The sequence below is a fragment of the Perognathus longimembris genome, chromosome 23, assembly GCF_023159225.1.
Source record: "Perognathus longimembris pacificus isolate PPM17 chromosome 23, ASM2315922v1, whole genome shotgun sequence".
Lineage (NCBI taxonomy): Eukaryota > Metazoa > Chordata > Mammalia > Rodentia > Heteromyidae > Perognathus > Perognathus longimembris.
This window is the reverse complement of record NC_063183.1, coordinates 3,835,978-3,980,156: the sequence shown is the minus strand read 5'-3', so window position 1 is coordinate 3,980,156 and position 144,179 is coordinate 3,835,978. Positions and strand designations below refer to the sequence as shown.

Sequence of the window (144,179 nt, the reverse complement as noted above, 5' to 3'; positions counted from 1 at the left end):
CCCATCCCCACCTGGCTTACCCAGAGTCCAACAGCCAGGACAAAGAGGAAGTAGAGAACCAGCACAGCAATGTCCCCTGGCTCCAGGTTCTTCCTGGGAAATGCCTCCAGAGTGTCTGACTGTGGAGGCTCGGGGCTGCTGGTGACTCTCTCCATGGTGCTGAAGGAACCCTATCACTCCTGGGGAAGTGGAAATTCCTGTTAGATTTCAGATCCCAGATCATCCTCTTCTCACACTGTGCAGCTGCCTCCCGGGGCATCTGAGAAAGACGACCCACCCAGCGGGGGATGCGGTAGAGACAGAACTTCAGGAAGACAGAGTCATCCATCCATTCACCTATTCACGAATCTGTTCATCCATCCATTCATCCACTCACTCATCATTCATTCATCTATCCAGCCAACCATCCATACATGCCAATCATCCATCCACCATCTCTCTACTCATCCATTCACTCACCCACTCATTCATCTATCCAATCAAACAACCATCCATCCATCTACCATCGATCCATTCATCCACTCATTCATCCATTCACCCATCCATACATCTCATCCATCCACTCACTCACTCATCCTTTCATTCATCTATCCATGCATCCATTCATTTACTCAGCCATCCATTCATTCATCTATACAGCCAACCATCCATACATGCCGATCATCCATCCACCGTCTATGGACTCATCCATTCACTCACCCACTCATTCATCTATCCAATCAAACACCCAACCATCCATCCACCATCCATCCATTCATCCATTTATTCATTCATTTATCTATTCGTGCAAGCATCCATCCATTCATTCATTTATTCACTCAACAAAATCATATCACATTCTTGTACGATAAAATTTTTAACAAACTACTCACTTGGAAAAACATAAACAATAAACAAGTGTTTGGTGGCACTGGGGTTTGAACTCAAGGCCTTGTATTTTCAAGAAAGGTGTTCTAGCCCTTGAGCCATAGTTCAGTCCTTTTTGCTTTCATTATTTTTCAGGTAAGCTCTTTTTTTTTTTTTTTTGCCAGTCCTGGGCCTTGGACTGTGGGTGTGAGCACTGTCCCTGGCTTCTTTTTGCTCAAGGCTAGCACTCTGCCACTTGAGTCACAGCACCACTTCTGGCCATTTTCTGTATATGTGGTGCTGGGGAATCGAACCCAGGGCTTCAAGTATACAAGGCAAGCACTCTACCACTAGGCCATATCCCCAGCCCCTCAAGTAAGCTCTTGTATTGGTTTTTATTTTAAGCTTCCTGAGTGGTTGGGATTTCAGGCATGGGACATTATTACACAGCTACAATTGCAGGTGTGAGCCACTGGCATCTGACCCCAAATAATTCCCAAGCATTGGGAACATGAGCCTGTGGGGGAGGGGGAGACATGCCATCACACCTCACCCCAATCACAATGCACAGTGCATTAAGTCCATCTCCGAGAGCACAAGGCCCTGAGTTCAAGTCCAGAACTGGCACAAAACAAAACAAACAAAAGAGCACTGTTTGCTCTGCATTGGCTTTGCATGAATAAATCTGTTCCTGCTTTATGTTTCCTCTGTGTCCATCCTTGAATTTTTCCCCCCAATGAGACAAAAAAGATGTTCTGCCCTTTCCCCCACTGGCAATGCTAAGCTCGGGACACACTCGGGGACACCCGTGCTGATTGCAGCAGAGGGAACCGATTTGGAAGTGGGACTGACAGGCCTGGGTGAGAGGGAGCCGGAAGTGCCAGCCATGGAAAGCCAAGCTGCAGTTCTGGGCTCTGTCCACTAGAGGCCAGCAGCAGCCTTCTCCCCATCCCATGCTGTTTCAAACTCCTCTGTGGCACCATTGGCCCCTTGAAACCCATTGTGTTCTTTTTTTTCTTTTTCTCTTTATGGCACTAGGATTTGAACTCAGAGCCTGGGCATTGTCCCTTTGCTTTTTCATTCAAGGATTATGCTCTACCACTTGAGCCACACCTCCACTTCCAGATTTGTGCACATAAGAGTCTCGTGGACTTTTCTGCTTAGGCTGGCTTCACACGTTGATCCTTAGATCTCAGCCTCATGAGTTGCTAGGATTCCAGGCTAAAGAGGAAGAAAGGAGGAAAAGGGGAGACAGGCTGAGCAGCACTGGGCAGTCCCAGCCCCATCTCACCTCCTGCAACACCGGAAGAAGTAGCAGAAGCCAGATTCCTGCTCCGCTCACCTCACCCAGGCCTCTGCCAGGTCTAGTGGGGTTTTGTTTGTTTGTTTTGTCACTTGTGGGGCTTGAACTCTGGGCCTGGGTGCTGTCCCTGAGCTCTTCACCTCAAGGCTAGGCTTCTACCACTTGAGCCACAGCGCCACTTCCGGTTTTCTGGTGGTCCATTGGAGATAAGAGTCTCATGGACTTTCCTGTCTGGTCTGGCTTTGAACCACAATCCTCAGGTCTCAGCCTCCTGAGTAGCTAGGATTACAGGTGTGAGCCACGGGTGCCCAGTTTGGTTTGGTTTTGTTTTCTGAGGATGTTAACTTTAAAAATCTAGCTCTGAAGGGGAAGTTTATTAACTAATTGGATTCCTGTACACTTGAACATTAAAACTGATACAAAAGAAGAAAAAGAAAGGAAAGGAGGAAGGAAATGAAGCAAGCACCTGTGGCTCACATCTGTAATCCCAGCTACTCAGCAGGCGTACACAGGCTCGCTGCAGACCACAAGGCAGCTTTTGGATTACTACAACCAAAATACCCGAGAGAACAACTTAAAAGAAAGAAGGAACTGGGGCTGAGAATGCAGCTGAGTGCTTGCCTAGCATGTATGAAGCCCTGGATTTGAGTCCTCATCACCATATAAACAGAAAAGGCCAGAAGTGGTACTGTGGCTCAAGTGGTAGAGTGCTAGCCTTGAGCAAAAGAAGTTCAGGGACAGCGCTCAGGCTCTGAGTTCAAGTGCCAGGACTGGCAAGAGAGGGGGGGAAGGAAGGAAGGAAGGAGGGAGGGAAGGAAGGAAGGAAGGGAGGGAGGGAGGGAGGGAGGGAGGGAGGGAGGGAGGGAGGGAGGGAGGGAGGGAATGATTTGGGCTCCTGGTTTCAGAGAGCTCAGTCCATATTGGCTTGGCCCTTGCATCCATACAGGATATTGGGGCCACAGGGATGCATGGTAGAGGACATTTTCCACTTCATGTCTGACAGGAAGCAGAACTTGAGGCAGGAAGGCATGAGGGACAAGAGACCATCATGCTAAGGACCTGCCCCTGCCACTTGCATCCCCCCAACTAGCTCCCATCTCCCAAGTCCTCAAAGACTTCAACAATGCTAACCCTGTTCAAGACGCTTAAGTTCTAGGCCAACCAGGCTGTGGTGGTGCGTGCTTGTAAGTCCAGCAGCACTCAGGAAGGAGGTGAAGGTAGGGAGATCATAACTTGATCCACATAGCAAAACTGCCTCCAAAAACAACAAAAGGCAGCTGGGTGCTGGTGTCTCACACCTGTCATCCTAGCTGCTCAGAAGGCTGAGATCTGAGGATTGTAGTTCAGGACCAGCCTCGGCAGCAAAGTCCATGAGACTGTTTAACTAACCACCACAAAACCAGAAGAAGCGGGGTGTCTTGAAGTGATAGAGTATTAGCCTTGAGTGAAAAAGGCCAGGGACACCAGGGCCTAGAGTTCAAGTCCCACAACTGACAAAAAGAAAAAGTATGAGCCAGGTGCCCCTGGCTCACCTCTGTAATCCTAGCTACTCAGGAGACTGAGGTCTGGAGGCCTGAGGTTTAAAGCTATCACACAGGCAGAAAAGCTCACAAGAGACTATCTCCCAAATAATCAGCAAAATCAGGGCTGGGGGTGTGGCTCAAGTGTTAGACCAGCTGTGTAAGCAAGCAAGCTGAGAAAGTGGGAAGCCTGAAGTTCAATCTCTGGTACTAGCAAAATAAAAACCCGAAGTCCTAAGTTCAAAGTCTCTTTTGAGACTCAAGGCTAACTCTGGGATGTGAGCCCTTGTGGGTGGAATGAACATTTTTGTTTTGTTTGTTTTTGTTTTTTTGGCCAGTCCTGGGCCTTGGACTCAGGGCCTAAGCACTGTCCCTGGCTTCCTTTTGCTCAAGGCTAGCACTCTGCCACTTGAGCCACAGCGCCACTTCTGGCCATTTTCTGTATATGTGGTGCTGGGGAATCGAACCCAGAGCCTCATGTATACGAGGCAAGCACTCTTGCCACTAGGCCATATCCCCAGCCCCTGGAATGAACATTTTTAAAAAGCTACTTAACCTACAACATAGAATGGCATGGAATGACCATTTTCACCCCAAAAGGGAGGAACAGGGGAACAGAAAGGAAGAATTGGACCAATACAAAACAAAGGCCAGGCAGGCAACCCCTGAATCCTCAGCTCCGTGTGTGGTAGCCTAGACATCGCCATTTGCAGCCCCTGTGGCCTGTCTTGGGCTGGCTCCATGGTGGCCTGAGGCTTTCCACTATAGGCAGACAGTTCCCATTCCTGGCATATCCTGAAGTCCTGGGGTCTCTACTCCAGCTTAGGCTCCATCCTCCCAGCTCCCCACAGAACCCTCTCTGTGGCTGTGTTTTCCTGGTTGCCTGGTGATCTTCGGCTCCTTGTGGAGACCTGCCCATTTCTGTCACTGGAGTAGAGACCAGAGCTTCCCTCTGCTCCCAGTTTCCAAGCACAGTCTCAGGTCCTGGAGACCGTTCATAAAATGCAATGCAAAAGCCCTGTCATCCTAGCTACTGGGGAGGCTGAGATCTGAGAATCTTGGTTCAAAACCAGCCTGGGCAGGAAAGTCCTCTGAGACTCGTATCTCCACTGAACCACCAGAAAGCAGGACCTGGTGCTGTGCTGAAGTGGTGGAGCCCTAGCCTGGAGCTGCATGTGGCTCAGGGACAGCGCCCAGGCTCCGAGTTCAAGCCCCAGGACTCACACAAAAAGAGAAGCCCAAGGAGGGCTGGAGCGCCCGCCAGGCAGGCAGTGCGGACGAGGGTTTGACAGACCCCGCGCCATTTACTAGCAGGCCCTGTGCTCGGTCCGGTCGCCCAGCCGAGACGCAGGGAGCCCGGAAGCTCAGGGCCTGGCTTCCCAACAGGGGCCTTGCAAGGAAGGTGAGCATGGGGAGCCGCTGGTTCACGCCGGGGAATGAGGCTGAGAGGGAGAAGCGGCTACAAGTTTCTAGAAAATAGCAGGTCTTGGGGATGGGGTGAGGGAGAGAGAAAGAAGTGGGGAGAAGCCAGTCGAACTGGTCCCCGGCCCCGCCCCGCCCCGCCCCCACAGGCCCCGCCCCCACAGGCCCCGCCCCCACAGGCCCCGCCCCCACAGGCCCCGCCCCCACAGGCCCCGCCCCCACAGGCCCCGCCCCCACAGGCCCCGCCCCCACAGGCCCCGCCCCCACAGGCCCCGCCCCCACAGGCCCCGCCCCCACAGGCCCCGCCCCCACAGGCCCCGCCCCCACAGGCCCCGCCCCCACAGGCCCCGCCCCGGGCCACGCTACAGGCCCCGCCCCTCCCGCCCTGGGCCTGCCAGGCACTGAGAGAGGAGGCAGATAAACAAGGTTTGGGGGGTGTTGTTGTTGTTGTTGTTGTTGTTGTTGTTTGTGCCAGACCTGGGGCTTGAACTCAGGGTCTGAGCACTGTCCCTGAGCTTCTTTTCACTCTACCACTTGAGCCACAGCGCCATTAGGCGAGCATGCTAAACCGCCCAGCCACGTTCCCAGCTGTTCCTTCCCAGTTGTTTCTTCATCTCAGCGCTGGGGCCCGGTCAGGGCAGGCCCGCCCCTCTCTATGGGCTGCTGAGTGCCAGAGCCTCCCCGGGGGAGCCGAGCCGCAGCTCCCTGGGCGGGGAATGCACCAGCCTGCACCTGTACCTGCACCTGCACTGAGGCTGCCGGCGCTCAGCTGGAGGCCGGCCCGCCCTTCCCCAGCACACACACCTATCCTGGGAACCCGGCAGCTCACCTTCCCTGCCAGCCCTGGGGAGCTGGGAAAGGATGACAGAGGCTGATGGCCAGCTGGGTGCAGGTCCTGCCTACATACCTCTAAATATCTCTAAGTCAGTGACTGGTGGCAGGATTTGAACTCAGGTCAGAAGGGAGGGTCTTTGTATTGGCCCTACCAACTTCTCTTTCTTTCCTTCTTGCCCTTTTCTCTTTCCTTCCTTTCTGTTTCTTTCCCACAAACTTCTAGCTCCGGGTGTTAGGGCCCCGAGACTATGGGGATGTATATTAGACTCCAGCAGTGGGCCATACTGTGTAGCATGCTGAGGGACTCAGTGGAACCAACATTTTATTCAGCATTGGTGTGCCAGCTCTATGGGATGTCCTGAAAACTCAATGGACCATTTATTAGCTACCACCTGTGTGCCACGCTCTCTGTACTAGGCCTTGAAGACTCAAAGGATACCAGCTGTGTGCCAAGTGTAACACACACACACACACACACACACACACACACACACACACAGAGTTTTTAGGGGTTTTTAATCCCAGGCCTCCATAGCACTATGCGCTGTGATTCTCAACTCCCAGCCTGCCTTGGTTGTGGGGCTTGAACTCAGGGCCTGGGTGCTGTCCCTGAGCTCTTTCACTCAAGGCTAGCGCTCTACCACTGTGAGCTACAGCGCCACTTCTGGTTTTCAGGTGGTTCATTGGAGATAAGAGTCTCTCAGACTTTCCTGCCTAGGCTGGATTTGTACCGGGATCCTCAGATCTCAGACTCCTGATTAGCTAGGGTGACAGGTATAAGCAACCGGTGCCTGGCAGAGGCTTCATTTTTGAGTAGACAGGCACTGCCTGTGGCTCACTGCTGTCGGGTGGCCTAGTGGCCCTAGGGCAGAAGGAAGCTCCGTTCAGCAGGGGCCTGCCACCCTTCTCTGTATGCAGGCCTTTTACATAATCTGAAGAGGAAGATGTGAACATTTTCCACACTATGCTGCAAAGGGAAGACTTGGCGAACAGATTCACAGGCCCCAAAGCCACCAGTAGGGCAGAGGCTAGGACTGCACTTGCCACATCTGGTATCTTGTGCCAGTACTGGGGCTCGAACTCAGAGCCTGAAACTCTCCTGTAGCTTTGTTTTGCTCAAGGCTGGTGCCTGAGCACTTGAATCACAGCTCTACTTGCAGATTTTTCTTTTCTTTTTTTTTTTTTTTTTGGCCAGTCCTGGGCCTTGGACTCAGGGCCTGAGCACTGTCCCTGGCTTCTTCCCGCTCAAGGCTAGCACTCTGCCACTTGAGCCACAGCGCCGCTTCTGGCCGTTTTCTGTATATGTGGTGCTGGGGAATCGAACCTAGGGCCTCGTGTATCTGAGGCAGGCACTCTTGCCACTAGGCTATATCCCCAGCCCCTACTTGCAGATTTTTGGTGGATAATTGGAGATAAGAGACTCATGGGCCTTTCTGCCCCGGCTGGCTTCCAACCATGATCCTCAGATCTCAGTCTGCTGAGGAGCTGGGATGACAGGCGAGAATCACTGGTGACCCAGGCTGGTATCTTTTCTTAAAGAGGGGATTCCACTATGGCCTTTCCATGCACGTGTGCAATGTAGCCCAGCTTCTCAGTATTCCTTATCTTTCCCTCCTCTCTCCTTGCCTTTCTCATATAATTTGAACAGATCTTGTTCTGGTTTTTCTCTTTTCTTTTCTTTTTTGCCAGTCCTGGGGCTTAGCCTGAGGGCCTTGGCACTGTCCCTGGCTTCTTTTTGCTCCAGGCTGGCACTTTACCACTTGAGCCACAGCTCCACTTCAGGCTTTTTCTGTTTATGTGGTGCTGAGGAATCGAACCCAGGGCTTCATCCATGCTAGGCAAGCACTCTACCACTAAGCCACATTCCCAGCCCTCTTTTCACTTTTTTATAGTAGTCCTGGGGTTTGAACTCAGGGCCTACGCACTGTCCTTGAGCTTCTTTTGCTCAAGGCTAGCACTCTACCACTTAAGCCACAGTGCCACTTCCAGCTTTTTGATGGTTAATTGGAGATGGGAGTCTCACAAACTCTTTCCTCAGATGTCAGCCTCCAAAAGTAGCTAGGATTACAGGCGTGAGCCACCAGAGCCAGGCTGTTCTATTTTCATAAATTCTTGTCTTTCTTTCCCTGACTGCCTCCCTTCCCTTCCCCCCACAAAGTCCCTGATTGGTCAAGAGCCTTGAGTTCAAGCCCCAGTACCAGCACCAAAGAAAAGTAAATTAAATTAAAAATAAACAAGACCAGTAAGAAACAAATTAAGTGCAGGTAGAGCTGGCCTCTCTAATGAACCCCATTGACAGGTGAAGCAAAGGTGATATCTGGCATTGGGCCACTTTGCTAGTAAATGACTGAACTGGGCTCCAATCCAGGCTTAACTCCCAAGTCCTTCCTGAGATCTGAGATCTGAGACCTGAACCCTTGACACGGAAAATTCCAGTGTGACACAAGGCCAAGCTGAGCCAGCAGACGCATGTGCCCTTTCCTCGACCTCCTTTGGGGTCAATGGCAATGGAAGGCTAGTCACTCATACTCCTCCACCTGCTGGGCCTTCTATTGGTCTGGCCTGGAGGGACTGTGAGAGGAAGCAGCCCGGCCAGGGGTGAGGGGGAAAGAGAGGAAGAGGGGAGGGGAAGCTGTGCGGGGCAGAGGAGCTGCAAGGGTCTGGCAGAGTGGAAGGAAGGGGCTAACTCGCCACCTCTGTCCTCCTGCCCAGCAGAAGACTCTAGGAAAAGGCCATCTGACCCACTGCAGGACTCCAGGCTGGCTGCCCCACAGCTCTGGTAGTTAGTAAAGGAATTCTATGCACTGTCAGCAAGGTGGGTTTCTCCAGATAGGCCATGCAGGCCCACAGGCCCACACACAGCGGACTCAGGAGAGCATTTTCCTCCACTCCCTTGGTGTCTTCAGGGATGACCCTGTCTCATGATTTCCAGAGGGAGCAGAAGTTACTAGAGCAGCACCTTCTGAACCTAGACTTGTCCATCTAAATGCCAATGGGTCCCTTGCACGTACCCAGTGTGTGTCTCAAAATAAGAGGTGCACATTGGAAACCAGAGTCTCATCTTGTTAATTACTCATACCAGGAACCCAAGTCATCCTTAATTCATCTACCACCACCTACTCACCACCCATTCATCCATCCATCTAATCATCCATCCTGCATTCATCCAGCCTCCATCTACCATGTGTGCATCCATCCACCCACCCATCCATCTACTCCTACCCATCATTCACCATCCATCTATCCATCTACCCAGCAATATAACAGTCCATCCACCTATCCACGCATCCATCCATCTACTCATCCATTCATTTATCTATATGCCCACGTTCCCATCCATCCATCCAACAACACAACAATCCATCCATCTTCCCAACAATACAACAGTCCATCCATCCATCCAACAAGGCAGCAATTCATCCATCCATGCTTTTATCCATCCATCTGCCCACTCTCCCATCCATCCACCCATCCATCCATCCAACATTCACCCATCCACCCACCCATCCAACAAGTAGTCTGTGAGCACCTCTGGGTGCCAGGCAGGGCATCTTCCATGCAAATACAACATCAATTTCCAGTGTCTATTCACCCTACTTCTGTTCTCTGCTATTTCCAAATGCATACCTTAAAATCCATTCATTTTCCCCTCCCTTCTACTTCAGATACCTTCATGCAAGCCACTATCCCTTCTGTCCTGCCAGAGTCAGCACTTTCTCTCTTCCCAGCCACATTGGCTTCCTCTTCCTCCACACTTACACCCTTGTTGAACATAAATCAGGTTAGTCATTTGCTGGTTCTAAACAGCTTCATGCCTGGTGCCGGTGGCACACGCCTGTCATCCCAGCTACCCGGGAGGCTGAGATCTGAGGACCGTGGTTCAAAGCCAGCCCAGGAAGGAATGTCGGTGAGACTCTTATCTCCAGTGAACCAGAAAACCAGAAGTGGTACTATGGCTCAAGTGGTAGAATGCTAGCCTTGAGCTCTGCCCTATGACCAACAGCAACAATAACAAAAACTAGCTTCGTGCCTCCTGAGCCACTCTGTTGTACCCAGTGCCAAGGGATGCAGGGGTCTTCCATCTATTCCCTGAAAGCTATTTCTGACCTCAGGGTCAGAACCATAGGTGGTCCCCCCACCTTTGGTGTTCTTCCTTTCTCCTCTTCTTCCTCCTCCTCCTTCTCCCTTCTTCCATGGGGCTTGAACTCAGGGCTCGGATGCCTTCCCTGAGCCTCTTTGTGCTCAAGGCTAGAGCTCTACCACTGGAGCTGCAGCACCACTTCTTGCTTTTGAGTGATTAATCCGATCTAAGAGTCTCTTGAAGACATTTCTGCCTCGACTGGTCTTGATCTAGGTGTGATCCACCATGTCCAAATTTCCCCCTTTTATTTTATTTTGGTCAACTGTGGTGCTTGAACTTGGGCCCTGGGCTCTGTCCCTGAGTATTTTTGCTCAAGTCTAGGGCTCTATCACTTTGAGCCACAGCACCACTTCCAGTTTTCTGGTGGTTCATTGGAGATGAGAGTCTCATGGACTTTCCTGTCTGGGCTGGCTTTGAACCACGATCCTCAGATTGCAGCCACCTGAGTAGCTAGGATTATAGGCATGAGCCACTAGTGCCAGGCCCCTACATTCTTCCTACCACACCCCTCATCCCTTACCCTAAACTGCCTACTCTTACCATTTGTCTAAATGGACTCCCAAAGTTACTTGCTTTCAGGATGAATATGATTTGTCAGCATTCAATGAAGCATGACACTTGTCTTGTAGAATTCTCTCATTATGAACCTTTTCACTGCACCCTAATCTCTGCAAGGCAGGGGCCCTGTCTGTCTTCCTCCCATTATACTCCCAGAGCAGGTACCTTATAAATCCCAATACAAACTAGGCACCACACACCTATGATCCTAGACACTCCAGAGGCTGGGATCTAAATGATTGCAGTTTGAAGCCAGGCTAGAAAGGAAAGCCCATGAGACTCTTATCTTCAATAAACTACCAAAAAGCCAGAAGTGACAGAGTGCTAGCCTTGAGCAAAAGAAGCACAGGGGCAGTGCCCAGGCCCTGAGTTCAAGCCCCAGGACTGGCACCAAAAAAAAAAATAAGCAAACAAATCCAATTTGTTCCAAATAAGCAAAGAGCAGCCACTTGCAGGGGCCTTAGAGGCTCCACTCCAGGACCTGCTACCATGCCACCTCCCACGGAGGGGCAAGCCTTGTTCAAAGCCTTACCTCCAGGATCGCCTTGAGGAGAGAGAGCCCGCTGGGAGTCTTTTGCTCAGAATGAAGTAGCATAACATCAAAAAAGCCACTGGACCAGTAGGGCAACCCAGAGCAGGCGAGGAGGCGTTTTTCAGCCAGCAAGTGATCAGATCTGATTTATGTTCACATGAGGGGTGGAGTTAAGAGAAGCCATTGTGGCAATGAGTGGGAACTGAGCCCTAACTCTCCCACACTTATCAGTGCTTTCAGGGCCAGTGGCTCAGTGGCCTTGGACTTGTCTGTGAGTGTGGGATGGCAGTGATTGAGCAGTGTAGACGGGAAGCTCTGCCCAAGTCAGGCACCGGCAGGTACACACGTGTTGGTCTGGTTGACACCGTCGGCTTTGGTTTACCACCTGGCTTTTGTGCTTTATGTACATGATATATTCATACTCTCTGTCTCTGCCTCTATCTCTGTCTCTGTTTCTCTCTCTCTCTCTCTCTCTCTCTCTTTCTCTCTCTCTCACTGGTCTCTCTCATGGTCTGTCTCGCTGGTCTATGTGCTGGTCCTGGAGAGCTCAGGACCTAAGTGCTGTCCTTGAGCTTTTTCTTCTTAGCTAATGCTCTACCACTTTAGCCACACCTCTACTTCTGGCTTTATGCTGGTTAATTGGAGATCAGAGTCATAGACTTTCCTTCCTGGACTGGCTTTGATCTGGGATCCTCAGATCTCAGCTTCGTGTGTGTGTGTGTGTGTGTGTGTGTGTGTGTGTGTGTGTGTGTGTGATGGGGCTTGAACTCAGGGCCTGAGTGCTGTCCCTGAGCTCTTTTACTCAAGGCCACAGGTCTACTTCTGGTTTTCTGGTGGTTCATTGGCGATAAGAGTCTCACAAACTGGGGCTGGGAATATGGCCTAGTGGTAAGAGTGCTTGCCTCGTATACATGAGGCCCTGGGTTCGATTCCTCAGCACCACATATACAGAAAATGGCCAGAAGTGGCACTGTGGCTCAAGTGGCAGAGTGCTAGCCTTGAGCAAAAAAGAAGCCAGGGACAGTGCTCAGGCCCTGAGTTCACGGCCTAGGACTGGCCAAAACAAAAACAAAAACAAGAGTCTCACAAACTTCCTTGCCCAGCCTGGATCCTCAGATCTCAGCCTCCCGAGTAGCTAGAACGACAGGCCTGAGCCACCAGCGCCCAGCTTAGATCTCTGCTTTGTGAGTAGCTAACATGATACCTGTGAGCCCCAAGGTCTGGCAGGCTTTTGCATCTCCAGAATTCCTGCCACACCTGTGGGCTGGGCCAGGCTGAGGCCCACCTTCTTATTTGGCAGATAAGGAGCAAGGTGTCTGGTGACCAAGTAGTTAGCTCAATGTCCCCAGACTCTGGTGAAGTGCAAGCATTGAGACCCATGCACCCCCTCTGCGGTGCCATTGACCAAAACCCACCTGCCGAACTCCTCCCTGCCCCACGCTGCACTCTGAAGGCTTTGTGCCTGAGCAGCTCTACAGTGTGGAGCTGGTGCCCCCCCCCCGGGCCCCCCATCAGCTCTGCAGTGTGGAGCGGGTCCCCCCCTCCACTCCTAGCTCACACAGCTGGGTCGCCGGGAACAAGTGGGGAGCTTACCTTATTCCAGATGCAATCTCCTCTGGCTGGGAGCTGGTGGAGGGAGGGCGGGGGGGGGGGCGGGGGGGCTTCCGAGGCCAGTGAAAGCGGAGATGACTGGAAGCAGGGAGACCCTGGGCTCCAGTCCTCCACACCTGTGGCTGTCAGCCTCCTCCACGCAGGTCAAACTCCAAATTCCAGCCCCAGCCCCAGCAGGGGTTAAAGGAAGCAAGAAGGAGATCCCTGGAACCCTTGAACTCTGCACAGGCTCTTTCAGCGGTGGTGGCCAGCCCTGCCCTCAGCCTCTGGCCAGGCCCTTACCTGGCCCAAGGGGCAGGGTAGGGGTGTGGTGACCCAGGGGAAGGGGGACAATGTGGAGCTTGGAGCCTCTTGGCTTCCCTTATCTCCTCCTCCACCCTCTGCTTCCTCCCTCCAGGCTGGGAGGGCCGGTATGAAGACAGCTGGGGGGAGGGAGGGGGGAGGAGAGAGGCATGGAGTTCCAGAGAAGAAGGAGATCTACCACCGCGCTAGCCCAGCCCTGTCATGCTGTGCAGATGGGAGCTGGACAGACCTGAAACATCTGGATGGAAGAGAAACCATCAGGAGGGTCCAGGATGCAGGGAGGCAGGCAACCTGGGCCTCATGCCTGTCATCCTAGTACTCAGGAGGCTGAAATCTGAGGACTGTGTTTCAAAGCCAGCCCAGGCAGGAAAGTCCACGAGGCTTTTTATCTCCAATGAACCACTCAGAAAACGGGAAGTGGTGCTGTGGCTCAAGGTGGTAGAGCTCCAGCCTTGAGCATGAAAGCTCAAGGACAGTGCTTGGACCCAGAATTCAAACCATAGGACGATCACACACACACACACACACACACACACACACACACACACACACACACACACACACACACACACTACCAGGAAAGGGGGTGAGCCATTGCAAAGCCTTTTCTCCCTTTCCAGAAAAATCTTTAATCCCTAGCACTGGAGACCAGAGACTTGAGAGTCAGTCCTGCCTTTGCCGCGTTTCCCCGACGGTCTGGAGGTCTGGCGAGGCCAGCAGTGCAGGGGTGCCCAGCCCTCGGCGCAGGCCCCATGCTGATCACCCAGCAGCCCAGAAACAATGGGAACAATGGCCGGTGTCTCTGGGTGCCAGGCGCCGTCCTGCGCGCGCGGGGCCCCGCCTTGCAGGCTCTTTCCATGGGTCCCCTAAGACAGGAAGCTGAGGTAGGGAAGGTGGGTGTGCAGCTGGTAAGTGGCAGAGCGGGTCGTGAACGGGGACAGTGGGGGGTGGGCTGGGGTGTCCCGCAGGGGACCGGAGGTGCCCTGCCAAGGAGCAGAGGCTGTGGGGCCCTCAGGGCCAGCACACACGGCTGGCACTGGAGAAAAGGACAGACAGAAGGCTGTGATGGGTGCTCAGTGGATGGAGGATGATGATGGGAAGATAACGGGGTGATTTAGGTGGATCCCTGGACCCTGGGGGTCTGGGCCTGACTTCCTGGGCATGTGGGGAGACCTGTGGGCGTGGCAGTGAGGAGGTAACAGCCACCTAGAGAGCATGCGGCCCCGCCGATGGGAGGCCACAAAGGCAGAACATTCTAGAAAAGTTCCACAAACTCTCACTGTAAGGTCCTCTCCCTGAGGGCTCCATGTAGATGCCCCCACCTCATTAAGTCTCCACCCAGTTACCTGGGTAACCTGCAGACCTGGAGGCAGTTACCTCCCCTGAGGTCACATCCTAATCCACCTGGCCACACCCCTTGCCCCTGCCCTAGATATAAGGCAGGGCTGGGTGGGGGGTCTCTCTCCCTTCTCTCCAGCCACAGATCATCTTGGCCACAGGCCAGCAATGGTATTAGTGAAAAGTGCTGTGTGGCGATTCGCAGCAGTTTGGTTTGCGGAAAAAGGCCTTCAGGACTGGGGATACTCCCAGAAAAGAAGAAAAATAGATGGGAATTCCACCTGTCCTGACTCTTAAGCCCCATCCGAGTCACAGCACCATATATGTTAGGTTTTTAAAGTAGGTAGCCGGTAAAAGAGAATGCCACGCGGTCTTCAGGCAGGAGAGAAAAGTTTATTACCGAACTGCTGGCCCTGTGGCCAAGATGATCCATGGTCGGAGAGAAGGGAGAGAGAGAGAGAGACCCCCACCCAGCCCTGCCTTATATCTAGGGCAGGGGCAAGGGGGTGGCCAGGTGGATTAGGATGTGACCTCAGGGAAAGGGGAGGTAACTGCCTCCAGGTCTGCAGGTTACCCAGATAACTGGGTGGAGACTTAATGAGGTGGGGGCATCTGCATGTAGCCCTCAGGGAGAGGACCTTACACTCACAAGCACCTTGGCCCTGGCTTGGCATGCTAATCATCTCTCTTTGCCGTCGGTACCACTGAATATGGGCAAGAACAAAGCTGAAACTTTTTAGAAGGCCAGGTGCCAGTGCTTACGACTGTCATCCTAGCTACTCAGGAGGCTGAGATCTGAGGATCATGGTTCCAAGTCAGCCCGGGCAGGAAAGTCCATGAGACTTTTATCTCCAGTGATCCACCAGAAATCCAGAAGTGGGTGCTGTGGCTCAAGTGGTAGAAGGCTAGCCTCCTGAGCATAAAGGCTCAGGGACAGTGCCCAGGCCCCGAGTTCAAGCCCCAGGACTGGAGCACACATGTGTGTGGGCACAAGCGCCTGTGTGCACGCACACACACACACCTTTTGGAGAACTTTCTGGGTGTTTCCTACAGAGTTACTATCCACCTCCCCTGAGGAAAGAAAAATAAATCCTTCAGGCTGAGCACTGGTGGCTCATGCCTGTAATCCTAGCTACACAGGAAACTGAAGTCTGAGGGTCAGTTTGAAGCCAAGCCAAGTAGAAAAGTCCCTGAGACTCCATCTCCAATAAACCACAAAGAAACTTCAACTGAAGGTATGGTTCAAGTGGAAGAGTACCAGCCATGTGTGAAAAAGCCATGCTAGAACTAGAGTTTTATTTGTTTTTTGTTTGTTTGTTTTCAGTCATGGGGCTTTAACTCTGGGCCAGGACGCTGTCCCTGAGCTCTTTTTGCTTAAGGCTAGCACTCTATCACTTTGAACAACCGCTCAACTTCTGGATTTCTGGTGGTTAACTGGAGATAAAAGTCTCATATACTTTTCTGCCCAGGGCTGGCTTTGAACTATGATCCTCAGATCTCAGCCTCCTGAGTAGCTAGGATTGCAGGCAGGAGCCACCAGCACCTGGCTCTAATTCAATTTTTTAACAAGGTAAGTATCTAGGAATATATTCTACCTAACCTACCTAACAGAAGTTTTCTGGGGTCTTTCAGGTTAGGGGTTTCTTTTTCTTTTCTTTTTTTTTTGCCAGTCATGGGGCTTAAACTCAGGGCCTGAGCATTGACCCTGAGCTTCTCTTGCTCAAGGTTATCACTCCACCACTTGAGCCACAGCGCCACTTCTGGCTTTTTCTGTGTACTTGGTGCTGAAGAATCGAACCCAGGGCTTCATGTATATGAGCCAAGCACTCTACCACTAGGCCACATTCCCAGCCTGAGGGTTAGGGATTTCTGAAGCCAAAAAGGTTGAGAGCCACTGTTCTATGGCAAATGAGCCAGAGGCTGAGGCTCTGGTGGACGAGGCTAGAAGGGGGTCCCCGCACATGCCCATGATGGCAGGGTCTGCTCCAGGCCGTGGTGGGGCCTCAGCCTCGCAGGCCGGTGCAAAGTGCTGTTAATGAGTCGACAAAGCCCGAGCAGGTTGCTGAGGCCCGGAACAGCAGGGCCTCTGGCAGGGAGCTGGAGTTTGGGACTGGTCTGTGGCACCCGTGGGCCACATCAGTGGAATGAGATCCTGAGGAAGCTGGGTGCTGAGGTCTGTGTGTGTCCCCCCCGCCCCTGCACCCCGCTAGAAACTTCATCCCCGAAGCAGAGAGTAATGGTGTTGGGAGGTGCACCTTTGACACCCGCTTATGTCCCTTGTAAATGGCTGAGTCCTTTTGTGAATTGGTGTATTCTTTCCAGAGTGTAGTCTCTCTCTCTCTCTCTCTCTCTCTCTCTCTCTCTCTCTCTCTCTCTCTCTCTCTCTCTCCTACACACACCCCAGATAGTTTTATAGCCAAAGTTATGATCTAGACCCAGTGTAACTAAGGTCATGAAATGGCTGGCACTGGTAGCTCAGGCCTATAATCCTAACTACTTAGAAGGCTGAAATCTGAGAGTTGAGGTTGAGAGCCAGCCCAGAAGGACAAATCAGAGATCTCTTTCTCCTCCTCCCCCTCCTCCTCCTCCTCCTCCCCCTCCTCCTCCTCCTCCTCCTCCCCCTCCTCCTCCCCCTCCTCCCCCTCCTCCTTCTCCTCCTCCTCCTCTTCCTCCTCCTCCCTCTCTTCCTCCTCCTCTTTCTTTTTGTTGGTCCTGGGGAAACCAATAGCCTAGGGAAAGTGAGGCATGGGAAATGGCTGCCAGGAATTCAGACTCAAGCTTAAAGCTTATCTATATACTTCCCTTAAGATTAAGGGAACAAGGTCATTTAGGGGAAAATGAAACAGGGTCACTTAAGGAAACTGAGGCCTGGTGACGGCAACTCAGAGATACAGTATTTAGAAACACAGAAGGGCCATTTGGCTTCAAAGAGAGACAACAGGAAGCACCCCTTCCTGAGGGGTGCGTTCCTCACAGGATCCATCCTGACAGGATGGATGCCTTCCTGAGAAAAGGGCTTCCCCAAAAGTCAGCCTCCTTCTGCCCCAAATGCAGATATCCAATGCCTCCTGGTCTCAAGAATGAGGATCTGTTTTCTGGCAGGATGCATTCTTACCTGGGAACTAAGAAAGTGACACCAGGTGTGATTCGAGCAAAGACAAAGCACCTAGCTTTACACAACTTTGAAACCAGACCCCCTGCCTTACCCTATAGATACCCCAACAGCCCAAGGAGCTGTGTGTGTGTGTGTGTGTGTGTGTGTGTGTGTGTGTGTGTGTGTATGTGTGTGTCTCCAGTGTGTCTTTCTCGTTCTCCCTATGAGAGCACCCACACTCTGCCAGAGTGGGCCCCTGCCCTTCTGCTTGTGTTTGTCTGCTTTCTGTCTGCCTGCCTGCCTGCTTGTTTACTCAATAAATCTCTGCCAAGTTTTCTTACCATCAGTGACTTGTCCAGAAATTCTTGTTCTGTGATTGAAGTCAAGGACCCTAAGTGAAGTCTACCTACATTTAAAGGGACACATCACTAAACCTCACCTCCATTTGGTGACACTGGGGCTTGAACTCAGAGCCTGAGCACTGACCCTGAGCTCTTTTTTTTTTTTTTTTGCCAGTCCTGAGGCCGAGCACTGTCCCTGGTTTCTTTTTGCTCAAGGCTAGCACTCTACCTCCAGAGCCACAGCACCACTTCTGGCTTTTTCCTATGTATGTGATGCTGAGGAATCGAACTCAGGGCTTCATGTATGCGAGGCAAGCATTCTACCACTAGGCCACATTCCCAGCCATCCCCTGAGTTCTTTTTGCTCAACGCTAGTGCTCTTCTGCTTTGAGCCACAGCACCACTTGCAGATTTTTGGTGGTTCATAGGAGGTAAGAACCTTACAGATTTGGGGCTGGGGAATATGGCCTACTGGTAGAGTGCACGCCTAGCATGCATGAAGCCCTGGGTTCGATTCCTCAGCACCACATATACACACAAAAAAGCCAGAGGTGACACTGTGGCTCAAGTGATAGAAAGCTATCCTTGAGAAAAAAAAAAAAAAAAGCCAGGGACAGTGCTTGGGCTCTGAGTTCAAGCCCCAGGACTGACAAAAACAAAAACAAAACAATCTTACGGACTTGCCTGCCTGGGCTGGCTTTGAACTGCCATCCTCAAATCTCAGCCTTCTGCATTGCTAGGATGACAGGTGTGAGCCACCAGCACCTGGACCAAGAGATTCTCATTTTCAATTAACTGGCAAAAAGCGAGAAGTGGTACAGCACTGACTGACCTTGAGAAGGAAAGCTAGAGGACAATGCCTATTCTCTAAGTTCAAGCCCCAGTACCAACCTAAGCAAATAAGTAAATAAACTGATTTTTTTTTATAGTGCTGGAATTTGAATCCAAGGTCTTTTTTCTTGTTGGCATGAGGCTATTTCCACTCCATTCCTGCTCAGGCCAGCCCTACCACTAGGTGAGAGGGTTTGGGAACTTCTGCCTCCCTTGCTATAGAGGGCGCTATAGGTCTAGCCTGTTTCTTCCCGTTTCAGGTTAGGGACCAGTAGGATGGCTTTGGGGGTCACATAGGGAAGGTGTTGGAAGAAGACAGGCCAGCAGCCTGGGTTTCTGGGGAAACAAAGAAGCTACTGAATTGGAGCCCTCAGCCGAGGGATGGAGTATGCCGTTTATTCTGGCACCGTGGACTGCTCCCCAAGAAAACCAGCTTGGGGTTTGCCAGAAAGGGAGAAGCCAGCAGCAAACCAACAGCCATCCTCTGCCTGTCCTTGCTGGACCATTAGGAAAAATCCAGAGAGAAGCGCTTGCCAGGGCGTGGTCATTTTTAGGCCGTAGATCTCCAGGACTTCAAAGTTAGAGATTGGCAAGCTTTTGTTCATTTGGTTTTCAGTGGATTATTTGGCTGGCGATTTTTTGGTGGTGGTGGTTGGTTGGTGTATGTGTGTGCGTGTGTGTGCGTGTGTGTGTGTGTCCTATGGCTTGAACTCAGAGCCTGGGTGCTGTCCCCGAGCTTTTTTTTCTTTGCTCAAAGCTGGCATTCTACCCCTTGAATCACAGCTCCACTTCTGCCTGTTTTGGTGGTTAATAGGAGATCGTAGATTTCCCTTTTTCAGACTGGACTTGAACCTCGATCCAGACATCTCAGCCTCCTGAGTAGCTAGTATGATAGGCACGAGCAACCAACACCCAGCTCGTTGAGGGTTTTTAAAAGATATATAAGCAGGATCACCTTGAAAGGCTCCTAGAAAAAGACATCCCCACGCGCCCCCCAGTGGCCACTCCCTCCCCTCACAGGCAAGTGGGGCCAGAGCGGAAACAACCCTAAAATCATCAGGGGAGGGAGAAGCCACCGGAGGGGCTGGGGCAGCCATCACCACAGCAAAGGGTTGTTTGCAAAGACAACGCTATCATGTACTGCCGACTGGAGGGAGTCTTTTGTTTAAATTGTTGCCAGTCCTGGGCGTGGACTCAGGGCCTGCGCACTGTCCCTGGCTTCTTTTTGCTCAAGGCTAGCACTCACTTGAGCCACAGTGCCACTGCTGGCTTTTTCTATATATGTGGTGCTGGGGAATTGAATCCAGGGCTTCATGTATAGGAGGCAAGCACTCTTGCCACTAGGCCTGTCTCTATATTTCTTTTTTTTGGCCAGTCCTGGGCCTTGGACTCAGGGCCTGAGCACTGTCCCTGGCTTCTTCCCGCTCAAGGCTAGCACTCTGCCACGTGAGCCACAGTGCCGCTTCTGGCCGTTTTCTGTATATGTGGTGCTGGGGAATCGAACCTAGGGCCTCGTGTATCCGAGGCAGGCACTCTTTCCACTAGGCTATATCCCCAGCCCCTGGTTTTTTGTTTTTTTTTTTGCCAGTCCTGGGCCTTGGACTCAGGGCCTGAGCACTGTCCCTGGCTTCTTTTTGCTCAAGGCTAGCACTCTGCCACTTGAGTCACAGCGCCACTTCTGGCCATTTTCTGTATATGTGGTGCTGGGGAATCGAACCCAGGGCTTCAAGTATAGGAGGCACGCACTCTTGCCACTAGGCCATATCCCCAGCCCCTGTTTCTATATTTCTTATGGAACTTGAACTCAGGTGTGGGAACCTGTAAATGCAGAGCCATAGGTGGTCCTCTGAGAACTGGACGGCCATTCTCTGTCCCGCAGAAGGCTGAGGGCGGCCCTGACAAGACCTATAGCGCTTAGCATTACAATGGCCACAGTTCCCCCCCCCCCCCCAGTTTCCTCCTCCAGATAATCCTGAACATCACAGGACCTAGGAGCTGGTAGGTGGCCTATGCAAATTGGTTGTTTACTTATCACCTTCTCTAGTTTGCAGTTGCCAGTCCTAGGATTGTTCCCCCCAAACTGGTACCCTTATCTCTTTGAAGTAGTCCCTTTGAAGTAGTCTCTTGGATGTAGCGACCTTTTTGCATGCACTCTCTTGTTTGATAATGAATAAAAGCCCTGTCCATGGGACCCTTGGGTATCTGTTGCTGGAGTGAGAAAGCAGGTCCCCTGGTACCCCGAAACCAATTCCACCAGTTGGGTCTCTATCATTGCTTTGCTCCCGACCTTGCTCCAGGCCGTGGCAGGACAAAGTGCTAGGGTCAGTTTGCAACACCTGGGCGCTGTTGCTCAAAGCTAGCACTCTACCACTTGAGCCACAGCTCCACTTCCAGTTTTTGTGTTTTCATTTTTCCTTCCACTGTAGGGCTGGAACTCAGGGCCTGGGTGCTGTCCCTTACCTGTTTTGCTCAAGGCTAGCACTCTACTACTTTGAGCCACATTACCACTTCCAGTTTTCTGGTTGTTAATTGAGTCTCATGGATTTTCTGCCTGGGCTGGTCTTGAACCACGATCCTCAGATCTCAGTCTCCTGAGTAGCAAGAATAAACGGCTTGAGCCACCGGTGCCTGGCTTTTCATTTCCAGCTTTTTTGCTAGTTAACTGGCGCTCAGACTATCACAGACTTTCCTGCTCCAGGCTGGCTTTGAACAGAGATCCTCAGATCTCAGCTTCCTGAGTAGCTGGGATCGCAACATACATAAACTCATACTGTACTGGTGAGTGACTCAAGTGCTACAGCATAGCATGTGTGAAGCAGAGTTCAAATCTCAGTTCTGGTCCTGTCTCTGCTCCTTCCTTTCCCCTTAATCTCCCCCCCCCCCAAAAAAAAAAAACCCATAGTTTTCTGGGCACCAGGGGCTGATGCCTTTAATCCTAGCTATTCAGGAAGCTGAGATATAGATAACTGCAGTTCAAGGCCAGTCAAAGGATTCTTTTGGCCTTTACTGTAAGACCACTAGTTTGAAATGAGACAGAAGTGGGTTTCGGTCTGGTGACTCTGCTCCCCAGCCAGGTGACCTTAGCCTGGGTTTATGGATCTTGTTGGTTGCTTGATACTCTGGATTCTCTAGATTCGGACTCCAGCCAGAGCCATCACACCCTGTGAAATGCCCCGTGTGGGCATCACTGCCCGCCTAGCCTCACCAGCTGCACCACTGGGCGCTCTTAACCACATCGCCTCTGTGCCCTATCTCAGGACCCTGCAGGCCGGGCCAGGCTTTTATCCCAACTTAGGTGGAAAACTCAGTTTGGAACCTTGTGATTCACACAGAAGGAAACCTCAAACAAGTGTTCTGTGTTCTACAGACATTTTTGGAGGACACACAGCTCTGTTGTAGGTGATACTGACTAGTGGGTTGCTATGGTAACAGTTGCCAAAGTTACTTTCTTAAGGGCTTTGAAGGGCCATTTTTATAAAACACTACTGACTTTACTTGGTGTCGGTGTTTGATGGGTGGCTTTGAATGCAGAAAGTAAAAAACTCCACACTCAAAGCTGGGTGCCAGTGGCTCACACGTCATCCTAGCTACTCAGGAGGCTGAGGTCTGAGGATCACAGTTCAAAGCCAGCCCAAGCAAGAAAGTCCATGAGACTCTTATCTCCAATTAACCAGAAAAAAAGTCCAAAATGGAGCTGTGCCTTAAGTGGTAGAGCTAGTCTTGAGCAAAAAAGAAAAAAAGTCCAGGGACAGCGCCCAGACACTGAGTTTAAGTGCTAAGACCAGCAGAAATTAAAAAAAAAAAAAAATTCCACACTCAGGTGCTTGTTTCTGGAACTTGTAGCCTATGAGGAGCTAGGATTTATATTTTGGTGCTGGTACTGGAGCTTGAACTCAGGGCTTCTTTGCTCAAGGCTCACATTCTACCACTTGAGCCACAGTGCCACTTGTGGCTTCTTTTGGGTAGCTAACTGAAGGTAAGTCTCATGGACTTTACTACCAGGGCTGGTTTCAAATCACCATCTACAGATATCAGCCTCCTTGAGTAGCTGGGATTGCAGGCAGTAGCCACTGGCACCCAGTTTGAGCAATGTTCTGTTCTTTGTTTTGGTCCAAGATTGGGACTCAAACTCAATACCTGCTGTCCTTGGCTAGTGCAGTTCTGTCTGGGCTATATTTGTGTGACAACTATATTACACTGTGTGAGTGTGTGAACTCGGTGCTGTCAGAAAGGCATGGCAGAACAGGGAGGAGCCAGCAGGAGACCAAGGTGGAGGTGGTGGGGTGAGGGTAGAGGGAAATACAGAACTGGGCATTGGAAAGGGAGGGGCTTGTGGCTGACTTGGTAACACTTTGGACCCACAGTGGATTAATTCCAAAAACCTCTTTAACCAGTAACCATCCTCAAGGCCTAAGACGGGTATGTGCTAATGGCTTTTCCTTGGCTCTGACACCTGGCCATAGGCTTGCAAGTCCTACTTCTGCATGCTGGCCTAACTATCCCTTACAGAAGAGGCACTGCTGGGATTTGAAATCCCCACCCTGGGCCCTGTCCCTGAGCTCTTTTGCTCAAGGCTAGCACTCCATTTTGAGCCAGTGTCACTTCCAGGTGGGCTTCTTTTGCCAGTCCTGGGGCTTGAACTCAGGGCCTAAGCACTGACCCTGGCTTCTACTTGCTCAAGACTAGCACTCTACGACACGAGCCACAGTGCCATTTCTGGCCTTTTCTATATATGTGGTGCTGAGGAATCAAACCCAGGGCTTCATGCATGCTAGGCAAGCACAATACCTCTAAGCCACATTCCCAGCCCCTAGTTGAGACTCTTTAAATGCGTTTATTTTCTTAGTCCCAGGGCCTTGAATTCAGGGCCTGAGCACTAACTCTTTGGCTCAAGGCTGGTGCCCCACCACTTGGACCACAGTGCCACTCTCAAGCTTTTTGGCAGTTAACTGGAGATAAGAGTCTCATGGTCTTTCCTGTCAATGATAGCTTCAAAGTACGATCCTCAGATCCCAACCTCCTGAGTAGTTTGGATTACAGGCATGAGCCAAACGGCTGGATATGGAGACCCGACCTCTGTTCAGAGCGAGGGAAGACACTAGAAACTTTTGAAGAGCAATTTAACCACAAGGGCACATGCAGGTCGTGGGGAGGAAGGACAATTCAGAAAGACTCCCACGAGTGAAAAACACCTTAGGGAAAAAGCTAGACTGTAAGAATGAGCCAGAAATCAAAACCACAAACATTTTTTTTTTCTTAAATCAAACACTTTATTTCCACATTAACAAGCGCAAAAAAAAAAAAAAAAAAAACTCCCAAATACTTTTGAACAATACAATGAACGCCGTTACGAAGTCGGTTATATACTACTCAAAGCCCTGTAAGGCCAATCAGCGTTAGCGCTCCACACATCTCCAGACCTGGTTTTTCAAAGCTACCTTTGGTTTTTGGAAAAACCAGTATGGAAGTCACTATACACCGAATGCATTGAACAACAGCTGCTTATATTAAGTGTCGGACAACATCAGCTTACCCCTGGCAAGTTGGAGCAGGATTGAAAGTCATACACTGAGATACATACACAGGTTGTGGCCCACAGCTCCCGGGGAGGAGCAGGGGCCGCGGGGAAGAAAAGGCCAGTCCAGGCTGTGGCGAGCGTTTCTCACTGGGTGACAGAGGTATGAGACTCAACACCGGTACACTGTCAAGTCATTAAGCTTCATGGTCCATGGTCTCCTGCTGAGGCCGGAGATGGGCACAAATGGTGGGAGGGTGAAGTCACAGAGAAGCTTTGAGCAACAAGATCCCAAAGGCGCTCAAAGAGGGCAGGAAGGAGCAAGCTACAGTTTCCCGTTGTTCTCACATTATTTCAGGGTGAACGTGTGGATAAGTTCAGAGAAAAAGGTTCAAATATTCGCTTTAGATATTTAATTGGTTGCTTTGATGAGAACCCTCATACATAGCAACTTGGAAACTTTTGTTATAAAAAGAGCCTACAAATAAACTCACAAAGAAGAGACAATTCGTGTTGAGCAGCCAGAAAGTCATGGTTTATTATATCTGAAGAGATTTCATAATTCAAACACAACCAAACTGTACATTTTACAATCACATTCTATTTGTAAACAGTTAAAAGCCACTGACTTCTCCTGCCTCGTAGGACAGCAACAGTTAAGAATCAAGGCAATGAATGATGGCAAACTGGATCTGTAAAAGTTTTACCCTTGTTTAGTCCCGTCTTTGACTAAGCAAGCATTAGAATACCATTTGTGGGCAAAAAAAGGGGTGGGGGAGGGAACTTAAAAATGGTATAACTCGTTAGTTTGCAACAACATTTAAAATTTTCTTTATACAACAAACAACAGCTGTAAGCCCAATAACTTGGATACAGTATGCATAGTTACTGATTTCAGCTTTAAGGTACAACAGTTAAACGTTAACACAGTCACGAGGGCAGAAACGGAGCCACTTGATGGGGGTCACAAAAAATGATTACCTACTGATTATTAGCAAACCATCATCACTCACTAATAAAAAGACAGCGTCTGAAAGCAGAATGCCAAACTCCAGCTTTAAGCATTTTTTTTGTTTTTTTTTGTTTTCTTTTTGGCAGAGAAAAATTCTTTAACAGAGCAATACGTAATATCAGTGCTAAAAGTTGGGTGGTTTCTTTTTTTCCTATAAGAAACTACAAGGACATTTTTTTTTAATATATATATATTTTTTAAACTGGGGAACTGGTTTTCCTGAGAACCATGCTCTTTGATTTAGGACAGGAATAGAAAACAAAAGAACATGGCCAAATGCTGCTCCTTTTTTTTATTTATTTTTTTTCCCAGAGATAGAAAGCATCTTTTAAATCATCCTCCATTTTTTTTGTCTTTTAAATTTTTTTTAAATGATGGAAGAGTAAACATTTTTTTCTCAAAAAACAAACAAAAAAATCTGTAAACAAGAAGGTCCACGGCGGGAACCTTCAAAACAAAATGGAAAAGCCTATTCAAAGTGCAGGGCCCGGCCTGGGAGGCAGGCGGGCTGCAAGTCACAGCTGTGGCCACAGTTTTTCAAACTGCAGAGTGAAATTCTTTAGTTTTACAACATGAAGAAAACGGGTGCAATACTTTCATCACTAACGCTACGTCAGCATCCGCACTTGATCTCGGAGAGTCCACGACACCACGGAAGGTAGGCAAACATCAAGGCATAGTAGAGCGCGCACTACGAACGTCCTTGAGTAAACATTTACACCCAAACGCCACCCCACGCCGCAGGGGGCGCCGCTCAGGGCAAAGGTAAAAGCTCATACATTATCAGCCCGAAAATGGTTTAGCAAAAAAAAAGAAAAGGAAAACGAAGAAGAAAGAAGCAAACAAGGGGGATGTGAAGTGAGGGGTCCTAAGAAAGGAGAGAAAGAATCCAAAGGCTAAACATGATGAATGCACTCACGCGAGCTCACGCCACGCGGTCTGGCATGTATGGCGCTGTTTGGGAGTGTAAATAGATAGATACCTTTCACATTATAATATTGGCCTGCATGATTCAAGTATTCAAACTGATATGTTTTGGGGAAATCAAAGTGGAAAATGTGCAGAAAGTAGCTGTTCCCACAGTGGCCCCTGGCTGCAGGCGGTGAGCCCAGTTAGTGCCCCTTTCTTTCGCTTCTTGAGGTCATGGGTCGCGTGTACATCCATGTCACATGGACTCTCCACCCCCACCCAGGTGGTCAACAGAAAGAAAAGCGTTAATGGGGGATGGGCTGCTAATTCCCCGGGGGTCGCTGCTGCTCGGGGGCGCCCACAGGCTCGTGGCGTAGTGCGGGGTCCCCCAGAGGGAAGTGCCATGAAGGTCTCCGCAGGTGGCTCCCGACAGCGCAGCACCATTCCAGTGATTGAGGTCGGCCCGGCTGGAGAATGCATGGGAGCAGTCGAGGGAGCCCAGCCGGCTCTGGCTGGACCCCAGCGACTGCCAGCCGGGAGAAGGGGTCAGAGACTGACTTTGTGCAAAGAAACGACTGATCTCCTCTTCACTGGCAAACTCAGCAAGAATAGTAGTGTTCCCCAGTACACACCTAGGGGGGAAGCAGAGCTGTGTGAGGACCCCGACACACCTGGTGATAGAAGGGGAGTAGGGGCTGTGCCTGGGAACTGGGGTGCTCTCCCTCCCAAGAACATGTGCGTTCAAGGCAGCTTTCCTGTATGGCCTCTGTGGGGTGTTGGTCTGCTCCCTGGGGGACATGGGAGAGGTTTTCCAGGGTCTTGGAAAATGGCTGGTGGCTGGGCAGCAGTGCACATGCCTGCAACCCTAGATAGGAAGACAGAGGGCTGTGGCTGGAGGCCAGCTCGGGCAGGAAGTCCACGCAACTCCTTGTCCGTGGAGGAAGCCAGACGCACTGTCCCATGCCTGCTGTGGGCTAGCCACAGGCCTGGGAAAGACACAAGACCTTGTCTCAAAAATAAACAGTGCAGGGGCTGGGGATATGGCCTATGTGGCAAGAGTGCCTGCCTCATATACATGAGGCCCTGGGTTCGATTCCCCAGCACCACATATACAGAAAATGGCCAGAAGTGGCGCTGTGGCTCAAGTGGCAGAGTGCTAGCCTTGAGCAAAAAAGAAGCCAGGGACAGTGCTCAGGCCCTGAGTCCAAGCCCCAGGACTGGCCAAAAAAATAAATAAATAAAATAAAAAAATAAAAATAAATAAACAGTGCACAAAAAGGCTGGAGGCGTGGCTCTGCATTTACTGCCCCTGAAAGAGGAAAGCGCAGGGAACCTGGCGCCCCCTGCCCACCCCGCCGCGGCACTTACATGTGCAGAGACTTTTGTGCCTTCACTACCTCTTCTTTTGAACTGTAGCGGACGAGGGCATTTCCGTGGGGGAGGTTCAGGTGGAATGTTATCAGCGGGCCATGCTGCATGCACAGGGTTCGCAGAGTTGAGCCATCGATCTACAAGAGTGTGGGGCAGCGGGAGAGGCATGAGCGCCCAGCCTCTCCCCACCCCAAGTCCTCAGCTACTGCTGTCCCTGCTGGGGTGTGGGGGCCTTTGGCTTCCAGCAGGGGGGGCAGAGGTTAGGAGAGTGCTAGAACATAAAAGGGCAGGCCCGGTTTTCCCTGAATCAGCCAGGTGAGGTGCTCTCAAGCCGCAGAGCCCACACTCCATGGTTCTGGTCCTCTGCGTGCGGCGGGAGGACCGCAGGTGGGCCCTGGGCCCTGGAGGTCAGCCTCCGCCCGCCCTGAGCAAGCGGGACAATGCCCCGTGCCCCACGCCCACCACCCCGCAGCAGGGGCAGCCCCTCACCTGAGGTGTAAGGTTTTTCAGAACAAGCCAATTTGTTATTCTCCCTGAGCTGCTCTCACCCCAGCTGGAACCTGAAGGAGAAGAAAAACAATCAGCTTGCCGGGACGGAGGACATGAGGCCATCACCCGGGGCTCCACCGGCTCTGCAGCCTCAGCCAGGAACCAGCTTCATGTGCCTGCGGTTCTACCTGGCAGAAGAGCCTCAAGTCCAGCTGTTCATTTCTCTTTCTCACTCTTTTTTTTTGGCCAGTCCTGGGCCCTGGACTCAGGGCCTGAGCACTGTCCCTGGCTTCTTTGTGCTTAAGGCTAGTACTCTGCCACTTGAGTCACAGTGCCACTCCTGGCCGTTTTCTGTGTATGTGGTGCTGGGGAATTGAACTGAAGGCTTCATGTATACAAGGCAGGCGGCACCCCGGGGGCTCGCGAGGAGACATGGTGGATGACATGAATGCCCCTTGCTGTTACTTTATGGTTTTGTGCTGGTCCTGGGCTTAAACTAGGGGTCCCGGGCACCATCCCTGATATTCCTTTTGCTCATGGCCAGCGCCCCACCACTTGAACCATAGAGCCATATCTGGCTTTTTCTGAGTGCTTCACTGGAGTAAGAGTCTCACGGGCCTTCTCGGGAAGCCAGGGCTGGCTGCACAGGCGTGATCCACCAGCATCCGGCTTGCCATTACTTTTACCTAGGAGTAACCAGAGTCGCCCTCCAACTTTCCTTGCTGCTTCTTTCCAAGACAGCCCCTTTCCCCCTAGCAAAGAGACCCTGAAACAAGCTCAGGACTTGTCCCCTCACGAAAGGCCCCTCATACACATGACACTGGCCCAAGATGAACGGCATCCACTTTCACCCCCAAATGTTTCTGTTTAAGTGTACAGGCCAAACCAGCACTCACACAAGCCCCACTCTCCAAGGCTGTCCTTGTTCTGCTAGGTGATGGCTGCGGGCCTCATGGGGGGCTGCTCTCTAAGCGGAGCGCGCTCAGCACTTCACTTCTGAGAGGGAATCCCCACGCCTTCAACTTTAATAAAGCACCCAATCCACCCGGACTGTTCTCCTACCTGGGGTGTATCTGGCGTCAGAATTCCCCCATCCTCCTCCGACACGAAGGGGAGAGTTATCCCACGTAGACAAGGGAGGCTTCTGACCAGTCAGTCCCGGAGGCGGACGGGACGGAGCAGTGATGTTTTTAGGTGGCAGAGGGACCTTCCACAGCTCGTGAGCCAGAGATGTGTTTGTAACTGAACCAGGAGACCACGTCAATTTGGAATCACTATTTCTGGCTACTCAAATGAGAAGGAAAAAATAATGGAGAGGTTTTTAGTAATGGTAGCGTCCATTTCCCATTAAGAGCAAATCAAACAAAAGAAACTATCGAAACAACAGCAAAAAACCCTGTCTAAAAATGAGCTGTTGAAGAAGAAAAGCCATGTTTCCTCAAAGCACTGACTTACATGGCAGGAATTTTCAGCACCTGAGACTCTTAGGCCAGAGTTCAAAACTTTTAATCAAAATCAAAACAAAACAAAGCATCGCATATGTCATGTAGCTACTCAGGAGACTGAGATTTGGGGAACACAGTTCAAAGCCAGAAGTGGACCTGTAGCTCACGTGGTCAAAGTGCCAACTGTGAGTTTAAAAAGGACAAGGGTGTGAGCTGAAGCCTCCGCCCCTATAACAGGAAAAGAGCAGCTCCTCCTAGTTGAGCTGCAAACGCACACCACCTGAGCAGTGGGGTGCTGGGATGGGCAGTCACTGGCATCACTAACAATCCTGATCAAGAGCTATACATCCTCTAACACTGTCAATCTCGCCCTGACTCACATCTGTGGCAGGACCACAAAGCCAGTGCTCCATGGAGTGCGGTGGCAAATGAGGCGGGCCCCACAGCAGACCCCTGGGTGGCACAGTGCTGGTCACTGGCAACCATCTGAGCTGCCTTCCCTCAGTCCGCCATCAGCTCTGTGGCAATTCCAAACTCCTGCTGACCGTATTTTACGGAAGTATCTGGCTACAAGGGACTGGAAGTGGAAAATCCAGAGGATTCTCATGCACGGGGCTTAGGCGCTGCTGTGGGTGACAGAGCCGAGGCAGCTCTCCAGCAGTGACAGCTGCTGGGGTGGGAACAGGATGCTGCAGGTGACTGCTGGGCCCACACACGCAAAAGGAAAGCCAACACACCTCTCCAGGAGGGGACTGGTGGTGTGGTTCAGGTGGTGGAGTACCTGCCTAGCAAGTGCAAGGTCCTGAGTTCAAACCCCAGGATCCCCAAAGCTTCCTACCTCCCTGGAAATGAGAACCTAGGGGAGCAGCGGGCAGGGGGCCCACCTGAAGTGCTTTGTGCTGTACTGCTGAGGGGAACGTTGTAGTTGGAGGCACGAATGGATGACCAGGCACTAGTTGAAGGCAGCGTGGTGTTCAAGGATGAGGATGACCCTGCACGGGAGAAGAGGCCAGTCAGCACCAGTCGGGGGCACCGTGTCTGAGAATTGGCAAAGGCGTCCAGGGAAATCAGACTAACATCACTGCCTGGGCAGTGGGCGCTCAGGGAGCAGCTTCCTCTTGGCATTCAGAATCAGGCCGTGACCCGCTAGCTGTTCTGTGACCCCCAGGCTCAGAGCAACACTTTCCTCCCGCTCCCTGTTCTCATGCGGCTGAGGGAATGTGCTCGCACAGGGAGGAGCACAGCCAGGCAGAGCCGGATCCCCTGGCCACTCTGGGCTCTTGCTGATCCCGCCTTCCTCCACAGAACTGCAGTGCCAGGTCCCCCAGGCACCCAGCCACACGCACCATCGGAGCAGGCTGTGCCCCGAGATTCCCAAGCCTAGTCTCTCTCCCCATTTTGAACCTGCTGGGCCACCAACCGGTGGCCATGACAGCTCCCTGACCGTCCTCCTGGCCTATCACCACTACCACAGGACACCCTTCTAACTTACCTCCTCACCCGTGGACTTGCAGTCGTACCCACCCTGCCCTCCAGCCTCCCTCCTCAGACCCTCAGGTAACTGAAGGAAAAGGAGCCTGGGCTCGTCTACTTACTACCATGCCGTAATGCTTTAGGCTTGGCTCTGTGCACCCCATTATTTTCTGTCCAAGGTGTAGTTTTAACCACCCCCACAACCACCTCGGAAGGCAGGTTCTTTATTCCCTCCATGGTGTGGGAACATTTGCTTTCTATTACATATTTAATGTAAAATGCTGGCTGCCTTGTTTATCAACTATTTAAAGAAATACATGATTGTAAAATACAATCATGAAAAGTCAGTTACTGTTAATATTCCAAAAATTGCTCATTCACATTTCTTTGAGTGCAAAACCATGGACAGAATATGCATAATGCCTAGAGACAGAAAAACAGCCACATGGCGCTAAGTGGGGGGTTTCCTGATGAAGCCATTAGAAGGCCAGCACTGATTCCAGAAGTGATCAGGGCTCCAGTCTCTCAGCAAAGGCTGCCTGTGGTTCCTGCAGAGGAAGGCCCAGGACAGCACAGCCAACCCCCCACAAAGACACTGAGAACAAGCACCTAGTCCTTGGTTTTCCCTTCTCCAACAAGGAGGATAAACCCTAAGAGTGCTAACATGCTGAAGTCACTCATGGAAAAGCTGAGAACTCTGCTTTCCTGCAGCTCAAAGCTCCACCCTGACTTGGAGTCCTTACTAAAGCGTGTGCTGGCCATCTCCCACTCACCACTGTTCCTGTCCCTGAGGTGGTCCACTTCCCGCACAGTATTAATTGAAAGATTGTTTATGACACTGCCAGGAGTGACGTAAGGGTCAGTTTCGGGGTCAATGTTTGGATAACCTTTCCATGGTTCACCAGGGCGAAATTCTGGAAGTGAAAATTAAAGTTAATCATCATTTTAATATTCATTACTAAATACTCCATTCCTTAGTATTCCTAAAAATGATGTGTAAAAGTTCTACGCAATTCTCAAATATTTTCTAATTTATAGTAATGTCCCAAAAGGCTGAGTATATTAGTGCAAACAGTATAAATTATTTTCCAACTTGAAAGTTGTTACAACTGAAATCACTCCTCTTGGTACGTACGTACGTATGTACACGTACACACACACACACCCTTTAATTTTTATTATTTTTAAACGATGCTCTTTAGAAAGGCTTTTACAGCAAATCAAACCCACGCAGGACAAAGCAGGCCACAGGTGTATTTCTGGTGATGGTTCAGCATAGCTGGAAGGGCTAACAGCTCAGGGCTTTGGATGACACCTTGTCCCCTGCCCCCTCTTGCTCCCAACCCCCACCCCAGTGGAATGCTCCACCTGCCCTGCTCGCAGCCAGGACACGGGGAACCTCCAGGCATGTTCTCCACCTGGCTGACACTCTTTCTTTCCCATCACCATTTCTGCCCTCCTTATCAGAAAGGATCAGTCTAACCACACAGAACTGGGCTAAATCACCAGAAATCCAGATGTGATGAAACTTAATGGAAACACAGTCTTGTGAGAAAGACTGTGGATGCTACCATCTTACCTGGTGGCCAATTAACACTGCTAGAGCCATTAGGCGATTTGGCACGTGGCCAGCCATCTCCTATTGAACCCGGAGGACTGGCTGGTGAAGTACTGCTGTTCATAAAGTCATAGGGAACAAATGGAGACTCTTCCAGCCTGAAACCACTTGAAATAGCACCTGCACAGGGAAAAATGATAGTGACACATGAGAAAACACCATCTGCTACTCAGGAGGTATAGGAAAGAAGATTGCAGCCTAAGCAAAAGCCAGAGACCCTATATGAAAAACAACCTAAAGCAAAAGGACTGAGGCATAGCCTAACTGATAGAGCACTAAGCTTGAGTGTAACTGTCCTCCCCAATCTATGTCTACACCTATAATCTGTATCTATATATGTAACATCAAATTTATTTTAGATCCTCAAACACAGTAAGAAAGCATCTATTAGATACGTGGGTTCCCTACTGTTCTGTCATGTCAATTACATCAAGATGCAGAAGGGAGCTGTGTGATCTTGGACAGACTCCCAATTACTCTTAACTCTATTACATGTTAATAGTCTAATATTTTACTTGAAAAAATGTTTATATATGCCCAAGTGGATTTCATTTCAAGGACACAAAGATCACAGCCATTGAAAAGTGAGAATATGAACACAGAATTACTCCCAAACCATTAATAGATCTGCATTTTGTTCTAAACTGAGAACAGGGGCAGTGATTGTTTGTTGGAAAGTCAAGTTTTTGGATTTAAACATGGAATCAAGTGGGAGGACAAAGGATTGTGGCAAAGCAAAAACCAATGGTGATCACAGTCCTGTACGTGATGATGAAGTATATTCAAGCACCCAGGAACCTGGGATGGCATGAACAACCCTTTTCTTTTTTATTTTTTTGTCAGCTGTGGGACTTGAACTCAGAGCCTGGGTGCTGTCCTTGAGCTTTTTCGCTCAAAGCTAGGGCTCTACTAACTTTGAGCAACAGTGCCACTTTCAGGTTTTTTTCTGGTGATTAATTGGAGATGAGAGTCTCACAGATTTTCTTGAGTAGTTAGGATTACAGGTGTGAGCCACCGGTGCCTGGCAGGTTTCTCTTGTTTAAGGAAAGGATTAAATGTAATGCGTACCATGTTTGCTGGAGTTCTGATCCAAAGATGTGTTCACAGAAATGCTGTCCACTGTCGTCCACTTCCTTAGTCTCGACTGCGGCTCTTTAATACTGTTCACGTCCATATTTACATTCAAGTTTGAGTTCAAGCCTTAAACATTAAAAAAATAACTCAAGAAGTTTAGCATCTTTTCCTCGTGGTGAAACACTATTTTCTAGAAACAAGACAAACTTAATATTCCTTAAACAAGTATCATCTTACAAATGTGGCAGTCAGACAATAAAGGCAGGCAGGCAGAAGAGACCCCCTGTGCTCCTAGCTGAGGCCAGCACAACACTGGGAGAGACGCTTGTGCTGGGTCATCAGAGGGCATCTCATTCAGACTCTCTACAATGTTCTGCAGTCCAGGGCTTTCAAATTCTAAGTGTTAACACTCTGATCATGTTACATACATATGGAAAATGATTTCCCCACATAATTTTTTTTTAAATTATTTCTGAACTCTGGCAACCTAAGAGAAAAAAGGTTTGTTTTTGGCCAATCATGGGGCTTGAACTCAGGGCCTGGGCACTGTCTCTGAGCTTCTTTTGCTCAAGGCTAGTGCTTTACCACTTGAGCCACAGTGCCACTTCTGGCTTTTTCTGAGTAGTTTATTGGGGATAAAGGTCTCAACAGACTCTCCTGCCTAAGCTGGCTTCAAAACACAATCCTCAGGTCTCAGTTTCCTGAGTAGCTAGGATTACAGGTGTGAGTCACTGGTGACCAGCTTGAGAAAAAAAAAGGTTTTAGGTTTGCTTTTGCAACTCCTGGGGCTTAAAATCTGGACCTGGGCTCTGTCTGTGAGCTTCTTTTGCTCAAGGCTAGCACTCTAGCATTTGGGCCACAGATCTACTTCTGGCTTTTCTGAGTAGTTTGTTAGAGATACAAGTCTCACACTTTCCTGCCTGGGCTAGCTTCGAACCATAACCATGAGATCTCAGCCTTCTGAGTAGCTAGTATTACAGATGTGAGCCACTGGTATCTAGCTGAGAAGAAAAGTTTTAAGGGGATCAAGCTATGAAGTTTGTAACTGTAATCCTAATATAGTCTACCTATTCAGATATCTCACATGAAGAATACATGATCACTGATTACTCGTAGTTGTTTCTAAAGGAACACTCCCTGATCTTAATGGAGGAGAGGGCGTGGTGAGTCTCTGAAAAGGTGCATCTGAAACACCAGCCCAGGCCGCGCAGGACCAAAGCTGCTAAGTCTGAGAAGGGTGCACACTGGCTCCAGGCACTAGCTGGAAGATGTGGCCAAAACCCACCTATAGGAAAGTTGCTGAAAGCATTTATTGGTGATGGCCCTTTTTGCAGCTCCGATGTAGTGTGGGGCATGACATTGTCAAGGAAAGACTTCATGGCTGGCTGATGGAGTGACTGCTGCTGGGATGGCGGAGTCTGTTGCTTCACCAACAGGTTTGGATCCAGCTGGCGAGACTGCTGCATCATCTGCTGTTGCACACTGAGAGGCCGACCCTGAAAAAAAAAATAGGGGAAAGTCTTTACAGATAAGATGCCCACAAACTTCTCCATTCTCAGATCATTTCCTTCTTAGCAGAATGGAAAGGATGACAGTATGAGGATTAAGATAATAGACAGGCAAACAGCAGACTTAACAACTCTCTTGATTCGATTTTTTAGTAAAATGCCACTTTAACAAATGACAGCACAGCAAGCAGAAGGGTCTGACGCACCTGCTGTTCTTGCTGCTGCCGGTTACCAGAAGGCACGCTTCTCTGACTCTGCGCCCTTTGCTGCTGCGCCAACAATCGCTGGGGGAGGCAGAAAAGGGTAGTCATGATCATCTAGATGCCTTCTGTGTTACTACTTTCGAATGACTAGAACTGCAGAGATATACCAAGGGTGACCTGCCCTGCCTCCGAGTCTAGCTTCCAATCATTCTGCAAAAAACAGACTCTTTAGCTCAGTCGGAACTTTTGCAGCACTGTGGTGGAACCCAGGGTCTTGCACATGCTACACAAGTACTATCTCCATTGTTCAACTCCAACTCTGCAGGATCGTGGTAACCCCACCGCTACCCAAGACATGACCTGATGTCCTCTCTAAGCTTCCTGCTCTGCTCTCAAATTCCACACTCACCCATGGTCCTTGTCTGCCTCCTGGAACAGGATGTAAAGGCAGGTGTGCTATAACAATGTCTATTTTGTTTGCTACAGTCCTCTAACTCCTTGCATGCACTTCAGTCCACACAATGAGCGTGGCCTTTCTTCTACTCACCTGTAACTGGGAGATCTGAGAAAGCTGGTTTAGCTGGGAGAGCTGGTTCAGCATGGCTACCTGCTGAGGGCCAAAGAGCGGGTTCAGGCCACCGTTGTTTGGTGCATACTTCAGCAAGGAAACTGGAACCTGAGGGTTACAGTGGCTAAGTTAATACTGCTGATGAAGTAACTCACACAAGCTAAATGTACTACGTATTTTAATGATTACCAGAGCAAGGAAAGCAGTGGACTACTGTCCACTGAGGGGCTGTGGTCGTTCTAACTGCCTGTCTTACTAAATATTGTTAGTAGATATTTATTGGGGTAATTAAATATGACAACTCTTAAAAGACAGCAAATTTTCCTTTGCTGTTGGTCTTTCTTCCAAAATGTTTCAATAGAAGAACATTTTAAGATCTGAAAAATCCTTGACTTTTCTTTTCTTTTCTTCCGGTATTGTATCCTAATGTAGTAATGATGGCTAATCAGATTTGGTATATTAAAAAAAATCTAATAAATATGACGCCATCTGGTCATCACCCTAAACTTCCCACAGCTCTTTTCCAGGGTTTGGTAGCTCATTTACCTGAGGGGAGAGTAATGGAGGAGGCACTTGAGCACGGAGATTAGGCTGAGATGAACTAAGAGGTTGTGCTGGAGGCTGCTGCATGCCCCGGGGTTGTGCTGCTGTGTTTCCAACACCAAACATACTGGGATTGCCATTCTAGAAAGCAAATCAAAGTAACGGGATCCTTTACGGACACATATCTCATCATCAGATCATACTACCGACTTAAAAACAGTAACAATATGTAAGAGATCTCATTACGAATATAAATCATTTAACAGAGAGCCTAAAATACACGTTTGGACTTACCTGTCTAACAGAATTCAAGTTTTGCATACCCAGCCCTGCTATGGAGCCAAGGGCCTGGTTAGGTAGTGCACTATTTGAAGGGGGAAGCTTCATGCTTTGACTGGACATAAACTGCATGTTTTGGGATTCATCTGCTACAATGCCATCCTGATTGGACAGACAGAAAGATGTGCAACACCAGCCAAGTAAACAAGTAGAAGGGAGAAATCATTGCAGGAACAGAAGTCACATGACATTCCAGCATCAACAGGAAACAGGTAGAAAACAGAAGAGATCATATTAGTGTTAATTCTAGAGTACAGAAAAAGAGCCAAACATATTTTATGGGTTTAAGAAGGGAACATGAATATAACCCTCATGCTAATAAATAATAAACGGAACAATGATCTACAAATAAATTAATAGGATGTGGCATTGGATTATCTATTTTGTAGTATAGAAAATACTCTAAACATTAATATAAAAATTATGCTATTCTCAGTACTGATTTATTAGTCACAGAGATAAAAGAAGGGAGAAAAATAAAGTCTTACCTTATCAAAGTAAGGATTGCGCTCCATGGAAGACTCTTTGGAAATCTGAGGCCGAGAACTAGTGCCTTTCCCGACCGTCCGATTGTAATCACCAATATTGAGGCTATGCTTATCTATTTCCATCCGTTTGTCTTGTAACATTCCTAATAAGTGCAGAGACTGTGTCATCAGTAGGAAGATGGGCTTCATCATGTAAATGTAAAATACTTTCCTGAATGACTTCTGCTTTGATGTGAACATGTGAAAAGGCATTTTGTAAATTGTGCATTGTTCACTGATCAAACTGGCTTTTAGCAATACTCTTATCTTCTAAACCAGTGAATATGAAAATAGACCACACACAATGTAAACACAATGGCTAACAATCCCATTTTTTTCTGTGTGAATACTGAGGCTTGAATTCAGGGTCTTGTGCTCTCATGCAGCTTTTACACTATCAGCTGGCACTCTATCATTTGAGATATATTTATCTCCAGTTCCATCATCTTTCATAAGAAACATAATACATCCTCCATAACCTCTAATCTGCTCAGTCTTAAATAAACAAAAAATACAAGGAAACCTCTCCTTAATATGCAATAAGTTAATGTAACTTGCTGCTATTGCCCCTATTTAGCAGATGAGGGAGCTAGAGACCAGACAGGGTAATGTGTTCCCCAAGGCCTGTCCATTACTTTTTTCCTATGCTGACTGCCCTGCAACGATTATGAACCTTTCTTAGAATATCCTCCCACCTCATCTTCTTTGTTACATATGGCTAGAACTCAAACCACCATCCTATCTCCTGCTACTGGCAAGCCTCTTTTCTCAGCCCTCAAATCTCATCCACAGTTTCATTCCCACCACTACTCTGACATGTTTGATACCACCAAAATATTCCAGGCAAGTGGAAAAGAAAAAGAATTTTAACAAGAGGGAAAAAAATCCTCAAGTAGATATACTTTTTGAATGCCATTCGTTGATGAAGTGATGACCCAGCTGTGGGTTGGGGAGCTGAACAGTCCATTCTTAGCACACGTGAGAACTCCTTGGAATGTCAATAATTGACTGTTTTCTCCTAGTTAACAGTACAGCACTTACTGTAAACCCATGCTAGTTATTTTGCATGTTGGGAAGATCCCATCACTGAATCATTCCCTTAACCAAATCCAACCAGTTCTTTTTATAGGTATCTCCATATCGTTGAGATGATGATTCATTAATTTACATTATTTTTGCCTGTACAAATAATGTTTAAAAAAATCTTAACATCTTCTCCACAAACCATTCCCCAACATTTCTGTGTCCCTTCCAAAGTTGACTGGGTGGGGGCTGGGAATATGGCCTAGTGGCAAGAGTGCTCGCCTTGTATACATGAAGCCCTGGGTTCGATTCCTCAGCACCACATATATAGAAAATGGCCAGAAGTGGCGCTGTGGCTCAAGTGGCAGACTAGCCTTGAGCAAAAAGAAGCCAGGGACAGTGCTCAGGCCCTGAGTCCAAGCCCCAGGACTGGCAAAACAAAAAACAAAAAACCAAAAAAACAAAGTTGACTGGGTGTGCCTGGCCCACTGATTCCCTGGCTTGCCAGTGCTCTTCCAAGTGGGCTCCTCAGACACTGATGGTGCACTCCACGCCCACTCCTACAACCACCAGCCCTCTTTTCAAAACGCTAGGCTTGGGCTGGGAATATAGCCTAGTGGTAGAGTGTTTGCCTCATATACATGAAGTCCTGGGTTTAATTTCTCAGCACCACATAAACAGAAAAAGCCAGAAGTGGCGCCATGACTCAAGTGGTAGAGTGCTAGCCTTGAGCAAAAAGAAGCCAGGGACAGTGCTCAGGCCCTGAGTTCAAGCCCCAGAACTGGCAACCCCCCCACCCCCATCCCCACAAAAACCCCACTATGTTCATCTTACATCTACTCTAACCTGTCCTCCTCCTCTCAGGATCACTTCCTAAATGTCATTACTCCCTAAGACTGTTTTTGGTTCATTGATCTACAGATTTGGTTACTCTAGTTCTCTGTTCTAACGGCAGTCACCTTCTCCAGCTCTACCTTCATCCTGGGCTTTACATTTAATTTGATTCTTGTTTACTGGGCATCATCACATGGCATTCACAGCAACTTCAAACTTAAGAATCTTGCTAGGAAACCCAGTTTTTTCTACTCTTAACTGTATTTTTTTTTTGTCTTTTCTGTTTTGGTACTAGGGATCGAACCCAGAATGTTTCACTTGCTAGACAAGTGCTTTGCTACTGAGCTACATCCCAGCCCCAGTTTTTTTCTATTCTTATCTCACATGATGGCCAGTTAATTTACTGGCTCTTCATTCTAAACTCACTCTCTGACCACCCCATAAACATGTATTGGCGAGGCAGGGAGGGGCGGGGAGGCTTGACTTTCCAATGCAAGGCACACTTGCAGGTTCTGATGACTAGCATCATCAGCATCCTTCACTGGCCTCCCCAGGGTCTGAATGGCGGCCGTAGAACTCAGTGGCTAGTTCCTCCCATACCTCAAAATGTCTCTGGTGAATTACCTATCTATCAACAGCACTTTCATCTTTTTTCTTGCCATCTTTTATTTCCTGGGCCTTGGACTCAGGGCCTGAGCACTGTCCCTGGCTTCTTTTTGCTCAAGGCTAGCACTCTACCACTTGAGCCACAGTGCCACTTCTGGCCTTTTCTATATATGTGGTGCTGAGGAATCGAACCCAGGGCTTCATGTATATGGGACAAGTACTCTTGCCACTAGGCCATTTTCCCAGCCCTCACTTTCATCTTAAAAGGCAGGTTTCTAGCAAGTTTCTCCAGTAAGACACCACAGCAACTTCTCTGCCATTCTGCAAGGCATGGAGGCAGATTTTTTTGTTGTTGGTTGGCGAGCTTGAACTCAGGACCTCAGTGCTATCCCCGAGCTCTTTTGCTCAAGGCTAGCACTCTATCACATCCACAGTGCCACTTCTGGTTTTCTGGTGGTTATAGAGAAAGTCTCACAGACTTTCTTGGCCAGGCTAGCTTTGAGCCACGATCCTTAGATCTCAGTTTCCTGAGTAGTTAGGATTACAGGCATGAGCCACCAGTGCCCAGCTTATAGAGGCAGATATTTGCCCACAGGAACAAACAAATCCTCTGGATATGAATGTTTGTCTAGGGCTAAGGATATGGCCTAGTGGCAAAAGTGCTTGCCTTGTATACATGAAGCCCTGGGTTCAATTCCCCAGCACCACATATATAGAAAACGGCCAGAAGGGGCGCTGTGGCTCAAGTGGCAGAGTGCTAGCCTTGAGCAAAAAGAAGCCAGGGACAGTGCTCAGGCCCTGAGTCCAAGGCCCAGGACTGGCCAAAAAAAAAAAAAGGCACACATGAATGTTTGTCTATAAATCTTCTGTTATCTAAGCTCTCACAGAATGCCCCAACCACTATCATGACACATTTCATAGTATTGTATCAGGTCAAGGGGTTCTTTATTTTTGTGCCAGTACTGGGGCTTGAACTCTGGGCCTGAGCACTGTCCCTGAGCTCTTTTACTCAAGGCTAAGTGTTCTACCACCTGAGCCACAGCTCTACTTCTGGCTTTTTGTGGTGAGCTGGAGATAAGTGTGTCAAAACTTTTCCTGCTTGGGCTGGCTTCTAACCATGATGCTCAGATCTCGGCCTCTTGAATAAGATTTTAGGCATGAACTACTGGCCCTGTAGAAGGTTCTTTTCATGGCAAGAAAGTATAGCAGTATGCGTAGAACCAGAGCACTAACTGGTCTAACACATCATGTGACAGTTGCTGTTGGCCAAAGCGGAGGGGCTTGCTGAGGCCAGCTTATATGCCAGCTGAGAGAAGTCCTCTTTGTTGTTGTTTTTTTTTTTGCCAGTCCTGGGGCTTGAACTCAGGGCCTGAGCACTGTCCCTGGCTTCTTTTTGCTCTAGGGTAGCACTCTGCCACTTGAGCCACAGCGCCACTTCTGGCAGTTTTCTGCATATGTGGTGCTGGGGAATTGAACCCAGGGCCTCATGTATAGGAGGCAAGCACTCTTGCCACTAGGCCATATCCCCAGCCCCGAGAGAAGTCCTCTTAAAAGAAGGGCTTTGGTCTTACAGGATGCGGCATGCTGTTCTCAATACCAGAACTCAAAGGGTGGGAATGGAAAGGTGAAACGGAGGATGGCTCTCATAATCACGTCTGGCAGGCCACTTACAAAACTCCCAGTCCTGTTACTGCAATCTTGAGAAAGGACAAGGCTTACGCCAGGACAACACAGCTGGTGCCATTACACTGGACACTGAAGCCTGCTACACTGTCACATGGACTACGGCCACACAGTGCCAATCAATGGACTGGAGCAAACGGCTTTGACTACCAAGGGCAATCTGGTGCTCTGACAGTGAAGGTTTTCTGGGGGTACTGAGTACTGTCTGTTAACAGAGAAGGGTCATGAAAAACTATAGCAACCAGAAAAGGGCAGGGAAACTGAAAACTGAGACCTGGGATAAAGGTTAAAGAACTCAGAATACCCAAGGTTTGACTTCAGAATGGGGCAAATAAAGAATAGAAAGTGAAAGAAGCAAGCCATAGGTACCAAAAATGATAATGCAAGGGCAGAAATACTGGTCTTAAGATCTGAAGTCTGAAATTCATCGCACAAAAATTGTAGATTTGGAGCATTATGCATTAGAGCCGTTCAACATGCATTATTCTACACGGTCTCAGGTACAAAACACTGCTATCTGGTGTTCCGGATAGGGATATTCAACTTCTGGTGCTTTTACCTGTATGTGGACATTTGTATGGGCCAATCATCCCTCCTTCCTTTTCCTTTGCCATTTTTACCTTATTCAAGTTATTGTAAGGGCTAGGAATTTAGCTTAGTGGTAGAGTGCTTGCCTAGCATGCATGAAGCCCTGGGTCTGATTCCTCAGTACCACATAAACAGAAAAGGCCAGACGTGGCATTACAGCTCAAGTGGTAGAGCACTAGCATTGAGCAGAGAGGTCTAGGGTCAGCACCCAGGCCCTGAGTTCAAAGCCCCATGACTGGCAAAAAAAAAAAAAAAAAAAAAAGTGATTGTAAGTTAATTTTGTAACAGCGTACAGGTGAAAAACTGACTGAATCTGGGGAGTAATTAATATAGCCTCAATGGTACAGTGTCTATGGGGCTGTGTATCTCATCTTCCTCACACATAAGAAAGCTGTATCCTGTTAAGTACCAGCGGAGAGGTACTCTGCCATTCTTCTGGGATGTCAATGTGCAGAACAGAGTATGCGCAGAACGTTAGTCAAAGGGCCTAGGCAACCTACATAGATTACAGACTTACTGCCTCCCATTTCCAAATTCAACCATTTGAGGCCATTTATGTTTCTCCCTTTGCTAGGTAGACAATACAAGAAGAAAGATCTGGCTCCCCAGTTATGCTGTGCTCTTGTAGCCCAGAACTCTTCCACACTGGGAGCCCTACATGGGTTACCAGTACCCTTCTGGCAGTGAGATGACCCTCTTGTCCACAGTTTTCACTGCTATCAGAGAGGTGAAGTTCATACTCCTGCTGTGGTAGCAAAACATAGTGACACCTTTGCCATGCAATGAGCCATGACCAAGCCTGAGTCTGGAGCTTCCCCTAGGAAAGAGCTCCTCTGGAAATGCAATCACAGTCCCGAGTTAGAAACTTCTCTTGAATTCACTATTCATGTATTCCTTTACTGTTAGGAGCCAATCACTCGCCACTCCTTGTTAGTTAAAATGGTCCAGGCAAAGTGGCCAAGTCATCTTTCACCACACACTCCTTATCCTCCATAACGAAGTGGTTAAAACTAATTCCCTTTGTTTGTTTTTTGAGACTGGAACTCAGTACCTGATGCTTTCCCATGCGCGCACTCTAACAACTGAGCCACATCTCCAATCCTAAACATAATTGATTTTGTTGATCCTCCACCTTCACTGACTTAAGACCTTTTCTATCTACTTTCTTACAGTGAAGCTTTGAAAGCAGTCACTGACTCCTGCAGCCAGCCTCCAACTGGCTTTGCTGTCTTTATCCTCTGCTGCCAGTAATTTCTGTCCGAAGATATTTTCAATCCATACCCAAGGCAATTTTTCTAAAACATGAACGCACATATTGTAACTCTTGTTTAAAACTCTTCATCCCACACTTTAGTACCCACTTAGTTTTCTAGCATCTAAGTGATGGTTCATTGCCTTCCTTGGCCCCGTCCTCTTTTAATCACCAGATTTCTCTCTCACTATGTGAAACTATTTTGAATATGGACTATGTTGGCACCCTGACCAAGAAGCCTGAACTCTCCACCTGGTAATGCTCCTGAAAGGTGATCACAGACTGTAGTGGTACTGTCAGCCACAGCAACTCACTTAACTACAATGGAGATGAGAGGAGTGGGGCAGCAGGGTACTTTCACTAAGGTCCTGCCCGCCATCGATAGGCTCATTCGTCAGTAACAAAGATAAACTCAAGCAGATCAGTATTTTCTCACCTCCGGAAAGGTCCATTTTATTGCTCTGTACATTTTCATCCGGTGAGTCTCTCTAAAGAAAAGGCAACATGTTAACAGACAATCAATGAATATGAACACACTCTATTTTATTATCTGAAATTCAGGTGACTCATAAAGCTTTGTCAACTTTACAGACACACATTTTGTAGTACTTGGGATTTGAATGCAGGGCCTCCTGCTTGTTAGGCAGGTGTTATCACTTGAGGCACACACTGTCTCCAAACTTTTTTTTTTTTTGGCCAGTCCTGGGCCTTGGACTCAGGGCCTGAGCACTGTCCCTGGCTTCTTTTTGCTCAAGGCTAGCACTCTGCCACTTGAGCCACAGCGCCGCTTCTGGCCATTTTCTGTATATGTGGTGCTGGGGAATCGAACCTAGGGCCTCGTGTATCCGAGGCAGGCACTCTTGCCACTAGGCTATATCCCCAGCCCATCTCCAAACTTTTTTGTGTGTGCTGGTTCTGGGGCTTCAACTCAGGCCTGGATGCTGTCCCTGAGCCTTGTTGGCTCAAAGCTAGTACTCTACCACTTGCGCCACACCTCCACAGTTGTCTTTTTGGTGGCTAACTGAAGATAAAGAGTCTCACAGACTTTCCTGCCTGGGCTGGCTTCAAATCATGATCTTTACATCTCAGCCTTTTAAACAGGATCACAGCTGTCAGCCACAAGTGCCCGGCTCAGTAAAGAAAAAAAAGAGACATGCTAAAAAAATTTTAGCTACGTTTTCAATAAAATTTCAATAAATTACAGATAAGGATGGGCCAATTTTACTCAACTTGACTCATTTTAAGGACTCAAAGATAAAAAATAACTTTCATCTTTGGGAAAAGAAAGAAAACAGATAAATTATGGACTACCACTGAACAAATAGGAACTAGTAACAAAACATACTTACCGAAAAATTGATGTTCGAGAACTGTTTGACAAACGGATTTATCCATGTTTCTTCTTGTTTGTTTCCACCTTTCATCATTCCCTTTGTAAAATAAAAGTAGAAAGATGCCGTGGCCATTTCTATTTATCTGGGTATAGCGAAGGACTAATATAAAACTTCAAGACAATTCCCAACTGATTTTTATCCAGTAATTCCTCCTCCAACCAACTCTAATCAGAGTTTATAATTTTAAAAATCAACTTATTTGATTTTCAACTTCCTTTGCTCCAATCCTCTGGTATAGCTGTAATGTATAGAGAAATCTCTAAGGCAAGCAGTCAGAAGGGAAAGACAGAAGCAAAGGGCCTCAACAACTACAAAAAAAAAGGAGGGGGGGTCTCTGCATAATGAAGAACGTTCAGGCAGTTCTTAATCGACAAATGGGCTGTGAGCTCTATTATTTACTGTAATTTGGATCTTTGAAAATGTCATACCAAAGTAGAAAATAATTATTATGTCCAAGTTAATCCTAACAAATCAAGTTAACCCATAGGTGGATTATGGCCTGTGCGTTGTACTGAAAAAAACAAACAAACAAAAAACTCTGTTTCCAAATGAAAAAGCAGTAACCATTTCATTTTGTGTTGCCTGCTGGCTCTCTGTGGCTGGCTGGGTGTGAATGGCACAGGAGCCATGGAGCTCTGAGGTGACAGTGAAGGCTCTAGTGGCCATCTCAGTGGACAGGGAGGCAGGAGGATTCAAGAGGCCTGGGGCTCTCCTTCACATGGTCAGCTCTCCCTTTGTCTTGGTTTCCCTTTCCCAATGCTACTATCTGTTCCTTCTGACTGTGAGACAGAACACAGCTTCATAATCCCCCACTAAATGCAGGTTTCTAAAGCAAGCACCTAACCCTCCTCCAAGGCTGCTGAAGTTGTCTTTCATCCCTTTTCCTCTTTCACTCCCACCCGTGTCAAGTTATTCTGTCCTTTCTATTCTGAAGTTTCTCTCAAGTCGATCCCTTCTACTATGCATTTAGTCTTGTTTCCCAATGCAACATATCCTTTCTAACTAGAATTAATGAGAAGCTTCCGAGGATCCTCAACTCTGGCCTCTCCTCTGCTCCAATTTATATTTCATACCAAAAGTAAATAGCTCTCTTCCAAAAATAATTTAAAAGATTCACTCGTGTTGCTTTTGACTCAATTTCATTAGCTCCCTAATACAGAAAAAAAAAAAATCAAATTCTTTGGCACGATCCTGGAAGCACATTGATAACTGGTCCTTAACCTACCCACAGAGCCAGTTCTCTTCTCACTTCTTTCTAGAAATTCCACATTTATGTTAACATGTCCCACCCCAGGCACCTTCAGAAGCCAACAGGCGTTCTATGCCTCTGCTCCTTGAAGGTGCAGTTCCTATCTTAAATCTGTTTGAATCCCCAGCACCAAGCACAGTACCTGGCACACAGCAGAAGCTAAATAAATGTTTGCAGTTGCTTTCTAAAGATTTTTACTAGAAGAAACAAAGGAGAAAGAGTAAAAAGGTTACACACCCTTTCCCTTCTCCTTTTTTTGCCACTCAGACCCTGTAAGGAAAGACAAAGTCACAAAACAGCATGGTCCAGTGGGAAGAACACGGGGTTGGACTCGGAAGGCCTGACCTCAGCCCTTGCTCTGTTGCTTAGTAGCTATGTAGCATTGGGCACATCACCACCTTTGCTAATCTCAAATTCCTCATCAGTATCCTATTTTAGAAAGTTAGGAGGATCAAATGACTATGTAAAACATGTAAAAGCAATTTCATAAGCTATGTGGCAAGGCAATAGGCAAGTTCAGCCAAAAGAAAAAATAATGGTAAGGTGGCAATGGTAGGTCCTAGACTTAAGAATCCCAGGAATAACAGGGAAGGACTGTGGTAGTCAGCTAGGTTATCTCCCATGTGACTTCTAAGGCCTCTCAAAGGGTAAGAGGGTGGGGAGGGCAAACAAGTCACTTGGCAGCCAGAGGCCCACGGAAGGGTCAGACACCAGCCTCCCACCACCACTAAGACCAATGCTCCACAATAGTGCTCCCAAACCTGGCTCTGCATGGGACAGAAACCTTGGTCCAATTTCCAAACTTCAGCACATCTTGTGTATAGGAAGTCACACTTTTAACAAATGCCACATGATCCTCATGTAAAGCCAGGTTTGGGAATACAAGCTGCCCATATATAAAAACCAAACCAAACTCAACCCATTCCCTAGGGATTTTGGTCACAGGACCTATGGGATGAGGGAGGACAGAGATAGTGGATGAATATGAGGAATGGTGACTGGCTGGGGATGGGGTCTTGGTGAAGGGTGGAATGGAATGAACTGGCAGTGGAATGGAGAGAATCAATGTGCAGATTTGCTCTCCTCTTCTTCCTCACCCCTGCAGGTACCACCCTGGGGTGGGTTGCTCCAGGCAGTACTGGTGTGGGGAAGAGGAGAGAAATCCCAAGCTGTAGCAGTGGGGAGAAAGGAAGTTCCTGTGGTCTTAGATTTTTCTAGGTGGCTGCCCATGTAAGAGGCTACTCCTAGGTGGGGATTGCCTGGACTGAACTGATTGCCATAAATGGGCAGGCAAACAGTTAATCTGTGGGTAAACTACCTTTGGAACTTAAAGTTTCAAGGGCTTTTGCCCTTGAAGTGTTTACCTTCGACGACATTTTCTTGGTATATGGTGGCCAATTTAAAGATGAGTTAAGCTCTTGAGATGAGTTACTATTCCACATTCCAATCTCTACGTCCTCCTCCTCTTCCCAGCCAGCAGGGCGATTCCCAGGCAATGGCAGATCATCACCACACCAGCCATCTTGCATAGATTTGGGCCCTGAGTGTAAATTCATGATACAAAGAGAAATAGGTTTTAATAAAGCAGTTCCTTCTAGTGGACAGAAATACATTAAAGAGTAGGGAGAGGGGATGACTAATGGAAACAAAATACATTTTTACTTCTTGTTTTATATAGTTAAAAGGTCCACTGAAACAGAATTTATTGTTATTGAAATATTCCATAAACCTCCCATGCCTTTCCAAACCAGAGGATTCCTAAACACTGGCAATGACAGCATTCTTGTATGTGGCCACTGAATCTGCATGGTGATATGCGGGATGGAGAGGATAAATAAACTTTGTAAGAATTAATTTTGATATGTATTTTCAAGAAAGAGTACTGTAAATCCCAAACAAAGCATCTCGCCTTCACACACACCCTCTGGGCTTCCTAAGGTACCTAGCTAGTACACAATATGTGGGATGGTGACACGCTACACTGAACTTCATGTCCTTTCTGAAAGACACCTGACAGACTGGGCATGTGCCTCATGATGGGCTTTTCAGCCTCTCAGGTTGGAAGCCATGAGTATCCAATCAGGTAAAATTTAATTTAGATTTGGGGAAAGGTATGCAGATCATTTGTAACTACAGTTTTGAGAAAGAAGAAATTAGAAAGATAAAAGAGCAAATCATGTTACAAACTCAAGGCAAAGTACTGTATCATCATCATCTATTCAGTTCCTCATAATAAACTACACTATCTATTGTTTAGAAGCATTATCCAATTACTGAACTGCACTCAATGAGTCATCACCACTGCTATCAAATAGCTACGAGGGATTATGGATAACTTACCAGATTTGCTTAACGCTTGTGGACCAACAGAGCTGGAGCCCCACGTGGATGTGTTGGATGCCGCAGCAATGGGTTCCCCCCAGCTGGGACCACTGTCTATGGGTTTACCCCAGGCTGAAGTACCATTATCCACAGTTGTGGCTGGAGTAGAAGGCTCCCCCCAGGGCTCACCCCAGCCTTTAGAAAGTGTGGGAAAAGAAGTCATCAGCACAGATGGTAAGGAGGTACAGTGGAATAAGGGACAAAAAAGAATACTTTAAGAAACCAAGAATGAAGAACTTCTGGTTTAAGTACAGAATAATAATGCCCTGACAGGCAAAAAATGATGGCACCTATTTCACTCTTCCTCAAGGATAATTTCAATTCCTGGGAAAGTTAAGTCATTCTAAACCAAACCCAGTGAATTGATGGTGATACAGTTTATAATACTATAAAGATTTATGCTATTAATTTTTTTTTGCTAATCTTGGGGTTTGAACTCAAGAGCCTGAGCACTGTCCTTGGCTTCTTTTTGCTCAAGGCTAGCTAGCACTATATCACTTGAGCCACAGTGCCACTTCTAGCTTTTTCTATATATGTGGGGTTAAGGAATTGAACCTAGGACTTCATGATTGTGAGGCAAGGACTCTACCACTAGGCCATATTCCCAGCCCTATGCTATTAATTTTTACCAGAAGTGTAACTGTTTACAACACTGCACTAAACAATGAGTAAGCACCATACTTTTATATGTCCTAGATAATACTTACTTAAAAAAAAAACCTGAACTTTTAGGTTTAAGTTGTCCAAAGTCAAAAGAGAAATGCTTCCTCTCAAGTATATAACTGTTCCTTCTAAGAATTAAATTAATACAATGATAAAATATCCCCACCCCTATGTCCAATGAGACAATCATTCAACAAGACCTCCATTAACAAAGACAATGCATCCCAATCACATTTAATGGTTCTGTTGTCAAGATAATCTGCAGAGAAAGGAGTTAGTTCATTAGAGAGGAAGTGGGAATATATACTAGAAAGAGACTGTCAACAGTGTATCTAAGTAGACTTGGACTTCATGCCTACTAACAGCAAATGTAGTACTTAATGGCTGGAGTGCACCCTGTACTTATACACTTGCTTTATTGTGGGGTATTTTAGTGAAATTATAAAACCTGAAAATTAAGGTTTGACTTAGAACTGAAGGGAGAAGTACAGCATTCCCACTTGACTCCACTCTCACAATTCTGCCTGCCTGCTGCATTCCCAACAGAGAATGCAGTATACTGGATTCACCAATGATATTCCCAAAGGATAGTGCATGGGTGAACATAACCCATAAAATTTCTTCAAGCTGTCTTTGATCAGAGCCAAAAGGCCTTTATGTCCACATTCAAGTACTCTGTTAAGCAAATGATAAACAGTAAGCTGACACAAAGCTCACTTCCAGAATACTGTCAAGTACTTTCTAAGACCACTGGACTGATTCCATAAAGTGAAAGCTTACCGGAGCCACTGCTCGTCTCCTTGTTTGAGATGGCACTTGTAGACGGTAGCAGCTGATGTACCTGTGCTTGCTGGTCTGAACGGCTGCTGTTTGGGACATTTCGGTTCCACATGTTCACATTTTTATAGTTGTACTTGCTTGGATCTCCCCAAGCGGAAGTTCCATCATCAATCTCCATTTTGCGTCGAATCGACTCCGGAGATGGTTCCTCCCAGCCGGTGGGCTCTTCTTCTTTTGTTGGGGCTGGTATAGGTCCCCCCAACCAGCCTGTCCCAGGTGGTTTGCCTGTGGCTGATGGGATTCCCCAAGATCCAACAATGTCTTGTTGCTTGTTCCAGTCTGGAGGGCTGACTGGCTTTGATGAATCTCCCCAACCTAAAGACTGATTAGACTTTGGAGGGTCTCCCCATCCCTGGGAAGGATTAGGTTTAGAAGATTCATCCCATCCTGACGAATTATTTGGGTTTATGTTGTTCCCCCAAGTAAACGAACTAGTTTTACCAAGTTCGTTCCAACCAGAAACAGACCTGTCACTGTCACTACCTCCTGAGCTGGACTTCTTATTAGCCTCACCCCAATGGTTACTCCTCGTTTCTCCCCAGTTATCGCTGGCAGAAACGGGCCAACCTTGGTTTGGTTTCTGTCCATCAGCCCACCCCTGCTTGTTCTTTTGCGAATCATTCCATGTGGACTTCTCTTCTTTGCAATTTCCCCACTGATTGCTCTTGATCATTCCTGTAGCAGCAGAATCATCTTCCCACCCCCCCTGGCAGTTTGAGCCTTTGGAATCTCCCCACCTCAGGGCAGGTTTAGGATCGCCCCACCCCGATACAGATGAGGTATCATTACTATTAGGGCTAGTCTTCTCTATACATGCCCCTGAGTTAAAAGTCTGTGTTGCAGAGCTTCCCCAGGCCTCGGTCCCGTTGTCAGCCTTTCTTTCCCCTCTAGGCGATGCTTCGGTATCCCAGGCAGTATTCTGCTTAATAGGAGTCTGTCCCCAACCAGAGTTGGATAGGACACGTGGATCTAAGTCAGTTCTGTTTACAATGCTTTGGAGTAATGTGTGCTGGTCAATTTTCCTTCTATCCCTATTCTGACTTTCCCCAGGTCCTTTCTCCTCAAGGCGTCCAGTGCTTTCTGTACTACCCTCGCTCTCCACCATGCCTCCGGCTTTGGCCCACACACTGCTTTGCTCATTTGTCTGAGATGCGGCAGAACCCTGATCCTCTTCCTCAGTAGATTTCCATCCATTTGTAAACTTTTTACCATTGCCATTTGTACTGTCGTTGGAATGTGGATTGCTAGGCAGTTTGTTCCACTCGACGCTGGCTATGTTCGTGCCAGTGTTTTGTGCAGGGGTTCCCCATCCTCTTCGGCTTCCTCCAGAGTTCACCCCATTTCCACTCCCCCACGATGTACTCGGAGTACCTGCCGCCCCAGCCTCCCACACACCACCTCCTTTATTTGTGTTAACTTGAAAGTTAGTGCCCAGAGGCCCATTCACACCAGGCTGCATTAGAGTTGCATTCACAGTGTCACCATTAGCTTGGCCGTTGGGGCCTGAACATTTGTCTCCAGAGTAATTAGAACCATAGGCACCCCACGTAGTACCGTAAGAGCCTCCACTTTTTGACTCTCCGTTGCTAAGATGAGAAAGGGAAGTGCCATTCATAACCGACGGAACCTGTATCTGAGGATGATTCATTGTGCTCACACGCCAGGCCCCTGCATTACTACTAGGCAGTTCAGTATTCTGTACTGATCCGGAGTTTGGTAAACTAGAGGTCATAAAGTTAGTAGTGTTATTTGGTCCAGTTATTTCAGTGGTAATATTTTGAGGTTGACCACTGAATGAAACCTTCTGTGTACCACTGACTTCAGATTCACAAGTTTCCTGAAGGCTTCCCCAGGTACCATGAGTAGAAGAACCACTCACTTTAGAGTTAATACTCTGATTGTTAGGCATCTGGCCAAGGGTACTGCACTGGATAGTGATGCCAGAACTACCACTCCCTACAGGCCCTTTTAGGGCAAGTCCATTGTTTTCTAATACTGGCCAGGCACCATGGTTGCTAGCTGAATTCAAAGTGCTTGGATTTAACCCTCCATTTGATGAAGAACTTGCAGTGCCCCAAGCGTTCATTCTATTGTTGCTACTTTCTGGTTTGCTTTCAGGAGCATCCACAGAGACCTGACATGTGCTTGCAATGGCTCCGTGGGGAAAGCCCCACGGTCCGGTACTGCCTCCGTGGCCCACATTATTGCTGTTGCCAACCACAAATTTGTTTTGGGAGCCAAGTCCAGTGCTGTTCCGAAGGCTGTCTTTTTCACCTCCCGTACTCCCTGAAGCCATGATAGAAATGTTTCTCTCTGATTCAGAACTGGAGGCAGAATCAGCATCCATACATTCTGAAGCCGACTCTGGATCACTGCCAGTGGCTGAGGGCCATGCTTCTTTGTCCAACAAGTCGTTTACAACAGCATTCTTACAGTTTGTGCTACAGTCACTTGTAGAAGACACAGGTTCCCGCTGGGAATTTTCATAATGGGATCCTGAAGTATTGTGGTTTATATCTAGAATAAAGGAGAAGCACAACTATTTATAAAGTGTTAGTCACTTCAAAATGACACTAAGTAGGCTAAAAAATGATGACTATATTAGAAGTGCATGTGGTTCCTCAGCTTTAGGTAGACATGGCACTGGCAGTATGGTCACAAAGGCCCTGGGTGGTCTTCCAACCATCGCTTTCACATCCACTCCTTCCACAGGTACAAGTTTGCTGCTTTGTTTGATGATGTCAATTCTAAGACCCTTCAATACTGCCTGGAACACAAGAGTCCCTGACAAACATCTGCTGAGAGAACAGTTCACATACAAGGATTTAGATCAGAGAGGATTGGGTAGTAGTGATATAGATAGCAGAACCACCCAGCAGCCTTGGAGGGATGTAGATGGATAAAGATAAGGAAGAAGTCCAAACTGGAGGCTTACTTTAAGATCATTTTTCTGTCCTGTTTCCTAATATAGCTTGTCCACACAATTCTTTAGCAAGTCTGTATGAATTCCAAAGCCTTTTTCCATTTCGTCAGTGCCTACATTCAAATGAAGTGTTGCACATAAGCAAGAATATCCCCAACTCTCATAAAAAATTCCCATTCACCCTTACAAACATATCTGTTAAGAGAAAACTGAAAAAAGGTAAGGATCACCCAAGTAAAAATTTAAAAACAACCACCACCTCAGCCAATGATATTAACGGCCAGAAGTGACCAGTTACAGAGCCCTATAATCTCATCATCCTGTTAGTGTACCACAGACAGGGTCAGCTACTGCTTTGACAGCTGCCCTAAGTCTTCTGTTGCTCCAAGGGTATAGTAGTTCGTAGAAACTTCTCAGAGATATTAATCTGCCTTACATGTTTGCATTTAGACTATTTTGAGGGCTGCTCATATTTTAGCTCCCTGATAACAGAAAACAGCAGAGTCACATGTATTACTTTAAAAAAACATGTCTCAGACCCAACAAATGAACCTCCAAGGATTATAGACAGAATTAGGAAATAAATGGAAGACACTATTAGGGTGCTTTGCTAACACACACAAAAAATTCTAATTCAGCTTGTATCACTTTCTCTCAAAGCACATTCTAGGAAGTAAAAGACAATGAGCTAAGAAAGGCAGAAAAAAGGACTAAAAAGACCAGGTATGTATAGAGTCGTGTTGTGAAACTATCAACCAAGTGTGTTGACTTGCAATGTTTGGAAGCAGGCTTTCTCATGAATGAGAAGGCACCAGAAAGTCAGTCTCACCAAGTACAAATCGACATACCAACACATGCATTAGTACCATCACCCAATGTTTGCTTTTAGCCTCGAGTCCTTGCCAACAACACTATAGCAAAGGCTTACCTTTGCTTTTTGTATGAGAAAAATCAAGATACAGAGGTTAACTTGTGGAAAACAAGAGAGGAACCAAGTGAGATTTGATAGAATCTTCCATAAAGCAATAAGTCTGAACTCTAGAGACACCTGAATGTGAGGATGGATGGACACTCAAGTAGTTCACCAGACCCAAATCTGGTAAATGAGGTACTTTCAAAAATGTATGTAGCACTTAAAACCAAATCTAGGGCCTTATGCCTGTAAGAACTCTACCACCAAAGCCACGTTCTAACCCTTGAAATTTGTGAGGCGAGGGTCTTTCAATTGGCCTCAAACTTGCCATCTTCTTGCCTGTCTCCCATGTGCTGGAGACGCACGGAACCTGGCCCTGTTAGCCAGGTCATCTTGCCCACTGCTGTCAGCAAGTCAAGTCTTTCACAGAAAGTACTCTATTCTGACTTGTGCTAATGCTTTATATTTGTACATTTAAAAATTGACAAATAAATGAAAATGGAAAAGCTGCCAATACCTGGTTTCTGACCCCCATCTCTTCACTCAAAATCCTGTACTTAGGTACCATTTGACTCCAAGGGGGAAAATATTTTAACATTCAAAACTATAGGATGAAGATTTAAAAAGTTTTTGAGTCACAGTGGATTCTTAAATACATTCTCCATCTATGTGATGTGCTAAGTGGGTATCTTTGGCATTCTATTAGGTCATGGATCTTTGAGAAGGCAAACCAGATAGGCCTCACTTGCCTGCTGCTGAGTGCTCATCACTGAGCTCTCCAAGTACAGACCTAGTCCTGAGCAATTTCTCACACCAGATGCTGAAAGACAAGTTTCCAAGACAAAAGGTCAGTGGATTTCTGAGAACTTCTGAACAGAACCAGGCCCGTAACCATGAGGATTCTTAACCTTCCCCGCGCCAGCAAAGGCCAATCTTTGAAACAGCTTTTGTAGTCATAGAAAGCTAAGTCTATAAAAAGACATTCTACCCTTGGCTAGCTATGTGATCACAGGCAAAATCATCAACCTCTCTTGTGCCTTAGGCTATTCATCTGGAAAATAGGAACAGTAACTGTACCACTATCAGCTGATTATTATGAAGGATAAATGATTAACAACTAAAAGTGCTTTATCTAGTCCCCGTTACTTAATATACAAAGGGCATTATTATCAATTAAAGTACGTTTGTGGTTATCAATATTTTCAGTCTTGCCTCCCAAGCATGTATTTTCATTCTACCATGCCTCTATCGTGAGGAACATAAAGAGCACTCACAAAACAACCTGCTTATTTACAATCTCCACTTTGACATTTCAAACAGAATGTCAACTACTCAACTTACACTGCTCTAGACTCCCCGCAACAGGGAACTTCTTTTCTAAGTCAACACTCTAGCCTTCACTTAACTCCCTGTGTAGGAAACTCAGGGCCCAGGCACTGTGCCTGACCTTTTGCTCAAGGCTAGCTCTCTACTACTTAAGACACAATGACACTTTTAGCTTTTTCTGTGTATGTGGTGCTGAGGAATCAAGCCTAGGGCTTCATGCATGTTAGGTAAGCACTCTACCACTCCGCCACATTCCCAGCCATAGCCAGAATCTTTAATGGAATTGAAAGTATTTTTAGGACAGAAGTGGTTCAAGTGGCTGACTGCCTGCCTGCCTGCCTGCCTAGCAAGCATTAAGGCCCTGAGTTCAAATCTCGAAATACTACCCCAAAAAATTTATGCTTTTTAAAAATTTATGCTTACAGCTGGGTGCTGGTGGCTCACACCTGTAATCCTAGCTACTCAGGAGGCTGAGATCTGAGGATCATGGTTCAAAGCTAGCCCAGGCAAGGAAAGTCTGTGAGACTCTTATCTCCAATAAACCACCAGATAGCCAGAAGTGGCGGTGTGACTCAAGTGGTAGAGCACTAGCCTAGAGCTGAAGAGCTCGGGGACATCATCCAGGCCCACAGTTCAAGCCCATGACCCAACAACAAAAAAAAAAAATTATGCTTAATACAGGAGAAAATAATTCCTTCTAAAGACAATCTCAAGGGGCTGGATATGGCCTAGAGGTAGAGTGCTTGCCTCATATACATGAAAGCCCTGGGTTCCATTCCTCAACACCACATATACAGAAAAAGCCAGAAGTGGCACTGTGGCTAGCCTTGAGCAGAAGCCAGGGACAGTGCTCAGGCCCTGAGTCCCAAGCCCCAGGACTGGCAAAAAACAAAAACAATCTGAAGTAAGAGTTCAGAGGGGAAGGATCATCATTACCATGCACCAATGAGATAGTACTGTGCTGAGAGCAAAAAGGCTAGAAAACACAGCCTAGGAACAGAGACGGTAGATAACAAAAGCATGCCAAAGGGTAGCATTTAAAGTCATAAAGATTCAACCATTCATTGCCTGCCCTGCCACGTTTTGTAAGATAACTAAGTGAATTTGTATCAGGTAAGGTTCTTCCTGAATAGGCTACGGAAAAAGGATCTTCATTCATGAAAAATCTTTGTAGAAGAGGATATATATATATATATATATATATGTATATATATATATATATGTAAAATAACACCAAATGGTTAAAACACTGTTAAGTTGGAACTGTGAAGTCATTAATGAAAAGATTTTTTATACATAAAACAAAAAAGCCATTTAATTTTTTTTTTTTTTGGGTGGTGATCTTTGGGCTTGAACTTAGGACTGGGAGCTGTCCCTGAGCTCAAGGATGGCACTATACCACTTTAAGACAGTTCCACTTCTAGGGTTTTTTTTGGTGCAGTTTTAACTGAAGATAAGAGACTCACAAACTTTCCTGCCTGGGCTAGCTTTGAACCATGATCAGGATCTCAGCCTCCTGATAAGCTAGGATTATAGGTGTAATACACTGGTACCTGGATGACTAAAGTGAAATATTTTAATGTCAAAATAAAGCACATCAAAAAAAAGCAAACACTACAGTACATTCTGCAAGTTGGGTTCTACCACTTCTAATGTTAGTAAAAAATGTTCTCAAATTCTGGCCATGACCTGGTTTGGAGAGGACCATGCTCTAAATTTGTCTTTTGTTATGTCTTCCTATGTATTTTTGGAAAATAAGGAGAGGTACCATCAGTAATTATTAGGTAAAATTCTGGAACCTATGCTACTTTTAACAAAACTGAAAAGGCTGTATGCTACTTTTGACAAAACTGAAATGAAAAGGCTATTATTTTGAGTTACCCAGGATGAGTCACAAAGCATTTTTAGTAATGAAAAAGACTGTAGTTTTAGAAAGGAAAAAAAAATGGCACTAGAAGAACAGACACTATTATAATCGAAGGAGGAAAAATTTATTTTCCTTTCACACAAGGAAGCTCAAACTCACTGTCCTAAATGATCTGCAGAATCAATACACACAAACATCTTAAGGAGAATCAGAAGCCCACCACTGTTCTATGCATCAGGAAAAGCTATAAGCACAGTATCCTACTAACATAGTCCTCTAAGGTGATCAGCGACAGCTGGAGCACCACCTTGGAACAAAGGAGAGTGTTTAACAGAGTACATGAGGGCAGCAAATGCTATTTACAACTCAAGTAATTAACAAAGAAACAGCATATTCAAGAAGAACTTAAAATAACAAACACATGTACATATAAAAATGTATAGCATGTACTAGTCAAAAGAGTTTAATATCTACTTTCTCCCCTAATGACTTGAAACCTCACTAGCAGGAAAGTTTCAGAAGAAAAAGTGCTCCAGTTTTACAATGTTTCCAGGAATAGGAGATTTTTCTTTAAGAATGTGAGAGAGTTTCAGCTGCAAAATTTCAAATACTTCTTCAGTAAACAAAAGTTCAAGATGTCTCTTTCAGGTATTTTAGCCTGTGGTCCAGGGTCAACAAATTCTGTTTAAGTTCCAGTTATCACATATATTTGCATATCTGCAGCCAGTTGTCAACTGTGTGATGTAGCTTAAGAGGCACAAACTGTGTATCAGTGAGTGTGGTAGTCTTCCAATAGAACAGGATAGAAGCTACAGGCCTACCTTTGTTCTACACACAACCAAACACAATGCTTAGAACAGTTTGAGACAATGTAAGCATAGTAAAGAAAAGGCTGTAAAAGGCATTCTTGGGAATGTTTTTTTAGACCTAATGGTGATCTCAACCATGGCACTGGTGGCAGTAAAGGGAGTTTTGAAGTTGAAATCAGCATGGTGTAGGCAAGCAATGGCTTGTGAGGAATGAAGGAGGGAAGGGTCAAGCATTATTTCAGACTCAAGAGCGTTTACTTGATGAATGGTGTGCCAACTTTTTGAGAACAAGGGATAGGGAAAGCAACAACAACAGGATGATGGGTTTGAGTAAGATGATGGCTTTAAGTTTAGACCTGTTGAGATTAAGGGGTCCAGTATCAGATGAAAATATGACACTTATAACTTGGTGATATGAAAATGGTAAAATATGAGAGCTAGTACAAGAAAAGCTGCAAAATACAAAGAGCGAAAGGAAAGCAACAGAGAAAAGATAGGTAAAGGACTGGGATTGTGGCTGAGTGGTAGAGTGCCTGCCTAGCATGTATGAAGTCCTGGGTTTGATTCTTCAGTACCACATAAGCAGAAAAGGCTGGAAGTGGTGCTGTGGCTCAAGTGGTAGAGTGCTAGCCTCGAGCAAAAGAAGCTCAGGGGCAGTTGCCAAGGTCCTCCCTGAGTTCAGACACAGGACTGGCAAAAAATAAAAATAAATGATAAAGAGGCCAAGGAGTGGAGATTTTTAAGAAAGAGGAAGTAGCTGGCCTAGCTACTCAAGAAATTGAGATTCAAAGTCAGCCGAGGCTGCTGTGAGACTTTTTATCTCTAACCATCAAAAACACTGGAAGCTGAGTTGTGAATCAAGTAGTAGAGTACTGTACTTGAGTATAAAAGCTCAGTTATAGGCCCAGAGTTCAAGCTCCAGGATCCACACAGAAGAGAGAGAAAGCAATGGGGGGTGGGAGGAATGAGGGAGGAAATTTATTCCTTAAAAAGACCCTTATTCTGTTAATTTATTCTGTTAATTTGTGTGTGTGTGTGTGTCTAAAGTCTAGATCTGACATCGATGAAAACAGAAGACCAGTGCTTTTGGAAAAGTTAACAGGAGCTGTTCACAGGGTTACAGAACACTAATGTTATACATAACAATCAGATTGTAGGCACATTCCCCCTCCCCTCCAAGAACTCTGAAAAGAGCAGAAATTCTATAAGAATCTCCAGAGTTTATAGAGGTTAAAGGAGTTTTTCAAGGAGAGCACAAACTTGAGGATGTTCTCAGATAAGGAGAATGTACAACTGAGAGCCTGAAACAGAAGTTAAAAGACACACAGCAGTTACAAGATGCACTACCCAGAGAAGACCAAAGCAAGAACCACAAGAGTGGAGAGTGTTTTTATCTTTAAATACCTCCAGAAATTTTAATGACAACACTTTTTGTTTTGAGGCTCGGTGTTGCTATGTAGTCCAGGCTGGCCTTGAACTTGTAATCCTCTCACCCCCACCTCCTGAGTGCTGGTATTATAGGTGTGTATCCAGCTTTGTTCATCCTTTATTTCAAACACAGCAAAGAGGAATTCTAGAGTGTTCCTTGCATCCTTCTTTGATTTACACCTTTCTCCTCAGTGATAATCATTCACATAAATCTTTACATCTTACTGTATTTGAACTCATCTTGGAAAATGAAAGATGTTGTTTGTCGTGTGTGTGTGTGTGTGTGTGTGTGTGTGTGTGTGTGTGTGTGTTCCTGGGGCTTGAACTCAGGGCCTGAGCACTGTCCCAGGGCTTCAAGCATGCTAGTTAAGCACTCTACCACTAAGCCACATTACCAGTCCACTGTCATTTATAATTTATGCAAATGAATCACACTGAAAACAAACAAGTAAATCACTTTTTTGTTTTTTTTGCCAGTCCTGGGCCTTGGCCTTGAACTCAGGGCCTCGGCACTGTCCCTGGCTTCTTTTTGCTCAAGGCTACCACTCTGCCACTTGAGCCACAGCATCATTTCTGGCCATTTTCTGTATATGTGGTGCTGGGGAATTGAACCCAGGGCTTCTGAGGCAAGCACTCTTGCCACTAGGCCATATTCCCAGCCCTAACTCACATTTTTTGATGAACAGCAGAAATGTGAACTTGGACTATCAGAAGATACTGTCAGATTGTTGCTAATGCCCCTCTGCTTAAGGCTGGTAATGGTACCAGGCTTATGTAGAAGAATATCTTGAGGAATCACCTGGATAAAATGTCATGATGGCTGCCACTTTCACAATTAACATATGAGTGCACATACATGCATGCTTCTGTATACACACACATGAGAAAAAGAGACAGTACGTTGTGTATGAAGTCAAGATGGGACCACTGGAGGTGGGTGGAAATATTAACTGTTAGAGTCATTTTATTTTTCGGAATAAATCATGTTAGATGGATAAAAAGTCGTTTTGACCAGCATGGTGTCCTAACAAAAGTGACCGTGTAAAGGTACTTAAGGAGGGCACATAGCATTCACAGGTCCCGTCCACTCTTTCTCACCATTTACTTCACTTACCTGCTGCCCCTGAAAGTTATTCGGCATCAGACTTTTCATTTATAAAATAATCTCATCCTGGCCCTGGCCCTTACTTTCTGACTACACTGAACAAGCAAGAAGCAAATTCTAAAAGAGGCCAACAGGGGCATATCTAACAAGCTTCCTTTTCACCTTAAACTGTACATGAATCTCATTCATGCTAAATATACTCCACAATCCACCTTTGTTCAAAAAGGCCAAATATAAGCAGACATTACATTAAGTAAAAATGTGTTTGAGATTCCTACAATTCTCAAATAGCAGTGGTGGTTGTCAGACTTTGGTGTCTCTAGCTGTTGCACCTACTGCTTATCCAATCCAGTCCTGGGTCTTCACTGGCTACGAGGCTGCTTCCTCCTCTGCTAGGTGTAGGGGACCCTGCCTGCCTGGTTTATGAAATGAGACAAAGTGTGCGGATGGCATGTATGGGTCACAGCACACTCACTCCACAAAGACCAGTCACTACATCACCATTCTGAGATTTATCCTAGACCATCACTAACCCAGTCAACCCTCAAAAAGTTCTTTTAGACAGTAGGATGTTTTTCCTCCTCAGACCTTTAGCAGGTGTCTTGCTGTGCCCATCCCTTGGCCTTCTTCTGGTATGATTGGTCCTCTGTAAAACTTTCAGTTCTTTGGACCCACATTTACTTTTCCTTTTTTTCTTTTTTTCCTGTTGGTCATGGGGTTTGAACTCAGTCAGAGCCTGGGCATTGTCCCTGAGCTCTTTTGCTCAAGGCCTAGTGCTCTCCTACTTTTGAGCCACAGTGCCATTCTGGTTTTCTGGTGGTTAATTGGAGACAACATTATCACTGACTTTTTCCACTCCAGCTGGCTTTGAACTGCAATCCTCAGATCTCAACCTTCTGTGTAGCTAGGATTACAGGCGTGAGCTACCAGTTCCAGGCTCCACTTCACTTTTGAGAAACAAGATTCTTATACTCATCATTAAACAGATTTATTCTTTTTTGAAACTTCTTAAATTAACCATCTTGTAAACATACTACCCATCTTGCTGTTTGCTTAATAATTTTACATACCATCTTGCTGAACTCACCAATAGGCTGGCCAGCATTTGTTGTATAAACACTCTCTCCTGAGGTAGGACTATGAATTTCTTTCTCTTCTTCTTTTTTTTTGGGGGGGGGGGGTGGGGGTGGGTCGTGGGCTTGAACTCAAGGCCTGAGCTTCTTTGCCCAAGGCAACTGATGTACCACTTGAGCTACAGCTCCACTTGCGGCTTTTTTTGGTGGTTAACTGGAGATAAGAGTCTCACGGACTTTCCTACCCTGGTTGAACTGCCATCCTCAGATGGCAGCCTCCTGAGTAGCTAGGATTATGGGTGTGAGCCACCAGCGCTCAGCTGTAATTATGGATTTCTTATGCTGACAGTCCCATCATTCCTAACTTGGCTTCCCAAATGAAATTCAAATTACTAATTGCCGATTTCTTCTCATTAGATGCAATGTCAAAATCTTTCGAAAAGTACAGACTTTTCTAAAATGTCAAGGAGAAAGTAATTTATTCAATATCTAAACAGTAGGCGCTAAGTTAGTTGCTTTAACATGTCATATAACTTAGTCCTCACAACAACCTCACAGGGTTGCAGTGGACTCTATCCAAACTACAGATTAATAAATATGGTCAAATTGAGTTAAATTTCTGGTCAATTTCATTCGGGTCAACCAGTAGCCAAAGTACTCAAGTAGAAAGTGGTATTAACTCAGGATGGTAACTTAAATTTGTATCCTTTCCATCAAAAACATGCTACTCTAAGTACCCATGCTAAAAACTTTCATTGAGTCCTCTGTCTCCTTACCTGTCACATCCAGAATGTTGTCAAATTTGGCGTCAGATTTTTATGTGAGTCCACAGTCTGCTACTTATTAGCTGTGAAATGCCATAATAATGTACATACCACTGTAATGTACAGAATAGAAAACAAATAGCTCTAACTAGGGTAGTTAGAAAGTACAGATAAGAACTACCTCTTATTGGGCTATGAAGGACTGAATGCCATAATGTATATAAATCTGTAGGTAGCACATGATGGGGTACCTGCACATTCCTTATTAAAATGGACAGAACCTAAGGGGAAAGCAGCCAATGCTCATTTTAAAAGCTGGGTGGGCAGATAACTTACAGAAATACTTTCATAATTCTCCACTCATAACTCCCTAACAGGAGTCTTATACTCTAGATCCTGCTAAATACAAATACATTACCAAACAGCTGTGACTTCATAAACTTGTTCCAGTGCTAATGATGCTAAACTGTGAGTCTCATAAGAAATGCCTTCAGTCTCACCTGACTGGTTTTTGCTGTTCTGCACCTCTCCGTTACTTTGCGGCTGTTGATTTGTTACAGCACTGCTTTCTGACTGGTTGTTTAACACCTTAACAGCAGATCCCAGGTTTGCTGCTATGACAGGAAAATGCTGACCCCTTTTTAGAAGCTGTTTCTGTTCCTGGTGGCGAAATCGTGGAGGTACTTCACGAGGATACCGAGGCAAGGCCTGTAGCTGTTGTGGTTGCTGCTGCTGCGGCTGCTGAGGCTGCTGCTGTGGCTGCTGTTGATTGTTGGCTGTGGCTCGCTTGGCATTATTATTAGTGCTGGTTGCTGTGGAAGTGCCGTTATTAGAGTTGGCAGGCTGAGGCTGGCTTACACTGGGCTTTATCTGTTCTGGCACTAATCCCAACAAAAGAAAAGGGGTGGAAAAGATTAGCCAGTAAAGTGTACCTTCATAGTAAGCCATCTAAATTTAAAGGCTCTACAAACAACAAGTGTATCAGAACAGAAGCTAAGATCCAGGATATCCTCATTCTCCGGCTCAAGCTTTCCTAGGAGACATCTCTGCCTGGAACCAAACTTTACTTCCACTAACTATCCACTGTGCAAAGGCAGACTCCTGGCATTCCTTGACCAGGATGACAACTCATGCTCTGACCAGAGAGGCCAAACTCTCATAACATAACCATGGAACTCACAGTAACTAAAAGAACAACTATAGTAAATCAACTTTATCCATAAAAAATCTGCAGGGCTGGAGGCATGGCTTAGAGGTAGTGTGCCTGCCAGGCAAGTCCAGGGCTCCGAGTTCAAACCCCAGCACCACCACAAAAATAAATATTTTTCCCTCTCTCCATTCTCTGGTTATTGTTTTTATTCTGCTTCATTTTTTAATTATGTTTGGTCCCTATTTATTTATAGACAGGGTCTCATAGTATGTAGGCCCAACTTGGCCTGAAATTTAAGGCCCAGGCTAGCTTCAAACTGAGGCTCTTCCTTGGCGTAGACTCCCAAGTACTGGGAGGGACCAAGCTTGGTTCTTACTCTAAATCTTTGGATGACAAGAACAAGGACAGAAGACATTCTGCTCATTTCCTTACAAAAAGACAAGTTGGTGAGCAATGGTGGCTCATTCCTATTATCCTAACTACTCAGGAGGCTGAGATCTCAAGACTGTGGTTTGAAGCTAGCTTGGGCAGAAAAGCCCATGAGACTCTTATCTCCAATTGACTACCAAAAAAGCCTGAAGTGAAGCTGTGGCTTAAGTGGTAGGATGCTAGCCTTGAGAACAAAAGATAAGGGACAGTACCAAGACCCTGAGTTCAAGCACCAGAACTGGCATCAGAAAAGAAGAAAACAAAAACACTCTCAGAAAGGAAGGCCATATGAGTAGTGGCTACTGACATGACACCATCTTGTATAGGTAGTAGTTTCTATTTCTGTGAAATTCTGATGTCTCTTCACATACTAATCTATCAAATACATCAAACTCCATACTACTGGTTAAGGAATTCCTGCAAAACAAACAGCCCACCCTCAGCACCTGAGGATTCTGTCTTTTCCCTTCTGTAAAGACAGTTTACAGCCAATATCCTACATACTGTAAGTTCTCAGTAAATAGAAGCTGCTGTGTGGCCTTAATGTAAGAAATATTTATAAAGACCTACAATGAATGTGATTAAAGTCTTGATCATCTGAATTGTAGAGACAGACTTCATTTAATGATCTTAACTCCTGTTTTATTTTTTGTTTCTGAACAGCAAGCAAGTCTACATCACAGTAATATTTTAACTCAGGGTAGGGCACAGTCCCTTAGCTTTTGTGCTCAAGGCTAGCACTCTACCACTTTAGCCAGCTCCACTTTTGGCTTTTTGGTAGTTAGATGGAGAAAGAGTCTCATGGACTTTCCTATCCAGACTGGCTCTGAGCCAGGACCTTCAGATCTCAGCCTTACAAGTAGCTAGCATTGGGGCTGGGGATATGGCCTAGTGGCAAGAGTGCTTGCCTCCCATACATGAAGCCCTAGGTTCGATTCCCCAGCACCACATATATAGAAAATGGCCAGAAGTGGCACTATGGCTCAAGTGGCAGAGTGCTAGCCTTGAGCAAAAAGAAGCCAGGGACAGTGCTCAGGCCCTGAGTCCAAGGCCCAGGACCGGCCACAAAAAAAAACAAAAAACAACCAAGTAGCTAGCATTATATGTTTGAGCCACTTGTACGCAGCTACACCAATACTTTTATTCCTCTGCTATGTCTCAAAGTAGTAAGCAAATACCAGCTATTAAAAACACATTGAGCAGGGCACTGGAGTTCACGCCTGCCATCCTAATTACTCAGGAGGCTGACATCTGAGGATCTCAGTTCAAAGCCAGCCCCAGGCAAGGAAGTCCCTGAGACTCTAATCTCCAATTAGCCACCAAAAATGGAGCTAAGGCTCAAGTGGAAGAGCACTAGCATTGAGCAAAAAACAAGAGTCATAAAACAAACAAAAACAAAAAAACACAAAAACTCTCAGGGACAGCACCCAGGCTCTGAGTTCAATCCCCAGAACCTGCACCAAAAACAAAACAAAATTCCCAGGGCTACACCCAAAAACAAAACAAACAAAAAACCCTCCCACATTTCAGATTAAGGTACTAGAACATTTTAAAGTACCTCTAAAGATAAAAGTATATTCGATTATAGAGGACATAAAAACTGAAATTCAGCCTTTCTGTACATAGTAGTAGACTCAGAATGGTATCTGGAAACTGAAGATAAGTTTAGAATGGTAGAGTCAGCTGCTGCAGGAAGAAACCTAGTACTGAAAAAACTGGGTGCTCTTTAAAATGTGAGACAGGGCTGGGAATGTGTCTCAGAGGTAGACTGCTTGCCTAGCATGCATGAAGCTCTGGGTTTGATTCCTCAGCATCACACAAACAGAAAAGGCCAGAAGTGGCACTATGGCTTAAGAAGCAGAGTGCTAGCCTTGAGCAAAAGAAGCCAGGAACAGTACTCAGACCTTCAATTCCAAGCCCCAGGACTGGCCAAAAAAAAAAAGTGTGACAATAATTTCATACTCAAGGTGTAATTTAAATAAGAAAGCTATATAGAGATGTTTAAAGGACAACTTATATGCAAGTACTGTGAATGACTGACACAAATACGTGTTAAGAGCCCCCAAAATTCAATGAGAAGAGGCCACCAGTTCAGAGCATTATTAGTGCCTGTCATCGACAACTCCAGCTCTAACTGAAATTTAGGTAAAGGCTAGATTTCTCCTCAGTAGAAAATCATGGAAAACGAGGCTGCCTTTTCTGAGTGAGGGAAAAGAAAAATCACTAAAAGACACATTAAGACATAATCAAAATTATAAAATTAAGCCAAATAACCTAAATAGTATCTCAGATATAAAATAGGATGAGGTATTAAGGAGTAAAGGCAAAGCTATGTGCAGGAAGAGGAAGGGCAGAGAGGTGCTAGGAAAGAGAAATGATGAGTATTTCTGGCTGTTGTAGATAGGTAGTTAGTTTTTAAGTTATTTTGTCAGTATGCACCCAAACCATTAGAAAGAGAAAACCTGGTATACTTAAGACACATAAATAAAAATTCATATATACATGTAACATATAACATTAAAAAGGGGGGCAAATGTATAAATATTCTAAATTGTAATACAATGTCACTATAAATTGTAAAAATTAGTAAATATGCCATAAAGGCCCAAAATGCAGGTTTAAAAAAAATAATGAACACACTATATAGCTAAAAGGAGTCTCAAAGAAAAACTTACAGCATAATTTCTTCTAACAAACAAGATATAAAACAAGCAAGTCAAAAAAAAAAAAAAAAAAACTGGGGCTGAGAATATGGACTAGTGGTAAAGCCCTAGGTTCAATTCCTCACCACCACATATATAGAAAAAGCCAGAAGTGGTGCTGTGGTTCAAGTGGTAGAGTGCTAGCCTTGAGCAAGAAGGAGCCAGGGACAGTGCTCAGGCCTTGAGTTCAAGCTCCAGGACTGACGAGAGAGACAGAGACAGACAGAGAGAGAGAGAGAGAGAGAGAGAGAGAGAGAGAGAGAGAGAGAGAGAGAGAGAGAGAGAGAGAGAGAGAGAGAGAAACAACTAAAGGAAACAAAAAAATCAGAAAAAAAAATCAATGACTTCAGACTGAGGTATAACTTAAGTGACAGAGTACTTCTCTAACATGCATGAGGGCCCTTGGTTCAGTACTCGTGTGTGTGTGTGTGTGTGTGTACTCAGTTGTGTGTGTGTGTGTAAAAAGGTGGGCAGAGAGCTGTGTTAAACATACCAGTACTGTTTCTTAAATAAAACTGGCTAAGTATTTTTTTAATGGAAATGGGAAAAAATAAGAAATGGTTCTCTAAAACTACGTTATTTCTTTCTTCTTCTTTTCTTTAACCTGGTCTTGGGGCTTGAACTCTTGATCCCAAGTGCAGACTTTGAGCTCCTTTTGCTCGAGGCTAGCCCTCTATCACTTGAACCACAGTGCCATTTCCTTCTGGCCTTTTCTGTATTAATGGAGATAAAGAGTCTCACAGACATTCCTGCCCAGGCTGGCTTTGAACCATGATCCTGATATCCCACCCTCCTGAGTAACTAGGATGATAGGCATGAACCACCAGTGCCCAGAAAGGTATTTCTTTACACTGAATTCTACAACAACTTTGAAAATCTAGGGAAGAATGACATAAGTTATACAATGACATCCAGGGAATTTAACAGGTTAACACAAATACACAAAAAAAAACTCATGAGAGCACCCACCAGACCAAATAGTTTCATTCATCAATACTACTATATTTTGTTTTCCACTACTATTTTTTTTTATTTTATTTTATTTTTTGTGGTCCATTCTGGGGCTTGAACTCTGGGCCTGGGAGCTGTCCCTGAGCTCTTAAGCTCAAGGCTAAGGCTCTACCACTTAAGCCAAAGTGCCACTTCTGGTTTTCTGGTAGATAATTAGAGACAAGAGTCTTACCAACTTTCCTGCATGGGCTAGAGCCACCACACCGGCTCTACTACTTTTTAGAAACATCATCTCTACATGTTTGTTGCTGAGCACAGCGAAAGATGGAGTAACAATATAACATTATCAACAAGTCAAATAAAACTTTAATAATCCCAAACAACGAGAACAAAAGAAGAGGTATACATGATACTAGCAATGAAAAAGGGAAATATCATTTCAAATGCAGACATTCTGGAAAGACAAGAAAACATGGATAATCTATACCAATAAAACAGAAAATCCAGCCAACATGTTTTTATAAAGGGGCAAGTAGGCATTGAGGCATTCATCTGTCATAATTACCCAACTCTGTCATTGTAACACAAGAATAAGAGAAAACAGGTAAAGAGATGACTATTCTGCATTCCAAAAAACTTTCCTATCTAAATCAGGCTGTGGACCATACTTGGCCTATAGGCTATAGTTTGCCTGCCTCTGCCTATAAAACATACTTTACCAAACAGTCACAGAGAAAAAGAGAAGACCCTGTAGAATAACATGGGGTATTGAAAAGGTCCTCCAAGATGTATCCCTCTGTAAAGTACCATGCCAGGATGACTTTACACAGTTCGGTCAGGCAGGAGTTTAGACAGGCACAGGGAAAAAGCATGTATGTTATATACATGTATGTCCACAAAAAAGACTGTTGCATAGTGTTTCAGAACAAAAGGCCATCAGTTCAAAGGGACTGAACTGAACTTTAGTTCTGTGATTTAGTAGCTGTGTGACGACAGCATTTAAACACTGTGCCTCTATTTGTTCCTCTGTAAAATACCTACAGCACACAGACCTGTTGGGAGGTAGGTGTTCACAAGACAGTGGATATACCAGAACTAAGAACAGCACCTAGCACAGTTCAGGGCAATAAATGACGGTGATTCCTGCTATCATCTAAAAAAGGAGTGACAAAGATGACCCTTAGGGTTTGGGGCCTGCCATCTAGAAGATGAAAATCACATTTGGGAAATATGTGTGAGAGCACAGAGTTTGGATACTGTTAGGTTTGTTACTAAAAATAGCAATTCTCAAACATCTCATTCTCAAGACTCCCTTACATTCTTAAAAATTAGAAGCTCTAAACAGCTGTGTTTACATTGAGTTACATCTGTAGATATCATATTAGAAGCTTAAAGAGACATTTATAAAACACTAATTTATTTTTTTTAAAGCATCACATGCTGGCATAGAGCCCTCCTTAACCCAAACAGTATTAGTGATAAGTGCAGCACATTTTACACCATTTTGCATCTTTTAAAAATCTGTTCTAGGGGCTGGGAATATGGCCTATTGGTAAAGTGCTCATCTCGTATACATGAAGCCCTGGGTTCGATTCCTCAGCATCACATATATAGAAAAAGCCAGAAATGGCACTGTGGCTCAAGTGATAGAGTGCTAGCCTTGAGCAAAAAGAAGCCAGGGACATAGCTCAGGCCCTGAGTTCAAGCCCCAGGACTAGAAAAAAAAAAAAAAAAGACAAAAAAAATCTGTTCTATAATCTGGACTGACAAAAGCAGGCATAATCTTTACATATGCTTTACATCCAGTTTGTTGTCAAATCCTGTAAGGCAGCCTCTGAATAATCTTACTATTTCACCTATTAAAGTAAGACTGATTCTTCTTGTGAGTACAAAAATGGTCTGACCTCATGGAACTTAAGAAGGGGAACTTTATTTTGTTGTTGTTGTTGGGGGGGGGGGGCAGGGGGAGGTAGGGAACTCTGACCCTGGGTGCTATCCCTAAGCTTTTCTGCTCAAGGCTGGCACTCTACCACTTTGAGACACAGTTCCACTTCCATTTTCAGCTGGTAAACTAGATTAAGAGTCAGGGCTGGGGATATGGCCTAGTGGCAAGAGTGCTTGTCTCGTATACATGAGGCCCTGGGTTCAATTCCCCAGCACCACATATATAGAAAACGGCCAGAAGTGGCGCTGTGGCTCAAGTGGCAGAGTGCTAGCCTTGAGCAAAAAGAAGCCAGGGACAGTGCTCAGGCCCTGAGTCCAAGCCCCCAGGATTGCCACCCCCCCAAAAAAAAGAGTCTCTCAGACTTTCCTACCCAGACTAGTTTTCCAACAGCAATCTTCAGATCTCAGCCTCCTGAGTAACTGGGATTACAGGCACAAGCCATCACTGCTTGGCTCAAGAAGAAAAACTCAGGAAGCCTTCTGGGGCTTATCTTAAGATTAATTTTGAGAAACAGAAGATACCCATGCAAATGGACATATGGTTCTAGGGCTCAAAAACACTTATATAAAACAGATGCAGGGCTCAAGTTGAATATTAACAAACAAGAGGCCCTGAGTTTAAACCCCAGTACTGTTGGGGGGGGGGGGCTTGGACTACATAGATTTAACACAGACATAGAAAAAGTCTTAAGAATTGTAGGATAAGAAAAAAATGGAGGGCTGGGGATATGGCCTAGTGGCAAGAATGCTTGCCTCATATACATGAAGCCCTGGGTTCAATTCCCCAGCCCAGCACCACATATATAGAAAACAGCCAGAAGTGGCGCTGTGGCTCAAGTGACAGAGTGCTAGCCTTGAGCAAAAGAAGTTCAGGGACAGTGCTCAGGCCCTGAGTCCAAGCCCCAGGACTGGCCAAAAAGAAAGAAAATGGCAAGACCCAAAGAATAGGCTAAAGTAGCCAAAGAGGATGTACAAAGAATAAGTTAGAGAGGTAGAAAGGTGTTGATTGCCTTAATGAGTGGCCTATGTAGTTAGTGGGCAGAAGGATCTTCTTTCATCCATCCAATCCTTGTAGATAGAACCAGACAATCAACAAGCCCAAAAAGTTTATCTCCTTGATAGAATTCAAAGGAATCTTTCATCTCCAATACCATTACTGTGCTTTAGGCACTTCTCAATTTATTCTGCAAAAATCTCCTAATCTCTTGGGCTTAAATCTTGATCCCCGCCTGCCTCACTCACTTTCACACCCTTTATTATCTACCCTCCACCTGCCCTAAATTATGTGTACCATAAAATGCTTTCTTAGACTTAATCTAAACTCATCATGACCTCTCAAAAAACTTTTCCAGATACATTTTTCTGTTCCACTGCACCAAATACCCTTTAAAAGGGTTTCAGACTTTTGCCCAAAATGCTTTCATGTTTTCTTTGCACATCTTTCTGTCCATATTCATTAGCCAATCAATTTAGAAACATTTAGTGACCCACAATTTTTCCTTGTTCATTGAGATGAAACTCTTAAAAAGTCTCCTAATACTGGAGTGGATGTGGTCAAAGTACTGGCTTCTTTTATTTCTCTTTCCTTTACCACTGGCACCCCTAGTACCAAGCACCGAAACCCTTCAAAGTCAACAAACTGAAGAACTTTTAGCATACATGAGATGACCTAAAGCACAGAACAATGAAGAATGATACTGAGGTGGACATTATGAAGTTTACCTTTCAAGATGTAAAATTAAGAGCCAATAAAGAAGCAGAAGAGTGCTGGGAATATGGCCTAGTGGTAAAAGTGCTGGCCTAGTATACATGAAGCCCTGGGTTCAATTCCTCAGCACCACATATATAGAAAAAGCCAGAAGTGGCATTGGCTCAAGTGGTGAAGTCCTAGCCTTGAGCAAAAAAAAAAAAAAAAAAAAAAAGCAGCAGCAGCCAAGGACAGTGCTCAAGCCCTGAGTTCAAGCCCCGGGAATGGCAAAAAAAAAAAAAAAAAAAAAAAAAGAGGGAGAAAAGAGAGGATAATGGTAATTCATTAGTATGCCACTAAATAAACCAGTAATTTACTTATTTAAACAACAAAGAAAAATCAATCAGTAATTTTAAATAAACCTGTTGCTCTAAAGAAAAAATTGAGTCAGAAAGAATATAGAAAACAATATACAGTCAATATGAGGCTACAGAAAAATCCTTTACTTATTATTAGCCTTAATATTACCCTGCCTATAATGCCAGAAATGTTTTTTCTTGGTAGTACTGGTGCTTGAAGTCAGACCCTCTGCTTGCTAGGCTGGCACTTTGCCACTTGAGCCAACCTCTCTCTAGTTCTGCTTTTTTTGTTGGCTACTTTGGAAAAGGTCAGCCTGTGCTGACTTTAAATTACTATTCTCTAGATCTCTGCTTCTAGTGTCTAGATTATTGGCATGCGCTCCGGGTACCTGACTGGGGGGGGGAGGAATGTGCCAGATTTGGGGCTTGAACTCAGGGCCTGGGCACTGTCCCTGAGCTTTTTTTGCTCAAGGCTAGAGCTGTACTACTTAAAACCACACCTCTTCTTCTCTTTTTTTTTTGCCAGTTCTGGCGCTTGGACTCAGTGCCTGAGCACTCACTGTCCCTGGCTTCTCCTTGCTCAAGTCTAGCACTCTGCCACTTGAGCCACAGCGCCACTTCTGGCCATTTTCTATATATGTGGTGGTGGGGAATTTAACCCTGGGCTTCAGGTATACGAGGCAAGCATTCTTGCCACTAGGCCATATTCCCAGCCCATACCTCTTCTTTTTTCCTTTCAGTGGCTGATTGGAGGTAAAAGTCTCATGGACCTTCCTGCCCAGTCTAGCTTCAAACTGTGATCATCAGAGTTCAGCTTGCTGGGTAGACAGGATTACAGGTGTGAGCCACAATGTCCAGTAGGGGAAAAAAAAAAATATATATATATATATATATACACATTTTTGGGGGGGGGGGGCAGTCCTGGGGCTTGGACTCAGGGCCTGAGAACTGTCCCTGGCTTCTTTTTGCTCAAGGTTAGCACTCTGCCAATTGAGCCACAGCGCCACTTTTGGCCGTTTTCTATATATGTGGTGCTGGGGAACTGAACCCAGAGTTTCATGTAATATATGAGACAAGCACTCTTGCCACTAGGCCTTATCTCCAGCCCAACATATTTTTTAAAAAGAGATTTAGTCAGCTAGTGAAGAAAGCACATACTAGCAAGCAGTTTTTATTTTTACATGTTTTCTCATACTGTGATCCCACTCATTTCAGCTTAAACAGATGGACAAAATTGGACTGGCTAAGAAATTTAAAAATAAAAACAAAACAAAACTACTGACAGCAGCCAAAGATACTTAATTGGAGATAAGGGTTTCATGAACTTCCCTTCCTTGGCTGGTTTTAAACCACAATCCTCAGACCTTAGCCTTGTAAGTAGCTAGGATTACAGGCTTGAGCCATTAGCACTCAATCATCTTTCTAATATTTCTATGCAAAAACACAAATCTAGGGCTGAGAATATGGTCTAGTTAGTGGTAGAGTACTTGCCTCGCATACATAAAACCCTGGGTTTGATTCCTCAACACAACATATATAGATAAAGCCAGAAGTGGTGCTGTGGCTCAAGTGATAGCCTTGAGAAAAAAGAAGCCAGGGACAGTGCTCAGGCCCTGAGTCCAAGCCCCAGGATGGGGGTGGGGGTGGGGAACCAAAAACCACAAATCCAAAACCGCTCTAAAAATAAGGACTATGAATTTTAAGAACACATAGAAATTTTCATATTCAAATTTTTTTTTAAATCAAGAAAATGGGCTGGGAATATGGCCTAGTGGTAAAGTGCTCACCTCATATACATGAAGCCCTCCCTGGGTTCGATTCCTCAGCACCACATATATAGAAAAAGCCAGAAGTGGCGCTGTGGCTCAAGTGGCAGAGTGCTAGCCTTGAGCAAAAAGAAGCCAGTAACAGTGCTATTTCAAGCCCCAGGACTGGTAACAAAAACAAAAGCAAACAAAAATCAAGAAAATAACATAATATCCAGTTCTAAACATACCAAACTTTAAATGTACAAACAAGTTTAGTAGAAACAAACCAGTCAAATCATTTTTGGTCATTACTACCTAAAACATCAATTTCCATGCCCTAATAGCTGAAGAATTTACATTACTCCTATCCTTCCAACCACTTAGCTTTTATAGTATCATAGCTTTTATATTGGCTATATTGCAAATCTTCTAAAATACTGGCAGAAATGACAGGTACATAAATAATATGCCATTTTGGCACCCCACATCACTTTCGTGAAGTTAAGCAGATCTCAAGGGCTGGGTGAAGTGGCTCACATCATTCCTAGCCACTCAAGAGGCAATTGACTTCAAGGACCATGACTCAAAGCTGACCTGGGCAAAAAATTAAGCCACAGCTCATCTCAACCAACAAGCCAGGAATGATACTGTGCACTGTAGTTGGCTACAATGGGAGATTTAGGAGGATTATGAAGATACCCCTGGGTAAAAACACAAGACTATATTTGAAAAACAACTAAATAACTAAAAGGGACGAGGTATGGCTGAAATGGAAAGCCACTTGCCAAGCAAGCATGACAACATGACATAAAACTCCAACACTGGAGGGAAAAAAAGCTGACATACAGAAAATAAGTTATACATGTATTTTCATTTAAATTACTAGAAGAACTTGAAAGGTTAAACTACCAGCTGAACACACTACTTAGCAAACATCCATAGAATATAGGATGCTTTTTAAGACTTCTTTTGGAAAACTTTAAATAGTAATGCTTTCTATAGAAAAAATAAAATCTTTGAAGAAAATCTAACTAACATGAAAGTATGTGTCGTAAGGTACTGTTGCCTATTACTCCTGCCACTCTAACACTGCTCTAGAAGACCTAATAGGACAGGGAAAAAAAACAAAACTAAACAAGAACAGTAAGACAGGAAAAATGAAGGATGGAGGGAAGGAATGTCATTCTCACATAAGAGCAACAATGCAGAACTTTCCTATTTATCTTTCTTTGTATTAAGAACGTACCTACCATCTCAAACAAATGAAATTAAGCACTGTCAACAAAATTTAGTAGTTTTGTTTGTTTTTTTTTGCCAGTTCTGGGGCTTGAACTCAGGGCCTGAGCACTGTCCCTGGCTTCTTTTTGCTCAAGGCCATCACTCTACCACACTTGAGCCACAGTGCTACTTTTTTCTGTTTATGTGGTGCTGAGAAATGGAACCCAGGGATTCATGTATGCTAGGCAAGCACTCTGCCACTAAACCACATTCTCAGCCACCAACAAAATTTAAAATGTGAACAGGGTACAAGTGGTTCATGCCTGTAGCCCTAGCTATTCAGAAGGCTGAGATCTGAGGCACTTGATTCAAAACCAGCCCAGGCAGGTAAGTCCTGGAACAAGCCAGAAATGAAACTATGGTTCAAGTGGTAGGGGCCTAGCCTTAAGCACAAAAAGCTCAAGGACAATGCAAGGCCCCGAGTTCAAGCTACAGGGCTGGCACACAAAAAAATGAAAATAGAAAGTGTACACTAAAGCCATTCACTAACAAATCAGGAATTTCAGTTTTCAAAAGTTACAAGACAAAATTCCTACATGTAAATAACTAGGTCAAACTCTGAATGCTTGATGCTTAAAATATCCTTAAAGTAAAAATGTTCAAATAATATTTTTTAAAAAGTCATCTACAGATAAAACATTCTTTAAAATCCTTTTTACACAAAGATTTGATATTTGCCTTTCAAAAGCCACAAAGTTGGCTGATGGCTCACACCTGTAATCCTAAGAAGGCCAAGATCTGAGGACTACAATTCAAGGACAGACTGGGCAGGATAGTCCATGAAACTCTTATCTTCATTTACTAATATGCCAGAAGTGGAACTGTGGCTCAACTGGTAGAGGGATAGTCTTAAGCAAAAAAAGCTCAGGGACAGTGTCAGGCCCTGAGTTCAAACCCAAAAGTTGCCACTCTTAAGCTGACACAATATACAGTGTAGAATGTTTACTGAGGATAAAGCTTCTTCCAAATTGCTAGTGAATGATCTGGAAAATTCCAAAAATGGTTGCTAATCCACAAATTCCTGCGAATTTTCTTAACAAATAGTTTGGAAGGCTGTCTGAAAACTGTATTTTAAAATTAATATGAAGTGCAAGCTATTTTTATATAGACATAAGTAGAAATATTTCCACTGAAATACAAACAGCTTAAATGAGATATAAAAACTAAATATTAAATTACCTCAACAAAGAGAAACACAGCTGCTTTTGTGATGAAACAATTCTTCAAGTCTCTATTACTAAATATTTCTCTGACTACTTCATTAATGAGATTCAGAATGAAACAAATTCTATTAGCAAATTCTGCTCCTTTGCAATGAAGCAAGTTCTATTTGTTCTACAGCACAGAATCTTTTAATGTTTTACAGCAGTAAAGTTTGAATTCAAGGTTTTGTGCTTGCCAGGCAAGCACTCTACCACTTGAGCCACACCCTCAGCCCTTTTTGCTCTAAGTATTTTTCAAACAAGACCTTGTGGTTTTGTGCCAGGTCTAGACTACAATTCTACTTACGTCTCTGGGCATTTCTGGCACAGGGCTGAGTTACCAAATCCAGTCCAGGATCTTCTTTTAGAAGATGAAAAATAATCCTTAGGGCTCACAGTATGGCATTTCCTAAGCCTTTGGTTCATCTACCTCCAGTGAATCTTATCAGAAAAGGATGATCAAAGATCTACTTTTCATGTATACACACATTCTTCTGAAGAAAAGACTGCCACATACACATACACAGAGAGAGATTATTAAAACAGAATACCACAGGATCCAGCAATCCCTCCTCTAAGACTATGTCCAGAAAAGACTTGATTAGCACTTTGTAGAAATATCTGAGCTCCTATGTCCTCTGTATCCAAGACAAAGAAAATCCAAGTGTCTCCTCACACATGAGTTAAACTGTGGCATGCACACATACGTACACCAACATACAACAGAAGGTTCTTCAGTTTATATTAAAAAAGAAATGACATAAATGAACCTGAAGGAGATTACACTAAGTAAAATAAACCTGACAAGGAAATAAAATACTTCATGAGCCAGGCGCCAGCTACTAGCTACTCAGGAGGCTGAGACTTAAGGATCAATTTTCAAACCCAGCTCAGGAAGGAAAATCCAGTAGATTCTTATCTTCAATTTCCAGCAAAAAAGCTAGAAGTAGAGGTGTGGTAGAACTTGTAGGGCACTATCCTTGAGCAGAAAAGGCTAAGGGACAGCACCCAAACCCTTAATTCCAGCCTTAGTACATGTACACACGTACACACGTACACACGTACACACACACACACACACACACACACACACACACACACACCACAGACCCAGGAGAGCCAAAGCATAAAAACAAAAGAATGGAATGGGGGGGAGGGGGGGGACTGTCGCTGTAGCTCAGTTGATAGAATTCTTGGCTATAGCATGCAGAAAGCACTCAGGTCAATTTCCAGCCCCAATATGAAAGGGAGAAAAAAAAGCCCTCCCAAAGAATAGATAGGTTGCTATCAGTGAAAAAGGTGAGAGAAGAAGAGATGAAAGTCAAAGGGTACAAAGTTGCTGTTATATAGGATGCTAACTATAGAGAGCTAATGAACCTAATGAACAATATTACTAAGGTAGTATAACATGAAAATTTGCACAAAGAATAGATTTTAAGTTTTCTTCCCACCAAAAGATCAGACAGTGATGATGGCTATGTTAATGTGCTCAACTGTAGTGGCCACTTCCCTTTAGATAAAAACCAACACTGTGTGGGTCAAACTTAATCTCAAGTGTCCAGTTTTAATTGTGAAAGCCCCAATACCAGACATATACACAGTACAAATAACAATGCATATTTCTAAGTGACCTTTATACTTTCAGTCTAACAACCTCAGAGTTGTGAAAAACCTAAGGGGAAAAAAAAGATAACCCAAATACTGTTCATATTTTATATAAGAATGTAAAAAGAGGATTTACATTTGGAAAAGCTGTAAACAGTAGATCTATAGATTTATAGTAAAGCTATAAAAAGATCATTTGGGAAGGGGAAAAAAAAATCCATGGGTCAAGTGCCCAAATTTAGGTTCACAAAATCCTAAGAAACTGGAAAGGAAAAGATCAATGGTAGGTGAAATAACTCATTAGGAGATGAACTCTCAGAGGTTTAGAAGAGCTAAAAGGCACAATGAAAATAGTCTTTGCTTAAGGAATTTGATTAAAAAGGGTAACAGCATGAGATGATAGATACAAATGTTCTAAAAAGTGTAAGAACAGGGTCGCCCAGTGGAGGCGCTGACCGGGCGGAGGACTCTCACGGGCTCAACCTGGCAGATTCCAGGCCGACTGCAACCCAGCCTACCATGGCAGCAGTTGCTTTTCTGAGTTGCTCTCCTCCGAGATCCGTTGGGTGATCAGCATGGCCCATGGAAATCAATGAGAGCTTGCCCGCCAGAAAAAATATGAAAAAAAAAAAAAACAACAACCAGGAAATAAGCAAGGGAAAAAGAAAAGAGGATAGCTTGATCACCTCTCAGAAAGCAAAGGGACTCTGAGATCATGGAGCAAAAGCAGAAGGCAGCTAATGAGAAGTCAATGCAGATAAGAGAAAAATGATGACTAGCTTTTTGGAAAACCTGGTGCTATTGCCATTGAGGTGCATCATAAGCTCTAAGATCAAGATTTCTTAAACAGTCATTAGCTCTGTTATAACTTATCCTTATAAAACTGTCTATTTTAAACTTTGCTTCTCAATTTGACTGTTATGCATTAAAACCACTCTTCAAAAAATAAAAAAATAAAACACTGACCATGCATATAAAAAAAAAGTGTAAGAACAGGTAAGTTGAGAGCAAAGAGGCTGCATCTAATAGATGCCACCTTAACTAATGCCGACCTTAAATAAAGATGGACAGTACTCAAGTGTATATGTAAGTGAGATGCAAAGATCATACTTGTGACACAGCTAAAAATCAAACTGCAGAACATGGAGCCTAATGTATTTATTCAGCCTCTGAGAACCTTGCATCTTTAATTATGAAGCAGTTAACTCCTGCAACAGTGAGGAAACCTGATTCTGGATTCAACCTGGTTCAATGACCACAGAGTTATCAATCTATTATGTATTTTAAGTGAAATACAGAGATGGATATCATTATCATGCCTTCAAGAAGTGGGTGCCAACAGCACAACAGAGAACAAGAAATAAAGTAGGCAGAACCCCCAAAAGGTGGAGTGGGGCCCTACATGCAGCCTCGCACAGGTTTTTAGATGGAGACTGATAGAAAGGTAGGAGGACCCAAAGATGCAAACTGAGAGTATATGAGGCAGTAGTTATTCAAGGAGGCGACTTTAAGAAAGTGTACTCTAGATGTGGTAACATATACCGCGACAATCCACCAACACCAGAGAAGGACTCTAACATGACCTCACTGAAGAAGTCTGCTCCCACCCCTGTGGCACCTTCTCTCCCATCCTGGAGATAAACAAAAATGTATATAAACAACCCCTTGCCTTAATGAAAAAAGAATAAAAAATAGCTTAAACAACGTACCTTTGATTTTTTGTTCAGTGGCCTAAAACAAAAACAAACAAACAAAAAACAATGTAAATATGAAACTGAAAGAAATGGATTGTTATGATAAAAATGTTCATATATTACTCTAAGACATATACACTTTTATGAAAGTCCATTAGAGAACTGCATAAGGAAAGATGCAAACAAAGCATGCTTTTCCCACAGATATGTCCCACTGTTTCTGGTACTACCTATTAATGAAAAGGTTTTGTACTTTTTCTTTAGCCACAAAACATAAAAGTCATTATACAAGTATATAATTTCTAAGTGGTAGTTGTACTTTTTTCATCATTTAGTTTAAAAATGACTTTCATTAATTTCCACCTTTGTATATTATGAATTTAATAAATGTTCATGCTTAAATGGCTCCAAATATTGTTACAAATGATAAAAGATGAGCTAAATTCTGTTAGCAAAGCTTTATTTCATCCCTGTGGCCAAATTAGTAACAAACAGAACTCCTAGAGGCTAAGCTGCCATTACTATGAAATATAGTGCACATTTCAATAGTTATAAGGGGGGAGATTTCCTACTAATATGTCACTTTGCCACTTCTAACAATTCATTCAAATGACTGCCCAGAAGCTAAGCTCTGCTTTCACTGGTGCCTATAGCTACCCAGGAGTTTACTGATCTCTGACAACACAACTCAGAAGATAGGGGACAGGGCTGCCTCAAGGTGAGGAAAAAAATCTGCAAAAATTATTCAGCGTGTTGAAAACATCATCATCAAACTAGCTGGGCTCTGGTGGCTCACAACTGTAATCCTAGCTACTCAGGAGGCTGAAATGTGAGGGTCATGGTTCAAAGCCAGTACTAATAGGAAAGTCCATGAAACTCTTAACTCCAATGGGCCAAAAAGGCAGAAGTAGAGCCATGTCTCAAGTGAGTGGTAGAGTGCTAGCCTTGAGCAAAAAAGCTCAGGGACAGCATCCAGACCTTGAGTTCAAGCCCCAGGACTGGCAAAAAATTAAAACTCAAACAAAAAACTGACGTGTAAGATACAGATACAATGGTATTACTAAAACTCGAAACCAAATCAGCAACAAACTTAACTTCCTAAAGGTTAAGCAAAAATCAACCTTTCTTGGCAGGGTGCTGGCAGCTCACACTTGTATTTCTAGCTACTCAGGATTATAGGTTAAAGCCACCCTAGGCAGGAAAATTAATGAGACTCTTGTATCTCTAATTAGCAAAAAGCCAGAAGTGGAGCTGTGGCTCAAGTAGTAGAGTGCCATCCTTGAGGGGAAAAACTAAAGATAATCACCTAGGCCCTGAGTTCAAGAAAAATCGAACTTTCCTTTCCATCAAGACCATCTAGAGGGGAGACCTGGAGGCGGGGGGTGGGGTGGGGGAATCATCGCAAATGGCTACATGTTGAACAGAAATTATTTCTAAATGAAGATAAAAAGTTTTACTTAACAGTCGTGGGGCATGACAACTCATTCTGCTTAGTTGTGTGAAACTGAGCTACCCCAAATTCCATTTTAAATTATACTGTTACCAGTATATGGTAGCAGTGATTTTAACACTAGAATCATACCAAATATTCATCTTTCCCCTGGGGGGCTGACAGAAGCACTAAGGGCTATGCCCAGTTTAGAACACAATTCCCATACAAATTAATGGAGCCCTAACTTTTGCTCTGTGGTTCAAAATTAAAAAGAAAGAAACTGATGGAGTGACAGCATTGAAAGACCAGCTAACCATCTTGACAATCATCTATTTCTGGGGAAAATCATTTCTAAAAATCTGATAATAGAAAAAAAATCAAGTCTTAGAATTTCAGGAAGGATTTTAGTATTAAGAGCATCTTGTCAAGTTAGTTAGACATATAATTTTCTGAAGCCAAATAAGCAACAGAAAAACTAGTTGACATACTGAAAACAGTTCTTAAAGGACTTCTCCAAGTCTCTCTCAAAGGAAACTAAGTTGCAGGACACATGTGATTAAAACCCAAGGCCAAATTAGTATCAAATTTAACTCCTGGAGGTTAGGCTGCCATTAGTCAACAATTAAATATTTGTGAGTAGGAAATTTTGCTCTTCCATGCCTTACAATGTAGAGAAAATGTGCTACAAACTCCTCTGGAAATAGAACTGCGCTGAGGCAGGACAGGGGTCAGCAGACACCTTGGGGGTCTGTCTTCTGTGGTGACTGGCACAGGAGGTGTTCTGAGTCCCTTCCTTCATACACCCACCTAACAGTGCAGGGACAGCAGTGAGAAAAAAACAAGCTCCTCTGACTGAACAAACACATAGAGTACTCCTTTAAACTTGGTTGTGTGGGCTGGCGGGGGGATCCAGTATATTTCCAAACTATTACAATGAAAATTTCCAAGGTGTCTCGGTCATCTTAATGGTAATTGTCTATACCAGACTCATGTAATAAGTGGCTACTGACCACTGAAATGTGCCTCGTTTAAACTGAGATGTGCAAACATATGTCAGATTTTATTTTTAGAAACAAAATATCTCAGTAATCATATGTTACACTGACTCTATGTGAAAATAGTACATTCTGGCTCAAATGGGTTCCATAAAATATACTAAAATTGTCTTGAACTGATTACCTTTACTGTACTCTGTGTCGGGGTCTCAGTTTCCTAAGCCTTCAAATGGAAATTTTTATCCTGATTATATTTTAGAACTTATTGTGAGGGTCAAAAATAATAACAGAAAAAAATGTTGGGAGGGGGAAGGGAAAGACTACCCACTATTTAAAGGGAAGGTTATCACTGGAGATATTGCTGCATAAGAAAATGAGAACATTTGGGAAATGCAGAAGAAATTTTTTTCCATTTTAATAGTTTCTTTCCTTTAAAAAAATAATAAAACCTAGCTGTGGGTTCTATGAGCAATGATCATTAATGAAAGTAGCAGACCAAAAAAGTGGCAGCAGCCAACACAGCACATTGGGTGCTTTGTTTCTGACAGGCTCCATTATACTGCTGGGGAAACTTCACAAGCTAACATACTTGAGTAGTTAAGAACTCAGTGTCTGATCTACAATGTGAGACCAGTGGCAGTTTACAACGGAACATTACAACCTAACATTAGTAATGAAAAGTTAATCTAGCCTGTAATCCTAGCTACTCAGAAGGCTGAGATCTGAAGCCAGCCAGGGCAAGAAAGTCTAAGAGACCCCTATCTCCAGTTAACCACCCAAAAGCCTAAAGTGGAGCTGTAGCTCAAGTGGTAGAACACTAGCCTTGAGCAAAAATAAAAAGCTCAGGTCCTAGGCCCCAGGACGTGCACCCCCCCAAAAAAAAGTTTAATCTAGTTTATCTCACTTATTTGCTAAATCAAAAGCAGCAACTAGTCTAGAACCCAGAAGTGCTGAATAAGATGAGGGGCTGGGAATATGGCCTAGTCGCACAATGCTTGCCTCGCATACATGAAGCACTGGGTTCAATTCCTCAGCACCACATATACAGAAAAAGTCAGAAGTGGCACTATGGTTCAAGTGGTAGAGTGCTGGCCTTGAGCAAAAAGAAGCCAGGAGCAGTGCTCAGGCCCTGAGTTTAAGCCCCAGGACTGGCCAAAAAAAAAAAGGGAGTGAGATGAGTAGGGTAGGACTATAGGGAAATACCTCACTGCCCTAGGCATAAACTCCAGCTCTAGCCTAGCCACAGAATTCTGAGTGTAACCCCTCAAGGGGAAAGAAGGTCTAAGTTTTGAACAGTAAATCTGACTTAACTTGAATTTAGTATGCCTATACCATAAAACCTGTAAAAAAAAAATCCCTAACAAAAGGAAAACCATGAATGTTCAAACATTCTCAACCTAGAGAGATCCCAATTTATACTACTGCTCTCCCAGCCCTGAACCATGATGTGCTTTCTAGGAACTACAATTACAAGCTTAAAGCTTACACTGAATTATCTCTCTATAATTAACCTATTTCTCAACCTCCTCTCCCTCATTACAGTTTCCTTAACATCCCTTGGAGAAACTTCTAGAACAGAAGTTAGAGAGAAATCCATGGCACTCTGCTGCTAGCACTATTCACATCCTTCTTTAAAGGAAGGAACCTTCACACTCAAGCACACTAGCAACTTTTCTAAATCATAACAATCAGAGAATTAAGAAAATAGAACTGGGGGCTGGGAATGTGGCTTAGTGGTAGAGTGCTTGCCTAGCATGCACAAAGCCCTGGGTTTTGATTCCTCAGCACCACATATACAGAAAAGGCCAGAAGTGGCACTGTGGCTCAAGTAGGAAAGTGCTAGCTAGCATTGAGCAAAAGGAAGCCATGATAAAAATCACTCAACTTGGGGGCTGGGAATATGGCCTAGTGGCAAGAGCGCTTGCCTCCTACACAAGAAGCTCTCGGTTCAATTCCCCAGCACCACATATATGGAAAACGGCCAGAAGAGGCGCTGTGGCTCAGGTGGCAGAGTGCTACCCTTGAGCAAAAAAGAAGCCAGGGACAGTGCTCAGGCTCTGAGTCCAAGGCCCAGGAATGGCCAAAAAAAAAAAAAAATCACTCAACTTTGGTATAAAACACTAAGTATTTCAGTCTACATCTAAATAAGACAAAATAATAAAAACTATGATAGTTAAAATACTGTACTTAAGTCTTAACGAGTTCTTAAAAGAAATTGTATTACCTGATTTTTAATTTAAATCAGAAAATAATCCACATCTATGTCTTAAAAGATCCCATGCTAGGGGCTGGGGATATGGCCTAGTGGCAAGAGTGCTTGCCTCCTATACATGAAGCCCTGGGTTCGATCCCCCAGTACCACATATAAAGAAAACGGCCAGAAGTGGCGCTGTGGCTCAAGTGGCAGAGTGCTAGCCTTGAGCAAAAGGAAGCCAGGGACAGTGCCCAGGCCCTGAGTTCAAGGCCCAGGACTGGCAAAAAAAAAAAAAAAAAGATCCCATGCTACTGGGTACCACTGGCTATGCCTGTAATCCTAGCTACTCAGGAAGTTGAGATCTGAGGATCATGGTTTAAAGCCAGACTAGGCAGTTAACTCCATGAGACTCCAATAAACTACCAAAAATCTGGAAGTAGAGCTATTGGCTTAAGTGAGAGTATGCCAGCCTTGAAGAAAACAAAACAAAACCTCAGAGACTACTAGTACCCAGGTCCTGAGTTCAAAAAGATCCCAGTGGCTACTAGGAACAGTTAAATTACATGTTTTCTGTAGTCACAGCATAATGATCTGTTTATGACCTTTTACAAAAATGACCTTACTGTGTTATTTCCTAATTTAAAAGTTGACCTTACAGTGGAAAAAAATTGAAACTAAAGTGCGAGACAAAGTTGTCCATTAAAGGGGGAAAGTCATGGTGAGGAGTTTTGAAAAGGCAACTGGCTCTACTCTACTTAACCCAGAAAAGGAACAAGTTACAAGAGATAATATAATTTTACATAAATGAAAAGTATACTGACTATATAAAATAGGCAATGTTTTTACAGTCATGAGTTTATGTTCCAGCATCTATGGAAATAGGTGTGATCACCTGATTTCGCGTAGATAGATGCCTGCAAACGCCTGCTACCTAGCTCTTACTAGAACCAGAAGACAAGCTCCAGAAAGCTTGTCAATTTTTGGGTAAGAAGTCTGGCAATCTGAGTTTGTTTCCTCCTTCCTTTCCTGCCTGACTGCCTTCTGTCCATCCGTCTGTCCATCCGTCTGTCCCCCTCTTCCCTATTTGGTAACTGGAATACCAGCTATCCTTACTTTACCAATTGGCTGTACTCAAATTGTGCTGTAAGCCAGTACTCTGAAAACTGCAGAAGAGGCTTATTTACAGTGTCACCTTAGACTATTAACGTTTATTCAAGGTACTAAATTTACTTAATATTGTGGTCAGTGTATGTGTTGATGGGGTACACTGGAATATCCTCTTGATGCTGAAGAGTTGGCAAGAATACTCCTAACTCTCAGCCTCTGATGAGGTTCCAATAGAACTTGGTGAGGACAAAACTAATCATGGGAAGAAGCTGGAAAGCGATCTGTCCTTACAGAACTGACAAGAAATTAATGGCATAGTAATCCCCATTCAGGTGCTAAATACAAACTTATTCTAAGCCCATATAAGGTACCACCTTTACTGATTCAGTGACTTAGAAACTTGGTTATGAAAGGATCTAAGAATGAATTTTTAATAATTATAGCCATTATTGTTCTAACTTAAAAATTATATCCACAAAACACAACCTTCAAAGAACACATTCTAGAATTTTCCAAGTGAGCATGAATTCTAATCAAATACATTAAATATGCCTTCAACTTCTTCTCCAGCCATTTCATATATATTCTGACTTACTGAACTCCTTAAGACCAACAACAGGGTCTAATGCAATACTCAAACACTAGACAAACAATTCCATAAAGTGCACCCAACATCCTCCTGCATTGCCTTAAAAGATCTTTTCATTGGGCAAATGGCATCACAGAATAAGAGTCAGCCTTCTTCAATCTTAAGACTTATAAAAGACACAACTCTTTGATAAACTCTATGTAGCAAAGACTGACCAGTGCAGACTATTTCACATAAACAAGCCTTTGTCAAGGTGTCAAGGTCCCAGCCTTGCCAAAAGTCTACCCCAACTTTAGCTATGACATAAACTTACGTATCCCTTCCCAGTTGCCCCTGAAAGCAAATGCCAGCTCAACTGTCAGCTCTACTCATTTCAGTCAGTTTCCTCAAAAGCCTGTGCCATCCACTCCTCCCTTGGTCTGGCTGATGTCACCATAAGCTCAGCAATATGCAGAGCTAAATTACTGATCACATCCCCTCCCTTTCAGTATCCTAACCAGAGTGACTGCTACCAACTGTACAGAAGTCACTCAGTGTGGAACCTGAGAGTCAATCTAGGTTCTCTCCCTTCCCATCTTTTAAGCAAATACTATGGTTATTGATTTTTAATTTTCAAATTTTATATCTGCCAGTATTTCAGTGTTTTCAGACTATTTTAGCTAAATCTAAACTACAAATTTTAAAAATTAGCTAAGATACCATATTAAAAAAAGGGAACATTTTGTTGATGTGGTTCTGATTCCTTTTAATTAATTCCAGCACTTTCTACACTGCAAATTTATGCTTCCCAACTAGAACATCGTCAGTGCTTTCCTGATGGTCAGACCTCACAAAGACTCTTGCTACCACCATGCTTTCCTATCTCAATGGTCATTTCTACCCTGGGTCCTCCCATTCAGAACTTTAACATGTGTAAGATACAAGATGCTTTGTTTTAAGTCTATTCTGCTTGGGGTACTTTTGTAATTGGATCCCTACTCATCTAATTTCTATCCTAGGCAAATTTCCTATCCCTCTGCCCTTTCTCAGATTATCAGTACAACTCTCACAGTGCCTCGCCAGTTAACTTAAACAACTGCCCACCACAGTTTTGTATCTTGAATTTTTCCCGTTCATATAATATGATGGTGAGTTATAATCTATATCCAGTTCCTAACAAAGGTATATGTACTTTAAAATTTAAATAAAAAATTTTCACTACAACAAAGAATGTAACAGTAACTCACTGGATCTTATATTTTAAGGTCCTTTAAATCTTGATATAATGTCAATAGCCTTTAGTTTAATAACTTATAAAGCGTTACTAATGGGTTTGGTGTTGCTTTTTTATTTTTATTTTTTGAGACAAAGTCTTGCTATATAGCCTAGGCTAGCCTGAAACTCACAATTCTCCTGTGTAGCCTCCTGAGTGCAGAAATTACAAATGTGCACCACTAAGCCATCTAGTAATTTTATCATTAAAGGCATAGTCTTTTAGCCTTAATTCATAATGCTTTGATTACTGTTTCTTAGACTACATTGGTATTCTAATAAAAATAATGCCTTAGGCTTATTTTAAAGTAGCTAAATTTAAACTACAAATTTCAAAAATCAGCTAAGGTACTCAATAACAAGGGAACATCCTATTGACACTTTATTCCCCATAATATCTATTAACCTCTCCTTAAATGCTGTATTTCTGTATTACTTTATTTTCTACTATGTATATCAACACTACCCATTTAAGTCAACCTTTACTTTACAAAGCATTAAGGAGACTAAGACCCAGAGAGGCTAAATAAAATTTAAGGCCACACTACTCATGTGCATATAAAAAAATGAGGGTTCAAATCCTGTTTGTAAAGATACAAACTCCACACTCTGGCCACTTAGAAAGTTTTAAGTGGGAGTACCTTATAAATTCTTAGGAACAGCTAACTGAAAAATAAGTACCTACGTAATATACTTACCTTTGGAAAATTATTGGCAACACTATTCATTAAATTGTGCACACCAAGCTACTTTATATGCATACTCCAAAACATTTAAGTATTAAAATGAACCTCTACTGAATTTATAACAATAAATCAAATGCTTTATAAGTCAGATTAACTTTCATATATATATTTAAAATGATTAACACAAAGTTTATCACATACCACCTTCTTTTGAGCAGCTTCCTTCTTTTTCTTCTCGTCTTTTTTCTTTTTCTTTTCTTCCATCAACTGTTCTTCTTCTTGCACTAAATCCCTGAACCACACAGTTGCAATTAACTTTCCCAAAAATGTATTAAGAAATAAAAGTAATGTTGTACACAGGTTCATTTTTACTTTATACAAATAAAGACAGGATACACTTTTCTTCTATCAAGCAAGCTGCATTTAAAATGCAGCTTGAAACCTAAATCTTACACAGCTACTACATGAAACAACTCACTTTCTTTAATTAATATAGCTTTCCTCCTCACAAGCACTAGGTTTTGATCCTTTTTTTCTCTTCAAAAAGACAACCTAGGGCTGGAGATATGACCTAGTGGCAAAGAGTGCTTGCCTCATATACATGAAGGCCTGGGTTCAATTCCCCAGCACCACATATATGGAAAATGGCCAGGAGTGTTGCTGTGGCTCAAGTGGCAGAGTGCTAGCCTTGAGCAAAAAAGAAGCCAGGGACAGTGCTCAGGCCCTGAGTCCAACCCCCAGGACTGGCAAAAAGTAATAATGAAATAAAATAAAAATTTTAAAAAAAAACAAACCTAAAACCACCAAATTTTACACTGGGAAACAAGAAATTCCCTCCAATTGTGAGATGTAGAGAACATTGGGTAAGCTAGTTATCTCATTACTGGTGCTGATTATCAACTAGCAGCTAATTGTGATGCCTGGGACCTCCCAGAATCTTCTGTTTAGGTGTCTGGGGAACCTTTTGCTTGTTTTGCTCCAAACAGGTTCTATTATACACACACACACAAATTCTATCTTCATTGCTGGGAACCAAATCCAGGGCCTTGCACATTCTAAACTATACTCCAGACATTTTTAGACTAAAAATTATTCACAAATAAACTACACGTGTTTCAGCATTTTAATAATAATTTCACTTTATAAACATTCCAAATGTCTCATTTCTTGGGAAATAATGTACTCAAAAGACAGTGAAAAAAAATGAAGACAAGGTGAAAAGATTACCTGAGGGATTGAAAAGCTATATGGTGCTACTCCATCCCATCTACCCACTTCCCATCCTAAGCCTTACACTGTCACAAGTAGCTGCTGCTTTTAAACCCAATCTACATCTTCTGCAAGACACCCTCCCAGGGTATGGACGACCCAAAGGAAATCAGCCTTGGAGGACGCTTGGGTCTTCCCTGCCTCAGGCCCTACAGGGAACCATACCCATCACCCAACGTACCATCCATCTCATTTAAGAAGGAGTCTTCTTTCTGGGGAGAGAAGTCCATATAAAGGTGGAGGAAACTCATTCTAGTTACCTACCCCCAGTTACCCTAGAATCTAGAAATGAAACTTCATTTAAAAATTAAAAAAAAATCGGGCTGGGGATATAGCCTAGTGTCAAGAGTGCCTGCCTCGGATACACGAGGCCCTAGGTTCGATTCCCCAGCACCACATATACAGAAAACGGCCAGAAGCGGCACTGTGGCTCAAGTGGCAGAGTGCTAGCTTTGAGCGGGAAGAAGCCAGGGACAGTGCTCAGGCCCTGAGTCCAAGGCCCAGGACTGGCCAAAAAAAATAATAATAATAAAATAAATCAACAACCAAATCCGTCGGATAGGTGGAGAAACATATCACATACAAAACAGTAGCTAGCTCTGTCCCTTGAGGTAGCTTTATGAAGGAGATAAGGAGAGAGACTCAGGATACCACCTGCAGATTAGGAATGAAAACCATTTATTACAGTGGGATGGCAGTGGGGATGTAGACGTTAAAATCAGAAAGGCAGACAAGTCCGTAAGAAACTGGAAGGGATGCTACATTACAGGAGTGCCACAACAAGCTTAAACAAAGTTGGCTTTTGTGATGAGATGCAAATAGTCAGTGAAAGATAAATTGAGTGGCATTATATAGAACTGACAATAACTGAGTAAAGTCTATGGATGCTAAAATTAGTCAAAAGCTGAAAGCAGTACAGGATAACTTGCATTCTCTTGCCTTTCGTGGACCTGTCAAGTAGCTGTCAGAGGAGCCTGACAGATGCCTCACTCCTGTATTCCCCAAGGTCAGGAAGAATGAAGGCAGCAGGTAACAGAAGCAATTTTAAATGCTGTAACTTCTCTATTTCTTGCATGGGGAACAGGAAATGTTTCTTTCTCCCTACTTTAAAAACTTTGTTTCACTAAAATAAACCCTTGTTAAACTTTTACCTTGTAAAACTCTTTTTGTGAAACACTCTAAAATTCTTTTCATGTGATCTCAGGGGCCTGTGGGGTTATGTGGAAACTGGGGTAGTTCTCATTTATTCTCTGGTAACAGTCTTATTTTCTTCATATTAAAACAGGGGATAAAGCTGGGCATGGTAGTGCATACTTGTAATCCTAGCACTTGGAAGGCAGGACTATGTAGTGAGCTCCATCTAAAATAAAATGGGGTGGAGTGGGAAAAGCACCCATATTCCTAGTCATGAACCCCTACATCAGCAGCATCTAAAAGACCATCTACCTCCTGCATCTATACTTCACCTACAGTGTCATTGCTTCTTGTTCTCTAGTGTTCCAATATTACTCCATGAGGTACTACCAAGTTCCCTAGCACTTTTTTCTTTCTCATATTTTATTTTAAAGATTTTTTTTTTGGGGGGGGCCAGTCCTGGGCTTTGGACTCAGGGCCTGAGCACTGTCCCTGGCTTCCTTTTTGCTCAAGACTAGCACTCTGCCACTTGAGCCACAGCGCCATTTCTGGCCGTTTTCTGTATATGTGGTGCTGGGGAATCGAACCCAGGGCCTCATGTATACAAGGCAAGCTTCTCTTGCCACTAGGCCATATCCCCAGCCCCTATTTTAAAGATTTTTTTTGATGATGCTAAAAAGTGCATTCCTATCCAGAAATATTCTCCTTGGCACTTAGAAGATGTGCTGTTTCCCTTACAAATATTGCAATAGAAGGCTGATCATTGGTCTAAGCTCCCCCCAAAAAATTTTATTGAGCCATCATGCTTTTGCCAAATCTCCTACTTCAGAAAGCTAAGAGGAAGAAAATACAAAATTTTACCTACCACTGGTGCTCTTGAGACTTAAGACACTAAGACATTTAACTATTACCATATCTACCAAAAGGAGTAAGAGATGGATATGATAAGTCTAAGTGGCTGGTGATGTTTTTTACAAGTTCCACATATAAATCATGCAAAGTTCATCACCAATGCCCCGAAAATACATGGCAAGACACTAGAAGTCTGGGGGTTCTGTGAATCTACTACATTGTCCCATTATCATGCTTATTTTCTTATACCTTGTATCACAGATAGAGAACCTCTGAGATGGCTTTTTTTTTTTTTTTTGGCCAGTCCTGGGCCTTGAACTCAGGGCCTGAGCACTGTCCCTGGCTTCTTCCCGCTCAAGGCTAGCATGCCACCTGAGCCACAGCGCCCCTTCTGGCCATTTTCCATATATGTGGTGCTGGGGAATCAAACCGAGAGCTTCATGTTTTGGAGGCAAGCACTCTTGCCACTAGGCCATATTCCCAGCCCCTCTGAGAATCAATTCCATGAAGAGAATGTGTTAAGATATTCATTCCCTGGCTTCCTTTTGCTCAAGGCTAGCACTCTGCCACTTGAGCCACAGCGCCACTTCTGGCCGTTTTCTGTATATGTGGTGCTGGGGAATCGAACCCAGGGCCTCATGTATACGAGGCAAGCTCTCTTGCCACTAGGCCATATCCCCAGCCCCAAGATGTACATTCTTGCACATAAGTATTCAAGCTATGGATCAAATTTTGTCCTCATCTTCCAGTAACCAATACAAATAACTGCACCATCTAGGAATGAGTTTCCTCAAAAAACAAAAAAGCAATACCACATTTATCTGTTCTCTTCCTTCATTAAAACAAAATGTACACCATTGCAATTTCCATTCACTGAACTAAAACACATCCTCTGGGTGATTAAAATGTTGTAGTGACTATGTCGGACACTTTTTGTACTTTTTCTTATTTAACTACTATTATCCTTTGTAAAAAATAAGTCCCTGGTTCAAAGCCAGCCTGGGCAGAAAAGTCCTGGTGAGACTCTTATCTGCAATTAACCACACACAAAAAACCACAAAAAAACAGAAGTGGAGCTGTGGCTCAAAGTGGTAGAGTACTATACTAGCCTTGAGCAAAAGATCTCAGGGACCACGCCCAGACCCTTAGTTCAAGCCCCACAACTGGCAAAAGAAAAAAAAATCACTTTTATGGATGAAGAAAATAAACCTCAGAAAGGTTGAGACACTTGTTCAAGATCATAAACCTGGTTCAGGGTAGAGTCAGGACTCAAATCTACATTCACGAATCATGGTCTCTCCTTGTCCCTACACCAGGGTACCTCTCAAAATTGCATACTAGCTCTTTTCAGGAGTCACAGAAAAATCTTTTCAATGGCTTGTGATAAATCTTATTTGCAGCATATTTCCCACAGACTGTATACCACCAGTCTTTTTCCTATTTTCCTACATCATTTGTAAGAAGACTTAACAAATGTACTGCTGAAAACACAAAGCATTTGAATTCTAGGAACTATGGGTATATAATTGGGAACAAAATAGCAAAAGTATCAAGGAAGACAAAGATTGAATCGCCACTGGTTTTAATGAGAGACCCAGGCAGTGGTGTTCTCTAAGCCTTTCTTCTATTATTATTATTATTATTATTATTATTTAAATTGTTGGAGGATAATGCAAGAGAAGCAAGATCACAACTATGAACAGAACTATGAGGCCCCACATTTGAGCAGTTACATAGTTTGAAAAAAAGAAAAACAGCAAGTCAGCTAAATGGCTATGAGAGGTTAGCAGAAATTTCTACCCTTAAGAAAACATTAAAAATGCATTATATATAACAAGAGTACACAGTATGATATAATTGTCTTAAAAAGCAGAGAGGGGCAAGGCACTGGTGGCTCACATCTGTAATCCTAGCTACTCAGGAGGTTGAGATCTGAAGATTGTGGTTCAAAACCTGCTCAGTAGGGAAGTCCATGGGACACTTAGTTACAATTAACCACCAGAAGCCAGAAGTAGAGATGTGGCTCAAAGTGGTAAAGCACTAGCCTTGAGCCAAAGTGCTCAGGGACAGTGCCCAGGCCTTGAGTTCAAGCCCCATGGCCAACAGAAGGGAGGGGGGGATATATACCCATACTTGCCTGTGTGAAAGAACACTCAAGGCATGAATAGTATCTGTGGATGGGTGGTGATGATAAGAACTAGTTTAATAGGAGATGCAAGAGAAAGAGAAATCTGTCACTGTATAAAACTTTCGTGTAGTTGCTTTTCTTAACCAGGTAAATAACTTCATAATATTAAGAAAATCAAAAATGTGTATTAGTGTGGCTGGACAACAGTGGTTCTCATCTGTAATTCTAGCTACTTGGGAAGCTGAGCAAGGAGGAAAAGAACCTCTGACCCCCCACAAAAAAAAATGGCTGGAGGTGTGACTCAAGAGTATGGTACCTGCTAGCAAATTCAAACACCAGCTTTTTGATGATCAATTGGAGATAAGAATCTCACAAAGCCAGGTGCTAGTAGCCTGTAATCCTAGCTAATCAGAAGACTGAGCTCTGATGATTGCAGTTAAAAATCACAGTAAAGTCTGTTAGACTCTTATCTCCAACAAACCACCAAGAAAAGCCAGAAGTGGCCCTGTGGCTCAAGTGGAGAGTGCTACCCTTGAGCAAAAGCAGCTCAGGGACAGCACCTTAGGCCCAAGCTCAAGCCCCAACACTGCTCCCCCACCTGCCAAAGAAAAAAGAAAATCTCCCAACTTTCTATTCAGGCTGGCTTCGAACCCAGATCCTCAGATTTTTGATCTGTTGATATATAATTAATTATAATACCAAATTCTCTTATTAATCAATTTTTTTTTGTCAGTCCTGGGCCTTGAACTCAGGGCCTGAGTGCTGTCTCTGGCTTCTTTTTGCTCAAGGCTAGCACTCTACCACTTGAGCCACAGTGCCACTACTGGCTTTTTCTATATATGTAGTGCTAGGGAATTGAACCCAGGGCTTCATGTGAGGCAAGTACTCTACAATGAAGCCATATTCTCAGCCCTCTGCAATAGTGAATTTTCTAAGGTCAATAGAGCTTGCGTTTAAAAGTATAAACCTAACTTAAAATATTTTTTAGTAAATTATTGTATTTTGTTTTCTAGTAAAAAAAAAATTAAAAGGCAAATTAAAACTATAATAGTGTACCTTTTCTATTTTACCTTTTTTTCTGCCAGTCCTGGGGCTTGAACTCTGAGGCCTGGGCACTGTCCCTGAGCTTCTTTTGCTCAAGGCTAGCATTCTACCACAGGAGCCACAGTGCCACTTCTGGCTTTTTCTGTTTATGTGTTACTGAGGAATTGAAACCAGTGTTTTATGCATGCTAGGCAAGCACTCTACCCCAGTCCTATTTGTCAATTTTATTGGCATAGAATGTCCAAAAATAAGTTCTGGCAGAAATAAAATTTAAGAAAACTCATATTGTGAGTGGGAATAAAAACTATTAAGACCTTTTGGCCAAGGGTTATGGTACATGTCTGTAAGTCCCAACACTCCAGCAGTGCCTGAGCAAGACCTTGTCTTAGAAACATAACAGACACTAAAACAAGAACAATCTCTTGGAAGATGTGATCAATTCTGGTTTCAGTGAATCACATTATTCATATTCTACGCAGCCACCCCATCTGTAAAGATGTATTTTATGGCAATAAAGCACTGGTATGTGGCTGTCCTGGTTCACAAGGATAAGCAGAGAATGTCCAATAGTAAAGAAATGGCTTTGATACAGCATAACCTCCTGAAAAGGAGCTATCTCTTTACTAATATGAAGGAATGTTCCTAACACTTCTAAATGAAAAGACCAAGTGGTAGACATATAGACAGTGCTATAAACTTTGTCTTTCTTTTTCCCGTTATGTGCTTTTTTGTGTTGTTATTGTAAAGGTGATGAACAAAGGAGTTACAGTTACATAGCAATAAGTACATTTCTTTTTTAATGTCACCTCTTCCCTTGTTTCCTCCCAGTTTTTCCTTCCCAAGGCCCATCCCCACCAAGTTGAACAGCTCATTTTCAACAGTGTCTAGTGAGTATCATGTCTGCATTTGCTCACTGTTTGTCCCACCATTTCTATGCTGCCCCTTACCTACTCCCTTAGAGGTTCTTCAAATCACTAAACAAAGAGCTTACCTATGACCCATCAACACCATTCCTGGGCATTTATCCACTAGACCACAGGCAAGGCCACACTAAAGCTACCATCACAACAATGTTCTTTGCAGCATTCTTTACCATAGCCAAGATATGGAATCAACCCAGATGCCTCTCAACAGACAAATGGATCAAGAAAATGTGCTACATATACATAATGGAATTCTATGCTCCCATCAGAAAGAATGATATTGTGCCATTTGTAAGGAAATGGAGAGACTTGGAAAAAACTGTAGTAAGCGAAGTAAGCCAGACCCTAAGAAACATAGGCTGCACCATTTCTCTCATTTGTTATAACTAGAATGTGCCTATAAATCTACAAGCAAACACACAGGATGGTAAAAGACAAAATATGGACATAATAAATAATACAGGACCCTATACATTCACACAGTAAGACCAAGGAAGATATTCTTAGGCATAGCTCGCAAAGGCTCAATAGCTATGTGCATATGATCATATAAAATGATGTTTGTTGAAATGAATTCCAAGAAATGGTAACAAGAGGTTTTTGTTATTTTGCTAAATTTTGTTTTTTATTTTTTTCTCCTTTGTCACCGGTTTTGTTTTCTGTACCTTTGTATTGGATGTTATGTGCTCTCCCATCCCCAAATTTTAATATATCTGCATACATCAGTATAAAGACATGGAAAATATCTTCCTGAACTAGAAACAGAAAAAGCACTAACCTAGAAATTTTTTTCTTCTGTTGGTTGTGGGGCTTGAACTCTGGACCTAGGTGCTGTCCTTCAATTCTTCAGCTCAAGGCTAGCACTCTACCACTTGAGCCACTTCTGGTTTTCTGGTTGCTAACTGGAAATTAGTCTCATAGACTTTCCTGTTCAGGCTGGCTTTGAACCATGATCCTCAGATCTCAGCCTCCTGAGTAGCTAGGATATTATAGGTTATGAGCCACCAGTGTCAAGCTTGCTTTTTTTTTTTCATGTGATTTTTTGTCGTTGTTGCTTTATTAGTTTCGTTCAGATGGGAATGGCAGGGGGGGAATCTAGCTAATATAAATTCTTTGGAGCCAAGAAAGCTTTATTCCATATACACACAGATTTGTACTTAATCGCTGTTTTCAATAGAGCACCCCTACTCACTGTTCTTCCTCAAAGATGGGCAGAAAAGTCCATGAGACTCTCATCTCTTTCTATAATTAACCATACAAAAACCACAGGGGAGGGCTAGGAATATGGCCTAATGGCAAGAGTGCTTGCCTCCCATACATGAAGCCCTAGGTTCGATTCCTCAGCACCACATATAAAAGGCCACATAGAAAAGGCCAGAAGTGGTCCTGTGGCTCAAGTTGGCAGGGCACTAGCCTTGAGCAAAAAGAAGCTAGGAACAGTGCTCAGGCCCTGAGTTCAAGCTCCAAGACTGGCCAAAAAAAAAAAAAAACAACAACAACCAAAAAAACCGCAGGGGAAGCTGTGGCTCAAAGTGGTAGACTGCTCTAGCCTTGAGCAAAAAAGCTTGGGGACAGTGCCCAGGCCCTGAGTTCAAGCCCTACAACCAACAACAACAAATACATTTCTAGCCAGGTGCCAGTGGTTCACACCTGTAATACTAGCTACTCAGGAGGCTGCTGAGATCTGAAGATCATGGGTCAAAGCCAGTACAGGCAGAAAAGTCCATGAGACTTTTTTTTTCCTTGGTGCTGGTCCTGGGGCTTGAGCTCAGAGACTGGGTACTATCCCAGCACTTCTTTTGCTCAGGCTAGAATTCTACTACTTGATCCATAGCTCCACTTGTCTTTTTTTGTGTAATTAATTAGAGATAAGAAGAGTCTCACAGATGTTTCTGCCCAGGCTGGCTTCCAATGGCCATCCTCAGATCTCAGCCTCCAGAGTAGCTAGGATTACAGGCATGAGCCACCAGTGTCCTGTGCCAGGAGACCCTCACCTCCAATAAATTACCAAAAGACTGAAGTGGAACTGTGTCTCAATTGGTAAAGCACTAGCTTTGAGTAAAAAGCTCAGGGACAGCACCTGGCCCAAGTTCAAGCCCTAGGACCAGTACCCCAAAAAAGTACATTTCTGATCTGAGGCACTATAAAACTAACTCTCTTAATCTGTCCTTTAAAAAAAAAAAAATTTCCCCTGAAGACTATTTTGGTCAGTCATGGAGCTTGAACTCTGGACCAGAGCTCTTCAAACTCACGGCTAGTGGTCTACCACTTTGAGCCATGGCACCACTTCCCGCTAAAGACTTAAAACCCTACCAAAGGCATTGTTGTCCACTGCTATTAGAACTGTAGACTAATAAGCACTAGGCCCTCCGGTAAGAAGTTTGAAAGTATCTATTCAGAGTAAATTTCTAAATTCCCTCTCTTACAATCCATCAATTCCAATCTAGGCCTCAACGAGGAATGACATAAAAGGTGAATACTGTAGAATCAATAGGAAATGGTTAAATCATTACATAATCATAGCATTAATTTACAAGGGGCTGGGGATAGACTTCTGTGATGTACAGAGAAGAGTTAGTAAAACAGAACAAAAGTCTAAGAATATAGACCTTAGAAAAGACTACAAAGGCAGCCAGCCCTTGGCTGGTATCAGGGAAGTTAGATTTCAAGAGATTTTATGCCAATCCCTAACTAGTAGGTGCACACATCTAAAGTGAACAAGCAGCATGGTTTTATGCTGAACACCTGCTCTCTTTCCCAGACCTTTTACAGGAAAGACCCCCTACTCCCCAGAAGCTTCCAGTGAACTTCCAATGAGTCCTTCTTTAAACATTTTGCATGTGCTGTTACAATTTGAGGCAGGTAAATAAAGCATGTTCCTTGTGACTGCAGAAGAGAGAACTCTGAGAAGCTTGTATCTAGTTTCTCTGGGATTTTAACCTATGGGCCTTTATCCTCTGCTGATTTTATTTGGTATCCATTCACTAAATCACATCCAAGAACACTGCTACATGCTGAATCCTGTAAGTCTTCCTAATGTACTCTAAAACCTGATCAGTCTGGATTTCTGCAGACAGGGAAGAAGGGAAAAGGGATGGGCACTGGTCAGTATGAGCTATCAGGGACTTGTACTGACTGGAAGAGAAGTGTTGGGTAGTAAGCTGACTACAGAGAAGACAAATGCAATAATCCAAGAGTGTTATAAGGTCCAGAACCATGTGGTGGCAGTGAAAAATAAACACAGAGCATAAACTCAAGATAATCATAGCAAATTAGAATAGCTGGTGGTATTCTTAGAAATTATTAAAAAGGGATGTGTGAATGACTGAATTGTAAAACAAAAATGTAGTGGCTCTGATGTTAGACTAACTATGTCAAGGAAATAGATGATTCTACTTGCTTTAGGAAAGAGAAAACAGGAAGAACTTCCCTGTGGGTCCAGCTAGCCCACCACTCACAACTCACCTAAAGTAGGTTATCTTCACACAGAAGCCACCTACATGCTAGGAACCTGCTATAAAATACCTAGCAAATCTGCGAATAAGCCTTTGCTTTGCTTTTTTGCTTTATAGATCCCACCTGCCCCTGTCTTCCCAATCTTCCTGTTTCCCAGTCTTCCTGTTTCCCTTCTTTTGGCTGTATCCTTTCTTCTACTTTGTGTACTCACCGAAAACAGTACTATACAATAGGAACTCACTAGTAACTTTCAAGACTACCTATCACCAAAGAGTACACCAGAAACCCAGTCAGAGAGAAGATAGGTGAAAGGAGTAAGGTCAGAAAACTGAAGTCAAATAACATGAAGTTTTGTATTACATTTTTAATAGAGAAGAGGGCCGGGAATGTGGCTTACTGGTAGAGTGCTTACCTAGCATGCATGAAGCCCTGGGTTTGATTCCTCAGTACCACATACACAGGAGAAAAAAACAAACAAACAAAAACAAAAAAAAAACAAAAACCAGAAGTGATGCTGTGACTCAAATGGTAGAGTGCTAGCCTTGAGCAAAAGAAGTTCAGGGCCAGTGTCGAGGCCCTAAGCTCAATCAAGCTCCAGAACTGGTTAAAGAAACAAAAATAAGGGGCCAGGAATATGGCCTAGTGGTAGAGTGCTTGCCTTGTATACATGAAGCCCTGGGTTCAATTCCTCATCACCACATATATAGAAAAGGCCAGAAGTGGCACTGTGGCTCAAGTAAAGTGCTAGCCTGGAGCAAAAAGAAGACAAGGACAGTGCTCAGGCCCGGAGTTGAAGCCCCCGGACTGGCAAAAAAAATAAAAAAATAAAATAAAAAAATAATAATATAAAATAGAAAAAACTAGCCATTATCTGGAAGCAGAAAGAGGTGAAGAAATAAAGGTAGCAAAGAAGGCAATAATGGGTGGGGGAACATGCTAAAGGGTATGAGCAATCACAAGTAGTTTACATATCTATAAATCCAGATTAGTTAACTAATCAAATGGAATACTATACAGCTGAAAGACAGTATCTTGACATGAAAGAACTGAGAAAGCAAGAATTATGGGAAATAAAATAACAATTGTGCCTGTGCTTTTTATGTTAAAGGCAAAGAGAAACATGGCATATGCACAGATCCTTATATAATAAGAAATTCTAGGGCTGGGGATATGGCCTAGGGGATTGCCACTAGGCAAGAGAGCTTGCCTAGTATACATGAGGCCCTGGGTTCGATTCCCCAGCACCACATATACAAAAAAAGGCCAGAAGGGGCGCTGTGGCTCAAGTGGCAGAGTGCTAGCCTTGAGCAAAAGGAGGCCAGGGACAGTGCTCAGGCCCTGAGTTCAAGGCCCAGGACTGGCCAAAAAAAAAAAAAGAAATTCTAGAAGTGCTAACCACACAAACAAAACACAGAGCTGAGATAAGAGCAATGAAGCCTATTTGTAAAAAGCTTAACTTTAGACACAAGCAGAGAGAAGGGAGAAGGGATAGTGAACAGTTGGCATATCTTCCTCTTAAGAATGACAGGAGGGCTTGGAATGTGGCTTAGTGGTAGAGTGTTTGCTTAATATGCATGAAGCCCTGGGTTCGATTCCTCAGTACCACATAAATAGAAATAGCTGGAAGTGGCACTGTGGCATGAGTAGTAGAGTGCCAGCCTTGAGCAAAAGAGACTCAGGGACAGTGCCCAGGCCCTGAGTTCAAGCCCCAGGACTGGCAAAATGACAGGAGCCGAGCATCAGTGGCTCATGTCTATAATTCTAGCCACTTGGGAGGCTGTGATCGAGGATCACTGTTCAAAGCCAGCCAGAGCACGAAAGTCTGAGATGTTTATCTCCAATGAACCACCAGAAAGCTGGAAGCAGAGCTGTGGTTCAAAGTGACAAAGCATTAGCCTTGAACAAAAAAAGCTCCGGAACCCACTCAGGCCCTGAGTTCAAGCCTCCTTTCTCTCTCTCTTTCTCTCTCTCTCTCTCTCTCTCTCTCTCTCTCTCTCTCTCTCTCACACACACACACACACACACACACACACACACACACACACGAATGACAGAGATACCAGGTGCTGATGGCTCTTGCCTGTAATCCTAACTCAGAAAATTAAGATCTGAGGATCCTGGTTCAAAGCCAGCCTGGGCTGTAAAGTCCGTGAGACTTTTTATTGGTAGTGGTAATGGATCTGGAGATAAGAGTTTCACAGACTTTCCTGCCCAGGCTGGCATTGAACTTCGACCCTCAGATCTCAGCCTCCTGAGGAGCTAGAATTATAGGTGGGAGCCACCAGTGCCTGGCTCCATGAGATTCTTACCTCAAATTAACCGCCAGAAAATTGGAAGTGCAACTGTGGCTCACAAAGTGGTAGAGCCCTAGCCTTGAGCACAAAAGCTTTAACACCCTGAGTTCAAGCCCCACAACCACAAAAAAAAAAAGGGGGGGTGGGCAGGGAATAGAGCCAGGCTCACTGTTGCAATCCCAGCTACAATGAGAACCAGAGCATTACAGTTCAAGACCAACCTGGGGCAAAAAGGGTGAGACTGTATATGGAAAGTAATAATAAAGTGCATGCAAGCGGGAGAGTGTTTGCCAGGTAAGGCCCTAAATTCAAGTCCTTTGTACCAGAAAAAAACTGAGACACTGCCCCCTGAACACAGACAACCAATTGTGAAAACAAAATGGACCCTGGATGCTTGATTGAATCTCTGACCAGGAAACTTTTTTTCATCTCATTTTTCTGTACAGAATATTATGGCTGGCCCTGGTATCTCACATCTGCAATTCCAGCTATTTAGGAGACTGAAATCTGAGGATCAAAGTTTGAAGCAAGGGCTGGGGATATGGCCTAGTGGCAAGAGTGCCTGCCTCGGATACACGAGGCCCTAGGTTCGATTCCCCAGCACCACATATACGGAAAACGGCCAGAAGCGGCGCTGTGGCTCAAGTGGCAGAGTGCTAGCCTTGAGCGGGAAGAAGCCAGGGACAGTGCTCAGGCCCTGAGTCCAAGGCCCAGGACTGGCACAAAAAAAAAAAAAAAAAAAGTTTGAAGCAAGCCCCAAAGCAGGACAGTGCGTGAGACTCTTATTTCCAATAAAGTACCAAAAAAATGGGAAGCAGAAATGTGGCTCAAGTGGTAGAGCACTAGCCTTGAGCAAAAAAAGCAGCTCAGGGACAGCGCTCAGGCCCAGAGTTCAAGCTCCAGGACTGGCAAAAAAGAAAAAGAAAAAAGAAAAGCCACTGGTAGCTCATGCCTATATTTGCAGCTACTCAGGAACGTAAGATCTAAGGATCATGGTTCAAAGAAAAGAAAAGAAAAGAAAAGAAAAAGAATATTTATTATGAGACCATGACAAATGTCAATAGTCTGTTGATAATTTTTAACTTATCTTTGGTTTTGGGCAATACATGAGTTTTTAGGGGTAAAAAGACATAATGACTTCAAACTACTCTCAAGTGGTAGGAACAGTATGAATCTAATAAGGGGGAACAGGAATAATAAAGCAAACATGAAGGGTAAACTCATGAATGAGTTGAGGGATCTTCAGCTACTTAGGAATTTCAGCTACTTCAGGAACTCTTCCAGCACTGCTCTATGCCTAGTTCAGCTTGAGGATAGTCAGATTAGAAGTTGAGCAGGGGCTGGGGATATAGCCTAGTGGCAAGAGTGCCTGCCTGCCTCGGATACACAAGGCCCTAGGTTCGATTCCCCAGCACCACATATACAGAAAATGGCCTGAAGCGGCGCTGTGGCTCAAGTGGCAGAGTGCTAGCCTTGAGCGGGAAGAAGCCAGGGACAGTGCTCAGGCCCTGAGTCCAAGGCCCAGGACTGGCCAAAAAAAAAAAAAGAAGTTGAGCAGACCACACTCCACCACAGGACAGAAGCCTTCCACACTTTATACAGTGTCTGACAATTATCTATTTTGGAGCCATAACCCTGAAGCATAGAACTGGTATTCTCATTTGATATTTACATAGCCTGAGGACCAAAAGCTCTAAGCAACCTTTCAAAGGTCCATCTAATAAATCCCATTCCTCTTTTTTGCCAGTCCTGGAACTTGAACTCAGGGCTTGGGCACTGTCCCTGAGCTTCTTCTATGCAAGGCTAGTGCTCTACCACTTGAGCCACAGCACCACTTCTGGCCTTTTCTGAGGAGTTTATTGGAGATGAGAGTCTCATGGACTGTCCTGCCCAGGCTGGCTTCAAGCCACAACCCTCAGATCTCAGCCTCCTGAGTAGCTAGGATTGCAGGTGTGAGCCACCAGCACCCACGCTTCCATTCCTCTTCTGAGACTTAGCTCACTGACTAGTTCCTGCAGATTTCTTTCCAACCCCCACAAATTCACCCTTGACCTCTAATTAAACAATATTCATGTTCTAATTATTCTACATGTTAATCTCACCCTTCAGTAATTAGGAGGACTAATTACTGGTGTGGGGACACACATCGGTTCTACTTGGATTATACTCCTTGGCACAGAACACTCTCTAGTCAGATGTCAATCCTCGCTTTCTTACCTTTACTAACATCCAAACTCACCCTTATTCCTGCCTTCATTCTAGTTCTCAAAGGACCAGCTCAATTCTGTGTATATGGCAAGTATACTAACTGTAAACTACATGAGACCATGGGCAAACCCAATAAGCAATGCATAGTGAGGATATAAAGGCTAAAACTAAAGGCAGACAGTAGCAAATGAAATTGAATATTATAAAATCAGTTACTACAGCATAATGTAGAATGAGGCAGATGCCAAGCTAACAGCTTAAGCCCAGATTGCAAACAAGACCAAATCAGATAAGGTACCAAAAGCAGACAAAAATATCATTAAGAGGAAGCTATAAAGTAATAACCCTGAAATATGCAAATGTAAATATCCTCAAAAAGAATCTGACACAGCCTTGACTGGAAAGTCTGTAAGACTCTTATCTCCAATAGATTACTCAGATAAAGCTGGAAGTAGAGCTGTGGCTCAAGTGGTAGAGCACTAGCCTTGAGCACACAGAGGCTCAGGGACAGACCTCAGGCCCTGAGTTCAAGCCCTAGGACCAGCAAAAAAAAAAAAAAAAAAAAAAAAGTCTGATAAATGTAATCCAGTAATATAAAAAAGAGCTATATAAGTGAAATTAACTTCAAGAATGCAAAGTTAGTTTTACATATGGAAGTTGATGCAATATAACATGCTTATTGAGTAAAGAACAAAAACATGACAATTTCAATATACGCAGAAAAATCAGTTGACAAAATCCAAGCAGACTAATCCAACCAAACATAGAGGAATTTCCTTAAATTGACTAAAGGCATCTACTAAGAGCCCACAACTCAATGCCATTGTAAAAGATGGAATCCTTTTTCTTGAAGTTGTAATGTTCAATCTTGCTACATCTCATTCAATATTGTGCTAGAACTTTTAAGAAATTAAAAAGGGAAGGGAGGGGAAGAAAGAGGAGGAAAAACTGAGGGAGCTCAGCAAATACCACAGGACAGGAAAGGGGCCTGTAAACCCTATTCACAGATAATAGACTGATGTTACACAGCTCAGAAGCAAGAGTGCATGCAATCTTGGTGCCCAGGGCTCAATCTCTAGTTCTACTTAACTGATTATTAGATCAAGGAAATAATTCCATTTATGACAGCATCAAAAAAATTTAAACTTAGGAATAAATCTCACAAAAGCAAAAATTATACGCTAAAACCCACATTACAGCTTTTAAAAAACTTATAGACCTTGGGCTGAGAATGTGACTTAGTGGTAGAGTGCTTGACTTAACATGCATGAAGCCCTGGGTTGGATTCCTCAGTACCATATAAACAGAAAACCCCAGAAGTGGGGCTGTGGCTCAAGTGGTAGAGCACTAGCCTTGCGCAGAGAGGCTCAGAGACAGAGCCCAGGACCAGCCAAAAAAACACAAAAAACCTTAAGACCTTAATAAGTGGGAAAAGATTCTATGTTATGGGGAGGAGAGAGGGGGTGGGAGGAAGTGGGGGGGCAATGAGGGACGGAGAAACAAGTTGGATAAGAAATGTAGGCACTGGGCTGGGATGTAGCTCAGTGGCAAAGCGCTTGCCTAGCAAGTGCAATGTCCTGGGTTCAATCCCCAGTACCAAAAAAAAAAAAAAAAAAAAAGAAATGTAGGCACTGCCTCAGGTATGAAACTGTAACCCCACCCCCCACCCCACCCCATACATCACTTTAACAATAAAGAAATGAAAGAAAAAAAAAAAAGGACTCTGTTATGAACTGGAAGACTTAGTATTAAGAGAACAATACTGTCAAAATGGATACATAGAATCAACACAGCTTCTATCAAAATCCCATGGAAACTGACAAGTAAACCAGACACAGCTCCTCAGGCCCTATAATCCTCACTATTCAGAAGTCCATGAGATTCTTAATCTCCAATTAACTACCAAGAGGCCAGAAGTGGGGCGGGAGTAGGGAGGGGAAGCGGAGCAAGGAGTGGGCCAGTCCCTAAGGGACAGGGCACAGGCCAAGTGTAAGCCCCAGTACTAGCACAAGCACGCACGCACATACACTCACACACAAAAAACTTACCCAAAAATGTATACAGAAATGAAAGCAGGGGCTGGGAATATGGCCTAGTGGTACAGTGTTTGCCTTGCATACACAAAGCCCTGGGTTCTATTCCTCAGCACCACATACATAGAAAAGGCCAGAAGTGGTGCTGCAGATCAAGTGGTAGAGTGCTAGCCTTGAGCACAAAGAAGCCAGGGACAGTGCTCAGGCCCTGAGTTCAAGCCCCCAGGACTGGCCAAAAAAAAACAAACAGAAATGAAAGCAGAGTTGTGAGAGCAAAGTAAAAAACTCAATTCTTGATTTCTAAGCTGCTACACAGCTACAGTAATTGACACTGGATGAACAGGGAATCCATCCTTAAACAAGACTTGTTTTATGACCTTCAAGAAAGGTGGGCGTTAAGATCAACAATCCTTTCAATAGTGCTGAAACAATGAGACAGTCACAAAAAAAGAATGACACTGGATGATGGGCGCTGGGAAGGACAAAGGCTGAATTTGATCAAATTATATACTTAAATGTATGCATCTCCCAATGAAATTAACTCTGTACAATGTTATGTCAGTTATATTAGTATCTATTAATGGTACATTAACATATGCTGATAAAAATCCTAAACAAAGTAAATGAACAAAACAAATATCTAAATTTAAAACTATAAAACTGTTATAAGAAAGCAAGAGCCAGGTGCCAGTGGCTCATACCTAGTTACTTAGGAGGATGAGATCTGAGGACTGCCGTTCTAAGCCTAGTGAAAAGAGTGCTTGCCTCATATACATGAAGCCCTGGGTTCCATTCCTCAGCACCACATATATAGAAAAGGCCAGAAGGGTTGCTGTGGCTCAAGCTGGCAGAGTGCTAGCCTTGAACAAAAAGAAGCCAGGGACAGCGATCAGGCCTTGAGTTTAAGCCCCACAGCTGGCAAAAAAAATAAATAAATAAAATAAAAGCAATGAAACTATATTAGAAAGTGGGGAGTGGGGAGAAGCCTAAGGAGATATTGGAATACATGAAGATGTCACAACGAAATCCTCCTTTGTATAGCTAATGTCTGCTAAAAAAAAATTTTTTTTTTCCTTTCTTCAAGGCACACCACTAAGAAAGTGAAGACATTTGGGTAATAGTGACTCATGCCTGTAATCCTAATCCTAGCTACTCCAGCTGGGGATATGGCCTAGTGGCAAGAGTGCTTGCCTCATATTCATGAGGCCCTGGGTTCGATTCCCCAGCACCACATATACAGAAAATGGCCAGAAGTGGCGCTGTGGCTCAAGTGGCAGAGTGCTAGCCTTGAGCACAAAGAAGCCAGAGACGGTGCTCAGGCCCTGAGTCCAAGGCAAAAATCCAAGTCCAGATTTCCTAATCCTAGCTACTCAGAAGGCTGAGATCTGAAGATTATGGTTCAAAGCCAGCCCAGGCAAGAAAGTCCATGAGACTGTTATCTCCAATTAACCACCTAAAAAAGCCAGAAGTAGAGCTGCGGTAAGTGGTAGAACACTAGCCTTGAGCAAATAAAGCTCAAGGACAGTACCCAAGACCAAGCCCCAAGACCAGCACTAAAAAAAAAGAAAAAAGAAGGTGAAAAGAAGTCAGGTGCTGGGTTGCTAAGACCTGTAATCATAGACACTAAGGAGATTGAGATCTGAGGATTGCGGTTTCGAAGCCAGTCCAGCCAGGAAAGTTCATCAGAGACTTATCTACAGTTAAGAAGGTAGAGTGGCAACTCTAAATGAAAAATGAAGAGACAACAAGACCTAGGCCCAGAGTTCAGGCCCCAGGACCAGCACCAAAAAGAAAAGGGAGAAAAAAATACTTGTAAATCATGTCTAATAAAGGACATATCTAACTTTCTATTAAGAATTCTTAGAACTTATTTAAAAAAATACAATCCAATCTGGAAATCGGGAAATGATATAAATAGGCACCTCTCCAAATTAGATATACAAGTAGCCATTAAGGACATGAAAAGATGCTCTACATAACTAACTTAGCACAGAACAATAGTTTGGGCTTTAATCTAGTTAATGGGGAACCAGCAGGGGATTCTCAGAAATAAGTCCATGGGCTCACAATTGTGGCTTAGCTGAAGACCCACAGGCAGCAGTGTAGGGAACACCTTTAATGGTCCTTCTTTTAATATTTTCATGTATATGCATCATATTGCTTAGGGATTCACAAACAGAATGCAGTTCTCCAACATCCTTTGTATAATCGGTTAACTAAGTGAAATAATGCTTAAAATCAGCACACACTTAAGCACCACACAGCACCATCTCGTGCTTGCTCATACGTGTGTTTTACGAGGACATTTCAAAAAAACAGCAGAGAAGAGAAACTGAAGTCAACAAGGCACAGATGCCCTAAGTATAAATATATTCAATATCACTGCAGCAAACTGCTCAATAAATGCTTGCTGGCTGAAACCCACCAGGAAAAGCAGCAAAACAAGTGAGCTGGTTAAGTCTTGTTTGTCATTATACCAAAGACAATCAATGGCTGTTTGCAGAAAATAGCCTGTAAGGTTCAAAGTGTAACACTTCTCCGCCAGGTTTCAATCTGCTTTGAGCATTCCACTGGAGATGGGAAGTCAGCCGAGTCATGGTCACATAATGCACTAGGGTCAGAAAAATGCATGATGCTCTTCCCTGGTTACAAGGGTGCAAATGTTAGGATTTCAGCTTCATAGCCAACTCAAACAATACGGCATGCAAATTGCATTTAAAATAAGACATACTAAATGGGAAATTGAAACTATATATGTGAATATATATATATATATATGCTCATGTTTTTGTTTTTTCAAGATTCAGATGCACTATGCCTTAGTGGACTACTTTCTTTAGTATTTCAGTTCCATTCTTTTAATCTTTCCTCTGTAATGCAGTACTTCTTAAATCTTTGAAAAGTAATGACACTTGGAAATCTGACAAACACTAATATATACGTGTGTGTATGTATGTATGTATATATATACATGTTTGTTTTTTCTTTTTCAAACACATGTTCAACTTTTTTAACAACTTCCTATCAACTGTGTCTCACTGTGGACCTGCACCCTCTTTCTATGGACAACCACACTAACTTAAATGAACTTTTAGTAATACTTATTACAAACCCCACTCCAGTGCTTTTTGTTCTGTTAAAAAAAAAAAAAAAAAGCTCAACCTGAATCTAATTGCACAGGTTTTCTTAGATTTTAAGTGAGAATTGTCCTAAGTTATACTGAACAGAATACATTGATACCATTCTAGTCTTTCCAGTCATGGAAAATATTTTGAGTCTGAGGTAGTCATAAAACAGAATTGTAAAGGACTTTAATTCAAATTTATACTTTCAGACATATTTCATATGTCAAAATTCAAGGGACTGGGCTGGGGATATGGCCTAATGGCAAGAGTGCTTGCCTCGTATACATGAAGCCCTGGGTTCGATTCCCCAGCACCACATATACAGAAAATGGCCAGCCAGAAGTGGCGCTGTGGCTCAAATGGCAGAGTGCTAGCCTTGAGCTAAAAGAAGCCAGGGACAGTGCTGAGGCCCTTAGTCCAAGGCCCCGGATGCCAAAAAAAAAAAAAATTCAAGGGACTGAAAATTATTTTCTTTTTATGATGCTTATATTTCAGTTTTCCACAGAGGATTATCACATATGTTTAAACTTGGATTCATTTATTCTATCAATTCTGTCATTTATTCTAGCAATTGACTTAGCCACATCGTTACCAAATTAAGCTGAAAAGAAACATACCAATTTGAACCTGTTAGCCTGCAAACCATATCAGAGCAAAGCAAGAAAACAGCTCTAAGAAAATCAGATGATTGGGCTGGGGATATGGCCTAGTGGCAAGAGTGCCTGCCTCATATACATGAGGCCCTGGGTTTGAGTCCCCAGCACCACATATACAGAAAATGGCCAGAAGTGGCGCTGTGGCTCAAGTGGCAGAGTGCTAGCCTTGAGCAAAAAGAAGCCAGGGACAGTGCTCAGGCCCTGAGTCCAAGCCCCAGGACTGGCCAAAAAAAAGAAAAAAGAAAATCAGATGATTTTCTCCCAAAATAAAGATGGATGAATTACAAGAACAAGACCTACCTTAGCTGGAGAGAACTAAGGCTCTAGTTTAATCCTGTTGTAGTCTCTTCTGATGTAGCACCTGTCCCAGGCTAATAACTATATTGCACACAGCACCTTTAGCAATGTCTGTGGTACAATGGCATTTTGAGCTGGTTTGCAGAGGAAAAAGCTCAGGATAATGGAGAGCATATTAACTTCTATTGTAGATAACAAAGCCTACATTACAGGAAGTTCGTCACTAGAGTGGGCATAAACTATATTGTCACATTTTCAAAAGAAAAGAGAAACCGAAGTTATATTTTATCTATTGTGAAATTAAAATGAAACGCCGCACAGTGAGAACAATACTAGTATCAGAGCCAAAGGCTTGCATGAACCCCAGCCTTGTTACTTGCAGGACACTGTAACCTTAAGTAACTTACAAGATCTCAACTTTAACTCTCAACCTCAACTTTCTCCCTGGAAAAATGAAGGAGCCAGAACACTGACCTATCTCTAGCGAAGGTCATGGGGCCAGATCTGAAAAGATCATGGGCCAGATCTAAATATTCAGTGGCGCTATGACTTTCATCTCCAAAATTACTTTTAAAAACTTAGACCAGAGGAGTTGTACTAGTGATATTTATTTTTTAAAACAACTGGAAAACATATCCTTGTCTTCTCCCAGACAAACTACTGCTTCTGCTCTGACCTTACTGTGTACAGGGTCTGGGGAAGGGCCCTCCAATCTAAGATGAAGACACCCCAACCCCACCCCAAGTATTTTGATTCTCTCATGACTCAGCTGTCAAACCCCAGGTTATACTGCATGCAGTCCTTTTTTTCCCAGGCTTGGGGCTTGAGCTTCAGGGCCTGAGCACTGTCCCTGGCTTCTTTTTGCTCAAGGCTAGCAATCTACCACTTGAGCCACAGCGCCACTTCTGGCTTTTTCTGTTTATGTGTTACTGAGGAATCAAACCCAGGGCTTCATGCATGCTAGGCAAGCACTCTACCACTAGGCCACATGCCCAGCCCCTGCAAGTAGTCTTCTACCACAATTTTAACTCACGTCTCCAACTCTTGCCTAAAACACTAGCTATCTTCTGTAAATAAACTTCTTCACTAGTCCCAGAATACAAGAGTTTCTTTCTTTTTTCTTTTTTTGCTCAAGGCTAGCAGTTTACCACTTGAAACACAGCGCCACTTCTGGCTTTCTTTTTTTCTGTATATGTGGTGCTGAGGAATCAAACCCAGGGCTTCATGTATACAAGGTGAGCACTTTACCACTAGGCCATATTCCCAGCCCAAAATGAGTACTCTCTGCCACAGTCAAAATTGATTTCATTCTTCCAAGTTCTGCTCCAATCTGCCATCATCTAGATGTGATAGCTCCCTCTTCTGAATGGGCATGGTACTGAAGATTCTAACAGCCAACATTGAGTTCGAAAGGCTATTTTACCTAAAGGAAAAAAGCTAAATCTTTTTAACTAGAACTGGTACCCGGAATTGTGTCTTAAGGACTCACTGCTTGGCACAGGAGAATGGTGGCCTGTCTCTGATATGCAAGAGACCAAATCCTCCAAAGTGAAAAGCCATACACAGGGTTTGAGTTTACATGGTACTGATGTTTAAATGTATCCAACATTTAAGTTTAGGGCTTTTCATGTTAGAAATCCAGAGAAAGCGCCTGCCGCCAATGGCTCACACCTATAAAATCCTGGCTGACACAGATCAAAGCCAGCCCAGGCAGGAAAGTCTAGGAGACTCTTATCTCCAGTTAACCACCAAAAAGCTGAAGGGGAGCTATGGATCAAGTGGTAAAACACAAACTCAGGGAGAGTGTCCACACCCTGAGTTCAAATCCCAGGACAAAGATCTTAAAAACAGTTTCATTTTTGTTCAAGGTTCCATCCCAAAGTCCTCTTTCAGATCTGGACATGGCCTTTGTTGTACAAACACCACAGGTTGCACTACTGGCAAAGGCTGAACATCCTATGATGCACAGAACAGTCCTCACAAAAATTATCTGGTCCTAAATGTCAACTGGGTCCAGCATGAGAAACCCTGACCAAAACATCCTGCATGCACCTGTGGATTCTGCCTCCTACAGGAAATTGTTAAGTTCTTCAAAGTAAAGAACCATGCTTTTAACAAAAGACAATTTAAACAGAGTTCCATGCCTAAAAGCTCCCCCAATCACCAGCAGTTTGGCCTCCTACAAGGTACTTAACCTCTTTATACCTCAAATTCTTTACTTGTAAAACAGGGACACTAGCTAGCACCTACCTCACAAGACCTTTCAAAGATCACATGAATCCAAACAAAGTCTTTTGACCAGTGTGCCAAAGTGTTTAACAAATTCAGCATTTAACTTACATTCTTCCCTTCCTTCTTACCTAGCCCTAGCCCAGTGTTTGAAAACTGAAGAGTTCAATAAAGGAGTAGGTGAGCACAGAGCCTTAAGTTCAGCAAGGAGCAATGAAGGATAAACACAGGTATGGTCTGGTTGGGGAGGGGAGGAAGCTCTTGCCCATCTGATCCCCTCTCCTCTACCTTTACAGTGCTCCTCTCTTACTGGACACACTGCATTAAAATCCGTTTGCTGGGGGCTGGGGATATAGCCTAGTGGCAAGAGTGCCTGCCTCGTATACACGAGGCCCTAGGTTCGATTCCCCAGCACCACATATACAGAAAACGGCCAGAAGCGGCGCTGTGGCTCAAGTGGCAGAGTGCTAGCCTTGAGCGGGAAGAAGCCAGGGACAGTGCTCAGGCCCTGAGTCCAAGGCCCAGGCCTGGCCAAAAAAAAAAAAATCCGTTTGCTGGGCTGGGAATATGGACTAGTGGCAAGAGTGCTTGCATCATATACATGAAGCCCTGAGTTTGATTCCTCAGCACCACGTATATAGAAAAGGCCAGATGTGGCATTGTGGCTCAAGTGGCAGAGTGCTAGCCTTGAGCAAAAAAAGAAACCAGGGACAGTGCTCAGGCCCTGATTTCAAGCCCCAGGACTGGCAAAAAACAAAACAAAACAAAAATCCATTTGCTGTTTATGACATCTTCTGGCCAAGTGAAGACCCTTAATAAGTATCACTGGAATGGCCCTGCCCTCTGACCCTTCTTGTCCCTACATGGTCTACCTTGTATTGCCATCACTTTCATACTTTTCCTAGCAGATGCACAGGTCCTCTATAGGCACACAGAGGATTCATTTGACTCGTTTTTATAAAAGTCAAGGAGACCACTAGGCACCAGTGGCTCACAGCTGTAATCCTCAGGAGGCTGAGATCTGAGGATCACAGTTCAAAGCGAGCCTGGGCAGAAAAGTCCCTGTGAGACTCTTATCTCCAATCAATACATCAAAAAACAGGAAGTGGTGCTGTGGCTTTGAGCACAGAGGCTCAGGGACGGTGCCCAGGCCCTGAGTTCAAGCCCCAGAACCCACAGAAAAAAAAAAAAAGAGAGAGAGAGAGAGAGAGAGAAGAGAAACAGCCTAGGAGACCAACAGACCTTGGCCTCTGCCAGGTCCAGGTCTCATTTTATAGGTCGGAGTGGCTAAGTGACACGCCAAGAGTCAAGGTCATATTTTAAGCAGCAGAGCTAGGATTCAAACTCTGATACATAGTCAATACAGAGACTTGAAATTCTGCTCCATCGTAATAATATGAATTTATACCTGTGGCACAACAACGTTTAAGTCGTAGGATACTTTAATAGAACTATGTCCACGTACGGTTCTGGTTCAAGAAAAAAACTGCATGAGAAACAAAAACAGCAAGCTTTTCCTGCTGCACAAAGTACACCTCAGTTAACCACAGTTTTCATTCCATCTTATTACTTAAGAGTTCTGCCAACAGAACTTGAGAGCCCATGAAGTTATTCAGCCAACGATAGACTCAATTTCCTTTATGTGATCCCACAATCATTTTGAGACACAGAAGAATCTTATTGGGTAAACTCATGTTGCTTATCCTTTGGCTGAAGGAACAAATTGTTTACCCATCACCTACGCATATTTACTATTTATAAAACTCAAGAGCCAGAAACTTCGGAACAATTCTATATGGTGAAAAACATTCAGATAATTTTAATTGTTGCATGTTTATAATAACCACCCCAACACAAGTCAAAACTTTAAATAGTCAAGAGTAGATGACATTAAGATCTAAGACAAGGTGACATTCTGTTTTACCCCATCTGAGTGAAAGTAGTTAAATACTGGCTTAATCTCCACCAAGTCTTTCCAGTGTCCCAGTATGTTGCAAAAGAGAAAGGTAAGTAAATTTAGAAGACTGGGGAAACAGAAAGTGAATTCCAAAATGAGTTAAATAACACAGCACTTAAGCCATTACAGCTCAACAAAGGAAACATTATTGTAAATGCATCATTCAAGAAAACAACAAATATCAACAAAAAGCCCACTTCCCTGGGGCACAAAGATTTAATGTTTTTTTTTTTTAAAGTGCAAAAGCCAAGAGTGCCCAACAGGAGAGGTAAGTATTTACTGGGAACAGCTTGATTATTTTATCAGCTGATAAAAAAGAGCACACACTGAACAGAGAGGCAAGAAATGTAGTTTCAAAGCAAAACAAAACAGCGGCTTATTCTTGGTAAAGTTCAAGGGCAAAACTGTCTCTAATGCAACCGAATCCAGTAGGCCTACACAATGAGGAGGGGTGGGGGTTGCGAACACATAGTATCTTTTTATAAACGCAACAATTTGAGCTACAAAGTAATAACGGGGAAGCCAAAACAGTTTGACAGCCCGCCATAAGGGCCTGTCTCAATCATGAGTCACACAATGCCTGCAAACCATTTACAATAGTAATTAATGCACCAGTCCCCTAATTAAATCCTAAAAGGGTGAGAATGCTTTAACTAAGTTTACAAGAATTGCTTTTTTGCTTTTTTTTTAATAAAGAAAAAAGAGCACACACACATAATTACGCATCCTACCCCCCCTTCCCTTGCAAACCTTCCAATGCAATATTCCCCGGGGCCGTTTCTCCCGAAAGCCTGCGTGTGAATATTAACAAATGACACAGGGACAACTTCTAGATCCAGAAAGGGGGTGAACGGGGGTGGGAAAAGCACCCACGATTATAAACTGGGGAGGGGGGAGGGGAAAGGTAAAGAGACTGGAAAAATAAATATATGAAAGCTCGCCTATCTTACCTGCTAAGATTTCTTTCTACGTCTTTGGTAGCTTTAGCTTCCAATTCTCTGCAACAGAAGACCAAAAAATAAAAAAGTGGGGGGGGGGGGGGATGCGCGTGAACACCGAGCCCGCGCGGCGGGTGGGGGAGGGGAGGCCGCGCACAGCTGCGGGGTCGCGGCGGCCCCCACTGCGGTCCGGAGACGCGGGTGGGGTGCAAACCCGAGCCCGGCGTCCGCAGCCGCGCGTGCCCGCGCCCTCCCACCCAGGCCCCGGGGACGCCGCCGCCGCCGCCACCCGCACCGGCGGCCCTGCGGCAGCGCCCGAGGCTCCTCCCCGGCCCCCCCGCCCGCCCGCCCGCTCCGCTCCGCTCACCTCACCTCATGTGTGTAAAGTGCACGAGCGAATGGGGCGCGGTGAGGGAGGCCCGCGAGCCTCAAGCCCTCCGCAGCGCCGCGGGAAGAGGCCCGAGCCGCTGCACCAGCGCCATTTTCTACACCGACCCCTCTTGCCGCTGCCGCCGCCGCCGCCGCCGCCGCGCCGCCGCCGCCACAGCCGCTGCCGCCGCCGCAGGCCCCACACCGGAAGTGAATGCCCCGCTCCGAACTACTTCCGGGGGCACCGCGGCCCAGCGCTCCATTTCCACACCGCCCCCCCCCCAAGATGGAGGCCCTAGCAACTAGACCCACAGACCAGCCAAGCGCTTGGCAACCACCCGGGCTCCGGCGTGCCGCGGCTGGCAGGGCCTCGGGAGGGGAGGGTCCTGGTGACTCCGAGGATGCCCCCCGAGGGACACGGGTGCCCCGGAAGCCCGGCGGCCCCCCGCGTCCTGCCCTTCTCGCCCCGGCGGGCTCGGGGCTGACGGGGATGGGGGGTGGGGGGTTGGGGGGTCCTGCCCCTCCCCCTCCCGGCTCCCTTCCCCTGCCTGGCCTCTTCCTCCTTCCCTCCCCCTCCTTTTCTGCCACACAAGTTTCCTTCCCCGCCGCCAGCCCCCTCCCCCGTCGAGAACACGCCGAGAAAAAAAAAAAGAAAACCTCCAAACCGCGAATTCCACCCCAGCGGCGGGCGTGGCGGGCGCGGCCTCGGAACGCCGCCCCGTCCCGGGGCTGGTGACCTTGGGCTGGAGTATCTGGCCTCCCGCGTCGCTTTTCAGGCCGAGAAAGCGGGTCCCAGCCCGGGGCCCGCGGCGCACCCCTGTAATCCTAGTTTACCACTCTGGACCCCAGGGCCGCGGTTCGAAGCCAACCCGCTCAGCAAAGGCCGGGAGACGCTTACCTCCAGTGAAGCAACAAAAAGCCGGGAGTGGGGCCCTGGCCCAAGTGGTGGAGGACTAGCCTTACACAAGAAAGCTCAGGGACAGGCACCCCGAGCTCAGGCCCCCCCCCCCGAGACCGACACACACACACACACACACACACACACACACACACACAGCAGATGGAAGGCAAGCCACGAGGTTTGAAAAGGATTTTGATCCGCCGAATTGTTGGGCTGCTTTGACTCAGCAATTGCACGTGCATTTCTGCTCAGGAAATACACGTGGGTGTCTATAACGTATTTCACCACCAAAGAGCCCAGTCCGCGCATTGAAAATGATTTCAGGGGCTGGGGATATGGCCTAGTGGCACGAGTGCTTGCCTCGTATACATGAGGCCCTGGGTTCGATTCCTCAGCACCACATATACAGAAAATGGCCAGAAGTGGCGCTGTGGCTCAAGTGGCAGAGTGCTAGCCTTGAGCAAAAAAGAAGCCAGGGACAGTGCTCAGGCCCTGAGTTCACGGCCTAGGACTGGCCAAAAAAAAATGACAAAGAACATACAAACTTAAAAATAGCCAACATGTCCATCAGTAAGGAGATGGCATTAAAACAAACAAAAAATAAAAAAACAGAGCTACAGACTCCTTAATCCTAGCTACGCAGGAGCCTGAGATCAATAGGAGATCGAATCCAGCCAGGACAGGAAAGGCCTGGGACTCTTACCTGAAAAAAACATGTAGGCCCAAAGTGGTAGAATGCTACCCCTCAGCAAAAGAGTTCAAGACAGCCCTCAGGCCCTCAATCCAAGCCCACAAATGACCAAAAAAAAGTTACTAAAAGATAAATACAATACACTAGTTATAAAGCAACTTTCAGTCAGGGTGATGGAGGTACATGGTGTATATCTGCAGTTCTAGCTACTCAGGAGGCTGAAATTCTGAGGAATGTAGTTCCAAGCCAGCTGGAGCAGGGAAGTCTGTGCGACTCTTATCTCCAATTAACCACCAAAAAAGCCAGAATTGGAGCTGTGGCTCAAGTGGTACAACATTAGCCTTGAGTGAATAAGCTAAGGGACAGCACTCAGGCTGAGTTCAAACCCTAGTACAGACACACAAACAAGAGCAGCTTCCAGAATCGCCCATGCAATAAGAAACAAGTAGACACTGTAAGATACATGAGTGTGGATGAAATATATATATGTATGTGGAGAGAGCGTGCAAATGCATACCTACAAGTAATGTATCCATTCCATACAATGCTCTTGAAATTTAAAAATTCATTCTTTGCATTTTAAATTGTTTTACTTTATCACAAAGGGGTCTCCTAAATTCCCCCCACCCCCAGTAGCATTCAGGGCCTGGTACTCTTGTTCTGCTTTCACACGGCTAGTGATCTATCATCTGAGCCACACCTCTAGTCCAGCTTTTAGCTGGTTAATTGACTTAGAATCACCATGATTGTTTTACCCAGGCTGGAGGCTGGCTTAGCATTTGATTCAGAGCTCAGCCTCCTGAATAGCTAAAATCACAGGTATGAGCCACTCTGGCAGAACATTTCCACTCTGCCTAGCACATTTCTACTTGAAATGTAAAAATTCTGTTACAGCGTTTATGTGTGTGTGCCAGTAGTGAGACTTGAACTCAGAAACGTGGAACAATCCATTAGCTTTTCCCCTCAAAGCTGGTGTCCTACCACTTGAGCCACAGCTCCACTTTAAGCTGTTTGCTGGTTAATTTAAAATAAGACTCTTATCAGAATAGTGCTACAGTTTATTACATTGAAGGCAGCCTTATTTTGTGATACACTGTTTCATGTCATTCTTACTAATAAATTCTCTTCCTCAAACCTTTGCTAGAAGAATTTCCTGTTTGCACCAGGCCAATACCACTTAATTTAAAAACCCTTTCTTGTGCAAATTTTCACCAACTTGTGACCTGCTGCTTGCTTCCAGACTTCCTGTTTCTCAGTAATTGTTACTTCCACTGCCAGTGTGTGAGTTATTTCCCAGGTATTATCACCTTAAGCCTGCTGGCCATCTCAGTGGAGGATCTGTCCTTCATTGGAAGTTTTGATGTACTTGAGAACTTGTACTGATGTTGAAAACACCTGTTGTATTAAGCAGTTGATTTCATCATAGTGGTGATTATGTTTGTGTGAATATGTTCAATGATCATATTTGTTCTTTCAATGAGATACTGTTTTTTATCATATTTTATCTACTGTGGCCTAATTTTTGTTGGTTGTTTTTTTTTCTCCCTTTTATGTTCTAGGAATAGTTTTTAGTCCCAGTGATAGTGTCTCCTCTCTGTTGATTTTGTCCTGATTTAAGTGATTTAAGTTAGCAGCATTATTTAGGGTTTACCCTTCATAGCCCTGTGGTATCCTCCATGTAGTACCCCAGAACTGAATGGCCATGCTGCTTCCCCAGTTCTAAGATGATTTAGTAGGTGTCCTCCTAATGGCTCCATTGAGGCACTGTGGAGCCAGCCTAGGACTTGGTGGCTGGTGGAGTGCCATATGACATTTCTTCAGAAAAAAAAAACACAAAGTTTTATTGCCTTTAAAAAAAGTTTTGTAAATTCCTTAGAATTAGATTAGAAACATATAGCAGGATTTAGTACCAGTCTTTTGTGCTAATTTCACCATTTAAAGTTTTCTTGATAAGATCTGATTTACACAGACTATACATCGTGGTACACATTCAGTCAGTGGACACATTGATGCCTGTTGTCTACTATGATAGATGTTGAGTAATCAAACAATGCCTCCTAGCCCTCAGGCATATCTGAGTCCTGTGAGCATATACTTTGCACTCAGGACCTGTTGCCCAGTTTTTCTGGAAAGCTAAATCTTCTCATTCTACACTAGTACTTTGTATTCTAAGTATATTTGCAGATTATTTAATATCTAGTTGTATTTTTTACTTTAAATCATATGCAGTTTGTTTCATTTGTCTGCCTTATAAACATTGTCAGATTTTTCCTTTTGTTAAAATTATTTTAATTTACTTGGTTTGTGCCTTTGTTGGTTTCATCAAGACTAAGACTTTGAAGATGCAAAACATTCAGTCTAGTCTCTTGCTAGTTGAAACAAATAAAAGAAAGTATATCCCCCCCCCAAAAAAAATAAAATAAAATAAGACTCTTACTGGACTTTCCTACACAAGCTAGCTTTGAACTTTGATCCTCAGATGTCAGCCAGCACAGCATTTCTTTAGAAGTTTGTTGTTGTTTTTAAAAGAGTCTATATGTGTGATATAATATGTTTTCATGCCAGGTTTCTGAATAATTTTCCACAATAGCATAAGGCAATGAAAATAGCAATATTTATCAAGATTTGCACAGCTGTTAAAATCAGCTGATTTTTTTCTTCATTCTAGGGCCTGAATAACTCAACTGGGGTGATTTTGCAATGGGGGTGGGGATGGGGATATTTACCAATGTCTGATGTTTAGTTGACATACTGGGTGCCACTGGTATCTAATGTGTAGGGTTTAGGGATCCTGCTACATCCTCAAATGTGTAGGACAATGAGTGTTCCACAATGCAACTGTATCACCAAAATGCCAGTACCACCAAGGCTGAGGAACCCTGACAGTAATTCCCAGCAGGCCCCAGAGAAACTCTGATGTGAATTTCCCGAAGTTTTGTCCACAGTAGCTGGCTTACCTCCCCCACGCACACCTCTCCCCCTCCTGACTGCTTCCTGGCTAAAGTTCAGGGTTTACTGTATGAGATCATGTTAGGTGCTTTTTAATATTGTGGCATTTAAACTTGGTACACAAGAGTAGGTCACAGAAGAAAGATGGGAGTCAAGAGTAGGTCACAGAAGAAAGATGGGAGCCAGACACCAGTGGCTCAAGCCTGTAATTATGTACTCACACAGCTGGGATCTGAGGATCGAGGTTCGAAGCCAGCCAGAGCAGGGAAGTCTGTGAGGCTCTAATCTCCAATTAACCCTCCAAAAAGCCGGAAGTGGAGCTCTGGCTCAAGTGAGCACTAGCTTTGAGAGGAAAAGGCTTAAGGACAATGCCAAGCCTAGGCCCTGAGTTCAAGTACCAGTAAAAAAAAAAAAAAAAAGAGGAGGAAGGAAGAAGAAGTAGAGGAAGAAGAGGAAGAAGGCGGGGGGGGCGGGGGGCGGGGAGGTGAAAACCCAATGCCAAGTCCTTATTAAGTACCCATTATGTTATGATCTTATTCTTTCTCCTCCCACCAGTGGATGTTGGGTTTTGAACTCAGGGTTTACTTGCTAGGCAAGTGCTCTACCATTTGAGCCACACCTCCAGCCCCTTTTGCTCTGGTTATTTTTGAGACCTCAATTTTTGTCCAAACCAGCTAGGACCATGTGGAATGACAGATGTGTACTACTGTGTCTAGCTTTTTCTCTTGAGGTGGGAATCTCAAAAAAGAAACCATTTCTAGGGCTGGGATTTAGCTCAGTGGCAAAATGCTTGCCTAGCAAGTGCAACGTCCTGGATGCAATCCCCAGTACCAAAAAAGAAAAATATGAATACAGTTAAAAAAGTTTCTGGGGCTGGGAAGGTGGCTTAGTGGTAGAGTGCTTGCCTAGCATGCATGAACCCCTGGGTTCCATTCCTCAGTACTACATACACAGAAAAAGCCAGAAGTGGCACTATGGCTCAAGTGGTAAACTAGCCTTGAGCAAAAGAAGCTCAAGCCCTGAGTTTAAGCCCCAGGACTGGCAAAAAGAAAAAAAAAAGTTTCTGCCCAGGTTAACCTGAAACTACAGTCATTCTGATCTCACCTCCCAGGGAGCTGGAATTACAAGCATGAGCCACAGGCTCTCAGCATCCTTTCTTTATAGTAAGCTGAATATTTCCGTTCATCAGACAAACCCTAGCAACTTCTACTGAAAACTCAGCCACCAGGCGAAGTTCCAGATCCCCACTGCTACCTACTTTCTTTGATTTTCTCTCTAGCCTCTCAGAAAAGGGTTGTACATAGCTGCTTCTAGTTGCTCATGTCTTTTCTGAGACTACTTTAACTTGACATCCAGACTGTTCTTTTCAAGGTCACCAAGACCTTGAAACTGTCCAACTGAGTGGGAGCATTTCTGACCTCCTCTGGTCTTTCTCCTTAGCATTTGCCATGGATGGTCTCGCCCTCTTCAGAGGAGTCCAGAGTCTACTTTCAAATTCCTTCTTACAAGTAGAACCCTTCCTATTTTGGTACTTTTTGCCATTATTTCCTTTATACTAAATAAATAGTGGGCATCTCCCAAAGCTCTGTTATAGTTAGTTCCCACTTCTTTTTCTTTGGTTTTGTTTTTTTGCCAGTCCTGGGGCTTGAACTCAGGGCCTGAGCACTGTCTCTGGCTTCTTTTTGCTCAAGGCTAGCACTGTACCACTTGAGCCAAAGCGCCACTTCTGGCTTTTTCTATATATGTGGTGCTGAGGAATCGAACCCAGGGCTTCATGTGTACAAGACAAGTATTTTACCACTAGGCCATATTCCCAACCCCTAGTTCCTACTTCTTTTGAGGATATGTACCACCCATAGGCTTTTATTTAAGTATTGTATAAGAGTAGAAAACATATCACTCCCATGTCCCCCCAAACTAGCCAAAATAACATTTCACCCACCCAACCAGTATTTATTGAGTAGTTGTTGCTTGCCAATAACTGTAATCAGGATCTGGTTCTCTATCATTTGTGAGGAACCTGTCTAGTAGATTAAGTCTAGCTGAGAAACCAGATTTATTTCAAACCAACTGTAAGGTGTATAATTACAAATGATGTCAAGGGCACAAAGAGGAAAGAGCTGCATACTGCCCTTCACATGGAAGATTAAAGAGAGAAAACTTTATATTCTGTATAAAAACAAAATCAAATTTATATTCTACGATCATTTGTCTAAATTTTTAAGTTGTTTTCAAATAAAAATTTAAATGCATTTCTGATATGCACTAAAAAAAAAAAGAAAGGGATGCTGTTCTAAGAAACTAGGAGAGAAAGGAATACAACATGGGTCATAAGATTAAGATTTCTTAGACAATGTTAAAGTCCACATAAGGTGTGAGGGCAGAAGGAAAGATTTCAGGCTGCCGGTTTACATTTCTAGGCCATTATACTATGCAAAAACAGATGTTACACTGTCTAGTTTTAAATCCATTGGATCGTGTTCTTCTTTCATGACCCATTAGAAAAATCAGAAAGTCCTATATAGAAACACAAAGGGTACACAAATTTAGATTAGAACTTTTCCTCTTTCTTAGGTGCTCTTTTGTTCTTTCAGCTCAGAGGTTGCCAGAATATAAATTCTTCAACCTATCTTCCTTCTTTTATTGAACTTATTGAGAAGGGTAAATGACTAGCATAATACTTCCAAAATTATGTACCTGGGAGAAAATAAAAAGGGGTTTTATCTTCCAAAGCTTTATATTGTGTATATGTGTGAGAGAGAGACAGAGAGCATACTTTAGAAGCAAAAGATCACTCTATTTTTGTTTTTTAAATTATTTTTGTATCCCTATTTGGGGCCTTTTTTTTTTTTTTTGCTCAAGGCTGGTGCTCTAACACTTGAACCACATCCACACTTCGGCTTTGTGCTGGTTAATTGGACATTCTTCTGCCACGGTTGGCATCAAACCCACATTTCTCAGATCTCAGCCTCAGATCCCAAGTCTAATACCTTCAACTTGTCTCTCACGTTTTCCTAATATGATCTCTGGTCATTCTCCCTTTTTCACTATACTCCCAACAATCAAAGCCCCAACTCTTTCATTTTTCTAAGCGACCGCCCCCCCCCCCCCGCCCCCCGCACCAGGAGCAGTCTGCAGCTCTCAGCCCTACACATTACTCCCATGGGAAAATCCTTTGCTCACCACCACCTGCCTCCATCCCCTCAGTCAAAAGCTCCAGAGACGGTCTGCAGTTCTTCACAGCGACACTCACACCCGGAAGGAAGCATTTCCACCATGTGTTATCTTTGACTCTCCCGAGGTCTTTGTAAGTTCCAGAACAACAAGGATCGATTCTGTCCTGTTCACTGTCTCCGCACCTAGCACACTGCCTTGTAAGAGACGAGGTCCTATGGGTTGTTTTCGACATGTGGAGGGTCTCTATCGTTGTCATCTATCTAAATATGATCCTCACCACCAGAGTTTCTTAGCAAGTAAATCTGATCTGCTCTGTGCTGCTAAAATGTTCTTGAATGGGTAAACTGTTGAAAATTCTGTGTATTCAACGAAGTGCCTGAGTGCTGTCCCTTAGCTTTTTCACTCAAGGCTAACTCTACTGTGTGAGCTCCACCCTCACTTCTAACTTTTGGTGGTTAAGTGGAGATCTCACAGCAGGGCTGGGAATGTAGCTTAGCAGTAGAGTGGTTGCTTAGCATGCACAAAGTCCTGGATTCGATTCCTCAGCACCACATAAGCCGAATATGCTGTAAGTAGCCCTGTGACTCAAGAGGTAGAGTGCTAGCCTTGAGCAAAAACAAGCCAGGGACAGTGCTCAGGCCCTCAGTCCGAGCTCCAGGACTGGCAAAAATAAATAAATAAATAAAGTCTCACAGACTTTTCTGCCTGGCCTGGCTTCACACCTAGATCTTCAGGTCTCCACCTCCTGAGTTGCTAGTATTATAGGTATGAGCTATAGTAACAAGGCTGCGTTCTCTACTACTTGAGCCATACCTCCACTTCAGCATTTTGCTGGTTAATTGGAGATGGAATCTTAGACTTTTCTGTCCAGCTCTTTCAAACCATGATTTTCAGATTTCAGCCTACTTAATTGCTAGGATCATATGGGTGAGCCATCAGCACCCAGTGCTGGAAATTCTTAAATGGCTATATGCCATAGAACATTATCAGAAAATCCCTCTCATAACACAAAAGAGAGATTCTTCAAGGACTCCTGCTACCTAATCTACCCTAGTTCTTAGAATCCAATTTTATGTTTCAGCACAACTGAGTTGTAGGTAATTTATCATGTTTGTAAATGCATCAATGACTTAAATGTGTTATTTCCTCTAAAGAGAAGATCTGAAGATTGAGTTTGAAACCAGCCAAGATAGCAAAAATCCATGCAACTCTCATGTCCAATTAACCACCCGAAAATGGAAAGTGGTACTGTGGCTCAAAGTTGTAGAGAGCTAGCCTTGAGTGAAAAAGGTCAGGGGCAGGACCCAAACCCTGGGTGCAAGCCCCACAAGCAACAAAAAGGAAAATATAATTGAAACGAGAAGATTTATCAATTGAAAGTTATCCACTTGCTAAAGTTAGGACAAAATGATATTAAAATAGTGATGATAGCCAGGTGCTGGTGGCTCACTCCTGTAATCCTAGCTATTTAGGAAGCTGAGACCTGAGGACTGTGATTCAAAGCCAGTGCTGGCAGGAAGGTCCAAGAGACTTATCTCCAAATATCCACCAGGAAGGTGGAAGTGGAGCACTACCCTTGAGCAACAGAGCTCAGGAACAGCACCCAGGCCCTGAGTTCAAACTCCAGGACTGGCATCCAAAAAGAAACAGTGATAATCATATCCCCATATGTTATGAAAGCAAAGACCTGAAGGACTTTTTTCTAAGACTTAAAGTTCTGGAGATGAAGTGTATGGTGCCAGAGAAAAAATATTTACAGGGTATGGCATTCATAGAAGATCAGATTTGGGGTTTAGGGTGTAGCTCAGTGGCAAAGCATTTTCTTAGCAAGTACAGGATCCTGGGTTTGACCCCTAGTATCAAAAAGGAAAATAAAGAAAATGAAAGGAAAAAAAAAGTAAGAAAAAGATCAGAATTTGTAAAAGAAAACATCAGTGAACTTGAAAATACAACAGTAAGAGTTGGGGCTGGGGATATGGCCTAGTAGCAAGAGTGCTTGCCTCATATACATGAGGCCCTGGGTTCGATTCCCCAGCACCACATATACAGAAAATGGCCAGAAGTGGCGCTGTGGCTCAAGTGGCAGAGTGCTAGCCTTGAGCAAGAAGTCAGGGACAGTGCTCAAGCCCTGAGTCCAAGCCCCAGGACTGGCCAAAAAAAAAAAAACAACAACAACAACAGTAAGAGCTACTTAAAACAGACAAAAATAAATGTCAGAAATAGTGGAGTAAATCACCATTGGACTACAGAGCAATATAAAAGGCCTAATTAATGCACATGGTTCTGGAGTTCCCGATGGATAGAACAAAGAAGCCAAAGAAATATTTGAAGAATAGTAGTTAAATTTTTTTCAAATTCAATACAAGGGCTGGGGATATGGCCTAGTGGCAAGAGTGCTTGCCTCATATACATGAAGCCCTGAGTTCAATTCCCTAGCACCACAGAAAACAGCCGGAAGTGACGCTGTGGCTCAAGTGGCAGAGTGCTAGACTTGAGCAAAAAGAAGCCAGGAACAGTGCTCAGGCCTTGAGTCCAAGCCTCAGGACTGGAAAAAAAAAAAGTCAATACAAGTCATAACCATAGATCTAATGACAGCAATCCTAACACATGTGAGCACACTCACACACCCATGCATGCACACATACACACTAATGAAAATGATGCCAGAGAAATCACAATCTAACCATTTAAGAACTATGATTAGGGCTGGGAATATGGCCTAGTGGCAAGAGTGCTTGCCTTGTATACATGAAGCCCTGGGTTCAATTCCTCAGCACCACATATATAGAAAATGGCCAGAAGTGGCGCTGTGGCTCAAGTGGTAGAGTGCTAGCCTTGGGCAAAAAGAAGCCAGGGACAGTGCTCAGGCCCTGAGTCCAAGCCCCAGGACTGGCAAATAAATAAAATAAAATAATGAAAATGGGAGTTGAAAACATGGCTCAAGAGGTAGAACACCAGCCAGACAAGGTGGTGGAGCAAGTGTGAGGCCCTAAATTCAAGACATGGTACCTGCACCAAAAAAAAGTGGGGGGGGGGCAGGGAATGTGGCTTAGTGGTAGAGTGCTTGCTTAGCATGCATGAAGCCCAGGGTTCAATTCCTCAGTGCCACATACACAGAAAAAGCTGGAAGTGGCACTGTGGCTCAAGTGGGAAACTGCTAGCCTGAGCAAAAGAAGCTCAGGGACAGTGCCCAGGTCCTTAGTTCAAGGCCCACAACTGGCAAAAAAAAAAAAAAAAAAAAAAGTACTGAGGGGCTTATAACATATATGAAAAAAGGAGGAACATATATAGGAAAAGAGAAACAGAAAAACAGAAGTATTGTGATACAGTCTACTTGAGGAGTATGTCATTAATTTTGAGATCATAGTAGAAGGCTTGCCTAGCAAGCAACAGGCTCCAAGTCTAATCCTCAGTACTGCAAAAATAAATGAACAAATAAAAACATATGCTTTAAGGTAGACAATATTGTGTATTCAAACCAATCTTCACGATAACACAATATTTGTGGTTAATAAACCAACAAAGAAAATTGTGTCATGGGACAAACTTCATTCTTTCATATGTGGATAATGAGTTTTCCACATTTATTGAAAGACTATCCTTTCCTGTTGAATGGTCTGGGAACTCTTCAAAGGAATAAGATTGAATATGAAAGTTATTCATTTAAAAGTATGCAGAAACAAAAAGGAAAGAAGAAAGAAAAAGCCAAAGAAGAAAGAAATGAAGGAACAAAAGGAATAAATGGGACACATAGAACACAAATACCCAAGATACAAATTTACAATCAAATCATATCAAATGTGAGTTCTATGTAAAGAAATTCAACCACTAATAGAGGAATGAACTATTGACATACACATCTGGATGAATTTCAAAATAATTATTCATATAGGAAGAATCCAGACCCAAATAAGTAGAGGAGGGGCACAAACTGTCCATTTTTATTTATATTGAATTTATGTAAATTATACATGCATAAAATATGTGATTATGCAAATTATGCTATCATTATCAGAAGAAGGTCCTGTGGATGTTTGGAGCCAGAAAAGGACAGGAGAAGATGATGGAGATGATAGAAAAAGAAGAAAACTTGAGAGATGACAGCTATGTTTGTTTTCTAGAGGGGAGGGATGGTTTCACAGCTGTACACAAATGTCAAAACTTATCACAGTTAGAATATGTGAGTCAATAAAGCTGTTTCAGAGTCTGATGAGAAACACCTCCCACAAATGCTTGTAAATGAAAAGAGGAGGGGTGCGGGAGAAATGCCATCGTAATGGAATTTGAAAAATGCAACAGGGAGCCTGTGCTGTACCTCTTAAAGACTGGACATCTTTCAGATTCACACCAGCTCAGCAGTGGGATATTCTTCAAAGTAGCAGGCCTACAAGTTATTTCAGGGTCAAAGTTATGAATGCCAAGTAGGAACTGTTCTTGGTTGAAAAGCCCAAAGAGATAGGGTAATGAAAATTGAAATCCATTTATTTACTGAATAAAACCAAAAGCATCACTGACTGGGGATATGGCTCTGGTGTTAGAGAGCCTGCCTAGCAAGCTGAAGGCCATTCGGTTCAAACCCTAGTATGGCCCACCTCTGAAAGATGTTGTTGGTATGATTATGGGGCTAAATGAGGTATGTGGATTAGGTGGTATTTTCCCTCCTTGTTTTTGTCTTGTTTTGTTATTTTGTGGTGTTTTTCAAGTTTGAATTCAGGGCCTCACAATTTCTGGATTGGTTCTCTACCACTTGAGCCACATGCCCAGCCCTTTTTGCTATCATTATTTTTTTGGATAGAGTCTCATGTTTTCTGCCCAGGACATCCTTAGACTACAATCTTCCTAACTTTGCCTCCTGCAAAGAGATAAAAGCTAGGGCTGGGGATATAGCCTAGTGGCAAGAGTGCCTGCCTCGGATACACGAGGCCCTAGGTTCGATTCCCCAGCACCACATATACAGAAAACGGCCAGAAGCGGCGCTGTGGCTCAAGTGGCAGAGTGCTAGCCTTGAGCAGGAAGAAGCCAGGGACAGTGCTCAGGCCCTGAGTCCAAGGCCCAGGACTGGCAAAAAAAAAAAAAAAAAGAGATAAAAGCTATGGGTCACTATGCCCAGCAAATTAATTAATTTAATTTAGCAAACATCGATCATATAGAGTGAGATTTCACTGTGACATTTCCACTTGTATACAATGTATTCCAATCAATCTCTCTCCCTTCCCCATTCCCCCTTCCTTAATACTATTTCAAACATTTCACAGTTCTATATTCACATGTGCAAACTCTACTTTGACTATATTCATCCTCTCTCACCCTCCTGCTAGTGTTCAATTCTCGCTAATGGAGCTTGTTAAGTTCAGCTAATTTTTTTCCTCTCTCCCTCCCTCCCTCTCTCCCTCCCTCCCTCTCTCCCTCCCTCCCTCCCTCCCTCCCTCCCTCCCTCCCTCCCTCCCTCCCTTTCTTCCTTCCTTCCTTGCTTTCTTTCTTTCCCCATCCTGGGGTTTGAACTCAGGATCTGGACCCTGTTCCTGAGCTTATTATTATTATTATTATTTGGTCCATTGTGGTCTGGGCCTGAGCTCTTCACTTCAAGGCTAGTGCTCTACCATGTGGAGCCCTGGCGCCATTTTGGTTTTCTGGTAGTTAATGGGAGATGAGAGTCACATAGACTTATCTGCCCTGGCTGGCTTTGAACTGTGATCCTCAGATCACAGCCTCCTGAGTAGCTAGGATTATAGGAGTGAGCCACCAGCACCCAGCTCTAATTTCTTTTTTTAAAAAAATTAGTTCATATTAATTGTACAAAGTAAGAGCTTTCATTATGATGTGTACATTGGCTTCTTGATTTCAGTGGTTGATTGGAGTTAGTAACTAAATTCCCTAGCTAGGAGGAAATAGACACTACTGTATTTCTTGGCAATATGACATGCATTTGACAAAATTACTAGATGACATCAGCAATTTGCTTTCAATTGGTTCAAAGGGGGAAGAAGTTCTTTCTCTATACTTTGTACTTTTCTGTCAAATTTGTAATTATTCTGAAAACTCTTCTATTCATTCCTCTGTTCATGAACTTGAAATAACTGTGAAACAGAATAATGGGGTCAAAGGATGCAACCTTATTAAATGTAAATGGGATTGAAGGATGTAAATGTTATTAAGTGTGATGAATAATATTAATTTGTCTTTTGAGGAGCCAGTCCTAGCCAGCTTCTTAGGAAAGCACCTGTGTCCTTTCACTAATGAGCATTTATTCAACATTTTGGTCCTTGCCAATAGGTTATCTCACTTGATTGTTTTTATTTTGTGCCAGTATTGAGGTTTGAACTCAGGGTTACTTTGAGCAATTTTGCTCAATGCTAGTGCTCTACAACTTGAGCTACACCTCTACCCACTTCCAGCTTTTTGCTGGTCAATTGGACATAAGAGTTTCACAAACATTCCTGCCTAGGCTGACTTGGAATCTCAATTCCCAGGATTACAGGTATGAGCCACTGTGCCAGGCACTTGTCCCTTTTTAACTTAAGCTTTTCCAAATGGTTAGCCAACACCTATACCAATTAGCACACTGTATATATAACTTTAACTTTTCCTGCCTTGTTTGGTATATGTTTCACCCTAAATTAGTTTCTCTGATGGCTCTACTTCTAGATGTGAATCTAATACTATAGCCATTAATCTGCCCTTCTGTCAGATGCCAACCTCGTAGCATTGCCCTGTGTTTTAACACTTTCTGTGGCTAATCTTTCTTTCTTTCTTTTTTTATTTTTGCCAGTCATGGGGCTTGAACTCAGGGCCTGAGCACTGTCCCTGGCTTCTTTTTGCTCAAGGCTAGCACTCTGCCAACTTGAGCCACAGCACCACCTCTGGCCTTTTCTATATATGTGGTGCTGAGGAATTGAACCTAGGGCTTCATGTATGTGAGGCAAGCACTCTTGCCACTAGGCCATATTCCCAGCCCCCTTTCTTTATTGTTTTTGTGGGTTTTTTTTTTTTTTTTTTTTTTTTTTTTTTTTGCCAGTCCTGGGGCTTGGACTCAGGGCCTGAGCACTGTCCCTGGCTTCTTTTTGCTCAAGGCTAGCTAGCACTCTGCCACTTGAGCCACAGCGCCACTTCTGGCCTTTTCTATATATGTGGTGCTGGGGAATCGAACCCAGGGCTTCATGTATACGAGGCAAGCACTTTTCCCACTAGGCCATATTCCCAGCCCTCTTTCTTTATTTTTTAAGAAATTTATTTATTAGAATTTTACTGGCTCCGTCTGCTTATCTTTCCATCTGAACTTTAGTCTTAGTGAATGTACTTCCAGAAATATCTTTTAGTTTTGTTTTTTTTATTGTTTTTTTTTTTTTTTGTGCCAATCCTGGGGCTTGTACTCAGGGCCTGAGCACAGTCCCCGGCTTTTTGCTCAAGGCTAGCACTCTGCCACTTGAGCCACAGCTCCACTTCTGGCCATTTTCTATATATGTGGTGCTGGGGAATTGAACCCAGGGCCTCATGTATACGAGGCAAGCACTCTTGCCACTAGGCCATATCCCCAGCCCCAGAAATATCTTAATATATTTTTATGGATAGTTTGTACCAATTACCTTACTGGCTTAACTTTTTTTATTTTCTTGTGTGGAGCCACGCCTGGGGTTTGAACTCAGGGCTCCAGCACTGTCCTGAGCTTTTTGCTCAGGGTTAGTGCTCTACCTCTTAAGCCACACCTCACTTCTGCTTTTCGTTAGTTAATTGGCTATAAACGTTTCCTGGGCTTTCCTGGTTGGTCTGGCTTCAAACCTCAATCTTCAGCTCTCAGCCTCCTTAGTAGCTAGGATGACAGATTGACAGATGTGAGCCACCACTGCCCAGTCTGACTCATTTTTTTATGAGATTTTCCCCCCAATGGTTCTGGCTGATTTGTCTAGCTATGCCAAAAGACATTACTTGCAAATATATTATCTTCACTTTGCAATTCCTATATTTATCTTGGTAGACTTAAAATAATGCTTACTAGTAGTGACAATATTATTTATCTTATCTTCTTTCTGACTTAATGGAAAATGTTTCTAGAGTTCCCTACTAAACATGATGCTATATTTAAGACTTCTTTTCTTTTCTTTTTTTTCCAGTCCTGGGGCTTGGACTGAGGGCCTGAGCACTGTCCTTGGCTTCTTTTTGCTCAAGGCTAGCACTCTACCACTTGAACCACAGCACCACTTGTAGCTTTTTCTGTTTATGTGGTGCTGAGGAATTGAACCCAGGGCTTCATGCATGCTAGGCAAGTACTCTACCACTAAGCCACATTCCCAGCCCTCTTTTCTTTTTTAAAATTATTTATTTATTTTTGCCAGTCCTGGGTCTTGGACTCAGGTCCTGAGCACTGTCCCTGGCTTCTTCCCGCTCAAGGCTAGCACTCTGCCACTATAGCCACAGCGCCACTTCTGGCTGTTTTCTGTATATGTGATGCTGGGGAATTGAACCCAGGGCTTCATGTATATGAGGCAAGCATTCTTTGCCACTAGGCCATATTCCCAGCCCCCTCTTTTCTTTTTTAATATTACTGGGTTTGAGCTCAGACCTTCAAGCTTGCTAAGCAGGCACTTAGCTTGGCACCAGTGGCTCATCCTAGCTATTCAGGAGACTGAGATCTGAGGATCACGGTTCAAAGCCAGCCTGGGCAGGAAAAGCCATAAGATTTACCTCCAATTAACTACCTAAAACCCAGAAATGGAGCTGTGGCTTGAGTAATAGAGCACTAACCTTTAGCAAAAAGAAGCTCAGGGACAGCACCCAGGACCTGAGTTCAAGCCCCAGGACCAACAACCAGAAAGAAAAGTCAATAAGACTTATCTTCAATTAACCAACAAAAATAAACTGGCAGTGGGGTAAGGGTGGAATAATAGAGCCCTAGTGACCCAGGCCCTGAATTTAAGCCCCACTATCTGCACAAACAAACAAACAAATAGGTGCTCTACAACTTGAGTCATACTCCCAGCTGTCTATTTTATGTTTGTTTGCTTTTTGGCATCTGTGGGGATTGAACTCAGGGCCTAGGCACTGTCCAGGGTTCTTTTTTCCCCCCTCTCAAGATTAGTGAGCCACAGATCCACTTCTGGTTTTCTGGTGGTTAATTGGAGTTGAGTCTCATGGACTTTCTTGCATAGGGGAGGCTTTGAACAGTGATTCTCAGATCTCAGCCTCCTGAGTAGCTAGGATGACAGGCGTGAGCCACTACTTATGTTTTATTTTTGTTTTTGCAATACTGGAGCCAGATATGGTAGTGAATTCCTGTAATCCTAGCATTTGGAAGCCTGAGTCAGGAGGATTTGGGTGTGGAGGTCAGCCTGGGCTCTAGAGAGAGACTTTGTCTCAAAATACAGAAAAACAAAACAAAACATCCTTGTAGTCCCTAGGGAAGGTCATGTAGCAACACCCTTTTAACTAATATTCAAAGTTTATATACTATAAATGGAGAGGTCATGATCACAGAGCTGGAAAATTCAGATAGGCCTTTTCTGGTTCTAGAGGTGTCTTTTGTGATGCTGGTGACATTGGCAAATTTCTTGACTTCCCTAGTCCTTTACCTCTTGCCTTTTTTGATAAAGCAGAGTTGACAGCTAGATAGCTCCTAACCCAACCTTTGCCATATTTGAGTGAATAAGCAAATTGAAGGCCCTTTGAACCATGCTGGGTTCCGAGGAAATACCAGGTTCAATATTGCTCTTTGGTTGTTGTCTTTCTGGATTGACACCTGTTGGGTTAAGGTTTTTTTTTGTTTTTGGTTGTCACTGTTTTCAATACATGTGTTTAGTCTGTAATCTGAGCTCCTGCTACTTCACGCCTGTAATACTTAGCTACTTAGGCAGCAAAGATTTGAGGATAGCAGTTTGAAGCCAGCCTGCTGGCTTCAAAGAGAAGTCTATGAGACTCTTATCTTTTATTATCCAGCAAAAAGCCAGAGTAGAGATATGGCAGAGCACCAGCTTTGGGCACAAAAGCCAAGCAAGAGCATGAGGCCCTGAGTTCACATCTCACACACACACATATACACACAAAGTACTGAGCCATATTTTAACTGAATAACTAAAACATGCTAAATATAGAAAGGCTCCAAAGACTACATATCATTACTGGATTTCATTTGCATGCAGTGTCCAGACTGTGCAAATACATAGATAGGAAGTAAATTGGTGGAACAAGAGATGGGAAGGTCGGGGTGGGAGGGTTGGTGGTAGTTGTGATAAGAAAGGATATGAGGCTCCTTTTTTAGAGTGTTGAATATGTGCTACAACTGTGGGGATCATGGCACAACTCTGTAAATACACTGAAAAACCATCATGCAATGGAAATGTGCAAAGTTTACAGTGTGTGAGTTCCATATCAGTGAAGTTATTACCAAGAATGACTGTTTTCTATCTGCTCAATGCAATATTCTGCAATCGTTTGGACTGCATCACCACAGTACGGTTTAAAGGACGTCGACTGTTTCTATAGAAGACTGGAAAAAAAAAAAAAAGGATGCTTAAAGATTACTTGTATGGGGGCTGGGAATATGGCCTAGTGACAAGAGTGCTTGCCTTGTATACATGAAGCCCTGGGTTCAATTCCCCAGCACCACATATATAGAAAATGGCCAGAAGTGGCGCTGTGGCTCAAGTGGCAGAGTGCTAGCCTTGAGCAAAAAGAAGCCAGGGACAGTGCTCAGGCCCTGAGTCCAAGGCCCAGGACTGGCAAAAAAAAAAAAAAAAGAAAACGGCCAGAAGTGGCACTATGCCTCAAGAGGCAGAGAGTGCTAGCCTTGAGCAAAAAGAAGCCAGGGACAGTGCTCAGGCCCTGAGGCTAAGCTCCAGGACTAACCAAAAAAAAAAAAAAAAAGATTACTTGTATGGGCTGGGAATGTGGCTTAGTGGTAGAGTGCTTGTCTAGCATGCATAAAGCCCTGGGTTCAATTCCTCAGTACTACATAAACAGCAAAAGCCAGAAATGATGCTGTGGCTCAAATGGTAGAGTGCTAGCCTTGAGCAAAAGTAGCTCAGGGACAGTGCCCAGGCCCTGAGTTCAAGTCCCAGGACTGGCAAAAAAAAAAAAAAAGATTACTTGTATGGAACCAGGTGTGTGGTAGTGTACGTGGGTAATCTCAGCACTTGGGAGGCTGTCAGGAAGATTGTAAGTTTGAGGCCAGCCTGGACTACCTCATGAGATCCTTTCTCAAGAAACAGAACAACAGTCAGGTGCTGATTGCTTACTCCTGTAATCCTAGCTACTCCGGTGGCTGAGCTCTAAAGATCATGGTTCAAAGGTAGCCTAGGCAAGGAAGTTCATGAGATTCTCATTTCTAAGTAACCACCAAAAAGCTGGAAGTGGAGTTGTGACTCAAGTGGAAGGGCACCAGCTTTGAGTAAAAACAAAACAAAACAAAACAACAACAACAACAAAACAGCTCAGAGTCAGTGCCCAGGCCCTAAATTCAAGCCCCAGGACCAGAAACAAATTACCCAGTAGTGCCTTAGTAGTAGTAGTGTGTGTGTGTGTGTGTGTGTATGTGCACGCGCGCGCTACTTTGCTCTACCACTTGAGCCACAGCTCCACTTCCAGTTCTCTGGTACTTAACTGAAGATAAGAGTCTCATGGACTTTCCTTCCCAGGGCTGGCTTTGAACCAGGATCCTCAGATCCTCCTAAGTAGCTAGGATGACTGGCATGAGCCCACCAGTGCCCAACTAGGTTTGTTTTTCCTTGCTTTCTTTTTTTCTTTTTCTTACTGGCTCAACTTTCTCAAGAAAGAAGGCAAAATAATCAGTGCAAAGGAAGGAAGAGATAATAGTGCTTGGTTTGAGAAGAGGAGTTGGAGTGGCAGGAAGGAGGTGACAGAGGGACCTACAAGGGGGGTTCATGAGAACCAACGGCCCAGTTGCCAGTGTTGAGATGAATTCTGGATCAGAAGGAGCAAGAACTTCCCAAGTGCCCCCCACAGAGGTTCACCCCCCCCCCCAACTTCAGTGGGCCAGTCTCCTCCTGAGTCATCTGCCTGAGGCCAGACAACCCCCATTCTTTCGATGTTATTCATGCCTTTTGGCTTTGAACTTTCTCCTCGCTGCTGGAGAGAGCTCCTCTCCTCCAGACTGACCGCTTCCTGGCAAGCTTCCTCCCAGAACTCTGTGTTCTACCCCGGTGACTCAAGTTCACCTCCCTGCTCCTGCACCTGATGCTTCCCTTCTGTCAGCCTCTAGTGACCAGAACACAGTTAGCAGCTTTGATGCCTCTTTGTCAGCCCAGAGATCAGAAGCAAGGAGGGTTCCACAGAAAAACAAGAGAAAAGCCTGGTGCTGGTTGCACCTAGATGGAAAAGTTGATGAGACTCTTCAATAGACTACTCAGAAAAAGTCAGAAGTGGTGCTGTGGTTCAAGTAGCAGAGCACTAGCCTTGAGCAAAAAAGCTCAAGGCCCTGAGTTTAAGCCCCAGAACCAGCGTGTGTGTACACACACACACACACACACACACACACACACACACACACACAAATTAAAAACAGGGAATGTGAGCAAACCCTTGGGCAATGGGTAGCTTTTCATACCAACTATTCAACTGTTACCAGGTATTAAAGTTAAGTCACTGGGGTTGGGAATGTGGCTTAGTGGTTGAGTGCTTGCCTAGCATGCATGAAGTCCTGGGTTTGATTCCTCAGCACTACATAAACAGAAAAAGCTAGAAGTGTTGCTGTGGATCAAGTGGCAGAGTGCTAGCCTTGCGCAAAAAAAAGCTCAGGGACAGTGCTCAGGCCCTGAGTTCAAGCCCCAGAACTGGCCAAAAATAAAAAAATAAAAAGGTAAGCCACTCTGGTCAGAGTCTCTGGGCACCAGGCAGCCCTGGGTCTCTGGTTCTGAAGAGACTGATAAGTGGCAGTAGGAAGAACATGGCCATTAGTATCAGCTTGAGATTCTGAGCCTGTTTTTGCTGTTCTTTGCCTTGACCTACCAGCCTAGGGCACATTGCTTAGCTTTCCAAGACTCAGTTTTTACATCTGTACAATGTGACTGGCTGTTGAAGAAATGGAATTAATTTTCTCCCCTGCCCTCCAGCATGATGCCTTCTTGCCCTTTTCCAGGCAGTGTGCATTTGTTATTCCTTGAGAATCACCTTTTTTATGTGTGTGCCAGTCCTAGGGCTCGAACTCAAGGCCCGGATGCTGTCTCTGAGCCGTTTTGCTAGCACTCTACCACTTGAGCCACAACTCTACTTCTGGCTTTTTGGTGGTTACTTAGAGATAAGAGTCTCATGGACTTTCCTGCCCAGGCTGGCTTGGAACTGTAATCCTCAGATCTCAGTCACCTGAGTAGCTGGGATTATGGGTGTGAGGCACTGGCTCAGAAACCCTTTTGATACACCCAGTTGAATAACTCCTGGCTATGTTCAGTCCGATCTGGCTCTTTTCTTCCTTCTAGGGCCTTTCCTAGACCGCATGTCTCTCTTTGCTGTGTCTCTTCCAGGATTCATCCACAGTGTCAGAACTCTACATGTCCATCTCCTCCGTGTGTGTGCAGGCACAAACAGGTTCTTCATCATTTATATCTCTAATATACAACATGATTCTAACGGGTGTTCAAGACATACATATTGAGCTGGGTAGGGAGGTACACACCTGTAATCTCAACTACTCAGGAGTTGTAAATAGGAAGACTATGGTCTCAGGGCAGCTTAGGGGGTTGGGGAGAAGGGAGACCTTATTCAAGAAAGGGCTGGGGATGGGGCCCCAGTATCACAGGGCCTGACTAGCAAGTGTGAGACTCTGAGTTCAAACCTCAGTATCCCTCCTTCCCCCCAAAAAAGAAAAAAAGTTTTGATGGAAAGAAGTTTGCAGATTAAATGGGATGACGAGGGCTGGGAATATGGCCTAGTGGTAGAGTGCTTGCCTCATATACACGAAGCCCTGGGTTTGATTCCTCAGCACCACATATAAAAAAGAAAAAAAAAAGCCAGAAGTGGCACTGTGGCTCAAGTGGTAAAGTGCTAACCTTGAGCAAAAAGTAGCCAGGGACAGTGTTTAGGCCCTAGGGTTCAAGCCCCAGGACTGGCAAAACAATTTTTGTTTTTTGGTTTTTTTTTTTTTTTTTTGGCCAGTCCTGGGCCTTGGACTCAGGGCCTGAGCACTGTCCCTGGCTTCTTCCTGCTCAAGGCTAGCACTCTGCCACTTGAGCCACAGCGCCGCTTCTGGCCGTTTTCTGTATATGTGGTGCTGGGGAATCGAACCTAGGGCCTCGTGTATCCGAGGCAGGCACTCTTGCCACTAGGCTATATCCCCAGCCCCCTGGCAAAACAATTTTTAAAAATTTAAAAAATAATAAAATAAATGGGATGACGAATGTTAACTTCATGCATCTCCAAACCACACTGGCTCAGAGACAAAATGATGATGATGTACTCTATGCTCTATCTGCAGGTCCCTGGACTCCCCAAAAACTTCTCCCCAAAACAGTGAGGTGAGCTCAGAGAAGACTCTGGAAAAAAGACTGCACTGCTTCTGATGTTGGCTTTGCAACACATCACCTCTTCATACCCTTTCTGTGCCCCAGCTCCTCATCCAGAGATGACTCATGAGGTTGTCATGGAGAGCAGTAAATAAGCTTACTGCCATAGTGCTGAGGGGCAGGGGCTGGGCGCTGCCCTTTAGCCTTTTTGCTCAAGGCTGGCACTCTACCACTTGAGCCACAGTTCCACTTCTATTCTAGCTTTTTCTTTTTCTTAGTTTCTTCTTTTTTTTTTTTTTTGGCAGGGACTGGGGAGAGGGAGGAGAGCCAGTCATGGGGCTTGAACTCAAGGCCTGGGCACAGTGCCTAAACTTTTTCACTCCATGCTAGTGCTCTACCAGTTTGAGCCACAATTCTACTTCCGATTTTCTGGTGGTTAATTGGGATATAAGAGTCTCACAGACTTTCCTGCCCAGGCAGACTTTGAGCTGTAATCCTCAGATCTCAGCCTCCTGAGTAGCTAGGATTACAAGTGTGAGCCCAGTGCCTAGGTTTCCTTAGCTTTTTTCACTCAAGGAAGGCATTCAAGCACTTGAATCACACCTCTCTTCCAGCTTTTTGCTGGTTCATTGGAGGTAAGGATCTCATGTACTTTCCTGCCTGGGCTAGCTTTAAGGTCCTAATCTTCAGATCTTAGCCTCCTTGAATAGCTAGAGTTACAGGCATGAAGCCACAGGCACTCAACTAACCTGGCCATTAAAAAAAATTATTGTAAAGGTGATGTACAGAGAGAGGGATTACGTAAGTCAGGTCATGAGCACATTTCTTTCTTTCTTTCTTTTTTTTTTTTTGCCAGTCCTGATCCTTGGACTCAGGGCCTGAGCACTGTCCCTGGCTTCTTTTTGCTCAAGGCTAGCACTCTGCCACTTGAGCCACAGCGCCACTTCTGGCCATTTTCTGTATATGTGGTGCTGGGGAATTGAAGCCAGGGCCTCATGTATACGAGGCGAGCACTTTTGCCACTAGGCCATATCCCCAGCCCCATGAGCACATTTCTTTTTGGACAGTGTCACCCCCTCCCTCACTTTCTCCCAGTTTGTTGTTGTTGTTTTAACCAGAAAATAGAGCTCTAACTGGCTTAAGCAATGTAGACATTTACTGAACCCCCTAAAGAGTCAGCTGCACAGCCAACCTGAGTGTGACTTGCCCCTGGGGCTCCTGATCTTCCTTGGCTCAGTCTTCCGTGAGTCTCATTACAGGCTCATGGTTAAAAACAGTTATGGCGGAGTCCTGGCCTCATTTCCTCCCTTTAGAGATCTCCATCCAGGAGCCAGTAGCGTGTATTTATTTATTTATTTATTTATTTTTGGCCAGTCCTGGGGCTTGGACTCAGGGCCTGAGCACTGTCCCTGGCTTCTTTTTGCTCAAGGCTAGCACTCTGCCACTTGAGCCACAGCGCCACTTCTGGCCATTTTCTGTATATGTGGTGCTGGGGAATCAAACCCAGGGCCTCATGTATATGAGACAAGCACTCTTGCCACTAGGCCATATCCCCAGCCCCAGTAGTGTGCATTTATACTCCCATCCTCCCAAGCTGGGGATGGAACCCAGGGCCGTGGGTGTGCTAAGCAAGCACTCTACCACCAAGCTTTACCCCTTTACCACACCTGCAACACCACTGTTTTGTTTATTTGTTTGTGTGGCCGGTCCTAGGGCTTGAACTCTGGGCCTGGGCACTGTCCCTGAGCTCTTTTGCTCAAGGTTACCACTTTGTGCTCTATCACTTTGAGTCACAACTCCACTTCTGGTTTTCTGGTGGGTGGTTAATAAGAGTTCATAAGGTTAAATAAGAGTCTCACAGATTTTCTTGTCCAGGCTGGCTTTAGTTCTGAGATCCTCAGATTTCCGCCTCCTGGGTAGCCAAACTTCTGCTTCTTCTTTTGTTTTTGTTTTTGCCAGTCCTGGGCCTTTAACTCAGGGCTGGTACACTGTCTCTGACTTCTTTTTGCTCAAGGCTAGCACTCTACCACTTGAGCCACAGTGCCACTTCAGTTTTTTTTCTATATATGTGGTGCTGAGGAATTGAACCCAGGGCTTCATGTATTCGAGGCAAGCCCTCTATCACTAGGCCATATGCCCAGCCCAACACCTCTACTTCTTCTTTTTTTACCCCAGTCCTGGAGCTTGAACTGGGCCTAGACACTGTTCCTGGGTTTCTTTTGCTCAAGGCTAGCACTCTACTACTTGAGCCTCAGCACCACTTCCAGCTTTTTCTGTGTATTGTGGTGCTGAGGAGTCGAACCCAGGGCTTCATGCATGCTAGGCAAGCACTCTACTACTGAGCCACATTCCCAGCCCCACCCTCTGCTTCTTGAAGATCTCTCTTATAGCACTGTCTGTCTGGTTTTCCTATAGACCTTGTTGGACTGAGGCCAACCCATCTTTGTCTCTAGAATGCCACACTAGGATTCAGCTAGTCCACATTTTGGATTTTGAAGTCTATTATTGGCACTGAGGCTGAAATGAAATTGGTTCATGTCACTCTTCTCTTTCACTAGGGCTGAGGACTAAGGCTTCAAGTGGCTCTACAATGGTGGAGAAAGCGTGGAAGACATTATCATCAAAAAAGAGAAAAGAAAGACCCAACCCTTATGGAATTCAAGGCATGGCTTAGCTCATAGAGAGAGCGTTAGCCAGTGAGTAAGAGTTTCAGGTACTGAGGTGAAGTTCTGGTGTTGGACCAAAAAGAAAAAAAAGAAAAGATTATTATCATCCAATCTATCATTCTGGATGGCAGCATTTTGTATGTCATTCTTTCAAGCAAACTTTTTTGTTTTTATTATAACTATTATTTTGTCCAATACTGGACCTTGAACTCAGGGCTCAAAACCTTGCTTAGTTTTTTCTTTCAAGGCTGGCACTCTGCCACCACATCTGACTTCTGACTCTGCTAATTAATTAGAGGTTAAAAAAAAAGTTTCACAATAACTGGGTGCCAGTGACTAGCTACTCAGGAAGCTAAGATCTGAGGATCACAGTTCAAAGCCAGCCTGGGCAGGAAAGTCCATGAGACTCATGTCCAATTCACGACCAAAAAAGTGCAAAGTGGAATTTTGGCTTAAGTGGTAGAGTGCTAGCCTTGAGCAAAAAAAGTTCAGGAATAGCACTCAGACCCTGAATTCAAACTCCAGGCCCTGTACACCCCCCCATAAAAACAACCCCCCCTAAAACAGTTTCATGGACTTTTCTTGCCTGAACTGAATGCAAACCATGACCCTCAGGTCTCTGCCTCCTGAGTAGCTTAGATTAAAGGTGTTTACACTGGCACTCAGCTTATGTTTTGTATTTAATGGAATCTCCATCCACTAGGCATAAAGGCACCTGAGGAGAAAAAAAAATCTGATTATGCCTGTCTATTTCTTCCGCTCTAGCCCTGTTTTGGCATTTAATATTCTATGTAAATGTTTGCTGAATGAACCAAGTGAGGGAAAAGAGGGTGAATGAATGAACAGAATGAAGGAATGAGCAAATCATTATTCACGAAGGTTCCAGACTCCGTGTGGGATTATTCTTAGCATTTTGGGGGATGTGCATAAGCTTCAGTGTTCAGCCTCAGAAAGGAACAAAACCCTCCAAAAGGAAGAAAACGGGGCGTCACCAGGATTGCGGCCTGGATTCCATGACGTCACCCCGAGCTGGATGTCTGCACTTGTAAACAGAGGTTCTTGTGACCTGGCATCCAGCCAGCGGGGCTGCTGGTCCAGCCGGGTGGGAGGAAGGCAGTGAGGGGCCTGCCCAGCGCTGGCCTGCACCCCGGCCTCCTCCGCCAGGCCTCTGTATGCAGCAGGCTTCTCATCCAAGGGGAAACCAGGACAGGAAACCAGGTTGCTATGGAGACGGAGAGGCCCTTTCAGACACAGGGGAAAATAAACAAGGCTCTGCCAGGATTTAACCCCCAGTAAACCACAGGCCTAGGCTCCTTCTCAGAGAGCGCCAGGTCTCACTAGAAAGACCTGGTGGCCTGGGAGACTCTCCTCCTAGGGCATCCTGCCCCTCCCCCCCGGGGGGGGGAGGTCTCGGGGTTCATGTCCAGCCCAGGTCTGGTGTGTGTGTGTATACGCAGTGCGCGCACGCACACACACACACACTTCAATTTCAGACCTCCTCTGATTCAATCTCAGCTTGGGACTGAATGCTGATAACTAGGCCCTATGTAACATTTAAAAATATTTAATTTAATTTTTATTTCATTTTTGGTTTTTTGTGTATATCAGTACTGGAGTTTGAATGTAGGGTCTGAGCACTCTTGCTCAACTTTTTGCTCAAGGCTTGGCACTCTACCACTTGAGCCGCAGCTCCACTTCTGGCATTTTGATGGTTCATTGGAAGTAAGACCTTCACAGGCTGTGCTCTCCCAGCTGACTTTCAAACCGTCATCCTCAGATCTCAGCTCCCTGGGTAGTTGGGATTACAAGCAGGAGCTACTGGTGCCCTGCTGGGTAACATTTTAAAATGCGCTTGCTGTGTGCCAGGCACAGTTCGATACACTTTTGGTCATTTAACTCATCTGATCCCCAGGCCACTCCAGTGAGGAGGTCTTGTTGCCATAGCACCCACTGAGGAGAAACGGAGGCACAGAGAGAGATGCCAGGCTCACCCATGGCCATGGGAACACTTTTCCTAACAGCATCAACATTTAAAGTGCTTTCACAGTACATAGGCATACTGGGGCAAGGTAATGACTCCCTCCGAACCCCAGTTTCCCTACTGCCTTGAAAGGTGGTTGTGGGGTTAAATGGGATGCACATTTACTGAGCACTTACTGCAAACCCTGGAAGAAGACAAATGTAATCTGAGGATCATGCTGAGTGGTGCCCTAGCTCCACTTCCAGCTCAGTACTGGCTAACTGGAGAGCAGACATTCTCGGACTTTCCTGCTAGGACTGGCTTTCAACTGTGATCCTCCTATCTCAGCCTCTTTGGGTAGCTAGGATTACAGACGTGAGTCACCAGGGCCTCCGAGATCCTTTGGCTCAGACCATCAGGAAGCCTCAGAGAGACAGAGCAGGACAACCAGGTTGAGCTAGGTGTTCTCTAGTTTCTTCTGCTTCCCTGGGTACTGGGTGTCTGTGCCACCAGCCCTTCTCTGCCTTAGGCTGATGGTCTTCTAGGCTTCAGAGACCACTGTTTCCTTGGAATAGCAGGGGGCTGGTAACGCAGCACCCCCCCCCCTTTATTAGTCCCTGCAGATCCTTGCGGTTTCCTGTCTACCTACCCTCCCTTGTCAAGAACCCTTCTATTAAATGCTCCTTAAATGACCTAATTAGAGTAGGCCTCCTGCTTCCTGCTGGGCCCTGACTGATGCACTCTTCATTTAAATTAATTTGCCATGCACAGCTGGGGGAACCTCTGTGTGCATGCCCAGGTTCACCTCACAGAGGCTCTTCAATCCGCCTCCGCGGTTAATTCTAGCTGAGGAGCCCATCACGACCAAGGTCGGAGGCCAGCACAGTCAGCAGGCCCAATCCCTGAGGCCTGGGGCCCTGGTAACTGTCCTTCGATGGGGGCTAGGAAAGCCGTGTCCCCACCCAGAGGAACCCGAGACAGATTTGAAACCTTCTGAGCCGTAATCTCATCATTAGGAAGTTAGCTCAAGGAAATAATAATCATTTTAGTGTGAAAATGGAATTCAAAATAATTGTCCAAGCCAGGTGCTGGTGGCTCACACCTATAATTCTAGCTACTTGGGAGGCTGAGATCGTAGGCTCACAGTTCAAAAGCCAGCCCAGGCAGAAAAGGCTGTGAGACTCTTGGCTCCAGTTAACAACTGTAAAGCCAGAAGTAGGGCTGTGGCTCAAAGTGGTAAAACACTAGCCTTGAGGAAAAGCTCAGGGATAACGCCCAGGCCCTGAGTTCAAGCCCCATTAACTGACAAAAAAAAAAAAAAGTCTAAACCTAGCAATTGATGGTTCACACCTACAATCCTAGCTATTCAGGAAGCTGAGGATCAAGTTCTGAAGCCAGCCCATGCAGGAAAGTCTGTGAGACCACCCAAAAGCTAGAAGTAGAAGTGTGGGTCACCTGGTGACAGTGCCAGTCTTGAGCAAAAAAGGCAGAGGAACAGCACAGGTCTTAGGACCTGCACGCACATACAATTTGTCTACAATAGTTTACTAATTAATTCACTCAGAGTTTTTTTTGTTGTTTTTTGCTTTTTGTTTTGTACTATTTTATTTTATTATTTGTATTTTACCTTTTTTTTTTTCCCTGCGGTGCCTGGGACCAAACCCAGCCGTACCCACACTAGGCTATTGCTCTACCATGAATTATGCTCTGCCCCTACCCAGACCTTAACAGTGATTTTTGTTTTTTCAGTGTTCACTAAGCTGCACACTTAGGAATCCCCAAGGATAAAGTATCAAACAAATTGAAGGAATTTCTGTTTCTCCTGGGACTTATTTTGGGGGGAGGGAGGCTCTCCTGGGGTTTGATTATTTGTTTTTGTTTTTGTTGCCAGTCCTGGGGCATGGACTCAGGGCCTGAGCACTGTCCCTGGCTTCTTTTTGCTCAAGGTTAGCACTTTACCTCTTGAGCCACAGCATCACTTCTGGCTTTTTTCTATATATGTGGTGCTGAAGAATCGAACCCAGGGCTTCACATATATGAGGCAAGCACTTTACCACTGGGCATACTCCCAGCCCTCTCCTGGGGTTTGAATACAGGGCTTTGAGCTTGCTAGGCAGGTTCTGCCACACTCCTTTAAAATAGCTTAGATTCTTGGGCTTTTTGCTTGGAGTCATCCTTGGACCCATCAGCTTTCTACCTACACCTCTCCTATAGCTATAAACTACAGGTATACAACACCATACCCAGCTGATTTGTTGAGAGGAAAGTCTTGCTAACTTTTTTTCCCCCACTGGGCTCCCAATGTTGTGCCCCATTTTCCCCAGTTCCATCCATATCTTGCTTTTTTTTTCTGGTTAGAGATGGAGTCTTCTAGATTTTTCTGACTTGGAATTGTGATGCTCCAGATCTCCTGAGTAGCTACAATTACACATTTGAGCCACCAGTGCCTGGTTTATTATATGTGTGTTTTGTTATTGTTTATTTAATTAAGGCTTGCTGTTTTCTTTTGAATGAATTGATCATCTAGCAATTGAACTTGCTTCTATGTTGCTGGAATGTCTTTAAGGCTTCAACCTATATTTGGGGCAGAAAGACAGTAAGCTTAGCTGGCTAAGCTCTTTCTTTCCTTTTTTTTGCCAGTCCTGGGGCTTGAACTCAGGTCCTGAGCACTGTCCCTGGCTTGTTTCAAGGCTAGCACTCTGCCAATTTGAACCACAGTACCACCTCTGGCCTTTTCTGTTTATGTGGTGCTGAAGAATTAAACTCAGGGCTTAATGCATGCTAGGCAAGCACTCTACCACTAGGCCACATTCCCAGCTCCTGGCTGAGCTCTTTCTAGAGCTTATTTCAGAGCAGCTCCTCCCTTGCTTTATTCAGAAGCGCTCCCCCTGCCTGCCCGCTCCCCCCCCCCCCCAGAGGCTGTGCTGAGCGTCTAGTGTGTAACCAGCTTTAGAACTCAGGCTTAGCTCCCAACATTTTTTTTTTTTTTTTTTTTGCCAGTCCTGGGCCTTGGACTCAGGGCCTGAGCACTGTCCCTGGCTTCTTCCCGCTCAAGGCTAGCACTCTGCCACTTGAGCCACAGCGCCGCTTCTGGCCGTTTTCTGTATATGTGGTGCTGGGGAATCGAACCTAGGGCCTCGTGTATCCGAGGCAGGCACTCTTGCCGCTAGGCTATATCCCAACATTTTTTGTGTGCACCAGTCCTGTGCCTTGAATGTTCAGTGCCTCCGTCCTGCTCCTGAACTTTTTTGCAAAGCTACTGTTCTATCACTTGAACCACAGCTCTACTTCTGGGGTTTTTTTTTAGTAATCAATTAAAGGTAAGAGTTTCACAGACTTTCTTGCCTGAGTTGGCTTTGACCTAGACTCCTCAGATCTCAGCCTCCTGAGTAGTTAGGATTACAGGCGTGAGCCACCACTGCCCATTTGAACTCCTAGTTTTTATCACTGTTCAACTAGAAGGCAAAAATACCCAGCACAGATAGA

At 44.4% G+C, this 144,179-nt stretch overlaps 2 protein-coding genes across 15 annotated transcripts in view; both read right to left on the bottom strand.

The window, feature by feature from the left end:
• Window positions 1–19,765, bottom strand: part of Slc5a11 (solute carrier family 5 member 11) — a 39,223-nt gene extending 19,458 nt beyond the window's left edge. For 2 of the 5 annotated variants that reach the window (XM_048331988.1, XM_048331992.1), the window contains exons 1-2: window positions 12,750–12,995; window positions 21–179 (exon numbers count right to left, since the gene is read on the bottom strand). In XM_048331988.1, coding sequence (XP_048187945.1) covers window positions 21–155 — 135 coding nt within the window. In that variant the 5' untranslated portion in view covers window positions 156–179; window positions 12,750–12,995. Of the gene's footprint in view, window positions 1–20; window positions 319–10,789; window positions 10,850–12,749; window positions 12,996–19,750 lie in introns of those variants that run through there. The other 3 variants (XM_048331990.1, XM_048331991.1, XM_048331989.1) reach the window with 3 other exon arrangements.
• A 4,935-nt stretch (window positions 19,766–24,700) lies between these two features.
• Tnrc6a (trinucleotide repeat containing adaptor 6A) lies at window positions 24,701–114,096 on the bottom strand. 10 transcript variants are annotated; one of them, XM_048331975.1, is made up of 24 exons: window positions 113,909–114,096; window positions 113,549–113,596; window positions 87,198–87,285; window positions 78,755–78,776; window positions 62,491–62,871; window positions 49,723–52,299; window positions 48,238–48,414; window positions 47,262–47,437; window positions 46,135–46,167; window positions 44,604–44,684; window positions 43,691–43,742; window positions 37,230–37,372; window positions 36,406–36,543; window positions 35,839–35,967; window positions 35,295–35,372; window positions 34,866–35,076; window positions 33,575–33,706; window positions 32,468–32,626; window positions 31,662–31,802; window positions 30,300–30,407; window positions 29,033–29,254; window positions 27,971–28,041; window positions 27,479–27,618; window positions 24,701–26,742 (listed from the first exon to the last, which is right to left on the bottom strand). In XM_048331975.1, exons 1-24 carry the CDS (start codon window positions 113,911–113,913, stop codon window positions 26,367–26,369), a joined length of 5,688 nt encoding a protein of 1,895 aa, XP_048187932.1. In that variant the 5' UTR covers window positions 113,914–114,096; the 3' UTR covers window positions 24,701–26,366. The 10 variants fall into 10 exon arrangements, with proteins under 10 accessions (XP_048187932.1, XP_048187934.1, XP_048187931.1 ...); XM_048331977.1 differs by having other exon boundaries at window positions 87,195–87,285; window positions 113,904–114,073; XM_048331974.1 differs by having other exon boundaries at window positions 87,195–87,285; window positions 113,909–114,073.
• Window positions 114,097–144,179: the final 30,083 nt, after the last annotated feature.

What these genes read in the sequence shown, in the direction of transcription:
- Tnrc6a (XM_048331971.1), bottom strand. Translation starts at nt 87,359, where the DNA reads ATGAACCTGTGTACAACATTACTTTTATTTCTTAATACATTTTTGGGA. An exon ending in GCAATCCTTACTTTGATAAG is followed by an intron (nt 36,544 to 37,229) that starts GTAAGACTTTAT and finishes TTTGCTTTCTAG; the next exon opens with AATGGCAATCCCAGTATGTT. An exon ending in GCACAAAAGTCTCTGCACAT is followed by an intron (nt 26,743 to 27,478) that starts GTAAGTGCCGCG and finishes CTTCCCCCCTAG; the next exon opens with GTGTGTACTGGGGAACACTA.